At 40.3% G+C, this 121,896-nt stretch overlaps 1 long non-coding RNA gene across 1 annotated transcript; it reads left to right on the top strand.

Moving 5' to 3' along the window:
* Positions 1-44,638: 44,638 nt before the first annotated feature.
* On the top strand, positions 44,639-121,553 carry LOC132096706 (uncharacterized). Its single transcript, XR_009422611.1, has 3 exons — positions 44,639-44,788; positions 120,932-121,140; positions 121,364-121,553. It is a non-coding gene; the product is annotated as an uncharacterized LOC132096706 (long non-coding RNA).
* The last annotated feature ends 343 nt before the right edge of the window (positions 121,554-121,896 follow it).

Below are 121,896 nucleotides of genomic sequence, written 5' to 3' on the forward strand. Positions count from 1 at the left end.
GCTCACTGCCCCGCGTTCTTTTCCAAGAACGAAAGTGCGCTGTCACGGAGATGGCCGTGCTGCCCGCTTTATGCGTTCCCTCCCGTCTCCCTCCTTCCGCAGGTGATAGAACGGGTGAGAGAAACGAGATGTTCAATACTGCTTGTAGCACCTCTTTGGAAGAACCAACCATGGTTCTCAGATTTGATGCAGTTAGCAGATGTCGCCCCGTGGCCGGTACCGTTGAGGAGGGACCTCCTCTCGCAGGCCATTGGCTCGATTTGGCACCCTCAACCGGAGTTGTGGTCCCTCCATGTGTGGGCGCGCAACGGTTACCCGCTGATCTCGCAGTGGGAGTGCTAAATACCATCACTCAGGCTAGAGCTCCGTCGACACGACGTCTGTATGCCTCGAAGTGGTCGGTGTTCTCCAGCTGGTGCACAGCTCGAGGTTATTCACCCCTTAGTTGTGAGGTGACGGAGGTCCTCTCCTTCCTACAGGAGCTGTTGGATAAGGGCAGAGCCCCATCCACGCTCAAAGTTTATGTGGCGGCCATCGCGGCGTTTTCTGAAACGGCGTCCGGTCAGTCAATAGGAAGGAACGATTTAGTCATCCGGTTCCTCAGAGGAGCTAGGAGGCTGAATCCTCCCAGACCTCCGTCAGTCCCTATGTGGGACCTCGCGGCGGTTTTGGAGGCCTTTAAGGGTCCCCCTTTTGAGCCTATCCAATCGGTTAGCCTTCTGCATCTGTCGTTCAAGACAGTATTCTTGTTGTCTCTCGCTTCTGTGAAGCGTGTGGGTGATTTGCACGCGCTCTCGGTGAGCCAGTCGTGCTTGGAGTTTGGGCCCAATGACTCAAGGGTCATACTCAAACCTAGGCACGGTTATGTGCCGAAATCCCTCAACACACCGTTTCGGGCTCAGGTTATTGCCCTGTCTGCCCTGCCGGTGTCAGGGGAGGATGGAGACTCGAGTCTTCTTTGCCCTGTCAGGGTTTTAAGAGCTTATGTGTCTCGCTCTGCGGCCTTTCAGCAGACGGAGCAGCTGTTTGTCTCGTTCGGTGGACGTTCCAAGGGAATGGCTGTTTCGAGACAGACTCTATCCAGATGGATAGTTGACGCCATAGCGTTAGCTTACGCTTCCAGGGGCCTTCAGTGCCCATTGGGCGTCAAAGCACACTCCACAAGAGGCGTCGCCTCGTCGTGGGCGTGGTCTACTGGGATCTCCTTGCAGGATATATGTATGGCGGCAGGTTGGGCCTCGCCGTCTACATTTATCAGGTTCTATAACCTGGAGGTCCCCGCCCTGCAAGCAAGGCTGTTGTCGGTATAGTCGAATCAGGGCCCTGAGGGGAATTCTGAGATCACGAGCGCTATGCGCTGCCGACTGTTATATGGGCAGTATTGCATAAGACTTATTGGTCTGATGTTGCATCAGCCCGCGCTCGATAGGCTGTGCAGTTGCCGCAGAACAAGCCAATGAGCGAACGAGCCGTCTCGCCTATGGCTGTGTACTGCTGCAAATGCGCTTTACAAAAATACAAAATTAAGGATAATTTTTTGCTTCAGTATTTCGTGAAAAGAGACTTTTCCCGTAGCGTCTTAGCTAAGATGCAGTACTTGTTCGCTCTTCTAGAGAGAACCGAGGTTACGTTTAGTAACCGAGTACGTTTTCTTTTACAGTGTAGTCTCTTGTTTCTCATTTTCCTCTTGACAATACCCCATAGATTCTCTATGGGGTTCAGGTCTGGTGAGTTTGCTGGCCAGTCAAGCACACCAACACCATGGTCATTTAACCAACTTTTGCTGCTTTTGGCACTGTGAGCGGGTGCCAAATACTGCTGGAAAATGAAATCAGCATCTACAAATGCTGGTCAGCAGAAGGAAGCATGAAGTGCTCCAAAATTTCTTGGTGAACGGGTGCAGTGACTTTGGTTTCCAAAAAACACAATGGACAAACACCAGCAGATGACACTGCATCCCAAATCATCACAGACTGTGGAAACTTAACACTGTTCTTCAAGCAACTTGGGTTATGAGCTTCTCCACCCTTCCTCCAGACTCTATGACCTTGGTTTCCAAATGAAATACAAAACTTGTTCTCATCTGAAAAGAGGACTTTGGACCACTGGGCAACAGTCCAGGTGTCTCATTTATAAACATTGTGTACACACAAAACGGGCATAGAAACATGTGTACGCAATTTTTCACACACATATCATGATTTATAAAAAATAAACTGGCCATAAATATGTACGCACCATACGGACATTCTAGACCATGCGTACAAACTCGTTTTTCCTGAAGTGAGAAAAGTATTGATGAAGTCAACTATTTTAAACTCTGTTTTCATGTCGATATACACATTTACCTTAAATCAGGGGTCACCAACACGGTGCCCGCGGGCACCAGGTCGCCCCCAAGGACCACATGAGTCGCCCGCAGGCCTGTTCTAAAAATAGCACTTGGGAGCTGCGTCTTAAATTCAATTTTATTCTGTTGCTATTTTTTTTAATCACACTTGAATTTATATATATTTAAAAATGACAATATCTTAAAAATATGTTCATTATACATGAGTTTAGATAAGTTTAGGTGAACTCTGACCTAATCTAGTTCAAAAATATTTTGCGTGAGACAAAACCAGTGCTGAGGGTGCGGGCGCGACGAAGATGGTAGCTGAAAAACATGGCAGAAAAAAGGAAGAAAACTTATCACTTTCACAACGAATGGGAGGAGGAATTCTTTTTTACGACTGTGAAAGAAACCTGCGTGTGTCTCATTTGCGGGGCGACTGTGGCGACGGCAAAGCGGCACAATGTGGAGAGACACTTCACTACGTGTCACAAAAGCTACCATGCGAACTACCCACCGGGAAGTGCACTACGGACAGAAAAAGCCCGTGAGCCAAGGCAGCTTTGGGTAAGTAACAGTCTTTTTTCACGAAGCCGATGAAAAAGTCACAAAAAGCAACCGAAGCCTCGTTTAGAGCTACACATTTTCTGATCAAGAAGAAAAAGGCATTTTCAGACGGAGAAGTTTTCAAAGAAGCAATGATGATAATTGCTAACACTGTACTTAAAGACGAGAAAAATGGAACCGATCTAATCTCCACTCTCTCTGACGTCCAACTGGGTGTCCCTACGATGGCTAGACGAGTGTCAGAAATGTCTGGTAATTTGGCCGATCAGCTGGACCGGGATCTGGCAGCGTGCAGCTGGTTTAGCATCCAGTGCGACGAGTCCGTGGACAGCAGCAGTACAGCAAAGCTGTTAGTTTTTATCCGGATGGTGTTTGAAGATTTCTCCACAAGAGAAGAACTGCTGACACTACTGCCATTAAAGACAACTACGAGGGGAGTTGACATTTATAACACAGTGAAGGAGTTTTTCGTGCAGAAAAAGGTACCATTGGAAAAGCTGGTAGCGGTGACTACAGACGGGGCTCCTGCTATGATCGGCCGACATGCAGGTTTCATCGCTCACTGTAAAAGTGACCCAGACTTCTCAAAATTTCTGCATTATCACTGCATCATTCGCCAGCAGGCCTTATGTGCAAAAGTGATCGGCTTTGGACACGTGATGACTCCCATTGTAAAAATCATAAACGACATCCGCTCCAAAGCAAAACAACACAGGATTTTCAAGGTGCTATTGGAGGAGATGTCAGCTGAATATGGTGACCTGCTTCTACACACAGAAATCCGATGGCTCAGCAGAGGACGAGTTTTACTTCGTTTTTTGTCACTTTTGGGTGAAATAAAAGAGTTCAAGCAGTCCAAAGGCGAAGACGTCTCAATGCTTGAGGACACAGAGTGGACACTTGACCTTACATTACTGGGAAACTAAACGACTTGAATTGCCAGCTGCAAGGCAAATGTAAGACTGTTGTTGATATGACAAGTGCTTTAAATGCATTTTAAGCCAAGATGAACGTTTTTTTCTGTGGATTTACAGAGAAAAAAGGTGCTGCACTTTCCCTCTGTGCAGTCGGTGCTGAAAAACAATGCTTCTGCATCTGAGACATTTGACAAAGTTGCAGAAAAGTACTGTGAAGTCATAAACAGACTTGGGCAAGAGTTTGAGAATAGGTTTTGTGACCTTCATCAGCTTGAGCCATGTGTGTCGTTCATTTCCAATCCTTTCATGAATGTGGACACAACATGGTTTGCTGAGCAACTAAGTGCAACGTTCAACTTGGATGCTGGACAGGTGGAGATTGAAATCATAACACTGCAAAATGACCTCCACCTCAAAGCCTACCAGGCTGCCCCAAACTTTTGGTCCCTTGTTGACACCGAGAAGTACAGTGGAGTATGCACAGCAGCTATGAAGGTTGCTAGCCTGTTTGGTTCAACCTATCTCTGTGAATCAGCCTTTTCTGACATGAACTTCATCAAGAACAAACACAGAAGAAGATCACGTGACCCATCGACAGCGATGCCAGCATAGGTTTCGGCTCTGCTCACATAATCTTATTTTTTTCAATAATCCTTTAAAACATTTGCAATACATCGACATCTATCTCATCATGATTCCTTCCCCAAGCAAAGAAACAAGGAAAAGGGAAAATGAACAATCGCCTATAAAGAAAAAATTTAAGGATTCTGCCATCTCCAAGGAAGAACTCGATGCTGCTATTGCTAATGGCATAAAGCTAGCCCTCCAAGAACAACAACGTGGTCTAGATTTGGCCGTAACCTCCGCTGTCAGGGAAGCTGTGGACTCCATTCTGGTCCCAGCACTACGTGACTTGCGAATGGAAATCCAAAAAACTAATGACACCGTGAAGGAGATCAGGAGTGAACTTGAGACGGTAGCCAAATCTAACAAACGGACTCAAGACCGTGTGGAATCTGTTCAGGCAGCTGCACGAGAGGACAGGCGATCGGTTATCGAACTAAAGACACAGCTAGACCAGCTCAATACAAAGTTGACAGACCTGGAAGACAGGGGACGAAGAAATAATGTAAGGCTGGTTGGCTTACCAGAAACAGTGGAGGGTTCGGATGCAATCGGCTACTTGAAAGATAATCTTCCCAAGTGGATACCCTCATTGGTTGGCAGAAACATTGACATTGAACGGGCACATCGTGTGTATGATGGAGGAGAGGCTAAGTCCAACAAGCCGCGCACCCTCATCTTCAGATTACTGCGTTGGCAAGACAGATCGGCTATCCTTAATGGGGCACGTCAAGTTTATCCAGTAAAGTATGCTGCTAATGGCGTGCGCGCATCATCCACTCACCTGCTCATGCCCCTCGCTCATTCTTCGGCGCCGACAGCCGGTGGTCAGAACACCGGCACTATCCTGTTCTTCCCCGATTATAGTCCAGCGACAACAGCAAAGAGAAAGAGCTTCAGTTCTACCATGAAGAAGGCCAAGGGCATGGGCCTGGAGCCATTCCTCATTTATCCTGCGCGGATAAAGCTGCAGTATAAAGGCGAAAGGAAGATGTTCGACTCCCCTCAGGCCGCCGAAGATTTTATCAACTCTCTTCCGCGGAGGTCTTCCCTTACACACGTACAGCGAGACGGTGGTTCTACTGACGCAGTGTCACACCCGACCAAAGAAATCAACAACGGTGATTCTCCTCATGACAGAGAAGGCAATTTAGTGGACATGGCGGAATAATCTTAGATAACAAACTATGTAGCAATGATCAAACTCCGGGTCTTCGCTCCAAGGTACGATTTAAGAACAAGTAATGTTAAGCAAAATTGGCCTTATTTACCCAGTTCGAGAGTTGACGAATGTATTCATTCTAGATGTTAGGATTGTGTGGGTTTATCTGATTCTATTGCCATGCGTTGGGGTGGATTGGTCACGTATCAGGCAATGTTTTTGTTCTTACAGACCTGCGGATTTCTTCCTGTGCGGTCTGTGTTTGCTTTTGTATATAGTTTTTCCCACCCCCTTCCCTACTCCTTGATAGAACAACAGCTTTGGGGCATCCGTACGGTAATTGGCAGGATACGCTTCTGTTATATCTTATACTAGCACGTTCATATTTTAAGACAAATCTTAGTGGTATATGTCGATGCAGTCACTGAATATATTATCACTCAATGAGAATGGCCTGAACTCCGCTATCAAGCGCACCCGTGTACTTGAGTATATATATCGTAAAAAGGTAGACATCGCCCTGATACAAGAAACACACCTAAAACAATGCGATGTGGCACGATTTCAAAATAAACATTACAGATTAATTGCATCATCATGCGCCCTAAATAAGACCAAAGGAGTATGCATACTTCTTAACCGAAAAATATCATGCAATATAAATATTACTGGAAATGATGAGAATGGAAGACTTGCTTTTGCCCGTGTTTGTATATTTAATCATAAATTAGCTTTCACATCCATATACTGCCCAAATGAGCCTGACAAAGACTTTTTTTCTTACATTGGAAACGTATTGTTAGAACAAAATGACTTTTCCTTAGTGGTGGGAGGTGACTTCAATGCAGTCCTTAATCCGTCTCTTGATAAATCTAATTCAGATGCAATAGGCAATCCTTCATCTATCTTATTGAAATCGCTTCTCAAAGATTTTAATCTTGTGGATATATGGCGTATACAGAATTCTACTGCTAGAGATTACACATTTTTCTCCAATAGGCATAAAACATTTTCCCGGATAGATCATATCTTTCTTAGCCCAACCCTTATTGAAGGACATACATCCATTAATATTCTACCAATTCTATTATCTGATCACTCTGCACTTTTATGCAACATCGATCTGCCCAACATTAAGACAAAGGCCCCCAGGTGGCGCTTAAATACATCTTTACTAACTAATTCTGGATTCCTTAGTTCATTAAAAGTACAACTAAAGGATTTTTTAGATACTAACACAAAGGAATGCTCTAATCCACAAGTTCTATGGGAGGCCACAAAGTGTTTTATTCGTGGTTTCTGTATTTCATTCTCCTCAGTTTTAGCTAAAACAAAAGCGTTCCAGATCACAACTCTTGAAAACAAAATAGAATCATTAGAGAATCTACAAAAACATAGCTTTTCAGATGACCAGTCTAAACTACTGGCCTCTCTCAAAGATGAATACAATACACTGGCCATATCAAAGGCGGAATTTATTTGGCATAGAACCAGACAAAGGTACTATTTTGAAGCAGAGAGGCCTAGTCACCTACTGGCTCTTATGCTTAAGGAATGTGAAACAAAAGCTCACATTCCAGCAATTAATACACCTGAGGGCAAAATTACCACTAACCCCCAGGCCATTAATAATACATTTTTAACATTTTATGAAAATTTATATAAATCCGAAATCTCTGATGATGATGCTACCAGTAAACATTTTCTTGACAGGCTAGAGCTTCCCTGCCTCAAGCAAACTGAGCAAGATGATCTGGAAGCTGCTTTAGAGCTGAATGAATTACATAGAGCTGCAAAATGTCTTAATAAAGGCAAATCACCCGGCTTGGATGGCCTCCCTCCAGAACTTTATTTAGAATTATGGGACATGGTGGGCACACTCATGCTGGATTCATTTAATTTTGCAATTAAAAATGGGACATTCCATAGAGATCAAAAAACAGCACTCATCACTTTACTCTTGAAAAAGGGAAAAGATCCCTTCGAGTGCTCTAGTTTTAGACCAATATCTTTACTTACAAGCGATCTTAAGATATATGCCAAAGTACTCGCTCTACGCCTGGAAAAAGTTATTCAGTCTCTAGTCAATGAGGATCAAACAGGATTTATCAAGGGGCGCTATGCATCTGATAACATGAGAAGGCTGCTACACATTATAGAGGCTGCGGAGACACACCCAAATCCTTGTGCCGTCTTTTCACTCGACGCAGAGAAAGCCTTCGATAGGATAGAGTGGAAGTATATGTGGGCAGTCTTGCAGCATTTTGGTTTCAAGCATAATTTTATAGCAATGATCAAGGCGCTATACCACTCACCCTTAGCATGTATTCTAACAGGTGACATAATCTCCTCTCCTTTTACATTGCAGCGTGGTACAAGACAAGGGTGTCCACTCTCACCACTTTTGTTTTGTCTGTCTCTGGAACCTCTAGCGCAAGCCATTAGGCAATCTACGGCTTCCCCTATGGAAATTGGTCATCATAATCATATTATATCTCTGTATGCAGATGATATAATTTTGTTCTTAGACAACTTTGACACCTCCATTCACCCAATTATTAAGGAATTCGATAATTTTAGCAGCCTGTCAGGCTACAAAATTAATTGGATGAAATCTGCACTTATGCCTTTAAATAATGTACACACTAACGTTCCTGTTCCCATCTATATTCAGCTCAAAAGCTCTTTTACTTATTTGGGCATTACGATATATAAAAACATACATAAAATTACTAGAGACAACTTCAACACTACGTTAAATAAAATAAAATCAGACATTCATAGATGGAGAAATCTAAAAACATCTCTTCAAGGTAGAATTAATACAGTCAAAATGAACATATTGCCCCGTTTCAATTTCCTTTTCTTTATGTTACCACTCTGCCCCCCTTCAAATTACTTCAAAGACATTCGTTCCATGATTTCCAGTTTTATTTGGGATGGTAGACGGCCCAGGGTTCGTCTGAATACACTGCAACGACCCAAATTGCTGGGTGGTCTAGCAGTACCAAATATTGAGCTTTATTATTGGTCATTTCAGATCAGAGCACTCAGCACATGGTTGGACCCACAGTCTAACACTGCATGGCGATTGATTGAATCTGCTAAGATTTTTCCGCACAAGCTGCAAGAAATACTATTCTCCAGTGTAGCAAACAAAACAATAAAAAACAAATTTGGGCCCATCATTGCTAACTCTATTCAAGTGTGGAAGAAAGCAGAACGGTGGATGGGCGGTTCACCTAAAGTCTGTCAGAACACGCCACTATGGCACAACCGGAATTTATTATGTGGCAACAAACCATTTAACCAACCATCTTGGTCATCCCTTGGGGTGAATACATTAGGTGATATATATGATACTCAAGGTCTTTGCTCCATTCAGGATTTAAGAACACGCTTTTCCCTTCCTGCTTCCTGCTATTTTGTTTATTTTCAACTAAGATCAGCCTTAAAAACATATGGAGTTCCATGGGACTCTCCTCTCCCTGTACATCCCATGTTGCAATGGATTGCACCATTACTGGGTAGACCTTCTGTCTCTCTAATATATAGTATTTTGATTCAGCATAGCGCTAAGGTTTTACCAATTGAATCAATATGGAACAGGGAGTTGGAGAGTTTAAATATAAACTTAGATTGGGAGAGAATATGGTGTAGTCTAAGCATGACTTCTAAGAACCTAGCCCACCAGCTAATTCACTTTAAAATCATACATAGAGCCTACATTACACCTTATAAGAGATTTCAGATGAAATTACAACCTACTCACAACTGTCATATATGTAACATTGCTTCACCTGGAACATTTTTGCACATGTTTTGGGAGTGTCCAGTTATCTCCAAGTTCTGGTTGCATGTTAATTCAGTTTTAGCAGATATACTTGACATTTTTTATGTTCCCAATCCTGGATTCTGTCTCCTTAATGATAATTCAGATATAGATCTAAAGCAAATTCAGCTCAAAATGGTATATGCCGGGTTTACCTCTGCAAAGAAAACAATTTTGAAAAACTGGTTCTTTCCGGATATGTGTATGAAATCGTTCTGGATCCATAGTCTTGTCAACATTGTCAACCTTGAACATACAACTGCACGACTTAATAAGGCGCGACCAGCAACTGTACAAGCTTGGAACTCCTTTTCATCTAAGATAATCTCTTGGACCAGAGTCAACAGCTAGGCAATCATAGTTGTGATACACCTGCCGAACATGTCTCTGTGATCTTATGCACTGTTTTACCATTGTGATGGTTTTATTTATTTATTTTTTTTTCCATATAGTTGCATATGATTTTGGATATGTCTGTAACCCCCCCCCCCCCCCCCCCCCCCTTTGGAAAGCAATAAAAATGTTGATCACAAAAAAAAAAGAACAAACACAGAACACGCCTCACTGATGCACATCTGAAAGACTCACTCACAGTTGCAGTGTCAAGTTACACACCAGATTACAATACACTGGTGAACAGCATGCAATGCCAGTCTTCCCACTAAAAAAGAAACAGATACCAGATGTTGTCAGTGGCAACATGGCAGTGTCATGGCGAAGATTAAAATAAGGAAGAATTGTGTTCAATTTAAAAGTGTGTTAAAAAAATGCTGATTTGGTCCTTAGTTCAAAATGTGACTATTTAAAAATATGTAAGTTGATTTTTCTAACATTAATAATTGATAACTATTTGAAACAACATAGTTCATGATTTGTTAAAAGGGTTTGTCAGTGGCTAGTGAAAATGGGACATTTTTCCCTTTTAAAATATTGAAGAATTGTTCAATTTAAAAAGTGTTTTAAAAAATGCCACAGATTTGGTCATTAGTTCAAAATGTGACAAGATTTATTTAAAAATATGTAAGTTGATTTTTCTAACATTACATAATTGATAACTTTTTGAAACAACATAGTTCATGATTTGTTAAAAGGGTTTGTCAGTGGCTTGTGAAAATGGGACATTTTTCCTATGAAATGTAGTGATGTAAGTGATCATCTAAAAATGTAACAATTACTGATATTAAAGTGCTGAATATTGATATCTGTTTCCCTCCTTATTGTTATTGTTGCTAATTATTGTGAGAAATCATTTACGTGATTAGTGTCTTCACATTGATGATTATTATTAATAATGTATAACTAAAGGCAAACTGAGCAAATTTGTTATTTCAGAAGAGCGTATCAAACTGGTAGCCCTTCGTATGACTCAGTAACCATGAAGTAGCTCTCAGTTTCAAAAAGGTTGGTGACCCCTGCCTTAAATACTCCACTCATATTAATGAAGATAATCTCAAAAAATCAACTACATAATTTTACAAAAAAAAAAAAAAAACATTTTATTAACAATAGGCTACATAATTTTCTTGTGGTATGCTGTGTTTTAATGACAGTGAGGAGTGCTATAGGTGCACAATAATTCATCTTTAAACTACAGATCACATGTAATGAGAAATATTTTAGTGAGAACAATGATCATTGTGTAACGACTCGTATGGAGGACAGGAGGAAAATGAGAGTAAACAGAGTTTATTGACAAGAGGTGTGATGGATGAAGGTTGGAGAGTGACGCAGGGACCTCGACGGCAGCACAGACTGGTGAGTAGGTGGTTTGAGTGCGCTGGTAGAGATGATGGTGGTGGTAGATCCGTGAGAGGTGAAGATAATCCGTGAGTGAGTGATACAATCCAGAGACGACCGAACAGGAGACAAAGCAAGGGCAGGAACACGAGAGACTGAACAGACATCAACACGGAGGACCTCAAACAACGATCTGACAAACAAGAGACGAAAGACAGGGCATTAAGTAGGCTGTTGGTATGAGCTGCACCTGAAACGCCCACATGAAACAATCAACATGACGTAACATGAATACAGCAGGAGACGGTGCATTCATGAACCGTGACAGTACCCCTCCTCCTAAGGACGCCTCCTGGCGTCCCCAGAATCTCTTACCTGTCGATTGTAATCATTGATGAGGGAGTGATCCAGGATGTCCCTAGCAGGTACCCAACTTCTCTCCTCTGGACCGTAACCTTCCCAGTCCACCAAGTACTGAAATTCGTGTCCCCTCCGTCTAGAGTCCAGAATGCGATTAACCGAAAAGGTGGTTTCCCCATCTATGAGTCGCGGCGGGGGGGCCGGGGTAGGCGGATTAATGGGAGAATGAAATACGGGGTTTATTTTTGAAATATGAAAGGCAGGATAAATTCTCCTGTACGCAGGAGGGAGTTTAAGGCGGACTGCCACCAGGCTAATGATCTTGGTGACAGTAAACGGGCCAATAAATTTGGGAGCCAACTTATTAGATACGGAGCAGAGAGGAATATTCTTAGTAGAAAGCCACACTTTTTGACCCACGATGTATACGGGAGGCCCAGACCAGTGGCGATCGGCTTTGGCCTTAGTGCGCTTCTTAGTGCACTTGGAGTAGAGTCTCGCGGGCTCTAGTCCAAGTGCGGTGACACCTCTGGATGAAGGCGTGAATGGAGGGGACCGCGACTTCGGATTCCAGACTGGGAAAAATAGGTGGCTGGTAACCTACACTACACTCAAAAGGAGATAGGCCGTAGCTGATACTGGTAAGGTATTGTGGGCGTACTCCACCATAGACAATTGTTGGCTCCAGGAGGAAGGATTCTTGGAGACCAAACATCGCAACACCCTTTCCAAATCTTGGTTGGCTCTCTCGGTTTGACCATTGCTCTGGGGATGAAACCCTGAGGACAGACTTACAGTCGCTCCCAGCAATCTACAGAATTCTCGCCAAAATTTGGACACAAATTGGGGTCCTCTGTCGGAAACCACGTCTATCGGGAGGCCATGTAAACGAAAGACATGATATACGACGGTCAACGCTGTCTCCTTGGCTGAGGGTAATTTGGGCAAGGGAATAAAGTGGGCTGCCTTCGAGAACCGGTCCACCACGGTTAAAACTACCGTGTTGCCCTGGGAGGGCGGGACGGCGGTAATAAAATCTAGAGCGATGTGGGACCAGGGTCTCGAAGGGACCGGCAGCGGTGGAAGTAACCCATCAGGGGGCTGATTGGAAGTCTTACCAGTGGCACAAACCGAGCAAGCCAAAACAAAACTGTGAATGTTGCGAGCCATAAGTGGCCACCAGAATCGTTGCTTGACTAAAAATCTAGTGCGGTTAACCCCTGGATGGCAAGCTACATTAGAGCAATGTCCCCACTGGATAACGTTGGACCTTAATCCCTCCGGCACAAATAAGCGATTCGATGGGCACCCGGGTGTAGGCGTTACGCCTTCTAAGGCCATTCTGACCTTCGATCCGCTCTCCCATGTGAGCGTGGAGACCACTAATGTCTCAGGAAAAATACACTCGGGAGTGGACGGGCATTCGGAATAGTCAAAAATACATGACAAAGAGTCGGGTTTAATATTTTTGGAACCCGGGCGGTACGAGATAGTCAAAATGTCCGAAAAAAAAGTGCCCACCGAGCCTGCCTGGAGTTCAACCTTTTGGCAGTGCTAATGTATTCTAAATTCTTGTGGTCTGTCCATACAAAAAAAGGAACCCCCGATCCTTGTAACCAGTGTCGCCATTCCTCCAATGCCATCTTAACTGCCAACAATTCTGGGTTACCAATATCGTAATTTCGTTTGGCAGGAGATAAACGATATGAAAAATATGCGCAAGGGTGGACCTTGTCGTCTAAGGGAGAACGTTGCGATAACACCGCTCCTACCCCCACCTCCGACGCATCGACCTCCACCACAAACTGACGTGTTGGGTCAGGGGTGATCAATATAGGGGCTTAAACGAAGCAGCTCTTCAGTTTGGCAAACACAGCCTCAGCTGTGTCTGACCACCTGAACGCAGTCTTGGCGGAGGTCAAGGCGGTCAGAGGTGCGGCTAGTTGGCTGAAGTTGCGAATAAAACGCCGGTAGAAGTTGGCGAACCCCAGAAACCTCTGTAGGGCTTTACGTGAATCTGGACTTGGCCACTCTACTACAGCCTTAACCTTCTCGGGATCCATGCGTATTCCCTCAGTCGACACGATATACCCCAGAAATGGAATTGACTGTGCATGAAACTCGCATTTTTCCGCCTTGACAAAAAGCCCATTCTCTAGCAACCTCTGAAGCACTCGTCGGACGTGCTGCACATGTTCCTGGAGAGAAGAAGAAAAAATCAATATGTCGTCCAGGTAGACATATATGAACTGATCAATCATATCTCGCAGCACGTCGTTGACGAGTGCCTGGAAGACCGCTGCGGAGTTGGAAACCCCGAAGGGCATGACCAAATATTCAAAGTGCCCTCTGGGGGTATTAAAGGCGGTCTTCCATTCATCCCCCTCCCTGATACGAACCAAATGATAAGCATTGCGTAAGTCCAGTGTTGTGAAAATTGACGCTCCCTGCAACCTCTCGAAGGCCAAAAGACATCAACGGCAAAGGATAAGTATTCTTTACCGTGATGTTGTTCAGTCCCCGGTAATCAATACAAGGTCGCAGTGATCCGTCCTTCTTCCCCACAAAAAAGAACCCCGCCCCCGCAGGAGAAGAGGAAGGGCGAATGAACTTCGAAGCTAGAGAATCAGAAATATATTTCTCCATAGCCTCCCTTTCCGGAACAGAAAGTGAATATAATTTGCCTTTAGGCGGAGACTTACCTGACAATAAATCTATGGCACAGTCGTAGGGACGATGCGGAGGAAGAGAAGCAGCACGAGACTTACTGAACACTTCCTTCAGATGGAGGTACTCCGCGGGCACGTTAGACAAATCCACCGCCTCCTCCTGTAACACAGACATAGACACAGATGGACAGGCAGACGCTAAACAAGACTCATGACACTTTATACACCAGTAAAGAATGGAATTGGAGGACCAGTCTATTTTGGGGTTATGGAGGAGGAGCCAAGGGTGACCGAGGACTATGGGTGCCAGGGGAGAGTCAAGTATGTGGAAGGAAATAGTTTCAGAGTGATTGCCTGATGTGGTGAGGGTGATGTCTTCAGTGATGTGCGAAATGGCTGGGAGTTTCTGTCCATTGAGGGCGTGAACCGTGATGTGGTGCGGAAGGGCTCTGAGGGGAATGTGGAGTCTGTGTGCCAGTGTGCTGTCCATGAAATTACCCTCTGCCCCTCTGAGTCCAGTAGTGCTTGACAGTGGTGGGTCTGTGCTGACCATCTCAGTCTTACCGGAAAGAGCGTAGATGATGATGATGAGGTCTTCTCGGCGGAGATCCCACCCGATAGTAGCCTCATACGTACTACCGGGCTTGGCCCTTTTACCGGACAGGTGTAGGCTTGATGTCCGGCTCCCCCGCAGAAGAGGCACAGGCCAAGGGACCTCCGCCTCTCCTTCTCCTCCCGGGAAAGCCGAGCTCGCCCTACCTGCATGGGCTCGTGATCGTAGGAGGGGCTGGCCGCGTCCCTGCCGCTGAATCGCACGTCCGCCGGTGTTCTGGATGTGGTGCTGGGTAAGCTCCTCCTCTCCATCCGCGTCAGACGTGCGTCGACCCGCAAAGCCAGTTCAATGAGCCCATTGTGAGACGTGGGGAGATCCAGGGCGTAGATCTCCTTCTGGACGCGGTCAGCCAGCCCGTGCAGGAACATGTCCCACTGCGCCTCCTCGTTCCAATGACACTCCACCGCCAGGGTTCGGAACTCGATGGAATAGTCCGAGACGGTTCTTTCATGCTGACGTAACTCCGCCAGCCTCGAAGACCCGTCTCATCTCGGCGGAGAGTGCCTGAAACGAGGCGCAGCATGGATCCTGGTTCTCTCACACCCTCCGCCCTCCCAGAAAGCAGGGTTAGCGCAAAGGCCACTTTGGCCCTTTCAGTGGCGAAGGTTCTGGGCTGAATGGGAAAAGTGCATGTCACAACGGGTTAAAAATGCTCTACAGAAGTTGGGCTCACCCGAGTAAGTCTCCGAAATCAGGAGATGTGGTTCCGGCTGGGAGGGGGGTCACCGATGGTACTGGTAGAACAGGCGGTGTGGGCGGCGCAGTGGGAGCTCGTAGTAGCTGGAACTGTTGGGTGAGCTCGGACACCTGCGTCACCAAGGCTTGAACCGCGCGACCAGTGTCATTAAGACTCCTCTCCTGGGAGTCCATCCTCCGACCACTGGCGCTGAGAAACTCTTTGAGGGCGGAATGTTGACTACTCGCTGCCTCCATAATGGTCAGATCGTTCTGTAACAACTCGTATGGAGGACAGGAGGCAAATGCGAGTTACAGAGTTAATTGACAAGAGGTGTGATGGATGAAGGTTGGAGAGTGACGCAGGGACCTCGACGGCAGCACAGACTGGTGAGTAGGTGGTTTGAGTGCGCTGGTAGAGATGATGGTGGTGGTAGATCCGTGAGAGGTGAAGATAATCCGTGAGTGAGTGATTACAATCCAGAGACGACCGAACAGGAGACAAAGCAGGGCAGGAACATGAGAGACTGAACAGACATCAACACGGAGGACCTCAAACAACATTCTGACAAACAAGAGACGAAAGACAGGCCATTAAGTAGGCTGTTGGAATGAGCTGCATCTGCCGCTGATCAGACGATCAGCGGCAACGCCCACATGAAACAATCAACACGACGTAACATGAATACAGCAGGAGACGGTGCATTCATGAACCGTGACACATTGATGCGCACGCACTTCGATATTATGGTGGACACTGCTGGATTCAGAGTTCTAATGGTTCTCAATCCGAGCAGCTGAGTCCTTAGCCATCTTCAAAAATTCGGCTTAAAATCCATCTCTTCCATCTTTATTTGACCCTCTAACTTTAACACTCACTATTATAATTCTATTCTTAAAAAAAAAAATCTAACTACCTTTCTAATCTTTTTGTATTCTATTTTCTTTTCATTTATGCAATTGTGTGTGTGTGTGTAAAGACCTCTAACACTAACTTGGTCTTTTGTTTTTTTTATTCTGTGTTCTTTTTATTTATTATATTATTTAATAGCCCATGCTACTTGTACTGTGTTAACCTAACTGAGACTTGTTATAACACTTATATATCATTGCTCTTTTTGTTGTTTTTGATTGCTTCCACTGTCCTCATTTGTAAGTTGTTTGGATAAAAGCGTTTGCTAAATGAATAAATGTAAATGTAATGGTCCATTGTCCATCATAGGTCCAATGATAATAGCTTATTATACAACCGCACCTCAGCTGCACGGAGGTGTTGATGTCATGTGAAGCCATCTCCACAACATAATGAAAAATATCACTGTGAAAGATATAACTAGAAGAAAACGGTAAGATTTGCATGTTTACTTTTTAAAATACTTTGTCAGTGACTAGACGAATCAGACAATTGTATTTACACTGCAATAAATATGGGTCATCTGTTTCCATTAAAAATAGATAAAAGATGTTCATCAGCTAAACTGCATATATTTAATTTTATTTGAATTGTTTAAAACAATTGAAATACTATCCGGCCAGTGTAAAATAATGAGATCAACTCTATTCTAATATATATGAAAACAACTTTAAATTATTTTGTTTTTATGGATATTTTCATAAATAGCTAGCTTTTGCTAGCTTTTGTGCCTACGTACACTTTTGGGATGAAATCTACAGAGAGTTTTATAAATGAGACCCCAGTTGTTGTTCTGCTTAGTCCAGGTAAGACGCCTCAGGAGTGGCTTAACAAGAGGAATACGACAAATGTATCCAAATTCCTTGACACATCTGTGTGTGGTGGCTCTTGATGCCTTGACTCCAGCCTCAGTCCATTCCTTGTAAAGTTCACTCAAATTCTTGAATCGATTTCGCTTGATGATTCTCATAAGGCTGTGGTTCTCTCGGCTGGTTGTGCATCTTTTTTTCTCCACATTTTTTCCTTCCACTCAACTTTCTGTTAACATGCTTGGATACAGCACTCTGTGAACAGCCAGCTTTTTTGGCAAATCATCACAATTAATAGAACCTAACACTTAAACTACTTCATTTTGTGCACATTGAGTTTCACAATTTGAGTCGAATTACTGAAATAAATGAACTTTTTCACGACTAATTTATTGAGAAGCACCTGTATATATCATGTTGAAATATAATTATGAACATGAACATCACTTATCTGGCATTTCCAAAGTGTTTGTGCTCTGAAGTAAATAAACTGTAATAAACTGTTTCCAGTCATGAGTACACTCTACAATAGACGCACAACCAAAATGACTATTGCTGCGGCGACAGGGCTTAAGGCATTGTCTCAGGTCAGTCGCGTGTTAAATTTGTCCATAAAACTACCATCATGTGGCACAAAGGGAAAGTTTGCAAACTGACAGGAATTATGATGTTTTGTAACAGATTGAATAACGAAATAAAACAAGGATAACATTATAATATAACATCCTTGAAAATCATTAGAAAATTTACAGTGAGAGTTCATTTCAAAATGTAGGCTGCAGGCTGCAGCCTAACCCGCATAAAATTAAATAAAAATAATAATACATTTGCACAAATGCTCTTACTGCATGTTATGGTTATTAAACAAATAGTAATTATGAAAACCATTAAAATTACACAATATCCTTATGTTGTAAGCGATTTCTGGTAGCCAATGTTGACATTTGAAATCACCAAAACAAACACGCCCCTACCCCAAAAGGGTCTCACTCCTATTTTGATAGCTCTGCCCCACACATACATACAACCCAGGCAACAATTTGTTCTGTAAAAAAAAAAGCAAAACCAATGTTACACCATGTCCACAACGGACGGAAGTGGCACGGCGTGGCAAAATACTGTGGAAGTCATTATAATCATTGGTGCTGTCTACCAGTGCTTCCCAAATCTGTCCTGGAGCCCCCCCTTCCCTGCACCTTTTTTTTATGTCTCCCTTATCTAACACACCTGTTTCCACTCATCAGCTTGTTAGTAGAGACTGCAAGAACTAAATTGGATGTGTGTCTGATTAGGGAGACATACAAAATGTGCAGGGCAGGGGGTCATCCAGGACAGGTTTGGGAACCACTGATCTACACCACAGATATATACATATTTATGCTCAACACTGGTTGCAGCATGACATGACAAATCCCCAAAATAAAACTGCTGCTGTGTTCTGTTCATGACGTATTGACACAAAGTTCAAATGATTTTCAACGGTCGCTCTGTCACATCCAGTGTTCTATACAGACTTTAGCTGTTGCGGCACAGACATGGTGTTACTCATCTATCAAGAAGAAATAAAGCAAACTCAGCATCCGATCGCAGGTCTTCCTTGAGTTCTCTCCAGCACTGGAAAGGACAAGACATCACACCTCTCCCAGAGGAAATTAAGTATCCCCAACTAAGCAAGTCAGAGGCGACAGGAGCAAGAAACCAAAACTCCACTGGTCACAGGAAGGAGAAAAAACCATGGGGGGGGGGGTTAGAGAAACAGACTAATATTAACGTAGATGTTATTCTTCTAACAATGTAGCAAGTACATTTTGTGTTATGGGAAGTGTTCCCGGTTCTAGTTTTCCTAATTAATGCAGCCTAAAAATCCTTTAACGGATTCGAATATAGAAATGTGTTAGTGTGTTATGTGTAAACCAGGTTAAAGAGATGTAATAAAGGTTAAAGGTTAGTAATTAGCGATTTGTTTAGCCCCCAGTGTTGGGAATGAAGAAACCACAGATAATGTTCCTCACCCAACCGAAGCTGAACCCAGGCAATCTAAAAGTAGCTTAACCAGTGGTGTCAAAAGTATTCACATTCATTACTCAAGTAGAAGTATAGATACTAGGGTTTAAAAAGAATCAACTCAATACTTCAATACCACAGGGGCCTATTGTGCACTACCCCACTACCCCAAAACATTTTTCTAAAGGCCATAGGCCATAATGACTATAATGTTATATTAAAATGTTCATGTTGAAAAATTTGGGATGCACTAGGCTACCTGTTTCAGCCACATATATGCCCATTGAAAATTAACTTTAGTAATATGCAAATACATTAAAGAACTAGAGATATGATGATGATAGAGTGCAAAAAGTCAACTTCAGAGGCATGTCATAAATAACCTTTAATGCAATGTAAAAGTACATCCAAGCTTAGCTGCAGGAATCTGCGAGGGCAATAGACAAGAACATTGGTGTACCCAGTGCAGGCTTAGTAACAGTTACCCTTGTGTGGTTGTCTACATACAATAAACATTATAGTACTGTCAAAATGAATGATTAATCCAAGTGAATAATCAAAAACTAAAAATATAAATATAAAACTAAAAATATAAAAAATATAATCCTGATAACATCTTGATTGATCGCTTTCTCTATTCTCTAAATGCGTCTGCTATGTCCAGTGTGAGGGGGTAACGAGTTACAAAGTTGGTATGGCCTAGTTATCACAACATTGTCAATCACGTCCTCAATCGCGAACAATAAATTATTCAAACTTCTCGCTACCGAACTACCTACAGTAGCTTAATTTGTGGAGGACGAAGAGAAAGCACCATTTGCAGCATTTGGTAAATGAGGCATTAGTGAGAAATAATAACTTTTAAGTAGGGTCAAGTGCAATTTCGATACTTTTGAAATGGTACCGGTGCCTGAACCAATACTTAAAAAAAAAAAAAAAAAGAGAGCCACAAAAAAAACTATGGATAACATTAAAGAACATTACAAATATATTTCAAATAAATCCATAGCTTTCACCTTGGATGCAGTCATTTCCCAAGTTGTGCTTCCCTTAATCTAAGGCTAATAAATGTATTTCACAATCTGGGTCATTATTTAATACAAAACCACACATAATGTTTCTACTGTATCTCACTGTCACTCACTCTGATATTTAGTTAAGATGAGTGCTGTCTGTCACTGTCTTTAATCAGTTATGTGAATTACTGTATCGTCATTCTTTATAAAGTAGCAACAATGTCATTTGTAAAGTACAGTACTGTGCAAAAGTCTTAGGCACATTAGTATTTTCACCCCAAAAAAGGTATTTAAGCCAGTTATTTATATCTTTTGCTGTAGTGTGTCAGTAGGAAATATCAGTTTCCCATTAATTTTAATAATAATTTTTGGAAATGTAAACTGATATTTTTTACTGACACACTAGAGCAAAATTTATAAATAACTGGCTGAACACCATTCTTTTAAGTGAAAATACTAATGTGCCTAAGACTTTTGCACAGTAGCTAGTGTATGTATAAAGTACGTATGATTAAATTGAGTATATTTAAACATGTGTAATTAAAGTATGTGTTCGTTCATATGTGTTAAGGGATAGATTTTCGCTGGAGGAAATGGCTGTGGTCTGATAAGCGGTGACAAGCGAAAACTTTACAGTAGATGAGAAACCGACTGCTCCCTCGTGACCTTTTGTGAACTGTATTTATGACAAAGAACTGCACAGATACAGATATTCTAACAATCTATCGACAAACACATACCTCGTGTCCTCTGTATTTGAGTGCGCTTGCGCTGCTCCGCTGCGTTCTGCGGATTGAAGAGCGCGCTGAAAGACTAAGAGGACCGGTCTGACGCTGGTTTCATATGAAATTTTAAGGGGACTGACTCTCAGGCGTTCGCGAATTTCTGTACAGTTTTTGGAGCTAAATGCTACAGCCCCGCTAAAAAAGCCTAGCGATGCCCATGCTTCTTGTGTACATTTCGGAGAACCAGGACAAATTTCAATCGATCACTCAGGCATTTAAAAGGCACCGAAATCTGCTTCCTCTTATTCGGTTTGATGCATACTGGTTCCATACCCAACCCTACTTTTAAGAAATATATTTTTTGATAAACGAACCCAAAACTGGCTATGTCCTTGCTGGAGTGTGATGTGATTTGTGTCATGTGCAGGTGTGATGGATCGCGTACAAACCATAGGGTGTCGGAATGGTATATGTTTATACTTCTCTTCCAACCACAATCAAATTCACTCCATCCGGATGGTGGATTTATCTGGATAGTTTTATTTTTATTTATTTATTTTTTTTTTGAATGATGACTAGCAGGAATGAAAACAAGCCGAAATGAAATAGCAGTAACGAAGCTATTTTTAAAATGTAAGGAGTAGAAAGTACAGATACTTGCATGAAAATGTAAGGAGTAGAAGTAAAAAATCGGCTGGTAAATAATTACTCAAGTAAAGTATAGATACCCCAAATTTCTACTTAAGTAATGTAACGAAGTATTTGTACTTCGTTACTTGACACCTGTGAGCTTAACTGATACATTGCCTCATTCACAGACAGATGAGATAAATCAGGCTATAGGAGAAAATAATGGAGAGAATGATCAGAATCAGAATCAGAATCAGAATGAGCTTTATTGCCAGGTATGTTCAGACATACGAGGAATTTGTTTTCGTGACAGAGCTCCGCAGTGCAACATAACAGCGACAGAACAAAAAACACAATAAGGAATAAAAAATACAAAAAAATACAAATAGGTGGGTAAGGATTGACAATATACAAATTGACAATGTATGGCAGGTATATTAAAATGAGCATTTATGTATGTACATGTATATTATGTGGAAAAATTTTAACTGTACGCTAAGTATGTGTGTTGGATAAATAAGTGTATGTGTATATAAATATAAATATAAGTAGTATAGTGTGTTCCATGTATGTACATGTATATTATGTGCAAAAGATTTACGTGTACGCTAAGTATGTGTGTTGGATAAAAAGTGTAGTGTATATAAATATAAATAGTGTAGTGTGTCCCACAGTTATTATCAGCTGTTCATAAGATGGATTGCCTGAGGGAAGAAACTGTTCCTGTGTCTGGTCGTTCTGGCGCTCAGTGCTCTGTAGCGTCGACCAGATGGCAACAGTTCAAAGAGGGAGTGTGCTGGATGTGAGGGGTCCAGAGTGATTTTAACAGCCCTTTTGCTCAATCTGGATAAGTACAGTTCTTGAATAGATGGGAGGTTTGTACCGATAATTCGCTCAGCAGTCCGGACTACCCTCTGTAGTCTTCTGAGGTCAGATTTAGAAGCTGAGCTGAACCAGACAGTTACTGAAGTGCAGAGGATGGATTCGATGATGGTGGAGTAGAACTGTTTCAGCAGATCCTGTGGCAGGTTAAACTTCCTCAGCTGGCGAAGGAAGTACAACCTCTGCTGGGCCTTTTTCACAATGGAGTCAATGTGAATGTCCCACTTCAGGTCCTGAGAGATAGTGGTGCCCAGGAACCTGAATGACTCCACTGCAGTCACAGTGCTGTTCATGATGGTGAGTGGGGGGAGTGCAGGGGGGTTTCTCCTGAAGTCCACGATCATCTCCACTGTTTTGAGCGTGTTAAGCTCCAGGTTGTTGAGACTGCACCAGACAGCCAGCTCTTTAACCTCCTGTCTGTAAGCAGACTCGTCACCGTCCTGAATGAGGCCGATGAGTGTGGTGTCATCTGCAAACTTCAGGAGCTTGACAGAGGGGTCCTTAGATGTGCAGTCATTAGTGTACAGGGAGAAGAGCAGTGGGGAGAGAACACAGCCCTGGGGAGCTCCGGTGCTGATTGTACGGGTGCTGGATGTGTATTTTCCCAGTCTCACTAGCTGCTGCCTGTCTGTCAGGAAGCTGTTGATCCACTTACAGACGGAGGTGGGCACGGAGAGCTGAGTTAGTTTGGGCAGGAGGAGGTTTGGCATGATCGTGTTAAAAGCCGAGCTGAAGTCCACAAACAGGATCCTCACATAGGTCCCCGGTCTGTCTAGGTGTTGCAGAACATAATGCAGTCCGATGTTTACTGCATCGTCCACAGACCTGTTTGCTCTGTAGGCAAACTGAAGAGGATCTAGCAAGGGTCCAGTGATGTCCTTCAGGTGGGCCAGCACCAGTTTTTCAAATGACTTCATGACTACAGACGTTAGAGCCACAGGCCTGTAGTCATTTAGTCCTGTAATTTTGGGTTTCTTGGGGATGGGGATGATGGTGGAGCGTTTGAAGCATGAAGGGACTTCGCACAGCTCCAGCGATCTGTTGAAGATCTGTGTGAAGATGGGGGCCAGCTGGTCAGCACAGGATTTCAGACAGGCTGGTGTAACACAATCTGGGCCTGGTGCTTTTTTCCTTTTCTGCTTCCTGAAGACCTGGCGCACCGCATCTTCGCTGATCTGTATTGCAGGTGTGGGGGAGAGGGGGGATGCAGGAGGTGTGAATGGTGAGAGCGCTTGATTGGAGAGGTGTTCAGGGTGGGTTGCAGGAGTTGTGAGTGGTGTGAACAGTTGTTTGGAGAGGCATTCAGGGTTGGTTGCAGGAGTTGTGAATGGTGAGAGCGGTTGATTGGAGAGGTGATCAGGATGGGTTGCAGGAGCTGTGAATGGTGTGAACGTTTGTTTGGAGAGGCATTCAGGGTTGGTTGCAGGAGTTGTGAATGGTGTGAATGGTTGTGTGGGGAGGTGTTCAGGGCAGGTGATGGGTGTTCTTTCAAACCTGCAGTAAAACTCGTTCAGATCGTCTGCCAGTCGTTGATTTTCCACAGTGCTGGGGGGTGGTGTCTTGTAATTGGTGATCTTCTTTAGACTTTTCCACACTGATGCGGAGTCGTTCGAAGTGAACTGAGTCCTTATTTTTTCAGAATAATTCCTCTTTGCCACTTTGATCTCCTTTTCCAGTGTGTATTTAACCTGTTTATACAAGACATTGTCCCCCTTCCTGTAAGCATCTTCTTTGGCCTGACGGAGCTGTCTGAGTTTTGCAGTGAACCACGGTTTGTCATTGTTGTAATTTAGTTGAGTCTTGGTAGGAATACACATATCCTCACAGAAACTGATATATGATGTTACGGTCTCTGTGAGTTCGTCCAGATCGGTGGCAGCAGCTTCAAAAACACTCCAATCAGTGAGGTCAAAACAAGATTGTAAATCCTGCTCTGCTTCATTAGTCCATCTTTTTACAGTCCTTAATACAGGTTTAGCTGATTTTAGTTTCTGCCTGTAGGTCGGTATAAGATGAACCAGAAGGTGATCAGAACGTCCCAAAGCTGCTCGTGGAACAGAGTGAAATGCATCCTTTATTGTTGTGTAACAGTGATCCAATATATTACTGTCTCTTGTGGGACAAGTAACATGCTGTCTGTATTTTGGCAGTTCACGGGAGAGATTGGCTTTATTAAAGTCCCCAAGAATGATTAAAACAGAGTCTGGGTGTTGGGTTTCTGTGTCTGTGATCTGCTCAGCGAGTTTCTGTAAAGCTGAGCTCACGTGCGCTTGAGGAGGGATGTAAACACTAACCAGAATGAACAAGTGAAACTCCCGCGGCGAATAGATAATGAAGAGCGTTTGGAGATTTGAGCAGCACGTCTTCTTTAACACAGTTACATCTGTACACCACCGTTCATTGATGTAAAAGCATGTCCCGCCGCCGCGCGATTTCCCCGTTGATTCTGCGTCGCGATCCGCTCTAAACAGCTGAAAGCCCGGCAGATGGAGCGCGCTGTCCGGTATGGTGTCATTCAGCCAAGTTTCCGTGAAACACAGAGCAGCAGAGTGAGAGAAATCTTTATTTGTCCGAGAGAGCAGAAGCAGTTCGTCCGTTTTGTTGGGTAGAGAGCGGAGATTTGCCAGATGGATGCTAGGCAACGGCGTTCGAAATCTGCGTTTTATGAGTCTCACGAGCGCTCCCGCTCGCTTTCCCCGTCTGCGCGTCCTCTTGAAGCGTGTGATCAGCGCAGCTGCTCCGCCGACAAGAATATCCAGCAAAACATCAGAATAGTCGAAAACCCGTGAAATATCGGGAGATGTGTGTTGCCGAATATCCAGCAATTCGTCCCTGGTGAAACTGATTGCAGGAATATAACTAAAGACAGGACAAACTAACAAAAACACAAAAACAACTGCAGAGCACGTCACGGAGGCAGCCATCCTGTATCGGCGCCACTACTCAGTAGTCATTGTTAGGAATGAGTCCAAGTCTGATGAGTTTTTTTTTTTTACATGTCAGTGTAGTGCTGGACAAAATGTCCCCTTCAGAGAGTGTCAATTTAAGTGAAAATTTAATGATGGATATGGATCAGGCTCTTTTTAAAACACCTTTAAAGAGAAAAAAAGAAAGATAAGTTTTTTTTGCATAGACTTGAACACTTCTTTGGCATTAATGGAAGTGCATTAGCATGGTTTAATTCGTACTTATATGACCGCCATCAATTCGTAGCAGTGAATGAAGAGGTATCATATCACGCTTTATATGGTACCCTTGGGAGATATCATCAGGAAACACGATGTTAGCTTTCACTGTTATAGTGATGATACTCAGCTCTATATTTCTTTGCGGCCCGGGGGAAACACACCAATTAGAAAAACTAATGGAATGCATAGTCGATATAAAAAACTGGATGATGAGTAATTTCTTACTGCTAAATTCTGAAAAAACAGAGGTGTTAATTATAGGACCTAAAAACTCCGCTTGTAATAACCCAGAACACTGTCTAAGACTTGATGGCTGCTCTGTCAATTCTTCGTCATCAGTTAGGAAACCCAGGTGTGCTATTTGATCGCAATCTTTCCATAGAAAGACACATTTCTAGCATTTGTAAAACTGCATTTTTCCATCTAAAAAAATATCTAAATTACGGCCTATGCTCTCAATGTCAAATGCAGAAATGTTAATCCATGCATTTATGACCTCAAGGTTAGATTATTGTAATGCTTTATTGGGTGATTGTTCTGCTCACTTAGTAAACAAACTACAGCTAGTCCAAAATGCAACAGCAAGAGTTCTTACTAGAACCAGGAAGTATGACCATATTAGCCCGGTCCTTTCAACACTGCACTGGCTCCCTATCAAACATCGTATAGATTTTAAAATATTGCTTATTAATTATAAAGCCCTGAATGGTTTAGCACCTCAGTATTTGAGTGAGCTCCTTTTACATTATAATCCTCTACGTCCCCGCTACGTTCTCAAAACTCAGGCAATTTGATAATACCTAGAATATCAAAATCAACTGCGGGTGGCAGATCCTTTTCCTATTTGGCGCCTTAACTCTGGAATAACCTACCTAACATTGTTCGGGAGGCAGACTCACTCTTGCAGTTTAAATCTAGATTAAAGACCCATCTCTTTAACCTGGCTTACACATAACATACTAATATGCTTTTAATATCCAAATACAGATCTCCTGTAAAGACTTTGTCTCAGATGACCACCAGGACAAGGCCACAGGGAACGGATGATTCTTCTGCACAATCTGACTTTGCGGCAGCCTGGAATTGAACTGCTGGTTTCATCTGGTCAGAGGAGAACTGGCCCCTCAACTGAGCCTGGTTTCTCCCAAGCTTTTTTTCTCAATTCTGTCACCAATGGAGTTTCGGTACCTTGCCGCTGTTGCCTCTGGCTTGTTTAGTTGGGGTCACTTCATCTACAGCGATATCGTTGACTTGATTGCAAATAAATGCACAGACACTATTTAAACTGAACAGAGATGACATCACTGAATTCAATGATGAACTGCCTTTAACTGTCATTTTGCATTATTGACACACTGTTTTCCTAATGAATGTTGTTCACTTGCTTTGACGCAATGTATTTTGTTTAAAGCGCTATATAAATAAAGGTTACTTGACTTGACTTGAGATGGAAGAGGCTGTGAAAGGTAGTTGAAGCTCAGGTTGACAATCACACCCTTGTTTTTATTTGTGTATATGTCCCAACTCTACCATAAGAAAGAATGGTGGTTTTACATGTTCTTGCTGATACTTTAGATAAAGACTTAAACTATGTGGAAAGTAACAATGACAGGAATCATGTAGAACCAAATAAACTTTCTTGTAAATGACTTATTCAGATGATTGAAGCTAAAGATTTATGTGATGTATGGAGAAGTTCAAATGGGAATTTAAAATAGTATATGCATGGGCAGATGCCCGTGATTATGTGTTGTCATTAGCCAGATTAGACAGATTCTATTGCTTTAAATAACATCTTAATATTTTTAAGAACTGCTTCATAACCCCAGTTGGGTTTTCTGATCATAATCTAGTTATATGTACAGTAACTTTTAGCTCTGTTAAGCTGAAAAGTGCTAACTGGCATTTTAATACAAATCTATTAATGATGCACATTTTAAAGACGTTTAAATTCTTTTGGGAAAATTTTAGGAATGAAAAATAAAGTTTTCAGTCTTTACAAGCATGGTGGGGGTTTGGTAAAACCCAAATCAAACAACTTTGTCAACAGTACACTCACAATGTCACAAAATATATAATTAAATCTATTAAAGCTTTAGAGGATGAAATTCTATAATTTCAAGAATTGGCACAGTCAAGTGGAAATTAAACACATATTGAAGCCTCTTTTTTAGATAAATCTGTGTTGTCTGACATGTAAAGAGTGAAAGCACAGGGGGCGCTAGTTTGATCATGGTTTAAAGATACAGACCAGATGGATGTGCCGTAAAAATTCCTCTTTAGTCTAGAAAAAAAGAAAGGTAAAAAACATGTTATACTTTTATTTTCTGAGACCGGTTCTCTGATATCAGACCCTATTAAAATTCTGAAAAGAACAAATGTTTTTTATGAAAAGCTATATAGTTGTGAAGACAAGGAAGATCAGGTTGTTGAACAGTGTTTCTTTGAGGAACTGTCAAAGTTCTCTGAAGATTCTAATGCAGCACTCAAGAGGGCTATAAGCCTGGAAGAACTGCATGAAGCTCTCCAAAGGATGGAAAATGGCAAACCTCCTGGGATAGATGGAATCCCAGTTGAGTTCTATAAAGCATTTTGGCCTTTGATAGGGGAGGATCTACTGGAAGTTCTCAGTGACAATCTAGGACTTTCCTCCTCCCTAACTGCGGGTGTTGCTGTTGGACAGTGTTATTCCTGCTTGCCATGCTGCTGGCTTGTGATCGTAGCTCTGTGTAGCTTTGTTTTTCTGTAGAATCTCTATCTTACTATCACTCCCTGTTGTTTAAAGTGATAAAATATAACTTAATTCCCACCATATTTCTGATATTATCTATCAGTCTAATCTGATTAATTTGATTGTTTGCTTTTATCCTAAATTTGCGAGTGCAGCGCACCTGCAGTGCGTTAGCATTTGTTAGCTTGTCATTAGTGTTTCCATTCATGTCTATCACTGTTTTCTCCTCTCCTCTCTCTCGCTAAGTTTCTTTTCTCTCTCTTGCTCTGTATTTTCACAATTTCATTAAGCAACTGTGGTAATAATCTTTTATCAATCGTGGTGAGTAAAGGCTTCTCCTGCTATTGTTATTTGCACCGCTTGCCACATGTATAGTTTATCTCTCTCTGTCGGCGACGAGGGATTCACATATGATAAATACAGGAAAATAACTATGTTGACAGAGAAGATTTCAGAATTAGAGAAACGCATCCAAACTTTAATTGAGGACAGTAAGAATGTGAGGGCTCTAGATACGGCTTTGTATGCGACTAGCTCAGGGAGTCCTGTATATTGTTTGGTTCCGGTAACAGCGCCTATGCAGCAGAGCAACTGGGTGACTGTAAGGCAGAATAGTCGAGGGTCAAAACACTAATCTTCTGTTCCGATCAAAACATTAAACAGGTTCTCCTCACTCAGTGATGCACCTACTGAGAAACCGGATGAAAGTGCTCTAGTTATTGGTGATTCTATTGTACGGAACGTGAAAATAGAGACAAAAGCCACTACAGTCCTATGTATACCGGGAGCCAGAGTGTCTGACATCTTGGCGAGTTTAAAAGTGCTGGCTAATGCTAAATGTAAATACAGTAAGATTGTTATTCATGCCGGCGATAATGATGTTCAACTTCGCCAGTCGGAGATCACAAAAAATAACATTAAAGAGCTGTGTGAACTTGCAAGTACGATGTCAGACACTGTAATATGCTCTGGTCCCCTCCCTGCTTACTGTGGTGATGAGATACATAGCAGATTGTCATCACTCAATGGCTGGATGTCTAAGTGGTGCCCACAGAATAACATAGGTTTCATAGACAATAGAACAAGCTTTTGGGGCAGACCTGACCTGTTGAAAAGGGATGGTCTTCATTCTTCCTGGGGTGGTGCCGCTCTTCTCACTAGAAATATGGCACATAGTCTTAGAGTTTGTACTTGACTAATTGGGCCCAGGTCAGGAAGCAGTCAGACTGGCTAAACCGACCGTCTGCTAGACGCCACATGTCACGGAAGTCAAATAATTCTCAGCACATAGAAACTCTTTCACCTACTGTAGATATCACACTATAGAGACTGTGTCTGTTTTCCAAACTAGAAAATACCAAAAATGTCCAAACCAATTTAAGAGTAACAATTTAAGTCATATTCAACAAATAAAAAACAGATGCAATATGGATAAACAAATGATAAAGCTTGGCTTATTGAAAATCAGGTCCCTTTCTACGAAAACACTTTTTGTAAATGATATGATCACTGATCATAACCTAGATGTGCTCTGTTTGACAGAATCTGGTTAAAACCTGATGATTACATTATTTTAAATGAGTCTACCTCCCAAGATTATTGTTATAAACATGAGACTTGCCCAAAAGTAAAGGGGGAGGTGTTGCTTCAATTTACTACAATGTTATCAGTATTTCTCAAAGGGCAGGCTTCAAGGATAACTCGTTTGAAGTAATGGTGCTTCATCTGACATTATCCAGAGAAACAAGTGTTACTGATAAATCCCCTGTGATGTCTGCACTGGCTACTGTATACAGGCCACCAGGGCACCATACAGACTTTATTAAAGAGTTTTCTGATTTTATATCCAAGTTAGTGCTGGCTTCAGATAAAGTTTTAATTGTTGGTGATTTTAATATCCATGTTGATAATGGAAAAGATGCACTGGGATCAGCATTTATAGACATTCTGAACTCTATTGGGGTTAGTCAACATGTCTCTGGACCTACTCATTGTAGAAATCATACTCTAGATCAGGGGTGGGGAACGTTGATAGTGGAGGGCCTGTGTCCCTGGCGAGTTTAGCTCCAACCCTAATCGAACACACCTGAACAAGCTAATCAAGGTCTTCAGGATACAGGTAGGGTTTTTTTTTTCAGGGTTGGCGCTAAACTCTGCAGGGAACAGGCCCTCCAGGATCAACGTTCCCCTCCCCTGCTCTAAATTTAATACTGTCGCACGGAATTGATCTTGATGGTATTTAAATTATGCAGCAAAGTGATATCTCAGATCATTATTTAGTTTTGTGCAAACTTCATATAGCTAAAACTGTAAATTCTACTTCTTGTTACAAGTGTGGTAAAACCATCACTTCTGAATCTAGAATCTAGAATCTCCCTTTTCTGTCTAAGATACTAGAAAAGGTAGTATCCTCATAATTATATTCCTTCTTAGAGAAAAATGGTATCTGTGTATGGATTTCCAGTCAGCATTTAGACCATATCATAGTACTGAGACTGCTCTCCTTAGAGTTACAAATGACCTGCTCTTATCATCTGATCGTGGTTGTATCTCTCTATTAGTGCTATTGGATCTTAGTGCTGTGTTCGACACTATTGACCACAACATTCTTTTGCATAGACTAGAACACTTTGTTGGAATTAATGGAAGTGCATTAGCATGGTTTAAATCATACTTATATGATGGCCATCAGTTTGTGGAAGTGAATGAAGAGGTATCATATCGATCACAAGTGCAGTATGGAGTACCTCAAGGCACAGTACTAAGGCCATTACTCTTCACTCTGTACTTGTTACCCTTGGGAGATATCATCAGGAAACACGGTGTTAGCTTTCACTGTTATGCTGATGATACTCAGTTCTACATTTCTTTGCGGCCCGGCGAAACATACAAATTGTTTTTTTGTTTTTTTTTTAATAAAAAAACTAGTTGAGTAATTTCTTACTGCTAAATTCTGAAAAAAGAGGTGTTAATTATAGGACCTAAAAACTCTACATGTAATAACCTAGAATGCTGTCTAAGACTTGTCATCAGTTAGGAACCTAGGCGTGCTATTTGATAGCAATCTTTCCTTAGAAAGCCATGTTTCCAGCATTTGTAAAACTGCATTTTTCATCTCGAAAACATATCTAAATTGCGGCCTATGCTCTCAATGTCAAATGCAAAAATGTTAATCCATGCGTTTATCACCTCAAGGTTAGATCATTGTAATGCTTTATTATGTGGTTGTTCTGCATGCTTAGTAAACAAACTCCAGTTAGTCCAAATGCAGCAGAGTTCTTACTAGAACCAGGAAGTATGACCATATTAGCCCTGTCCTGTCAACACTGCACTGGTTCCCTATCAAACATTGTATAGATTTTAAAATCTTGCTTATTACTTATAAAAGTGTAACATTAAAACCACAGAGTGAATATCTAGTTTGGGGTAAACTCCCTAGCAAGGCCATGGTGTCTGTGGGTAGCACTGTAGTCATAGAGCCCACCCAGTCTAAAGCCTTTTCGTCTACCTTATCGTAGGATACCACCAAGTCACTATGAGAAGTTGCGAACAGCCCTGAATGACATGGAGGAGAGTGGCATAATAAGAAAGTCTAACAGTGAGTATGCATCACCTTTAGTAATTGTGTGGAAGAAAAATGGCGACCCCAGGATCTGTAATGACTTCAGATGGCTCAATGTCAGGACAGTAAAAGATGCTCATCCTCTCCCACACCAGTTGGATGCACTCGCTGCTCTAGGCGGAAATGCCTTCTTCTCCACTATGGACCTGACATCTGGTTTCTACAATGTGCCACTACATGAGGAAGACACAAAGTATACAGCCTTTTCATCACCATTCGGACTCCACGAATACAATCGAATGCCTCAAGGTCTCACAAACAGTCCTGCTACGTTTATGCGTATGATGATGTCGATTTTCGGTGACAAGAACTTCACCAGCCTGTTGTGTTACCTTGACGATCTTTTGGTTTTCGCTCCAACAGAACAGCTTGCACTCGACCGACTGGAGATGGTATTTTCTAGGTTGAAGACTCACAATTTAAAGCTTGCACCAAAGAAATGTAATTTTCTGAGAAGATCTCTGAAATTCTTGGGCCACATTGTAAGTGAGGACGGAGTCTGTACTGATCCTGAGAAAGTTCAGGCTATTGCTGATGTGCAGGTGTCTGATTTAATGAACTCAGATGGCGTCACTCCTTGTCCTAAGAAAATTAGATCGTTTTTGGGTATGGTGTTGTATTATCAACATTTTATTGAGAGTTGTTCAGCCAAGGCAAATCCCCTCTTCAAGCTTATCTCCCAGCCAGACACGCAGTGCTTCAAAAAGAGAGGGAGGCATCCTAAAAAGAAAGTTCTACATGTTAAACTCACACAATCAGATTGGACTGAGGAATGCAAATGTGCATTTGAGACTTTAAAACATGATTTGATCACAAGTGTAACATTAGCTCACTCTGATTTTGATGACCATTTCATATTGGCCGTGGATGCGTCTTTCGATGGGTTGGGTACAGTTCTCTCCCAGATCCCCAGAGGCAGTGACATGGCGAGGCCAGTGGCTTTTGCGAGCAAGACACTTTCACGCTCCCAAATGAACTACCCCTCGCACAGGCTTGAGTTTTTAGCCCTAAAATGGGCAGTATGTGATAAATTCCATTACTGGTTGAAAGGTCGTCATTTTAAAGCCTGGACTGACAACAACCCACTCACATACATACTCACCAAACCAAGACTCGATGCGTGTGAGCAGCGTTGGGTAGCAAAGCTGGCATCCTATAGTTTCGATCTGAAATATGTGCCAGGTGCTAAGAACATAGTGGCAGATGCACTCAGCAGGGAGCCTTTTGTCCAGTCTAGCATCAGTCATCGCCTTGTGACGGAGCCATATCATGCTTTGTTAAATCAACTGAATGGTGTGGTGGATGAATCCGTTCAAGATGCTTTCAGATACACAAACAACTGTCAGCTTGTGAGTACGGATGTTGACTCAGGCGCTAATCTTCCCCACCCACTTTCCCAGGGCGAGTTTACATCTCAGGAGATCTCCGCTCTCTTGGATGCACATTGCTCTGGTGGGACAAGCCGTGTAATGGGGACGGGGGTCATCCCTTATCTGGAGAAAGAGGATTGTGCCACTGCTCTACCTAAAAGCACTCTTCTGACTATGCAGGAGCAGGACAGCACCGTGAGTATATTACTATTTACTATATCCAGAGACACAAGAGACCTGACAAACATGAACGTGCAAAGGAGTCTCGTAGTGTAATCAAGCTGCTCAAGCACTGGAACAAACTCACATTGCAAGATGGTATGCTATATAAAGTGAAGAAAGATCACAACATGAACAAAAACCTCTATCAGTTCATTGTACCAGATTTCCAGAAACAACAAGTTCTTCATGGCATACATGATGCTGCAGGTCACCAAGGACGCTCACGTACACTCTCACTGGCCAGACACAGGTTTTTTTGGATGGGTATGGCGCACAATATTGTGCATTATGTCAAAAACTGCAAGCGTTGCATTGTTGGTTAGGCGCCAGAGCCTAATGCTCGTGTTCCCTTGGAGAACATTCACACCACAGAGCCTATGGAATTGATTTGTATTGATTTCTGGTCAGCAGAGCAAGGAGACAACAAGTCAGTTGATGTTCTCGTAGCGACAGATCATTTCACCAAGATGGCCTTTGCTTTTCCCTGTAAGAATCAGTCTGCAACAAAAGTGGCTCGTCGATTATGGGATGATATGTTCTGCATATATGGCTTCCCGAAGCGTGTGCATTCTGACCAGGGTGCTAATTTTGAGAGTAAGCTCATCAAAGAACTGTTGAATATGGCTGGTATAAAGAAATCGCACACTACGCCTTACCACCCGATGGGTAATGGGATCACAGAGCGTTTCAACAGAACCCTTGGGAGCATGATCAGAACCTTACCCCCCAAGTCCAAAGCAAAGTGGCCCCAGTCGCTAAGAATGCTGACTTTCTGTTATAATTGCACTGTCCATGAGACAACCGGCTTTGCACCATTTTACCTCATGTTTGGGAGGATCCCCAGACTTCCCATTGATGTTATGTTCCAACATGCTTTAAAGAATGATCATGTCATTACTCATTCAGACTTCGTATCCCACCTCAAAAGAGACCTGAGTGAGGAAGCAGAGGTTGCTCAGAGGCACAGTTCAGCTGAACAGGCTCGTCATGCTAAGCTCTATGACCGCAAGGTAAAAGGCTCTCCATTGGCTGTTGGTGACAGGGTTTTGTTGGCAAACAGAGGTGAAAGAGGAAAACGGAAAGTTGCAGACAAATGGGAGTCAATTCCTTACGAAGTGTTATCAGTAAGATCAGTGATCAATGTCTACCGTGTGAAGGATACAGTCACTGGCAAAGAAAAAACAGTTCACCGGAACTTGCTCCTTCCAGTCATTTTCCTGTTGAGAGACGATGAAGTTGACCTGTTGTCTGTTTCGCTGTCAGTTGGAGCAGGCAGTGATCCTGGTGATGCTTTGCCTCATGACCAACTTGATGGCGATGAAAAAACATTGCAGTGGATTTTGCAATCTGGAAAGAATGCTGAACTTGATGAGGTTGTTGTCGACTTACCTAGTTCATTCAATGCAGTGGAGAATATTCCTGTGGATGATGTTGGCGATGACAGTCATGGATGTACTGGCCGGGACAGTGATGTGAGCCAGTCATCATTCCTAGATGATCAGTCTGCCCACAGTCACCCCATACAGCTCCCCACACACTCGCCAGTGGATGCACATGCACATGTTCCCAGTAGTGTAGACTTAGAATCAGTTGAGCCTGTAATTTGCACCCAGCCAAGGCAAGACTTGACTAGGACTAGGATTGGTAGGACCAAAGAGATTAACCTCCAAAGAGATTAATTTGTGAGATGAATGACCAGGTTATGGAAGATTCAAGGTCTTCCGTGGGTTCTTTTGTTACTCTTATGAGACATGTTTTTGCAGTGTAGCCTGAGACTTTAAAATGTGCCGTTTGAGTGTAGACGGATACTCCATTTTTCTCTGGAGTTTTTGAGCTGTGTCAATTAGGAGGGGTGTAAACGGCATCTCTTGTGTCTATGTTAAGGTTTAGGTTTTGGTACCAGCCTATCCTTACATATCTCTTTTAGAGGAGTTTTGTAACTGACTATAAGGCAGTAGTGCTCAATGTAATGGTTTTTTTATTTTTTTATTTCAGTTCTTCAGTTTTCTCTTTGTTGGATGCGCTTCCCTGATTTAGCAGTAATTTAGGGGGGTGTATGTAACGGGTTGTATATAGGTTCTGTTAAATTCCTGCATAAATGGGGACAGCGTCGTCTGCTGGCGTCACTTTGTATTGCGCCGCGGCTCTAAAAATAGCGAATTATGGGTAATCCACAGCAGAACTTCTGATAACTGCTGTGGTAAGTCGCATGTTAAATGCTGCAGAGACAATATTAGCCAAAATGCTTTAAAGCTCACAACAAAATGTTTTATTTTACTGTATTTTTGTTTTAAAGTAGTTAAGTGATGAATGCCGTTTGTTTGGCGTCGAGTGAGTCATTAAATTAGGCTCAGAGCTGAATGTTAAATGTAGCTTATGTTGCATGGCTTCAAATGCTATTTCTCCATCTGACTTACTGTGCGTTTTGTAGGGCTGTTTATGTCTCTGTCTGCGATGTCGTCATGCTTATCCTGATTCAGTTTGGTTTCCCCATATGCAGTTGCAGCTCCACATACACAACACAACGAGGCTGACACATGAAGAACCGTTACACTTTACGCTTAAGGAAGGTTAAGGAAACAGTCTGACACCATGGTATAATGAGCACACTCGCACCCTAAAGAGAGCAGCCCAAAAAATGGAGTGCAGCTGGAGGAAAACAAAACTAGAGGTATTTTCTATTGCTTGGTGGGAAAGTAACCTATCTTACAGAAAAGCATTAAGAACTGCTAAATCTGATTACTTTTCTTCTCTTTCAGAAGAAAACAAACATAACCCTAGGTATTTATTAAATATAGTGGGTAAATTAACAAAAAATAAAGCATCAACAAGTGTTAACATTTGTATTTGTCAACACTTGTATTTTGTTTAAACCACTATATGAATAAAGGTGACTTGACTTGACCTGACTGAATAAAGCATCTTTCTCTCACTGAAAAAGAAGCTTTTCAGCATATGTGGGCTTTTTTCACTTCATTTGACCAGAAGAACAATACTCAGCATTAGTGCTCTTAGAAGCTCTAAACTGACATACCTGTGCATTGAAGCTCTAACATAAGTTTATATGCAAAGAACTTCTAACACAGTGGTACCCAACCTTTTTCAACTCGCGGCCCACACAACCAAACACATATGTTTGCATGGCCCACTGCAAAAAACTTTACTGACCTCGCTATCGCTATATGTTGGGTTAATAAATTAGTACTCTGAAGCTAGATTGTTAACTGTCTTTATTGAATGAACTGGCAATGAACAGAAAATAACTCGGGCTGGCACCGCTTAGCACAACTGATGTTGTTCTGTAGCATATGCAGCAAAAATATCTAAGATAAATTGCCAGTTTATTCTTAAAACAATCAGCGAGCTTGAATAGTTGAAGCATAGTTACAGTTTAATACTTATTTTTTTGTTATTTAATTATATTTATATATATATATATATATATATATATATATATATATATATATATATATATATATATATATATATATATATATATATATATATATATGAAATTATGTTATTATGTTATGACTTTTTAACATATATGAACAATATTATTGTTTCTTTTAATAGTAATTGGCGGCCCACCTGCAATACCATCGCGGCCCACAGGTTGAAAACATACTCGGTTACTAAACGTAACCTCGGTTCTCTCTAGAAGAGCGAACGAGTACTGCGTCTGAGCTAAGACACTACGGGAAAAGTCTCTTTTCACGAAATACTGAAGCAAAAAATTATCCTTAATTTTGTATTTTTGTAAAGCGCATTTGCAGCAGTACACAGCCATAGGCGAGACGGCTCGTTCGCTCATTGGCTTGTTCTGCGGCAACTGCACAGCCTATCGAGCGCGGGCTGATGCAACATCAGACCAATAAGGGCGCTTCGCGCCCTTCTTGCCACTTCCCGCCGAAACGGGTGTGGCCCAACCTATAAAAGGAGCTCGAAAAGGTTGACTCACCTGATTTATTTCAACGCCGAAGCGAACCAGAGTGAATCGTGCGCACGGCAGAGAACGCAGTACTCGTTCGCTCTTCTTGAGAGAACCGAGGTTACGTTTAGTAACCGAGTACGTTCTCTTACGAGAGCTCTCTCGTACTGCGTCTTAGCTAAGACGCTACGGGAACCCAATGTAAAACGCCGTGCGCGCAGGGATCACACACCAATAAACCTGAAGCAACGCCCAGGATTTACAGTGCACAGTCACCTGAGGGACTCACAGAGAGTCCAGGACAGAAAAGGGAAAAAGCCCTCCGTCCAATATATAGCAGCATCCGTAGATGCGGCAATATGACATCACACAGCCGAGGCAAGGCCTGACCAATGTGGCAATAAGGGTCTTACGCAATACTGCCCATATAACAGTCGGCAGCGCATAGCGCTCGTGAACTCAGAATTCCCCTCAGGGCCCTGATTCGACTATACCGACAACAGCCTTGCTTGCAAGGCGGGGACCTCCAGGTTATAGAACCTGATAAATGTAGACGGCGATGCCCAACCTGCCGCCATACATATATCCTGCAAGGAGATCCCAGTAGACCACGCCCACGACGAGGCGATGTCTCTTGTGAAGTGTGCTCTGACGCCCAACGGGCACTGAAGGCCCCTGGAAGCGTAAGCTAACGCTATGGCGTCAACTATCCATCTGGATAGAGTCTGTCTCGAAACAGCCATTCCCTTGGAACGACCACCGAACGAGACAAACAGCTGCTCTGTCTGCCGAAAGGCAGCAGAGCGAGACACATAAGCTCTTAAAACCCTAACAGGGCAAAGAAGACTCGAGTCTCCATCCTCCCCTGACACCGGCAGGGCAGACAGGGCAATAACCTGAGCCCGAAACGGTGTGTTGAGGGATTTCGGCACATAACCGTGCCTAGGTTTGAGTATGACCCTTGAGTCATTGGGCACAAACTCCAAGCACGACTGGCTCACCGAGAGCGCGTGCAAATCACCCACACGCCTCACAGAAGCGAGAGCTAACAAGAATACTGTCTTGAACGACAGAAGCTGAAGGCTAACCGATTGGATAGGCTCAAAAGGGGGACCCTTCAAGGCCTCCAAAACCGCTGTGAGGTCCCACATAGGGACTGACGGAGGTCTGGGAGGATTCAGCCTCCTAGCTCCTCTGAGGAACCGGATGACTAAATCGTTCCTTCCTATTGACTGATCGGATGACAGTGAATAATCAAGATGAATAATCTCGAGCTGTGCACCAGCTGGAGAACACCGACCACTTCGAGGCATACAGACGTCGTGTCGACGGAGCTCTAGCCTGAGTGATGGTATTTAGCACTCCCACTGCGGGATCAGCGGGTAACCGTTGAGCGCCCACACATGGAGGGACCACAACTCCGGTTGAGGGTGCCAAATTGAGCCCCTGGCCTGCGAGAGGAGGTCCCTCCTCAACGGTACCGGCCACGGGGCGACATCTGCTAACTGCATCACATCTGGGAACCATGGTTGGTTCTTCCAAAGAGGTGCTACAAGCAGTATTGAACATCTCGTTTCTCTCACCCGTTCTATCACCTGCGGAAGGAGGGAGACGGGAGGGAACGCATAAAGCGGGCAGCACGGCCATCTCCGTGACAGCGCGCTTTCGTTCTTGGAAAAGAACGCGGGGCAGTGAGCGTTTTCGTGGGACGCAAAGAGGTCCACCTCCGCCATGCCAAATCTCTCCCACAACAGCCGGACTGTTTGCGGGTGTAGAGACCATTCGCCCGTAGGAACATTGCCTCTGGACAGCCTGTCTGGACCCAGATTCTGCAGTCCAGGCACATGCACTGCTCTGAGGGGTGGGCACGCTTACTATGCAGTGTGCGCGACTGACTTGAGTCGACATTATGGGAGCAGGCCCTGTGTGCAGGGCTGAGCTTATATGTGCTTGGGTGAGAGCTCGGCCGCAGCGGAACTCGAACACCGGCGCTTTCCCAGCAGTGCTAGGATGCTTTCGGGGCTTCTGGCTTCACCGCAATCCTCTGCCGCGGCTCCCGGTATTCTTTAGGCATTATAATGAATGCATAATGCATTATTAAAAAAATGTTATATCAACTCATGGATAATCATAACGACAATTATAATGCATCATAATACCTACATATTTCTGGTTATAAGTTTAATTAAGAGTATGATTTTTTATAACACAAAAAAAACACCATATTAAATCTACTTCATTTACAGTATAATGGACTGTATCATATCTTGAGCTTATGAGTGGTTAGATGTTATTTGAGTGTTTCCTGTGGTGCTTATTTTAACTAACTGATGTGAGCTTAATACTCCAACTGAAAATGCAATGTTTTATATGGTTACATTTTATTTTGATGGTCCCCTTAATCAATCGACTATAAGCAACTTTGCAACTACATGCCAACTACCTCTTATTTTTATGTATTAGTATGCTCAAAAATGGTAGAATATAGTATGGTAGTATGGACAGACAATCTGGAGTATATGGAATGTAATAATTGAACTAATAATACATCAAACTACGATTTATACAGAGTAAATACGCGTACGACAATATAGACAGTAAACTTTGTACAAGACATAACGGAATCCAAAGGGAGAGGGAGAGAGAGAGAGAGGGAGAGAGAATGAGAGAATAGGCGTGATCACAGAATCACGCGCTCAGTTATGCAAACTCATAGACAGTAACCCTTGAAACCCTTCAATGCTCAGTAACACTTTGTTGGCATCAGTGGAAGTGCATTAGCATGGTTTAAATCGTACTTAAATGACCGCCATCAGTTCATAGCAGTGAATGAAGATGTATCCTATCGATCACAAGTGCAGTACAGAGTACCTCAAGGCTTAGTACTAGGGCCGCTACTCTTCATGCTTTATATGTTACCCTTGGGAGATATCATCAGGAAACATGGTGTTAGCTTTCACTGTTATGCTGATGATACTCAGCTCTATATTTCTTCGCAGCCCGGTGAAACACACCAATTTGAAAAACTAATGGATTGCATAGTCGATATAAAAAACTGGATGACGAGTAATTTCTTACTGCTAAATTCTGAAAAACCAGAGGTGTTAATTATAGGACCTAAAAACTCCGCTTGTAATAACCTAGAACACTGTCTAAGACTTGATGGTTGCTCTGTCAATTCTTCGTCATCAGTTAGGAACCTAGGTGTGCTATTTGATCGCAATCTTTCCTTAGAAAGCCACGTTTCTAGCATTTGTAAAACTGCATTTTTCCATCTCAAAAATATATCTAAATTACGGCCTATGCTCTCAATGTCAAATGCAGAAATGTTAATCCATGCATTTATGACCTCAAGGTTAGATTATTGTAATGCTTTATTGGGTGGTTGTTCTGCACGCTTAGTAAACAAACTACAGCTAGTCCAAAATGCAGCAGCAAGAGTTCTTACTAGAACCAGGAAGTATGACCATATTAGCCCGGTCCTGTCAACACTGCACTGGCTCCCTATCAAACATCGTATAGATTTTAAAATATTGCTTATTACTTATAAAGCCCTGAATGGTTTAGCACCTCAGTATTTGATTGAGCTCCTTTTACATTATAATCCTCTACGTCCCCTACGTTCTCAAAACTCAGGCAATTTGATAATACCTAGAATATCAAAATCAACTGCGGGCGGCAGATCCTTTTCCTATTTGGCGCCTAAACTCTGGAATAACCTACCTAACATTGCTCGGGAGGCAGACACACTCTTGCAGTTTAAATCTAGATTAAAGACCCATCTCTTTAACCTGGCATACACATAATTTACTAATATGCTTTTAATATCCAAATCCGTTAAAGGATTTTTAGGCTGCATTAATTAGGTAAACCGGAAACGGAAACACTTCCCATAACACCCTATGTACTTGCTACATCATTAGAAGAATGGCATCTACGCTAATATTTGTCTGTTTCTCTCTTGTTCCGAGGTCACCGTGGCCACCAGACCCAGTCTGTGTCCAGATCAGAGGGTCACTGCAGTCACCCGGATCCAGTACGTATCCAGACCAGATGGTGGATCAGCACCTAGAAAGGACCTCTACATCCCTGAAAGACAGCGGAGACCAGGACAACTAGAGCCCCAGATACAGATCCCCTGTAAAGACCTTGTCTCAGAGGAGCACCAGGACAAGACCACAGGAAACCGATGATTCTTCTGCACAATCTGACTTTGCTGCAGCCTGGAATTGAACTACTGGTTTCGTCTGGTCAGAGGATAACTGGCCCCCCAACTGAGCCTGGTTTCTCCCAAGGTTTTTTTCTCCATTCTGTCACCGATGGAGTTTCGGTTCCTTGCCGCTGTCGCCTCTGGCTTGCTTAGTTGGGGACACTTCATCTACAGCGATATCGTTGACTTGATTGCAAATAAATGCACAGACACTATTTAACTGAACAGAGATGACATAACTGAATCCAATGATGAACTGCCTTAACTATCATTTTGCATTATTGACACTGTTTTCCTAATGAATGTTGTTCAGATGCTTTGACGCAATGTATTTGGTTTAAAGCGCTATATAAATAAAGGTGACTTTGACTTTGACTTTGAAAAACAACTTTTGTTATTTTTACAGTTGATCACTAGGTGGGACCATTAACCATTTAGATAGGCCTGTGCAAAAAAAGCTTAGTTTCTGACTTGTATATGAAGCTATATGGAGTATAACAGCATATTATATTGAGTGTGTATGTGTGTGTGTGTGTGAGAAAGAGAGAGAGAGTGTGTGTGAGAGAGACCTTTGCGCACTTACCTTAATGTATTTCAGAAAATCACAATGTACACCTCAGCTCTTAGAACTACATGGAGTAAACAAAAGTGTATTTATGCACCTGCCACCTTTTAATGGTGGTGAAAGTATTCGGTTGTTAAGTGATGACGTAAGAAGCGCTGTTTCCAGGTCCAGGCCTCAACTCGCTTCACTTGATAATATGACCTCAGCAGCCGTTTATGAGCACTGATTATTCATATTGATAATTTAAGTTAAACGCTTTCAAACTTACGATATACACTACAGTCTCCGTGCTCACAGCGTCCCAAACACAAATAATTTTAAGATATTTTTTTTATATTTATATTTTCATTGTCTGGCTATCTGGTACTTCAGTATGGAGTTAAAGGTTAATGTTATAACTTTTTCACTAGTATTCTATCACAGTTTATATTAGCACCTTTTGTTGTTTTCTCGTGCTAACTGATAGAGCGTTTGGACACGGAAGCGCTGCTACGTGACGTCAGACTTAATAAGCGAATAGACTAAACAAAAGCAAAGTACGTGGATTTAAACACTTGCATGCCATCGTGCTGGATATTTAATGGTGAGAAAAGCAGCAAGCAACACGAGAAAGGGCTTGACTTGTACCAAAGTTTATAGAAATGATTATGTAGCGTGACCCCTCCAGCGAGCTGCAGCTTATTTGAAGTTGGTATTGCATTTTGGTTCATAATACATTATGTTCATAAATTTGATGCAAAGTATTTTTTTTTTACAGGATTTTAAGGTTTTAAACTGGCTTTACCATCAAGAAAAGAGGAGCATTTCACTTATAGGCCATATGTACTTTTCACCATCAAAAGGAAGCAGGTGCATAAACACACTTCTTTTTTTATTGTTTATTCCATGTAGTTCTGAGAGCATGAGGTGCATATTTAGATTTTTTCAAATACTGTACATCAAGGTAAGTGCACAAAGGTCTCTCTCACACCCTCTCTTTCTCTCTCTCTCTCTATCACACATACACACACACTATAATTTGCTATTATACTCCATATAACCCCATACAAGTCAGAAACTATGCCTTTTTTTGCACAGGCCTATCTAAAGGGTTAATGGTCCCACCTAGTGATCAACTGTAAAAAATAACAAATGTTACCTCTTCCCAACAGGAAAAACCACCAACAATCAAGAATCTCACACACACACAAACACTATAATTTGCTGTTATACTCCATATAACTCCATATACAAGCCAGAAACCAAGCCTTTTTTTGCACAGGCCTATTTAAAGGGTTAATGGTCCCACCTAGTGATCAACTGTAAAAATATTTTTTTTTTACCTCTTCCCAAAAGTGAAAACCACAAACAATCAAGAATGCAAGATTATATGGTGTCATGGCTTTGCAATCAAAAAATGTCGTTATAATGGAAGTCAATGGGGCAAAAACAGCCACCAACAGCTAATTAGGGAGAAAAAATTTAAATCTAATGCTGCACAAAAACTAACAATGCATCAAAGCCAATCTTGTTACTAATCTTTGACATGCCCAAGACTGTGATAAAAGGTAAAAAAAAATCCAGTCCACAATCACTTTTTATATTGAAAATATGTAATTTTGTGTGTTTTTTTCCCCAAATCAGTGACATCATTTATGAATTTGGTAATTAAAAAGTTAAAATCTTGGAATTTTTTTAAAAATTTGGTAGTTTTGATCAGCGCTGAGGCTGATTAATAGATTTATGCAAAAAAAATTGAAAAAAATATTTATCTGATACATTTTTACAGCAGTTTAATTTAGTGGATGTTTTCATCCACGAACATCCCGAAAGGGTAGTGAATTTGCCCACAGTGTACCGTTGAGTTTTTGAAAAATTTCAAAGCATTTTCCCAAAATATGGGTCAAAATAAGATTTGTCACCAAAAATCATTCCATTAGCTCAAACACAGAGAAAGTTGTGGCCAAAATAAGACTCAACTTTACCCCCTAGTGGACGAAAACGCCCCCAACAACCCACAAGGGTTAAGAGAGAGAGAGAGACAGAGAGAAACATCTCAAGAGTTAACATCTCTTTAATCACCAGCAGAGAAAAATCAGTAATTTTGTGTTGTTGTTTTGTTTCATCATTACAGCTTAAGAAATATCTTAGGCCTCATTATTTTCTGTCAGTTTTAGGGACATAACAAAAAAAAAAAACTAGTACAAGTTAATTTGTAAAAATTAATTAAAAATTCCTAAACCAGTTAATTTAATTAATTTACATAACACATTAACTGGAAGAGAATTAAGAATTAAAGTGAAGAACGAGGTGTGAAACTATCAGGGAGCATTTAGTCTCCAGCGCCAACATTTTCCAGAGCTGCAACTTTCCTGGAGTCTCCAGAATTACTCGGTGTCAGGTTCTAAGTGACTTAAGATTCCAAAAAATGATTTAATTAGAATACCATGAAGTATTGTGAAATATTATATATTAAGACTTTATATATAGGCTTTATGAACAGGTTTTGAGTGACTCTTGAAGGACCAGCAACACCTACTCTAGTATGACACTTTGAGGAATATATCTTTCAGAATCTGGCATTAAGATTTAGGAGCTCATTTTTAATCCATCTCCTTTTCTGAAAAGTCTGTCTTGCAGAATTGACTAAAAATAATCTTCACATTAATTCCTAATTCTTTTGCAATTCTTTTTGTGAGTTCTTCTCGACCTGTTTTTTTCTTCTTTTCTGACCTCATGACCCAGTCATCATTTTTTGTACAATGGTCAAGTCTTAACTTATCCATTTCTGTATTGCATTTGTGTTTGATATTTCTCATGGGGATTTCATAATTTTCGACTTTTCAGTTTGAGTTAAAACTCTTTTTTAGCACATTTCATCTGTAAAAGAAAACATGCCTAATAATTCTGCACACATGAATATAAGGAGTTTTTCTCTTCCAGCTTTCCTGGACTATTGTATATCACTCATAAATGATTAAATAAAAAATAATTGTAGTTATTAAGATTGATATGCTTTGGAATTGTAAAATGTGCTTGGAAAAAAGCACAATAAAACAATGTTTTAATGTTTAAGTTTGGAATATTAACTGACATGAATGAATGCTATATAAATATTGTTCATGTTAACATAGTTAATGTTTATAAATGAAATCTTATTGTAAAGTGTTACTAAAGTTTTATATGTACGGTATATATACATATATATATATATATATATATATATATATATATATATATATATATATATATATAGATGATTCGGATTAACCTGTTAACTGCTGTATCCCTTAAAACCTCACTGCCAGAGGGTTATTGTTAATGCATGTGCCCACTGGCCACAGTTTACCTGATGCCACCGGGGTGGCGTTCGCACTGGTGGCTTGAGCCCGCCATCGCTGCTTGCAGCTATATTTAGGGCTCAAGCCCGAAGGGGCGAAGAGCCCTATTGTTCCCCTAAGGATTATTCTTATTATTAGGGCCCGAGCACCGATGGTGCGAGGACCCTCTTGTTCCCCTAAGGATTATTCTTGTTATTATTATTATTTGGGCTCAAGCCCGAAGGGGCGAAGAGCCCTATTGTTCCCCTAAGGATTATTCTTGTTATTAGGGCCCGAGCACCGATGGTGTGAGGACCCTCTTGGAATTGCTCCGTTTATTATTATTATTATTATTATTATTATTATTATTATTATTATTATTATTATTATTATTATTATTATTATTATTATTATTATTCTCTAAGATGAATCGCATTTTTGAGAGCCTAAACATGCTCGAAAAGTCATGAAACTTTGCACACACCTCAGAACTGGCGAAAATTTACGTCTGATATGGGTTTCAGAAGTGGGTGTGGCAAAATGGCTCGACAGCGCCACCTATACACGTTCAACGGTGTGCGCCTCGAGCTACGTTTCACGTACATGTATGAAAATTGGTATACACATGTATCTCTCCAATACCTACAAAAAAGTCTCTTGGAGCAAAATCCGAAACCCAACAGGAAGTCGGTTATTTTTAATTTTATGAGCAAATTTTGTGTCATTTTTGTCATTTCCATGCGTTGTATTTTAACGAACTCCTCCTAGAGATTAATTCAGATCAACACCAAAGTTGGTATGCCTAATCTAAAGGCCTTTGCGATGTTAAATTGCGAAGATTTTGAGTTTTCGTTAAAGGGCGTGTCCGTGGCGGCCTGGCGAATTTCGATGATTCGCCATGAAAAATGAAGTTGCTATAACTCAGACATACAATGTCCAATGTGCCCAAAACTTCACATGTTTAATAAGACTCCTGACCTGAACATATTTACATGCCCATATTCAGTTATAGTCATAGCGCCACCTATAGGCAACAGGAAGTGACATATTTTACACTTCGACAGACTACTCCTAGAAATTGTTTGACATCAATGTCTTTTTTATGGTCAGTATAATCTAAAGGCCTGTGTGATGTTTAGTTGTGAAGATCTTGAGTTTTCGTTAAAAGGCGTGTCCATGGCGCCGTGACGAAGTTCGATGTGTCACCATGGGAATAAAAGATGTTATAACTCAGGCATAAAATGTCCGATCTTGCCCAAACTTCACATGTGTGATAAGTGTCCTGGCCTGAACAGTTCTGAAGGCCAATATTCCATTGGGTGTGGCAAAATGGCTCGATAGCGCCACCTATACACTTTCAACTGAGTTCATATACACTTTCAACGGAGTGCGCCTCAAGCTATGTTTCACGTACATGTACAAAAATCGGTACACACATGTAACACACCAATATCTACGAAAAAGTCTCTTGGTACGAAATCCGAATCCAAACAGGAAGTCAGTTAATTAGAATGTTCTCTGCCAAATTGGTGTTGTTTTTGGCATTTTCAGGGGTTGTACTTTAACGAACTCCTCCTAGAGATTTATTCAGATCAACATCAAACTTGGTCAGTTAAATCTAAAGGCCTTTGCGAAGTTAAATTGGGAAGATCTTGAGATTTCGTTAAAGGGAGTGTCCATGGCGGCCTGACAAATTTTGATGTTTCGCCATGAAAAAGGAAGTTGCTGTAACTCAGACATACAATATCCAATCTGCCCCAAACTTCACATGTTAGATAAGACCTCTGCCCTTAACAGATCTACATGCCCATATTCAGTTATAGTCATAGCGCCACCTGCTGGCAACAGGAAGTGACATATTTTACGCTGAGACAAACTACTCCTAGAAATCTTTTGACATTAATGTATTTTTTGTGGTCAGTCTAATCTAAAGGCCTGTGAAATGTTAAATTGTGGAGATCTTCAGTTTTTGTTAAAGGGCGTGTCCATGGCGCCATGACAAAATTTGATGTCTCGCCACAGCAAGAGAAGTTGTTGTAACTCAGGCATAAAATGTCCGATCTTGCCCAAACTTCACATGTGTGATAAGGGTCCTGGCCTGAACACATCTGAAGGCCAATATTCCATTATAATGATAGCGCCACCTGCTGACAACAGAAAGATTGGCACATATATGGAATAAACTTTGATATATTCCACTTATATTTATGAATTTAAATGCATATTTCTCACCGTTCACCTATTTACTAAAGCCACTCGCTGCCGGTGAGCCCGGGTGCGAGGGCCCGTTCATCGCTGCTTGCAGCTTTAATTATTATTATTATTTTTATTTTTTATTTAAACTTCCGGGGGTTTTGGGGGGCTTTAACATGCTTTAAAAACTCTTGAAAATTGGCACACACATTGGAACTTGCGGCCATCAGGACGTCGCAGAGACTGGGACCCGGGCGTGGCACAGGGGCTCTACAGCGCCCCCTGGAACACAGTCAGAAATCTTGAACCATAGCTCACACACACTTGCATATATTTATATGAAACTCAGTACACTTATAGATCTCATTGAGCTGAACAACTTTCGCGCTCTATGTCATAGGCTCCGCCCAACAGGAAGTCAGCTATTCAGGGCTGTTTAAAAAAAGCATGCTCTGGAATTTGATATACTTGTCATAGGTTTTTTACTTGATTGCCACCAAACTCGGTCAACATGATCTCATGACATTGGGGATGAAAAATTGCCAGGGGATTTTTGATATCTCGAATGGTTTGCCCGTGGCGCTGCGTTGAAATTTGGGCAAAAAATGAGAAACAGGAAATGCCTAATAACATCCACATACATTGCCTGAGTCTGATCAATCTTCATCGATTTGTTCGATGTATGATACCGATTGTATATATGTGACTATTAAGAGTCAACATTATAGCGCCACCAACTGGCAGCAGGAATTGAGTCATTTTCAAAATGCTTTGAATTCAGCATCTTATTTTTACTCGATTTGCTTCAAACTTCATCAGAATAATTACAAAACATGGCCGTTGTAAATCTGTTGTGGGGATATTGATATCTTATATATTGTTGCCATGGCAACGTGTCAAACTTGAAAATTCTGTTATGGTGATTTTGAGGCAGATAACAACCTCAGATTTACATGAAACTCGAAACACACATCAGTATTATTGATAGCTAGACAATGGAAAAAGCTTTTAAAAGGGCGTGGAAGAGGCACTCTATAGTGCCACCTTTTGTCAAAAGTGGGGGGGGGGGTTAGTTTTAGCTACAGACACCAAACTCGGTACATAAATTGTTCTTATCAAGACGGACAACTTTCTAATTCACAGTCATCAGCTACGACCAACAGGAAGTCGGCTATTTTGATTTGAATGTGGATTTTTGGGAAAATTCTGCTGTGAATTAATGCATATTCCTCACAGGGGAAGTACACTATACACACCAAACTTTGTCTACATGAAGAAAAAACATTGAGGAACTGAAATTGCGAAAGGATTTTGGTTAGCTTGAACGGTTTTGCCGTGGTGATTTTTTTAAATGTCAGTAAAAAGGGAATCATTAATTGTCTTGTATTTTTACATTGCAGCTTCCAAACACTTAAAAGCATTTTTTCATACAGAGATCAAATCATTCTGAGGACATATGCATAGTTTCATGACTTTACAACACTGTATGATTAAAAGGAAATTAAAAAACTGTCAGACATCTTAACTCACTCTGTCCCTCTGTTTGAGGAATGTATGTGTGCTGGCTGAGTGTGTGTGTGTGTGTATGTGTGTGAGTGGGGGATGGGCATGAGCACATAAGTGGCAGACACAATGAGAGAGAGAGAGAGAGAGAGAGAGAGAGACTTAAACATCTCTTTAATCACCAGAAAAAAACTGTATTTTAAATTATTTTTTTTGTTGTTGTTGCTAATTGTGCTGTTTTCATTACAGCTTAAGAAATCTCTTAGTCCTTATCCTTTTCTGACAGTTTCAGGAATTAAAGAAAAAAAATCTAAAAATACTTATTTGTGCTGCAAATAATAATTTCAAACTCATTTGATACTGACCTCTGACACCCTGTGACATGACATTTATTTGAATTAACATAATCTCATGGATGTAACAGCAAAACTGTTCAGCTCACAGATGAAGACTAAGCTGTAATGCAAGCAAAATTATTTCACAAATGCTTATAGATCAATAAAATCATAACAAAACACTTTTAAATTATTTAAGGATTTGGTAACATTAAAATAATGTCTCATTTGTTAACATTAGTAAATGCATTGGTAACACTTCATAATAGATGCACTCATTAGCTAAGCATTAGTAAATAGTAAGTTCATGCTTTATATAGCCTTCTCCCAAAATTAATAGTCATTAGTAAGCATTTTATAAATACAGCTATAATTAAATTGTTCATGGTTTATATGCACATTTATTTTGAGGAGATTAAAGGCTGTAATCTTCCTAAAAAAAAATAAAAAAATAAAAATAAACACAGAACTCAGAAATATTTACAACCCGAATTCCGGAAAAGTTGGGACGTTTTTTAAATTTTAATAAAATGAAAACTAAAGGAATTTCAAATCACATGAGCCAATATTTTATTCACAATAGAACATAGATAACGTAGCAAATGTTTAAACTGAGAAATTTTACACTTTTATCCACTTAATTAGCTCATTTAAAATTTAATGCCTGCTACAGGTCTCAAAAAAGTTGGCACGGGGGCAACAAATGGCTAAAAAAGCAAGCAGTTTTGAAAAGATTCAGCTGTGAGAACATCTAGTGATTAATTAAGTTAATTGATATCAGGTCTGTAACATGATTAGCTATAAAAGCTTTGTCTTAGAGAAGCAGAGTCTCTCAGAAGTAAAGATGGGCAGAGGCTCTCCAATCTGTGAAAGACTGCGTAAAAAAATTGTGGAAAACTTTAAAAACAATGTTCCTCAACGTCAAATTGCAAAGGCTTTGCAAATCTCATCATCTACAGTGCATAACATCATCAAAAGATTCAGAGAAACTGGAGAAATCTCTGTGCGTAAGGGACAAGGCCGGAGACCTTTATTGGATGCCCGTGGTCTTCGGGCTCTCAGACGACACTGCATCACTCATCGGCATGATTGTGTCAATGACATTACTAAATGGGCCCAGGAATACTTTCAGAAACCACTGTCGGTAAACACAATCCGCCGTGCCATCAGCAGATGCCAACTAAAGCTCTATCATGCAAAAAGGAAGCCATATGTGAACATGGTCCAGAAGCGCCGTCGTGTCCTGTGGGCCAAGGCTCATTTAAAATGGACTATTTCAAAGTGGAATAGTGTTTTATGGTCAGACGAGTCCAAATTTGACATTCTTGTTGTCATATTGGCTCATGTGATTTGAAAGTCTTTTAGTTTTCATTTTATTAAAATTTAAAAAAACATGTAAATCTGTTGTGGGGATATTGATATCTTATATATTGTTGCCATGGCAACGTGTCAAACTTGAATATTCTGTTATGGTGATTTTGAGGCAGATAACAACCTCAGATTTACATGAAACTCAAAACACATATCAGCATTATTGATAGCTAGACAATGGAAAAAGCTTTTAAAAGGGCGTGGAAGAGGCACTCTATAGCGCCACCTTTTGTCAAAAGTGGGGGGGTTAGTTTTAGCTACAGACACCAAACTCGGTACGTATATTGTACTTATCAAGACGGACAACTTTCTAATTTACAGTCATCAGCTACAACCAACAGGAAGTTGGCTATTTTGACTTGAATATGGATTTTTTGGGAAAATTCAGTTGTGAATTAATGCATACTGCTCAGAGGAGAAGTACACTTGACACACCAAACTTTGTCTACATGTTGAAAAAACATCGAGGAACTTAAATTGTGAATGGATTTTGGATAGCTTGAATGGTTTTGCTGTGGTAATTTTTTGAAATGACTGTAAAAAGGGAATCATTAATTGTATTGTATTTTTAAATTGCAGCTTCCAAACACGTCAAATAATTTTTTCATACAGATGAAAAAGTCATTCTGAGGAAATATGCATAGTTTCACGACTTTACAACACTGTATGGATAACAGAAAATTAAAAAACTGTCAGACATCTCATCTCACTCTGTCCCTATGTTTGAGTATATGTGCTTAGACTTCCATTGTCTGAGAGAAATAGCGCCCCTACAGGTGCAATTCCCGGACTTTTAGTTTCACTTTTAAATCGGTTAAAAATACAAATAAATACTTAGATTTAATTCACACTGACAAGCTAAACCAACATATTTGATTATTACCGGGTCAGGGCTCATTAATAATTGATGTGTGGTCAGTGATACGTGAGAAATACGAGAGATGAATCACCGCTCTGAGCATGAGCTTGTGGAATGACGAGCTCAGAAAAAAAGAGTTTATTCTTGTTTTATAGCTTTTAAAAATAAAATGTTACAGCGATATGACACAATTCACCAATTAGAACACACCAAGAGCTAAATTCAGATGTTTTTGAACTGTTTGTGTGAAAATGAAATATTTGCGGCTGCCTATCTGAAATCACCACTCCGATCAGCGCGTATAGTGTCACGAGTTCAAAACAAACGAATTTATTCTTGTTTAAGAGCTTTTTAAAATAAAATATTACCACAAATGCACACAATACACCCATTGTAACACAACAAGAGCTAAACGCAGGTGTTTGTGACCCGTTTAAGTGTGAAAGACTATTTGAAAGCGCGACTGGCAGAATAACATGTCTCTCGAGCTGCAGGATTCTGCCTTTGTCGTACGAACGAATACACCACGGACAAGATTATTTCAAAATACATAATAGCTTGGCGAATATAAACGAAAACAGCCACGTGAACATAAACTGTTGAGAAATAAATCTGAAGTGGATCTACTGGATTTGAATATTAAGTGACCGCATTTACCAGCTGCTTGTGTCTTCAATTTTAATCTATATATAAAAAAGGAAACTCATTCGTCTTGGCTGCTTTTTTTTGTGTGTACGTATTTATTTATTTATTTATTTACTTTTTTATACATTTTGTATAATTTCATAGTTTATGTATTATAATTATAAAAACAAGAATAAATTTAGTCACTCACATAGAAATATCTTAGGCCTTATCCTTTTCTGACAGTTTTAAAGATTTTAAAAAATCCTAAAAAACCTTATTTGTGCTGCAAATAATAATTTAAAACTCATTTGATACTGACCTATGACATTCTTTGACATGATATTTATCTAAATGTACATTATCTCATGGATGTAACAGTAAATCTGTTCAGCTCACAGATGAAGACTAAGCTGTAATGCAAGCAGAACTTTCACAAATGCTTATAGGTCAATAAAATCATTACAAAACACTTATAAATCATTTAAGGATTTGATAACACTGTAAAATAATGTCTTATTTGCTAACATTAGTAAATGCATTGGTAACACTTTATAATAACTGCACTCATTAGTAAATAGTCAGTTCATGCTTTATAAAGTATTGTCCCAACAATAATAGTCATTAGTAAGCAGCTTATAAATACAGCTATAAAAAACTTTTTCTTGGTTTATAAGGACATATATTAAAAAGGAGAGTAAAGGGTCAGTTATCTTCCTAAGAAAAATAAAAATAAACAAACACAACACAGATTGATAAAGAAATATTTATTTCAATATGCAATAAAAGGAAACCGTACACTTGAATTATATATATATATATATATATATATATATATATATATATATATATATGTATAGTAGGAGCCATTTTGGGGATGGTAAAGGTTTTGTCCACGGGGTGGTGCTGTGGCTATGTTTAATTAGAGAACCTGAGCAGCAAGTGTGTGTTGGTATTTGGGAAGCACAGTTTTTGAGTGCACTGCAGACTTGCTCTCAAGGTGGATTCTGGTTGTATGCAAGTCCATGGCTTTGTCTGTACATGTGAACAAGGAGAGGACACAAGAAGTTTGAGATCATTTTTAATGGAGTTCAAGTAATAAAGAAAGACATTTGTTATGCATCTACATCCATCTGCATGGACTCTGTTTGTACGTGTTTTAAACTTGCTTACCCCTATTATCAATGGCATTGGAAAGCCAGTACACACACACACACACACACACACACACACACACACACATGTATATATATATATATATATATATATATATATATATATATATATATATATATATATATATATATATATATAATTTTTTTTTTATCAAGTGTACAACTGTATAGTTTCATTTTATCCATCTTGAAAAAATATTTCTGTGTTCTGTATCCCTCTGTGTTGTGTCTGACTTTTTAGTTTGGTAGATGAATGTTCCTTTAAATGTCCTTTGTGAATGCTTTAAATGTATAAATAGTCTTCACTTTAGATGAGCTCACAAAGGACTGTTACCATTAGGACTTCCTATGCATAGGGCACGGGATCTTGTGCAGCGCCCCTGCTGACAACTAGAATAACGTTATTATACTTAAAGTATGAAAATACAATGATTGAACTTTATAGCTCAAGAACAAAACATTTATAGCTGTATTTATGAACTGCTTAATAATGCCTATTAAAGGAGTGCTATTATTATTTTTCACTTTTTCAACTTTAGTTATACTGTAATGTTGTTTCAGCATAAAAAAAGTTCTGCAAAGTTACTAAGCTGAAAGTCCAATTCAAAAGGAAATATTTTATTTAACAAAAAACACTTTTTAAAAACTATAATGAACAAATAGTTTGGACTACAACAAAAATTGTCTGGGATTTGTGATATCACAAATATGTACGAATGGGATGAGAATTGGTTGAGCTGCACTATAGAAAGCAACGAGTGTGATATATATGTAGTTGACCATGAAGCCTGGAAGAGAAAAAAAAAACTCCTTATATTCAGGTGTGAAGAATTATTAGGCATTTTTTCCTTTACTGATAAAATAAGCCCAAAAAAAGAGGTTTAACTCAGATTGAAAAATGTGTTACTAAAGTTATATATATTGTTCTGTGAATGTGATTTCAAAGTCTAGATGATTCGAATTAACCCTTTAACTGCCGTATCCCTTAAAACCTGACTGCCAGAGGGCTATTGTGAATGCATGTGCCAGCTGGGCACAGTTTACCTGATGCCACCGGGGTGGCGTTGCACTGATGGCTTGAGCCCGCCATCGCTGCTTGCAGCTATATTTATCATTATTTTTTATTTTTTTTATTAAACCTTCCGGGGGATTTTGGGGGCCTTAACATGCTCAAAAACTCTTGAAAATTGGCACACACATTGGAACCTGCGGCCATCAGGACGTCACAGAGACTGGGACCCGGGCTAGGCACAGGGGCTCTACAGCGCCCCCTGGAACACAGTCAGAAATCTTGAACCATAGCTCACACACATTTGCATATATTTATATGAAACTCAGTACACTTATAGATCTCATTGAGCTGAACAACTTTCGCGCTCTATGTCATAGGCTCCTCCCAACAGGAAGTCAGCTATTCAGGGCTGTTTAAAAAAAGCATGCTCTGGAATTTGATATACTTGTCATAGGTTTTTTACTTGATTGCCACCAAACTCGGTCAACATGATCTCAAGACATTGGGGATGAAAAATTGCCAGGGGATTTTTGATATCTCGAACGGTTTGCACGTGGCGCGGCGTTGAAATTTGGGCAAAAAATTAGAAACAGGAAATGCCTAATAACATCCACATACATTGCCTGAGTTTGATCAAACTTCATCCATTTGTTCGATGTATGATACCGATCGTATATATGTGACTATTAAGAGTCAACATTATAGCGCCACCAACTGGCAGCAGGAATTGAGTCATTTTCAAAATGCTTTGAATTCAGCATCTTATTTTTACTCGATTTGCTTCAAACTTCATCAGAATAATGACAAAACATGGCCGATGTAAATCTGTTGTGGGGATATCTTATATATTGTTGCCATGGCAACGTGTCAAACTTGAAAATTCTGTTATGGTGATTTTGAGGCAGATAACAACCTCAGATTTACATGAAACTCAAAACACATATCAGTATTATTGATAGCTAGACATTGGAAAAAGCTTTTAAAAGGGTGTGGAAAAGGCACTCTATAGCGCCACCTTTTGTCAAAAGTGGGGGGGGGTTAGTTTTAGCTACAGACACCAAACTCGGTACGTATATTGTTCTTATCAAGACGGACAACTTTCTAATTCACAGTTGTCAGCTACGACCAACAGGAAGTTGGCTATTTTGACTTGAATATGGATTTTTGGGAAAATTCTGCTGTGAATTAATGCATAGTGCTCAGAGGAGAAGTACACTTGACACACCAAACTTTGTCTACATGTTGAAAAAACATTGAGGAACTTAAATTGTGAATGGGTTTTGGATATCTTGAATGGTTTTGCCGTGGTGATTTTTTTAAATGACCGTAAAAAGGGAATCATTAATTGTATTGTATTTTTAAATTGCAGCTTCCAAACACGTCAAAGAATTTTTTCATACAGATGAAAAAGTCATTCTGAGGAAATATGTATAGTTTCATGACTTTACAACACTATATGGATAACAGAAAATTATAAAAACTGTTAGACATCTCATCTCACTCTGTCCCTCTGTTTGAGTATATGTGCTTAGACTTCCATTGTCTGAGAGAAATAGCGCCCCTACAGGTGCAATTCCCGGACTTTTAGTTTCACTTTTAATCGGTTAAAATACAAATAAATACTTAGATTTAATTCAAACTGACAAGCTAAACCAACATATCTGATTATTACCGGGTCAGGGCTCATTAATAATTGATGTGTGGTCAGTGATACGTGAGAAATACGAGAGATGAATCACCGCTCTGAGCAAGAGCGTGTGGAATGCTGCGCTCAAAAAAAAACGAGTTTATTCTTCTTTTATAGCTTTTAAAAATAAAATATTAAAGCGATATCACACAATTCACCAATTAGAACACACCAAGAGCTAAATTCATATGTTTTTGAACTGTTTGTGTGATAATGAAATATTTGCGGCTGCCTATCTGAAATCACCACCTCCGATCAGCGCGTACAGTGTCACGATGTCAAAACAAACGAATTTATTCTTGTTTAAGAGCTTTTTAAAATAAAATATAACCACAAATGCACACAGTACACCCATTATAACACAACAAAAGCTAAATGCAGGTGTTTGTGACCCGTTTAAGTGTGAAAGACTATTTCAAACCGCGACGGGCAGAACATGTCTCTCGAGCTTGCAGGATTCTGCCTTTCGTCGTATGAACGAACACATCACGGACAAGATTATTTCAAAATACATAATAGCTTGGCGAATATAAACGAAAACAGCCACGTGAACATAAACTGTTGATAAGTGGATCTACTGGATTTGAATATTAAGTGACCGCATTTACCAGCTGCTTGTGTCTTCAATTTTAATCTATATATATAAAAAAAGGAAACTCATTCGTCTTGGCTGCTTTTTTTATGTGTGTACGTATTTATTTATTTACTTTTTTATACATTTTGTATAATTTCATAGTTTATGTATTATAATTATAAAAACAAAAATAAATCTAGCCACTCACATAGAAATATCTTAGGCCTTATCCTTTTATGACAGTTTTAAGGATTTTTAAAAATCCTAAAAAACCTTATTTGTGCTGCAAATAATAATTACAAACTCATTTGATACTGACCTATGACATCCTGTGACATGATATTTATTTGAATTTACATAATCTCATGGATGTAACAGTAAATCTGTTCAGCTCACAGATGAAGACTAAGCTGTAATGTCAATGTCAATGTCACCTTTATTTATATAGCGCTTTAAACAAAATACATTGCGTCAAAGCAACTGAACAACATTCATTAGGAAAACAGTGTCAATAATGCAAAAATGATAGTTAAAGGCAGTTCATCATTGGATTCAGTTATGTCATCTCTGTTCAGTTAAATAGTGTCTGTGCATTTATTTGCAATCAAGTCAACGATATCGCTGTAGATGAAGTGTCCCCAACTAAGCAAGCCAGAGGCGACAGCGGCATGGAACCGATATCGCTGTAGATGAAGTGTCCCCAACTAAGCAAGCCAGAGGCGACAGCGGCAAGGAACCGAAACTCCATCAGTGACAGAATGGAGAAAAAAACCTTGGGAGAAACCAGGCTCAGTTGGGGGGCCAGTTCTCCTCTGACCAGACGAAACCAGTAGTTCAATTCCAGGCTGCAGCAAAGTCAGATTGTGCAGAAGAATCATCTGTTTCCTGTGGTCTTGTCCTGGTGCTCCTCTGAGACAAGGTCTTTACAGGGGATCTGTATCTGGGGCTCTAGTTATCCTGGTCTCCGCTGTCTTTCAGGGATGTAGAGGTCCTTTCTAGGTGCTGATCCACCATCTGGTCTGGATACGTACTGGATCCGGGTGACTGCAGTGACCCTCTGATCTGGACACAGACTGGATCTGGTGGCCACAGTGACCTCGGAACAAGAGAGAAACAGACAAATATTAGCGTAGATGCCATTCTTCTAATGATGTAGCAAGTACATAGGGTGTTATGGGAAGTGTTTCCGGTTCCGGTTTACCTAATTAATGCAGCCTAAAAATCCTTTAACGGATTTGGATAATAAAAGCATATTAGTATGTTATGTGTATGCCAGGTTAAAGAGATGGGTCTTTAATCTAGATTTAAACTGCAAGAGTGTGTCTGCCTCCCGAACAATGTTAGGTAGGTTATTCCAGAGTTTGGGCGCCAAATAGGAAAAGGATCTGCCGCCTGCAGTTGATTTTGATATTCTAGGTATTATCAAATTGCCTGAGTTTTGAGAACGTAGCGGACGTAGAGGATTATAATGTAAAAGGAGCTCATTCAAATACCGAGGTGCTAAACCATTCAGGGCTTTATAAGTAATAAGCAATATTTTAAAATCTATGCGATGCTTGATAGGGAGCCAGTGCAGTGTTGACAGGACCGGGCTAATATGGTCATACTTCCTGGTTCTAGTAAGAACTCTTGCTGCTGCATTTTGGACTAGCTGTAGTTTGTTTACTAAGCGTGCAGAACAACCACCCAATAAAGCATTACAATAATCTAACCTTGAGGTCATAAATGCATGGATTAACATTTCTGCATTTGACATTGAGAGCATAGGCCGTAATTTAGATATATTTTTGAGATGGAAAAATGCAGTTTTACAAATGCTAGAAACGTGGCTTTCTAAGGAAAGATTGCGATCAAGTAGCACACCTAGGTTCCTAACTGATGACGAAGAATTGACAGAGCAACCATCAAGTCTTAGACAGTGTTCTAGGTTATTACAAGCAGAGTTTTTAGGTCCTATAATTAACACCTCTGTTTTTTCAGAATTTAGCAGTAAGAAATTACTCGTCATCCAGTTTTTTATATCGACTATGCAATCCATTAGTTTTTCAAATTGGTGTGTTTCACCGGGCTGCGAAGAAATATAGAGCTGAGTATCATCAGCATAACAGTGAAAGCTAACACTATGTTTCCTGATGATATCTCCCAAGGGTAACATATAAAGCGTGAAGAGTAGCGGCCCTAGTACTGAGCCTTGAGGTACTCCATACTGCACTTGTGATCGATAGGATACATCTTCATTCACTGCTACGAACTGATGGCGGTCATATAAGTACGATTTAAACCATGCTAATGCACTTCCACTGATGCCAACAAAGTGTTCAAGTCTATGCAAAAGAATGTTGTGGTCAATTGTGTCAAACGCAGCACTAAGATCCAATAAAACTAATAGATGTAAGCAGAACTTTCACAAATGCTTATAGGTTAATAAAATCATTACAAAACACTTATAAATCATTTAAGGATTTGATAACACTGTAAAATAATGTCAAATTTTTTAATATTAGTAAATGCATTGGTAACACTTTATAATAACTGCACTCATTAGTAAATAGCCAGTTTATGCTTTATAAAGCCTTGTCTTAACATTAATAGTCAATACTAAGCAGTTTATAAATACAGCTATAAATAGCTTGTTCTTGGTTTATAAGCACATTTATTACAAAGGAAAATAAAGGGTCAGTTATCTTCCTAAGAAAAATTAAAATAAACAAACAACAACACAGATTGATACAGAACTCGGAAATATTTATTTCAATATGCAATAAAAGTAAAATGTACATTTGAATTATATGTATATATATATATACCAACATAGTGTTGGTAACTGGGAAGCACAGTTATTGAGTGCATGGCAGATTAGCCCATAAGGTGGATTCTAGTTGAATGCGGTCCATAAGGTATGACCTTGTGTGTACATGTGAACAAGGAGAGGCCACAAGAAGTTTGAGATCATGTTTAATGGAGCTCAAGTAATAAAGAAAGACATTTGTTATGCTTCTTTATCTGTCTACATGGACTCTGTTTGTACGTGTTCTACACTTGCTTAATCCTATTATCAACAGCAACGGCATTGGAAAGCTATATATATATATATATATATATATATATATATATATATATATATATATATATATATATATATATATATATATATATATATATATATATGAAATATAAACATGCGCAATTATACAAAAATCACTTTTTTAAAACTACAACAAACTAATTGTTTGGACTACAACAAGCATTTTCCGGGATTTGTGATATCACAAATATTGACAAATGGGATGTGAATTTGTTGAGCTGCACTAGAGAAGGCAACGAGTGTGATATATACGTAGTTGACCATGAAGACTGGAAGAGAAAAAAATAACTCCTTATATTCAGGTGTGCAGAATTATGAGGCAATTTTCCTTTACTGATAAAATGAGCCAAAAAAAAAGACATTTCACTCAGACTGAAAAAAACAAAATTATTAGATCCTCATGAGAAATATTCAAAATTAGATCACTACAGTAAATGCAAAGTAAAGACATGACCACTGGACAGCAAAATGCTTACTGGGTCAGAAGGGTCAGGAAAAAAAAACAGGTGGAGAAGAACAGAAACACGTAAACTGCAAAAGAATTAAGAATTAAAGTGAAGAATTAGGTGTGACACTATCAGGGAGCATTTAGTCGACAGTGCCACCATTTTCCAGAACTGCAACTTTCCTGGAGTCTCACAATTACAATGTGTCAGGTTCTGAGAGACGTAAAAGATCCCAAAAAAATAACTTAATTCGAATAGCATGACGTATTGTGGAATATTATTTATTAAGACCTTATATATAGGCTTTATGAACAGATAGGTTTTGAGTGATTCTTGAAGGACTAGCATCACCTCCTCTTGTACGATGGTTTGAGGAATATATTTTCCAGATAGTACCGCCACTCCCTATATGCAGAGTACGCAGTCTTCGTAGGGCACCAACTCCCAGAGGGGGCACCATCCCAGTTGCTAAAAAAAAAACAAAAAAACATGCTCCATTCTCCCATCCGCGCTCGCATCTCATGTTTGCGGCTCACTGTTCGTAATTGATGGATGGACATCTATGCCCGGGTAAAGGACATCAACAATCAGGCACAGAGAAAAGAAAACTAAAGAAAGTAAACAAAAAAAAAACAGGCATAAAGTTGGCTTGATATTGGACATTCGAGAGTCTCAAATTTAGGGGCCGTCTCTAAAGTTACATGTGAAATTGTTATACACTTTTCTAACGTCAGTAGCATTTGAAGAAAATGACTTACAGTCATAAAAACAACTGTAATTGTTCATCTAGGTGACAGCTATTATGCACAATTAAATTGAATGTTTGATGTTTATTAAAACAAACTGTAAGACATATGTAAATTATGCTACTTTTTCACATGGGCTCAAACGCAAATTTGAAGCTCAATAGCATTTGAGGAGAAAGACTTGCAGTCATAAAACAATTGTAATGTGTTATTTTAGGTGTCAGCTACAATGCACACCTTATACATTTTTATATATATTAAAATAAAGTGTTACTAAAGTTATATATATTGTTCTGTGTATGTGATTTCAAAGTCTAGATGGGTTGGATTAACCCTTTAACTGCCGTATCCCTTAAAACTTGATGGCCAGAGGGTTACTGTAAATGCTTATGCCCGCTGGGCACAGTTTTCCCGATGCCACCGGGGTGGCGTTTGCACTGATGGCTTGAGCCCGCCATCGCTGCTTGCAGCTATATTTATTAGAGCCCGAGCACCGAGGTGCGAGGACCCTCTTGTATCTGCTTTGTTTATTATTATTATTATTAGGGCCCGAGCACCGATGGTGTGAGGACCCTCTTGGAATTGCTCCGTTTATTATTATTATTATTATTATTAGGGCCCGAGCACCGATGGTGTGAGGACCCTCTTGGAATTGCTCCGTTTATTATTATTATTATTATTAGGGCCCGAGCACCGATGGTGTGAGGACCCTCTTGGAATTGCTCCGTTTATTATTATTATTAGGGCCCGAGCACCGATGGTGTGAGGACCCTCTTGGAATTGCTCCGTTTATTATTATTATTATTATTATTAGGGCCCGAGCACCGATGGTGCGAGGACCCTCTTGGAATTGCTCCGTTTATTATTATTATTATTATTATTATTATTATTATTATTATTATTATTATTATTATTATTATTATTATTATTATTAGGGCCCGAGCACCGATGGTGTGAGGACCCTCTTGGAATTGCTCCGTTTATTATTATTATTATTATTAGGGCCCGAGCACCGATGGTGTGAGGACCCTCTTGGAATTGCTCCGTTTATTATTATTATTATTATTATTATTATTATTATTATTATTATTATTATTATTATTATTATTATTATTATTATTATTATTATTCTCCAGGATGAATCGCATTTTTGAGGGCCTAAACATACTCAAAAAGTCATGAAACTTTGCACACACCTCAGAACCAGCGAAAATGTACATCTGGTATGCCTTATCTAAAGGCCTTTGCGATGTTAAATTGCGAAGATTTTGAGTTTTCGTTAAAGGGCGTGTCCGTGGCGGCCTGGCGAATTTCGATGATTCGCCATGAAAAAGGAAGTTGCTCTAACTCAGACATACAATGTCCAATGTGCCCAAAACTTCACATGTTTAATAAGACTCCTGACCTGAACATATTTACATGCCCATATTCAGTTATAGTCATAGCGCCACCTATAGGCAACAGGAAGTGACATATTTTACACTTCGACAGACTACTCCTAGAAATTTTTTGACATCAATGTCTTTTTTATGGTCAGTATAATCTAAAGGCCTGTGCAATGTGAAATTGTGAAGATCTTGAGTTTTCGTTAAGGGGCGTGTCCATGGCGCCGTGACAAAATTCAAAGTCTCGCCATGGCAATAAAAGATGTTATAACTCAGGCATAAAATGTCCGATCTTGCCCAAACTTCACATGTGTGATAAAAGTCCTTGCCTGAACAGATCTGAAGGCCAATATTCCATCGGGTGTGGCAAAATGGCTCAATAGCGCCACCTATACACTTTCAACGGAGTGCACCTCGAGCTATGTTTCACGTACATGTACAAGAATTGGTACACACATGTAACACACCAATACCTACAAAAAAGTAACTTGGTACGAAATCCTAATCCAAACAGGAAGTCGGTTATTTTGAATTTTCCCTGCAAAATTGGTGTCATTTTTGTCATTTCCATGCGTTGTATTTTAACGAACTCCTCCTAGAGATTCATTCAGATCAACACCAAAGTTGGTATGCCTAATCTAAAGGCCTTTGCGATGTTAAATTGCGAAGATTTTGAGTTTTCGTTAAAGGGCGTGTCCATGGCGGCCTGACAAATTTCGATGTTTTGCCATGAAAAAGGAAGTTGCTGTAACTCAGACATACAATGTCCAATCCGCCCCAAACTTCACATGTTAGATAAGACTTCTGCCCTTAACAGATCTACATGCCCATATTCAGTTATAGTCATAGCGCCACCTGCTGGCAACAGGAAGTGACATGTTTTACGCTGCGACAAACTACTCCTTGAAATTTTATGACATCAATGTTATTTTTGTGGTCAGTCTAATCTAAAGACCTGTGTGATGTTTAGTTGTGAAGATCTTGAGTTGTCGTTAAAAGGCGTGTCCATGGCGCCGTGACGAAGTTCGATGTGTCGCCATGGGAATAAAAGATGTTATAACTCAGGCATAAAATGTCCAATCTTGCCCAAACTTCACATGTGTGATAAGGGTCCTGGCCTGAACAGATCTGAAAGCCAATATTCCATTGGGTGTGGCAAAATTGCTCGATAGCGCCACCTATACACTTTCAACTGAGTGCATATACACTTTCAACGGAGTGCGCCTCAAGCTATGTTTCACGTACATGTACAAAAATCGGTACACACATGTAACACACCAATACCTACAAAAAAGTCTCTTGGTACGAAATCCGAATCCCAACAGGAAGTCGGTTATTTAGAATTTTCTCTGCATAATTGGTGCTGTTTTTGCCATTTTCAGGGGTTGTACTTTAACAAACTCCTCCTAGAGATTTATTCAGATCAACACCAAACTTGGTCAGTTAAATCTAAAGGCCTTTGCGATGTTAAATTGCGAAGATCTTGAGGTTTCGTTAAAGGGCGTGTCCATGGCGGCCTGACAAATTTCGATGTTTCGCAATGAAAAAGGAAGTTGCAGTAACTCAGACATACAATGTCCAATCTGCCTGAAACTTCACATGTTAGATAAGACTTCTGCCCTTAACAGATCTACATGCCCATATTCAGTTATAGTCATAGCGCCACCTGCTGGCAACAGGAAGTGACATGTTTTACGCTGCGACAAACTACTCCTAGAAATCTTTTGACATTAATGTATTTTTTGTGGTCAGTCTAATCTAAAGGCCTGTGCAATGTTAAATTGTGGAGATCTTCAGTTTTTGTTAAAGGGCGTGTCCATGGCGCCATGACAAAATATGATGTCTCGCCACAGCAAGAGAAGCTTTTGTAACTCAGGCATAAAATGTTCAATCTTCCCCAGACTCTGCATGTTCGATAAGAGTCCTGGCCTGAACACATCTGAATGCCAATATTCCATTATAATGATAGCGCCACCTGCTGGCAACAGAAAGATTGGCACATATATGGAATAAACTTTGATATATTCCACTTATATTTATGAGTTTAAACGCATATTTCTCACCGTTCACCTATTTACTAAAGCCACTCGCTGCCGGTGAGCCCGGGTGTGAAGGCCCGTTCATCGCTGCTTGCAGCTTTAATTAGGGCCCGAGCACCGATGGTGTGAGGACCCTCTTGGAATTGCTCCGTTTATTATTATTATTATTATTATTAGGGCCCGAGCACTGATGGTGTGAGGACCCTCTTGGAATTGCTCCGTTTATTATTATTATTATTATTATTAGGGCCCGAGCACCGATGGTGTGAGGACCCTCTTGGAATTGCTCCGTTTATTATTATTATTATTATTATTATTATTATTATTATTATTATTATTATTATTATTATTATTATTATTATTATTATTATTATTATTATTATTATTCTCCAGGATGAATCGCATTTTTGAGGGCCTAAACATACTCAAAAAGTCATGAAACTTTGCACACACCTCAGAACCGGCGAAAATGTACATCTGATATGGGTTTCAGAAGTGGGTGTGGCAAAATGGCTCGACAGCGCCACCTATACACGTTCAACGGTGTGCGCCTCGAGCTATGTTTCACGTACATGTATGAAAATCGGTACACACATGTAACTCTCCAATACCTACAAAAAAGTCTCTTGGAGCAAAGTCCAAAACCCAACAGGAAGTCGGTTATTTTTAATTTTATGAGCAAATTTTGTGTAATTTTTGTCATTTCCATGCGTTGTATTTTAACGAACTCCTCCTAGAGATTAATTCAGATCAACACCAAAGTTGGTATGCCTAATCTAAAGGCCTTTGCGATGTTAAATTGCGAAGATTTTGAGTTTTCGTTAAAGGGCGTGTCCGTGGCTTCCTGGCGAATTTCGATGATTCGCCATGAAAAATGAAGTTGCTATAACTCAGACATACAATGTCCAATGTGTCCAAAACTTCACATGTTTAATAAGACTCCTGACCTGAACAGATTGACATGCCCATATTCAGTTATAGTCATAGCGCCACCTATAGGCAACAGGAAGTGACATATTTTACACTGCGACTAACTACTCCTAGAAATTTTATGACATCAATATCTTTTTTGTGGTCAGTCTAATCTAAAGGCCTGTGCGATGTTAAATTGTGAAGATCTTGAGTTTTTGTTAAAAGGCGTGTCCATGGCGGCCTGACAAATTTCGATGTTTCGCCATGAAAAAGGAAGTTGCTGTAACTCAGACATACAATGTCCAATCTGCCCCAAACTTCACATGTTGGATAAGACTCTTGACCTGAACAGATCTACATGCCAATATTCAGTTATAGTCATAGCGCCACCTATTGGCAACAGGAAGTGAAATATTTTACACTGCGACAAACTACTCCTAGAAATTTTATGACATCAATGTTATTTTTGTGGTCAGTCTAATCCAAAGACCTGTGTGATGTTTAGTTGTGAAGATCTTGAGTTTTCGTTAAAAGGCGTGTCCATGGCGCCGTGACGAAGTTTGATGTGTCGCCATGGGAATAAAAGATGTTATAACTCAGGCATAAAATGTCCGATCTTGCCCAAACTTCACATGTGTGATAAGGGTCCTGGCCTGAACAGATCTGAAGGCCAATATTCCATTGGGTGTGGCAAAATGGCTCGATAGCGCCACCTATACATTTTCAACAGAGTGCATATACACTTTTAACGGAGTGCGCCTCAAGCTATGTTTCACGTACATGTACAAAAATCGGTACACACATGTAACACACCAATATCTACGAAAAAGTCTCTTGGTACAAAATCCGAATCCAAACAGGAAGTCAGTTATTTAGAATTTTCTCTGCAAAATTGGTGTTGTTTTTGGCATTTTCAGGGGTTGTACTTTAACGAACTCCTCCTAGAGAGATTTATTCAGATCAACACCAAACTTGGTCAGTTAAATCTAAAGGCCTTTGCGATGTTAAATTGCGAAGATCTTGAGGTTTCGTTAAAGAGCGTGTCAATGGCGGCCTGACAAATTTCGATGTTTCGCCATGAAAAAGGAAGTTGCTGTAACTCAGACATACAATGTCCAATCTGCCCCAAACTTCACATGTTAGATAAGACTTCTGCTCTTAACAGATCTACATGCCCATATTCAGTTATAGTCATACCGCCACCTGCTGGCAACAGGAAGTGACATGTTTTACGCTGCGACAAACTACTCCTAGAAATCTTTTGACATTAATGTATTTTTGTTGTCAGTTCTAATCTAAAGGCCTGTGCAATGTTAAATTGTGGAGATCTTCAGTTTTTGTTAAAGGGCGTGTCCATGGCGCCATGACAAAATTTGATGTCTCGCCACAGCAAGAGTTGTTGTTGTAACTCAGGCATAAAATGTTCAATCTTCCCCAAACTCCACATGTTCGTTCAGAGTGCAGCCCTGAACACATCTGAAGGCCAATATTCCATTATAATGATAGCGCCACCTACTGGCAACAGGAAGACTGGCACATATAAATGATTTTGACATATTCCACTTAAATTTACGACTTTAAATGCATATGTCTCACCGTTCGCCAATTTACTAAAGCCTCTCGCTGGCGGTGAGCCCGGGTGCGAGGGCCCGTTCATCGCTGCTTGCAGCTTTAATTAGGGCCCGAGCACCGATGGTGTGAGGACCATCTTGGAATTGCTCCATTTATTATTATTATTATTATTAGGGCCCGAGCACCGATGGTGTGAGGACCCTCTTGGAATTGCTCCGTTTATTATTATTATTATTATTATTATTATTATTATTATTATTATTATTATTATTATTATTATTCTCTAAGATGAATCGCATTTTTGAGAGCCTAAACATGCTCGAAAAGTCATGAAACTTTGCACACACCTCAGAACTGGCGAAAATTTACGTCTGATATGGGTTTCAGAAGTGGGTGTGGCAAAATGGCTCGACAGCGCCACCTATACACGTTCAACGGTGTGCGCCTCGAGCTATGTTTCACGTACATGTATGAAAATTGGTATACACATGTATCTCTTCAATACCTACAAAAAAGTCTCTTGGAGAAAAATCCGAAACCCAACAGGAAGTCGGTCATTTTTAATTTTATGAGCAAATTTTGTGTCATTTTTGTCATTTCCATGCGTTGTATTTTAACGAACTCCTCCTAGAGATTAATTCAGATCAACACCAAAGTTGGTATGCCTAATCTAAAGGCCTTTGCGATGTTAAATTGCGAAGATTTTGAGTTTTCGTTAAAGGGCGTGTCCGTGGCGGCCTGGCGAATTTCGATGATTCGCCATGAAAAATGAAGTTGCTATAACTCAGACATACAATGTCCAATCTGCCCCAAACTTCACATGCTTGATGAGACTCCGAACCTGAACAGATTGACATGCCCATATTCAGTTATAGTCATAGCGCCACCTATTGGCAACAGGAAGTGACATATTTTACACTGCGACTAACTACTCCTAGAAATTTTATGACATCAATGTCTTTTTTGTGGTCAGTCTAATCTAAAGGCCTGTGCGATGTTAAGTTGTGAAGATCTTGAGTTTTCGTTAAGGGGCGTGTCCATGGCACCGTGACGAAGTTCGATGTCTCGCCATGGGAATAAAAGATGTTATAACTCAGGCATAAAATGTCCGATCTTCCCCAAACTTCACATGTGTGATAAGAGTCTTGGCCTGAACACATCTGTAGGCCAATATTCCATCGGGTGTGGCAAAATGGCTCGATAGCGCCACCTATACACTTTCAACTGAGTGCATATACACTTTCAACGGAGTGCGCCTCAGGCTATGTTTCACGTACATGTACAAAAATCGGTACACACATGTAACACACCAATATCTACGAAAAAGTCTCTTGGTACGAAATCCGAATCCAAACAGGAAGTCAGTTATTTAGAATTTTCCCTGCAAAATTGGTGTTGTTTTTGGGATTTTCAGAGGTTGTACTTTAACGAACTCCTCCTAGAGATTTATTCAAATCAACACCAAACTTGGTCAGTTAAATCTAAAGGCCTTTGCGAAGGTAAATTGGGAAGATCTTGAGATTTCGTCAAAGGGAGTGTCCATGGCGGCCTGACAAATTTCGATGTTTCACCATGAAAAAGGAAGTTGCTGTAACTCAGACATACAATGTCCAATCTGCCCCAAACTTCACATGTTAGATAAGACTTCTGCCCTTAACAGATCTACATGCCCATATTCAATTATAGTCATAGTGCCACCTGCTGGCAACAGGAAGTGGCATATTTTACGCTGAGACAAACTACTCCTAGAAATTTTTTGACATTAATGTATATTTGTGGTCAGTCTAATCTAAAGGCCTGTGTAATGTTAAATTGTGGCAATCTTGAGTTTTTGTTAAAGAGCGTGTCCATGGCAAAAATGACAAAATTTGATGTCTCGCCACAGCAAGAGAAGTTGTTGTAACTCAGGCATAAAATGTTTGATCTTCCCCAAATTTCACGTTCGATAAGAGTGCAGCCCTGAACACATCTTAAGGCCAATATTCCATTGTAATGATAGTGCCACCTGCTGGCAACAGGAAGAATGGCACATATATGGAATAAACGTTGATATATTCTACTTATATTTATGAGTTTAAACGCATATTTCTCACCGTTCACCTCTTTACTAAAGCCACTCGCTGCCGGTGAGCCCGGGTGCGAGGGCCCGTTCATCGCTGCTTGCAGCTTTAATTATTATTATTATTATTATTATTATTATTCTCTAAGATGAATCGCATTTTTGAGAGCCTAAACATGCTCAAAAAGTCATGAAACTTTGCACACACCTCAGAACTGGCGAAAATTTACGTCTGATATGGGTTTCAGAAGTGGGTGTGGCAAAATGGCTCGACAGCGCCACCTATACACGTTCAACGGTGTGCGCCTCGAGCTACGTTTCATGTACATGTATGAAAATCAGTATACACATGTATCTCTCCAATACCTACAAAAAAGTCTCTTGGAGCAAAATTCTAAACCCAACAGGAAGTCAGTTATTTTTAATATTATGAGCAAATTTTGTGTCATTTTTGCCATTTCCATGAGTTGTATTTTAACGAACTCCTCCTAGAAACTTATTCAGATCAACACCAAATTTGGTATGCCTAATCTAAAGGCCTTTGCGATGTTAAATTGCCAAGATTTTGAGTTTTCGTTAAAGGGCGTGTCCGTGGCGGCCTGGCGAATTTCAATGATTCGCCATGAAAAATGAAGTTGCTCTAACTCAGACATACAATGTCCAATGTGCCCAAAACTTCACATGTTTAATAAGACTCCTGACCTGAACATATTTACATGCCCATATTCAGTTATAGTCATAGCGCCACCTATAGGCAACAGGAAGTGACATATTTTACACTTCGACAGACTACTCCTAGAAATTTTTTGACATCAATGTCTTTTTTATGGTCAGTATAATCTAAAGGCCTGTGCAATGTTAAATTGTGAAGATCTTGAGTTTTCGTTAAGGGGCGTGTCCATGGCGCCGTGACAAAATTCAAAGTCTCGCCATGGGAATAAAAGATGTTATAACTCAGGCATAAAATGTCCGATCTTCCCCAAACTTCACATGTGTGATAAAAGTCCTGGCCTGAACAGATCTGTAGGCCAATATTCCATCGGGTGTGGCAAAATGGCTCGATAGCGCCACCTATACACTTTCAACGGTGTGCGCCTCGAGCTACGTTTCATGTACATGTATGAAAATCAGTATACACATGTATCTCTCCAATACCTACAAAAAAGTCTCTTGGAGCAAAATCCGAAACCCAAAAGGAAGTCGGTTATTTTTTATTTTATGAGCAAATTTTGTGTCATTTTTGTCATTTCCATGCGTTGTATTTTAACGAACTCCTCCTAGAGATTCATTCAGATCAACACCAAAGTTGGTATGCCTAATCTAAAGGCCTTTGCGATGTTAAATTGCGAAGATTTTGAGTTTTCGTTAAAGGGCGTGTCCATGGCGGGCTGACAAATTTCGATGTTTAGCCATGAAAAAGGAAGTTGATGTAACTCAGACATACAATGTCCAATCTGCCCCAAACTTCACATGTTAGATAAGACTTCTGCCCTTAACAGATCTACATGCCCATATTCAGTTATAGTCATAGCGCCACCTGCTGGCAACAGGAAGTGACATGTTTTACGCTGCGACAAACTACTCCTTGAAATTTTATGACATCAATGTTATTTTTGTGGTCAGTCTAATCTAAAGACCTGTGTGATGTTTAGTTGTGAAGATCTTGAGTTTTCGTTAAAAGGCGTGTCCATGGCGCCGTGACGAAGTTCGATGTGTCGCAATGGGAATAAAAGATGTTGTAACTCAGGCATAAAATGTCCGATCTTGCCCAAACTTCACATGTGTGATAAGGGTCCTGGCCTGAACAGATCTGAAAGCCAATATTCCATTGGGTGTGGCAAAATGGCTCGATAGCGCCACCTATACACTTTAAACTGAGTGCATATACACTTTCAACGGAGTGCGCCTCAAGCTATGTTTCACGTACATGTACAAAAATCGGTACACACATGTAACACACCAATACCTACAAAAAAGTCTCGTGGTACGAAATCCGAATCCCAACAGGAAGTCGGTTATTTAGAATTTTCTCTGCAAAATTGGCGTTGTTTTTGCCATTTTCAGGGGTTGTACTTTAACGAACTCCTCCTAGAGATTTATTCAGATCAACACCAAACTTGGTCAGTTAAATCTATAGGCCTTTGCGATGTTAAATTGCGAAGTTCTAGAGGTTTCGTTAAAGGGCGTGTCCATGGCGGCCTGACAAATTTTGATGTTTCGCCATGAAAAAGGAAATTGCTGTAACTCAGACATACAATGTCCAATCTGCCCCAAACTTCACATGTTAGATAAGACTTCTGCCCTTAACAGATCCACATGCCCATATTCTGTTATAGTCATAGCGCCACCTGCTGGCAACAGGAAGTGACATGTTTTACGCTGCGACAAACTACTCCTAGAAATCTTTTGACATTAATGTATTTTTTGTGGTCAGTCTAATCTAAAGGCCTGTGCAATGTTAAATTGTGGAGATCTTCAGTTTTTGTTAAAGGGCGTGTCCATTGCGCCATGACAAAATGTGATGTCTCGCCACAGCAAGAGAAGTTGTTGTAACTCAGGCATAAAATGTTTAATCTTCCCCAGACTCTGCATGTTCGATAAGAGTCCTGGCCTGAACACATCTGAAGGCCAATATTCCATTATAATGATAGCGCCACCTGCTGGCAACAGAAATATTGGCATATATATGGAATAAACTTTGATATATTCCACTTATATTTATGAGTTTAAATGCATATTTCTCACCGTTCACCTATTTACTAAAGCCACTCGCTGCCGGTGAGCCCGGGTGCGAGGGCCCGTTCATCGCTGCTTGCAGCTTTAATTAGGGCCCGAGCACTGATGGTGTGAGGACCCTCTTGGAATTGCTCCGTTTATTATTATTATTAGGGCCCGAGCACCGATGGTGTGAGGACCCTCTTGGAATTGCTCCGTTTATTATTATTATTATTATTAGGGCCCGAGCACCGATGGTGTGAGGACCCTCTTGGAATTTCTCCGTTTATTATTATTATTATTATTATTATTATTATTATTATTCTCCAGGATGAATCGCATTTTTGAGGGCCTAAACATACTCAAAAAGTCATGAAACTTTGCACACACCTCAGAACCAGCGAAAATGTACATCTGATATGGGTTTCAGAAGTGGGTGTGGCAAAATGGCTCGACAGCGCCACCTATACATGTTCAACGGTGTGCGCCTCGAGCTATGTTTCACGTACATGTATGAAAATCGGTACACACATGTAACTCTCCAATACCTACAAAAAAGTCTCTTAGAGAAAAATTCTAAACCCAACAGGAAGTCAGTTATTTTTAATATTATGAGCAAATTTTGTGTCATTTTTGCCATTTCCATGAGTTGTATTTTAACGAACTCCTCCTAGAAACTTATTCAGATCAACACCAAATTTGGTATGCCTAATCTAAAGGCCTTTGCGATGTTAAATTGCGAAGATTTTGAGTTTTCGTTAAAGGGCGTGTCCGTGGCGGCCTGGCGAATTTCGATGATTCGCCATGAAAAATGAAGTTGCTCTAACTCAGACATACAATGTCCAATGTGCCCAAAACTTCACATGTTTAATTAGACTCCTGACCTGAACATATTTACATGCCCATATTCAGTTATAGTCATAGCGCCACCTATAGGCAACAGGAAGTGACATATTTTACACTTCGACAGACTACTCCTAGAAATTTTTTGACATCAATGTCTTTTTTATGGTCAGTATAATCTAAAGGCCTGTGCAATGTTAAATTGTGAAGATCTTGAGTTTTCGTTAAGGGGCGTGTCCATGGCGCCGTGACAAAATTCAAAGTCTCGCCATGGGAATAAAAGATGTTATAACTCAGGCATAAAATGTCCGATCTTCCCCAAACTTCTCATGTGTGATAAAAGTCCTGGCCTGAACAGATCTGAAGGCCAATATTCCATCGGGTGTGGCAAAATGGCTCGATAGCGCCACCTATACACTTTCAACGGAGTGCACCTCGGCTATGTTTCACGTACATGTACAAAAATTGGTACACACATGTAACACACCAATACCTACAAAAAAGTCTCTTGGTACGAAATCCTAATTCCAACAGAAAGTCGGTTATTTTTAATTTTATGAGCAAATTTTGTGTCTTTTTTGTCATTTCCATGCGTTGTATTTTAACGAACTCCTCCTAGAGATTCATTCAGATCAACACCAAAGTTGGTATGCCTAATCTAAAGGCCTTTGCGATGTTAAATTGCGAAGGACTTGAGGTTTCGTTAAAGGGCGTGTCCAAGGCGGCCTGACAAATTTCAATGTTTCGCCATGAAAAAGGAAGTTGCTGTAACTCAGACATACAATGTCCAATCTGCCCCAAACTTCACATGTTGGATAAGACTCTTGACTTGAACAGATCTACATGCTAATATTCAGTTATAGTCATAGCGCCACCTATTGGCAACAGGAAGGGAAATATTTTACACTGCGACAAACTACTCCTAGAAATTTTATGTCATCAATGTTATTTTTGTGGTCAGTCTAATCTAAAGACCTGTGTGATGTTTAGTTGAGAAGATCTTGAGTTTTCGTTAAAAGGCGTGTCCATGGTGCCGTGACGAAGTTCGATGTGTCGCCATGGGAATAAAAGATGTTATAACTCAGGCATAAAATGTCCGATCTTGCCCAAACTTCACATGTGTGATAAGGGTCCTGGCCTGAACAGATCTGAAGGCCAATATTCCATTGGGTGTGGCAAAATGGCTCGATAGCGCCACCTATACACTTTCAACTGAGTGCATATACACTTTCAACGGAGTGCACCTCGAGCCATGTTTCACGTACATGTACAAAAATCGGTACACACATGTACCACACCAATATCTACAAAAAAGTCTCTTGGTACGAAATCCGAATCCTAACAGGAAGTCGGTTATTTAGAATTTTCTCTGCAAAATTGGCGTTGTTTTTGCCATTTTCAGGGGTTGTTCTTTAACAAACTCCTCCTAGAGATTTATTCAGATCAACATCAAACTTGGCCAGTTAAATCTAAAGGCCTTTGCGATGTTAAATTGCGAAGATCTTGAGGTTTCGTTAAAGTGCATTTCCATGGCGGCCTGACAAATTTTGATGTTTCGCCATGAAAAAAGAAGTTGTTGTAACTTAGACATACAATGTCCAATCTGCCCCAAACTTCACATGTTGGATAAGACTTTTGACCTGAACAGATCTAAATGCCAATATTCAGTTATAGCCATAGCGCCACTTGCTGGCAACAGGAAGTGACATGTTTTACGTTGTAACAAACTACTCCTAGAAATTTAATGACATCAACATTTTATTTTGGTCAGTCTAATCTAAAGGTCTTTGCAATGTTAAATTGTGGAGATCTTGAATTTTTGTTTAAGGGCGTGTCCATGGCGCCATGACAAAATTTGATGTCTCGCCACAGCAAGAGAAGTTGTTGTAACTCAGGCATAAAATGTTCAATCTTCCCCAAACTTCACATGATTGATAAGAGTCCTGGCCTGAACACATCTGAAGGCCAATATTCCATTATAATGACAGCGCCACCTGCTGGCAATATGAAGATTGGCACATATTAATGACTTTGACAAATTGCAATTATGTTTATGACATGAAATGCATATTTCTCACCGTTCATCTTTTTACTAAATCAACACGCTGGTGGTGAGCCCGGGTGCGAGGGCCCGTTCATCGCTGCTTGCAGCTTTAATTAGGGCCCGAGCACCGATGGTGTGAGGACCCTCTTGGAATTGCTCCGTTTATTATTATTATTATTAGGGCCCGAGCACCGATGGTGTGAGGACCCTCTTGGAATTGCTCCGTTTATTATTATTATTATTATTATTAGGGCCCGAGCACCGATGGTGTGAGGACCCTCTTGGAATTGCTACGTTTATTATTATTATTATTATTATTATTATTATTATTATTATTATTATTATTATTATTCTCTAAGATGAATCGCATTTTTGAGAGCCTAAACATGCTCGAAAAGTCATGAAACTTTGCACACACCTCAGAACTGGCGAAAATTTACGTCTGATATGGGTTTCAGAAGTGGGTGTGGCAAAATGGCTCGACAGCGCCACCTTTACACGTTCAACGGTGTGCGCCTCGAGCTACGTTTCACGTACATGTATGAAAATTGGTATACACATGTATCTCTCCAATACCTACAAAAAAGTCTCTTGGAGCAAAATCCGAAACCCAACAGGAAGTCGGTTATTTTTAATTTTATGAGCAAATTTTGTGTCATTTTTGTCATTTCCATGCGTTGTATTTTAACGAACTCCTCCTAGAGATTAATTCAGATCAACACCAAAGTTGGTATGCCTAATCTAAAGGCCTTTGCGATGTTAAATTGCGAAGATTTTGAGTTTTCGTTAAAGGGCGTGTCCGTGGCGGCCTGGCGAATTTCGATGATTCGCCATGAAAAATGAAGTTGCTATAACTCAGACATACAATGTCCAATCTGCCCCAAACTTCACATGTTTGATGAGACTCCAACCCTGAACAGATTGACATGCCCATATTCAGTTATAGTCATAGCGCCACCTATTGGCAACAGGAAGTGACATATTTTACACTGCGACTAACTACTCCTAGAAATGTTATGACATCAATGTCTTTTTTGTGGTCAGTCTAATCTAAAGGCCTGTGCGATGTTAAGTTGTGAAGATCTTGAGTTTTCGTTAAGGGACGTGTCCATGGCGCCGTGACAAAATTCAAAGTCTCGCCATGGGAATAAAAGATGTTATAACTCAGGCATAAAATGTCCGATCTTACCCAAACTTCACATGTTTGATAAAAGTCCTGGACTGAACAGATCTGAAGGCCAATATTCCATCGGGTGTGGCAAAATGGCTCGATAGCGCCACCTATACACTTTCAACGGAGTGCGCCTCGATCTATGTTTCACGTACATGTACAAAAATTGGTACACACATGTAACACACCAATATCTACGAAAAAGTCTCTTGGTACGAAATCCGAATCCAAACAGGAAGTCAGTTATTTAGAATGTTCTCTGCAAAATTGGTGTTGTTTTTGGCATTTTCAGGGGTTGTACTTTAACGAACTCCTCCTAGAGATTTATTCAGATCAACATCAAACTTGGTCAGTTAAATCTAAAGGCCTTTGCGAAGTTAAATTGGGAAGATCTTGAGATTTCGTTAAAGGGAGTGTCCATGGCGGCCTGCCAAATTTCGATGTTTCGCTATTAAAAAGGAAGTTGCTGTAACTCAGACATACAATGTCCAATCTGCCCCAAACTTTGCAAGTTAGATAAGACTTCTGCCCTTAACAGATCTACATGCCCATATTCAATTATAGTCATAGCGCCACCTGCTGGCAACAGGAAGTGACATATTTTACGCTGAGATAAACTACTCCTAGAGATTTTTTGACATTAATGTATTTTTGTGGTCAGTCTAATCTAAAGGCCTGTGTAATGTTAAATTGTGGCAATCTTGAGTTTTTGTTAAAGAGCGTGTCCATGGCAAAAATGACAAAATTTGATGTCTCGCCACAGCAAGAGAAGTTGTTGTAACTCAGGTATAAAATGTTTGATCTTCCCCAAACTTCACATGTTCGATAAGAGTGCAGCCCTGAACACATCTTAAGGCCAATATTCCATTATAATGATAGCGCCACCTGCTGGCAAAAGGAAGATTGGAACATATATGGAATAAACATTGATATATTCTACTTATATTTATGAGTTTAAATGCATATTTCTCACCGTTCACCTATTTACTAAAGCCACTCGCTGCCGGTGAGCCCGGGTGCGAGGGCCCGTTCATCGCTGCTTGCAGCTTTAATTATTATTAGGGCCCGAGCACCGATGGTGTGAGGACCCTCTTGGAATTGCTCCGTTTATTATTATTATTATTATTATTATTATTATTATTATTATTATTATTATTATTATTATTATTATTATTCTCTAAGATGAATCGCATTTTTGAGAGCTTAAACATGCTCGAAAAGTCATGAAACTTTGCACACACCTCTGAACTGGCGAAAATGTACATCTGATATGGGTTTCAGAAGTGGGTGTGGCAAAATGGCTCGACAGCGCCACCTATACACGTTCAACGGTGTGCGCCTCGAGCTACGTTTCACGTACATGTATGAAAATTGGTATACACATGTATCTCTCCAATACCTTCAAAAAAGTCTCTTGGAGCAAAATCCGAAACCCAACAGGAAGTCGGTTATTTTTAATTTTATGAGCAAATTTTGTGTCATTTTTGTCATTTCCATGCGTTGTATTTTAACGAACTCCTCCTAGAGATTAATTCAGATCAACACCAAAGTTGGTATGCCTAATCTAAAGGCCTTTGCGATGTTAAATTGCGAAGATTTTGAGTTTTCGTTAAAGGGCGTGTCCGTGGCGGCCTGGCGAATTTCGATGATTCGCCATGAAAAATGAAGTTGCTATAACTCAGACATACAATGTCCAATGTGTCCAAAACTTCACATGTTTAATAAGACTCCTGACCTGAACAGATTGACTTTCCCATATTCAGTTATAGTCATAGCGCCACCTATAGGCAACAGGAAGTGACATATTTTACACTGCGACTAACTACTCCTAGAAATTTTATGACATCAATGTCTTTTTTGTGGTCAGTCTAATCTAAAGGCCAGTGCGATGTTAAATTGTGAAGATCTTGAGTTTTCGTTAAAAGACGTGTCCATGGCGCCGTGTCGAAATTTGATGTGTCGCCATGGGAATAAAAGATGTTATAACTCAGGCATATAATGTCCGATCTTGCCCAAACTTCACATGTGTGATAAGGGTCCTTGCCTGAACAGATCTGAAGGCCAATATTCCATTGGGTGTGGCAAAATGGCTCGATAGCGCCACCTATACACTTTCAACTGAGTGCATATACACTTTCAATGGAGTGCGCCTCAAGCTATGTTTCACGTACATGTACAAAAATCGGTACACACATGTAACACACCAATATCTACGAAAAAGTCTCTTGGTACGAAATCCGAATCCAAACAGGAAGTCAGTTATTTAGAATGTTCTCTGTAAAATTGGTGTTGTTTTTGGCATTTTCAGGGGTTGTACTTTAACGAACTCCTCCTAGAGATTTATTCAGATCAACACCAAACTTGGTCAGTTAAATCTAAAGGCCTTTGCGATGTTAAATTGCGAAGATCTTGAGGTTTCATTAAAGGGCTTGTCCATGGCGGCCTGACAAATTTTGATGTTTCGCCATGAAAAAGGAAGTTGCTGTAACTCAGACATACAATGTCCAATCGGCCCCAAACTTCACATGTTAGATAAGACTTCTGCCCTTAACAGATCTACATGCCAATATTCAGTTATAGTCATAGCGCCACCTGCTGGCAACAGGAAGTGACATGTTTTACACTGCGACAAACTACTCCTAGAAATCTTTTGACATAATGTATTTTTTTGTGGTCAGTCTAATCTAAAGGCCTGTGCAATGTTAAATTGTGGAGATCTTCAGTTTTTGTTAAAGGGCGTGTCTATGGCGCCATTACAAAATTTGATGTCTCGGCACAGCAAGAGAAGTTGTTGTAACTCAGGCATAAAATGTTCAATCTTCCCCAGACTCTGCATGTTCGATAAGAGTCCTGGCCTGAACACATCTGAAGGCCAATATTCCATTATAATGATAGCGCCACCTGCTGGCAACAGAAAGATTGGCACATATATGGAATAAACTTTGATATATTCCACTTATATTTATGAGTTTAAATGCATATTTCTCACCGTTCACCTATTTACTAAAGCCACTCGCTGCCGGTGAGCCCGGGTGCGAGGGCCCGTTCATCGCTGCTTGCAGCTTTAATTATTATTATTATTATTATTATTATTATTATTATTATTATTATTATTATTATTATTATTATTATTATTATTATTATTATTATTCTCTAAGATGAATCGCATTTTTGAGAGCCTAAACATGCTCGAAAAGTCATGAAACTTTGCACACACCTCAGAACTGGCGAAAATTCACGTCTGATATGGGTTTCAGAAGTGGGTGTGGCAAAATGGCTCGACAGCGCCACCTATACACGTTCAACGGTGTGCGCCTCGAGCTACGTTTCACGTACATGTATGAAAATTGGTATACACATGTATCTCTCCAATACCTACAAAAAAGTCTCTTGGAGCAAAATCCGAAACCCAACAGGAAGTCGGTTATTTTTAATTTTATGAGCAAATTTTGTGTCATTTTTGTCATTTCCATGCGTTGTATTTTAACGGACTCCTCCTAGAGATTAATTCAGATCAACACCAAAGTTGGTATGCCTAATCTTAAGGCCTTTGCGATGTTAAATTGCGAAGATTTTGAGTTTTCGTTAAAGGGCGTGTCCGTGGCGGCCTGGCGAATTTCGATGATTCGCCATGAAAAATGAAGTTGCTATAACTCAGACATACAATGTCCAATCTGCCCCAAACTTCACATGTTTGATGAGACTCCGAACCTGAACAGATTGACATGCCCATATTCAGTTATAGTCATAGCGCCACCTATTGGCAACAGGAAGTGATATATTTTACATTGCGACTAACTACTCCTAGAAATTTTATGACATCAATATCTTTTTTGTGGTCAGTCTAATCTAAAGGCCTGTGCGATGTTAAGTTGTGAAGATCTTGAGTTTTCGTTATGGGGCGTGTCCATGGCGCCGTGACAAAATTCAAAGTCCCACCATGGGAATAAAAGATGTTATAACTCAGGCATAAAATGTCCGATCTTCCCCAAACTTCACATGTTTGATAAAAGTCCTGGCCTGAACAGATCTGAAGGCCAATATTCCATCGGGTATGGCAAAATGGCTCGATAGCGCCACCTATACACTTTCAACGGAGTGCGCCTTGATCTATGTTTCACGTACATGTACAAAAATTGGTACACACATGTAACACACCAATACCTACAAAAAAGTCTCGTGGTACGAAATCCGAATCCCAACAGGAAGTCGGTTATTTAGAATTTTCTCTGCAAAATTGGCGTTGTTTTTGCCATTTTCAGGGGTTGTACTTTAACGAACTCCTCCTAGAGATTTATTCAGATCAACACCAAACTTGGTCAGTTAAATCTATAGGCCTTTGCGATGTTAAATTGCGAAGTTCTAGAGGTTTCGTTAAAGGGCGTGTCCATGGCGGCCTGACAAATTTTGATGTTTCGCCATGAAAAAGGAAATTGCTGTAACTCAGACATACAATGTCCAATCTGCCCCAAACTTCACATGTTAGATAAGACTTCTGCCCTTAACAGATCCACATGCCCATACTCTGTTATAGTCATAGCGCCACCTGCTGGCAACAGGAAGTGACATGTTTTACGCTGCGACAAACTACTCCTAGAAATCTTTTGACATTAATGTATTTTTTGTGGTCAGTCTAATCTAAAGGCCTGTGCAATGTTAAATTGTGGAGATCTTCAGTTTTTGTTAAAGGGCGTGTCCATTGCGCCATGACAAAATGTGATGTCTCGCCACAGCAAGAGAAGTTGTTGTAACTCAGGCATAAAATGTTTAATCTTCCCCAGACTCTGCATGTTCGATAAGAGTCCTGGCCTGAACACATCTGAAGGCCAATATTCCATTATAATGATAGCGCCACCTGCTGGCAACAGAAATATTGGCATATATATGGAATAAACTTTGATATATTCCACTTATATTTATGAGTTTAAATGCATATTTCTCACCGTTCACCTATTTACTAAAGCCACTCGCTGCCGGTGAGCCCGGGTGCGAGGGCCCGTTCATCGCTGCTTGCAGCTTTAATTAGGGCCCGAGCACCGATGGTGTGAGGACCCTCTTGGAATTGCTCCGTTTATTATTATTATTAGGGCCCGAGCACCGATGGTGTGAGGACCCTCTTGGAATTGCTCCGTTTATTATTATTATTATTATTAGGGCCCGAGCACCGATGGTGTGAGGACCCTCTTGGAATTGCTCCGTTTATTATTATTATTATTATTATTATTATTATTATTATTATTATTATTATTATTATTATTATTATTATTATTCTCCAGGATGAATCGCATTTTTGAGGGCCTAAACATACTCAAAAAGTCATGAAACTTTGCACACACCTCAGAACCAGCGAAAATGTACATCTGATATGGGTTTCAGAAGTGGGTGTGGCAAAATGGCTCGACAGCGCCACCTATACATGTTCAACGGTGTGCGCCTCGAGCTATGTTTCACGTACATGTATGAAAATCGGTACACACATGTAACTCTCCAATACCTACAAAAAAGTCTCTTAGAGAAAAATTCTAAACCCAACAGGAAGTCAGTTATTTTTAATATTATGAGCAAATTTTGTGTCATTTTTGCCATTTCCATGAGTTGTATTTTAACGAACTCCTCCTAGAAACTTATTCAGATCAACACCAAATTTGGTATGCCTAATCTAAAGGCCTTTGCGATGTTAAATTGCGAAGATTTTGAGTTTTCGTTAAAGGGCGTGTCCGTGGCGGCCTGGCGAATTTCGATGATTCGCCATGAAAAATGAAGTTGCTCTAACTCAGACATACAATGTCCAATGTGCCCAAAACTTCACATGTTTAATAAGACTCCTGACCTGAACATATTTACATGCCCATATTCAGTTATAGTCATAGCGCCACCTATAGGCAACAGGAAGTGACATATTTTACACTTCGACAGACTACTCCTAGAAATTTTTTGACATCAATGTCTTTTTTATGGTCAGTATAATCTAAAGGCCTGTGCAATGTTAAATTGTGAAGATCTTGAGATTTCGTTAAGGGGCGTGTCCATGGCGCCGTGACAAAATTCAAAGTCTCGCCATGGGAATAAAAGATGTTATAACTCAGGCATAAAATGTCCGATCTTCCCCAAACTTCTCATGTGTGATAAAAGTCCTGGCCTGAACAGATCTGAAGGCCAATATTCCATCGGGTGTGGCAAAATGGCTCGATAGCGCCACCTATACACTTTCAACGGAGTGCACCTCGGCTATGTTTCACGTACATGTACAAAAATTGGTACACACATGTAACACACCAATACCTACAAAAAAGTCTCTTGGTACGAAATCCTAATTCCAACAGAAAGTCGGTTATTTTTAATTTTATGAGCAAATTTTGTGTCTTTTTTGTCATTTCCATGCGTTGTATTTTAACGAACTCCTCCTAGAGATTCATTCAGATCAACACCAAAGTTGGTATGCCTAATCTAAAGGCCTTTGCGATGTTAAATTGCGAAGGACTTGAGGTTTCGTTAAAGGGCGTGTCCAAGGCGGCCTGACAAATTTCAATGTTTCGCCATGAAAAAGGAAGTTGCTGTAACTCAGACATACAATGTCCAATCTGCCCCAAACTTCACATGTTGGATAAGACTCTTGACTTGAACAGATCTACATGCTAATATTCAGTTATAGTCATAGCGCCACCTATTGGCAACAGGAAGGGAAATATTTTACACTGCGACAAACTACTCCTAGAAATTTTATGTCATCAATGTTATTTTTGTGGTCAGTCTAATCTAAAGACCTGTGTGATGTTTAGTTGAGAAGATCTTGAGTTTTCGTTAAAAGGCGTGTCCATGGTGCCGTGACGAAGTTCGATGTGTCGCCATGGGAATAAAAGATGTTATAACTCAGGCATAAAATGTCCGATCTTGCCCAAACTTCACATGTGTGATAAGGGTCCTGGCCTGAACAGATCTGAAGGCCAATATTCCATTGGGTGTGGCAAAATGGCTCGATAGCGCCACCTATACACTTTCAACTGAGTGCATATACACTTTCAACGGAGTGCACCTCGAGCCATGTTTCACGTACATGTACAAAAATCGGTACACACATGTACCACACCAATATCTACAAAAAAGTCTCTTGGTACGAAATCCGAATCCCAACAGGAAGTCGGTTATTTAGAATTTTCTCTGCAAAATTGGCGTTGTTTTTGCCATTTTCAGGGGTTGTACTTTAACGAACTCCTCCTAGAGATTTATTCAGATCAACATCAAACTTGGTCAGTTAAATCTAAAGGCCTTTGCGAAGTTAAATTGGGAAGATCTTGAGATTTCGTTAAAGGGAGTGTCCATGGCGGCCTGCCAAATTTCGATGTTTCGCTATTAAAAAGGAAGTTGCTGTAACTCAGACATACAATGTCCAATCTGCCCCAAACTTTGCAAGTTAGATAAGACTTCTGCCCTTAACAGATCTACATGCCCATATTCAATTATAGTCATAGCGCCACCTGCTGGCAACAGGAAGTGACATATTTTACGCTGAGATAAACTACTCCTAGAGATTTTTTGACATTAATGTATTTTTGTGGTCAGTCTAATCTAAAGGCCTGTGTAATGTTAAATTGTGGCAATCTTGAGTTTTTGTTAAAGAGCGTGTCCATGGCAAAAATGACAAAATTTGATGTCTCGCCACAGCAAGAGAAGTTGTTGTAACTCAGGTATAAAATGTTTGATCTTCCCCAAACTTCACATGTTCGATAAGAGTGCAGCCCTGAACACATCTGAAGGACAATATTACATTATAATGATAGCGCCACCTGCTGGCAAAAGGAAGATTGGAACATATATGGAATAAACATTGATATATTCTACTTATATTTATGAGTTTAAATGCATATTTCTCACCGTTCACCTATTTACTAAAGCCACTCGCTGCCGGTGAGCCCGGGTGCGAGGGCCCGTTCATCGCTGCTTGCAGCTTTAATTATTATTAGGGCCCGAGCACCGATGGTGTGAGGACCCTCTTGGAATTGCTCCGTTTATTATTATTATTATTATTATTATTATTATTATTATTATTATTATTATTATTATTATTATTATTATTCTTCTCTAAGATGAATCGCATTTTTGAGAGCTTAAACATGCTCGAAAAGTCATGAAACTTTGCACACACCTCTGAACTGGCGAAAATGTACATCTGATATGGGTTTCAGAAGTGGGTGTGGCAAAATGGCTCGACAGCGCCACCTATACACGTTCAACGGTGTGCGCCTCGAGCTACGTTTCACGTACATGTATGAAAATTGGTATACACATGTATCTCTCCAATACCTTCAAAAAAGTCTCTTGGAGCAAAATCCGAAACCCAACAGGAAGTCGGTTATTTTTAATTTTATGAGCAAATTTTGTGTCATTTTTGTCATTTCCATGCGTTGTATTTTAACGAACTCCTCCTAGAGATTAATTCAGATCAACACCAAAGTTGGTATGCCTAATCTAAAGGCCTTTGCGATGTTAAATTGCGAAGATTTTGAGTTTTCGTTAAAGGGCGTGTCCGTGGCGGCCTGGCGAATTTCGATGATTCGCCATGAAAAATGAAGTTGCTATAACTCAGACATACAATGTCCAATGTGTCCAAAACTTCACATGTTTAATAAGACTCCTGACCTGAACAGATTGACTTTCCCATATTCAGTTATAGTCATAGCGCCACCTATAGGCAACAGGAAGTGACATATTTTACACTGCGACTAACTACTCCTAGAAATTTTATGACATCAATGTCTTTTTTGTGGTCAGTCTAATCTAAAGGCCAGTGCGATGTTAAATTGTGAAGATCTTGAGTTTTCGTTAAAAGACGTGTCCATGGCGCCATGACGAAGTTCGATGTCTCGCCAAGGGAATAAAATATGTTATAACTCAGGCATAAAATGTCCGATCTTCCCCAAACTTCACATGTGTGATAAGAGTCCTGGCCTGAACACATCTGTAGGCCAGTATTCCATCGGGTGTGGCAAAATGGCTCGATAGCGCCACCTATACAATTTTAACATAGCGCGCCTCGAGCTCCGTTTAAAGTACATGTACAAAAATCGGTACACACATGTAACACACCAGTACCTACAAAAATGTCTTTTGGTACGAAATCCTAATCCCAACAGGAAGTTTCCCTGCAAAATTGGCGTTGTTTTTGCCATTTTCAGGGGTTGTACTTTAACGAACTCCTCCTAGAGATTTATTCGGATGAACACCAAACTTGGTCAGTGTAATCTAAAGCCATTTGCGATGTTAAATTGCGAAGGACTTGAGGTTTCGTTAAAGGGCGTGTCCATGGCGGCCTGACAAATTTCGATGTTTCGCCATGAAAAAGGAAGTTGCTGTAACTCAGGCATAAAATGTCCGATCTTCCCTAAACTTCACATGTGTGATAAGAGTCCTGGCCTGAACACATCTGAATGCCAATATTCCATCGGGTGTGGCAAAATGGCTCGATAGCGCCACCTATACACTTTCAACGGAGTGCACCTCGAGCTATGTGTCACGTACATGTACAAAAATTGGTACACACATGTAACACACGAATACCTACAAAAAAGTCTCTTGGTACGAAATCCTAATCCCAACAGGAAGTCGGTTATTTTGAATTTTCCCTGCAAAATTGGTGTTGTTTTTGCCATTTTCAGGGGTTGTACTTTAACAAACTTCTCCTAGAGATTTATTCAGATGAACACCAAACTTGGTCAGTGTAATCTAAAGCCATTTGCGATGTTAAATTGCGAAGGACTTGAGGTTTCATTAAAGGGCGTGTCCATGGCGGCCTGACAAATTTCGATGTTTCGCCATGAAAAAAGAAGTTGCTGTAACTCAGACATACAATGTCCAATCTGCCCCAAACTTCACATGTTGGATAAGACTCTTGACCTGAACAGATCTACATGCCAATATTCAGTTATACTCATAGCGCCACTTATTGGCAACAGGAAGTGAAATATTTTACACTGCGACAGACTACTCCTAAAAATTTTATGACATCAATGTTATTTTGGTGGTCAGTCTAATCTAAAGACGTGTGTGATGTTTAGTTGTGAAGATCTTGAGTTTTCGTTAAAAGACGTGTCCATGGCGCCGTGTCGAAATTTGATGTGTCGCCATGGGAATAAAAGATGTTATAACTCAGGCATATAATGTCCGATCTTGCCCAAACTTCACATGTGTGATAAGGGTCCTTGCCTGAACAGATCTGAAGGCCAATATTCCATTGGGTGTGGCAAAATGGCTCGATAGCGCCACCTATACACTTTCAACTGAGTGCATATACACTTTCAATGGAGTGCGCCTCAAGCTATGTTTCACGTACATGTACAAAAATCGGTACACACATGTAACACACCAATATCTATGAAAAAGTCTCTTGGTACGAAATCCGAATCCAAACAGGAAGTCAGTTATTTAGAATGTTCTCTGTAAAATTGGTGTTGTTTTTGGCATTTTCAGGGGTTGTACTTTAACGAACTCCTCCTAGAGATTTATTCAGATCAACACCAAACTTGGTCAGTTAAATCTAAAGGCCTTTGCGATGTTAAATTGCGAAGATTTTGAGGTTTCATTAAAGGGCTTGTCCATGGCGGCCTGACAAATTTTGATGTTTCGCCATGAAAAAGGAAGTTGCTGTAACTCAGACATACAATGTCCAATCGGCCCCAAACTTCACATGTTAGATAAGACTTCTGCCCTTAACAGATCTACATGCCAATATTCAGTTATAGTCATAGCGCCACCTGCTGGCAACAGGAAGTGACATGTTTTACACTGCGACAAACTACTCCTAGAAATCTTTTGACATAATGTATTTTTTTGTGGTCAGTCTAATCTAAAGGCCTGTGCAATGTTAAATTGTGGAGATCTTCAGTTTTTGTTAAAGGGCGTGTCTATGGCGCCATTACAAAATTTGATGTCTCGGCACAGCAAGAGAAGTTGTTGTAACTCAGGCATAAAATGTTCAATCTTCCCCAGACTCTGCATGTTCGATAAGAGTCCTGGCCTGAACACATCTGAAGGCCAATATTCCATTATAATGATAGCGCCACCTGCTGGCAACAGAAAGATTGGCACATATATGGAATAAACTTTGATATATTCCACTTATATTTATGAGTTTAAATGCATATTTCTCACCGTTCACCTATTTACTAAAGCCACTCGCTGCCGGTGAGCCCGGGTGCGAGGGCCCGTTCATCGCTGCTTGCAGCTTTAATTATTATTATTATTATTATTATTATTATTATTATTATTATTATTATTATTATTATTATTATTATTATTCTCTAAGATGAATCGCATTTTTGAGAGCCTAAACATGCTCGAAAAGTCATGAAACTTTGCACACACCTCAGAACTGGCGAAAATTCACGTCTGATATGGGTTTCAGAAGTGGGTGTGGCAAAATGGCTCGACAGCGCCACCTATACACGTTCAACGGTGTGCGCCTCGAGCTACGTTTCACGTACATGTATGAAAATTGGTATACACATGTATCTCTCCAATACCTACAAAAAAGTCTCTTGGAGCAAAATCCGAAACCCAACAGGAAGTCGGTTATTTTTAATTTTATGAGCAAATTTTGTGTCATTTTTGTCATTTCCATGCGTTGTATTTTAACGGACTCCTCCTAGAGATTAATTCAGATCAACACCAAAGTTGGTATGCCTAATCTTAAGGCCTTTGCGATGTTAAATTGCGAAGATTTTGAGTTTTCGTTAAAGGGCGTGTCCGTGGCGGCCTGGCGAATTTCGATGATTCGCCATGAAAAATGAAGTTGCTATAACTCAGACATACAATGTCCAATCTGCCCCAAACTTCACATGTTTGATGAGACTCCGAACCTGAACAGATTGACATGCCCATATTCAGTTATAGTCATAGCGCCACCTATTGGCAACAGGAAGTGATATATTTTACATTGCGACTAACTACTCCTAGAAATTTTATGACATCAATATCTTTTTTGTGGTCAGTCTAATCTAAAGGCCTGTGCGATGTTAAGTTGTGAAGATCTTGAGTTTTCGTTATGGGGCGTGTCCATGGCGCCGTGACAAAATTCAAAGTCCCACCATGGGAATAAAAGATGTTATAACTCAGGCATAAAATGTCCGATCTTCCCCAAACTTCACATGTTTGATAAAAGTCCTGGCCTGAACAGATCTGAAGGCCAATATTCCATCGGGTGTGGCAAAATGGCTCGATAGCGCCACCTATACACTTTCAACGGAGTGCGCCTTGATCTATGTTTCACGTACATGTACAAAAATTGGTACACACATGTAACACACCAATACCTACAAAAAAGTCTCTTGGTACGAAATCCTAATCCCAACAGGAAGTCGATTATTTTGAATTTTCCCTGCAAAATTGGTGTTGTTTTTGCCATTTTCAGGGGTTGTACTTTAACAAACTCCTCCTAGAGATTTATTCAGATGAACACCAAACTTGGTCAGTGTAATCTAAAGCCCTTTGCGATGTTAAATTGCGAAGGACTTGAGGTTTGGTTAAAGGGCGTGTCCATGGCGGCCTGACAAATTTCGATGTTTCGCCATGAAAAAGGAAGTTGCTGTAACTCAGACATACAATGTCCAATCTGCCCCAAACTTCACATGTTGGATAAGACTCTTGACCTGAACAGATCTACATGCCAATATTCAGTTATAGTCATAGCGCCACCTATTGGCAACAGGAAGTGAAATATTTTACACTGCGACAAACTACTCCTAGAAATTTTATGACATCAATGTTATTTTTGTGGTCAGTCTAATCTAAAGACCTGTGTGATGTTTAGTTGTGAAGATCTTGAGTTTTCGTTAAAAGGCGTGTCCATGGCGCCGTGACGAAGTTTGATGTGTCGCCATGGGAATAAAAGATGTTATAAGGCATAAAATGTCCGATCTTGCCCAAACTTCACATGTGTGATAAGGGTCCTGGCCTGAACAGATCTGAAGGCCAATATTCCATTGGGTGTGGCAAAATGGCTCGATAGCGCCACCTATACACTTTCAACTGAGTGCATATACACTTTCAACGGAGTGCGCCTCAAGCTATGTTTCACATACATGTACAAAAATCGGTACACACATGTAACACACCAATATCTACGAAAAAGTCTCTTGGTACGAAATCCGAATCCAAACAGGAAGTCAGTTATTTAGAATGTTCTCTGCAAAATTGGTGTTGTTTTTGGCATTTTCAGGGGTTGTACTTTAACGAACTCCTCCTAGAGATTTATTCAGATCAACATCAAACTTGGTCAGTTAAATCTAAAGGCCTTTGCGAAGTTAAATTGGGAAGATCTTGAGATTTCGTTAAAGGGAGTGTCCATGGCGGCCTGACAAATTTTGATGTTTCGCCATGAAAAAGGAAGTTGCTGTAACTCAGACATACAATGTCCAATCTGCCCCAAACTTCGCATGTTAGATAAGACTTCTGCCCTTAACAGATCTACATGCCCATATTCAATTAAAGTCATAGTGCCACCTGCTGGCAAAAGGAAGTGACATATTTTATGCTGAGACAAACTACTCCTAGAGATATTTTGACATTAATGTATTTTTGTGGTCAGTCTAATCTAAAGGCCTGTGTAATGTTAAATTGTGGCAATCTTGAGTTTTTGTTAAAGAGCGTGTCCATGGCAAAAATGACAAAATTTGATGTCTCGCCACAGCAAGAGAAGTTGTTGTAACTCAGGCATAAAATGTTTGATCTTCCCCAAACTTCACATGTTCGAAAAGAGTGCAGCCCTGAACACATCTGAAGGCCAATATTCCATTATAATGATAGTGCCACCTGCTGGCAGCAGGAAGATTGGAACATATGTGGAATAAACATTGATATATTCTACTTATATTTATTAGTTTAAATGCATATTTCTCACCGTTCACCTATTTACTAAAGCCACTCGCTGCCGGTGAGCCCGGGTGCGAGGGCCCGTTCATCGCTGCTTGCAGCTTTAATTATTATTATTATTATTATTATTATTATTCTCCCGAATGAATCGCATTTTTGAGGGCTTAAACATGCTCAAAAAGTCATGAAACTTTGCAGACGCATCAAACCTGGTGAAAATTTTTGTCTGATATAGGATTCAGAAGAGGGTGTGGCAAAATGGCTTGACAGCGCCACCTATACTAAGAAAATCAACAGCCTTCCAGCTATGTTTCACGTACATGCACGAAAATTGGCACACATATGTAACACACCAATACCTACAAAAAAGACTCTTGGAGCAAAATTCTAAACCCAACAGGAAGTCGGTTATTTTTAATATTATGAGCAAATTTTGTGTAATTTTGGTCATTTCCATGTGTTGTATTTTAACGAACTCCTCCTAGAGATTTCTTCAAATCAACACCAAATTTGGTATGCTTAATCTAAAGGCCTTTGCGATGTTAAATTGCGAAGATCTTGAGTTTTCGTTGAAGGGCGTGTCCGTGGCGGCCTGGCGAATTTCGATGATTCGCCATGAAAAATGAAGTTGCTATAACTCAGACATACAATGTCCAATCTGCCCCAAACTTCACATGTTTGATGAGACTCCGAACCTGGACAGATTGACATGCCCATATTCAGTTATAGTCATAGTGCCACCTATTGGCAACAGGAAGTGACATATTTTACACTGCGACTAGCTACTCCTAGAAATTTTATGACATCAATGTCTTTTTTGTGGTCAGTCTAATCTAAAGGCCTGTGCGATGTTAAGTTGTGAAGATCTTGAGTTTTCGTTAAAAGGCGTGTCCATGGCGCCGTGACGAAGTTCGATGTCTCGCCATGGGAATAAAAGATGTTATAACTCAGGCAAAAAATGTCCGATCTTCCCCAAACTTCACATGTGTGATAAGAGTCCTGGCCTGAACACATCTGTAGGCCAATATTCCATTGGGTGTGGCAAAATGGCTCGATAGCGCCACCTATACATTTTCAACTGAGTGCATATACACTTTCAATGGAGTGCGCCTCAAGCTACGTTTCACGTACATGTACGAAAATCGGTACACATATGTAAGACACCAATAGCTAAAAAAATGGCTCTTGGTGCGAAATCCGAATCCCAACAGGAAGTCAGTTATTTTGAATTTTCCCTGCAAAATTGGTGTTGTTTTTGCCATTTTCAGGGGTTGTACTTTAACAAACTCCTCCTACAGATTTATTCAGATCAACACCAAACCTGGTCAGTGTAATCTTAATCCCTTTGCAATGTTAAATTGCGAAGATCTTGAGGTTTCGTTAAAGGGCGTGTCCATGGCGGCCTGACAAATTTCGATGTTTCGCCATTAAAAAGGAAGTTGCTGTAACTCAGACATACAATGTCCAATCTGCCCAAAACTTCACATGTTAGATAAAAATTCTGCCCTTAACAGATCTACATGCCCATATTCAGTCATAGTCATAGCGCCACCTGCTGGCAACAGGAAGTGTCATGTTTTACACTGCAAAGAACTACTCCAAGAAATTTTATTACATCAACATTTTATTTTGGTCAGTCTAATCTAAAGGTCTTTGCAATGTTAAATTGTGGAGATCTTTAGATTTTGTTAAAGGGCGTGTCCATGGCGCTGTGACAAAATTTGATGTCTCGCCATAGGAAGAGAAGTTGTTGTAACTCAGGCATAAAATGTTCAATATTTCCCAAACTTCACATGTTCGAAATGACTCCTGGCCTGAACACATCTGAAGGGCAATATTCCATTATAATGATAGCGCCACCTATTGGCAACAGCAAAATTGGTACATATAAATGACTTTGACATATTTCACATTTTATTTACGATTTGAAATGCATATTTCTCACCGTTCACCTTTTTACTAAAGCCACACGATGGCGGTGAGCCCGGGTGCGAGGGCCCGTTCATCGCTGCTTGCAGCTTTAATTATTATTATTTTTCTTCAAGGTTTCGGGGGCTTTTGGGGCCCTTAACATGCTCGAAAACTCTTGAAAATTGGCACACAACTTGGAACCTGCGGCCATTAGGACCGGGCAGAGACTGATACACGGGCATGGCACAGGGGCTCTACAGCGCCCCCTGGAATATGGAGGGCCATATATCATACATACTTGCACGTAGACGTACGAAACTCGGTACACATATAGATCTCATCAATACAAACAACTTTCGTATTGCGTATCATAGGCTCCGCCCAACAGGAAGTTGGCTACTTAGGGTTTATTATTCGTATTTTCCGTCAAAGTTTTGGGGGCTTTTGGGACCCTCAACATACTCAAAAACTCTTGAAAATTTGCACACACCTTGGAATATGTGGCCTTTAGGAGCCCGCAGAGGCTGGGACCCGGGCGTGTCACAGGGGCTCTACGGCGCCCCCTGGATCTCAGTCGGAAATGTTGATTTATAGCTCACACATACTTGCACATATTCATATGAAACTCAGTACACATATAGATCTCATCGTGCCGAGCAACTTTCGTATTGCATGTCATAGGCTCCGCCCAACAGGAAGTCAGCTATTTAGAGTTATGTAAAAAGCGCATGCTCTGGAATTTGAAATACTTGTCATAGGTTTTTTTGCCGATTGCCACCAAACTTGGTCAACATGATCTCAAGACATTGGGGATGAAAAATTGCCAGGTGATTTTTGATATCTCGAACGGTTTGCTCGTGGCGAGGTGTTGAAATTATGGCGAGAAATGAGAAACAGGACGTGTCTAATAGCATCCACATACACTACCTGATTTTAATCAAACTTCATCAGATTATTCGTTGTATGATGTCGATCGCATATATGTGACTATTAGGAGTCAAAGTTATAGCGCCACCAACTGGCAGCAGGAAGTGTGTCATTTTCAAAATGCTTTGAATTCAGCATCTTGTTTTTACTCGATTTGCTTCAAACTTCATCAGAATAATGTTAAAACACAGCCGATATGAATCTGCTGGCAGGATATTGATATCTAAAAATATTGTTGCCGTGGCAACATGTCAAAGTGGAATACTTCTCAGGTGATTTTGAGGCATATAACATGCTTAGAATTTCATCAAACTCAGAACACATATCAGTATTAATGATAACTAGACACTGGTAAAAGTTCATAAGAGGGCGTGGAAGAGGCACTCTATAGCGCCACCTTTTGTCAAAAGTGGGGGGGTTAGTTTTAGCTACAGACACCAAACTCGGTACATAAATTGTTCTTATCAAGACGGACAACTTTCTAATTCACAGTCATCAGCCACGACCAACAGGAAGTCGGCTATTTTGATTTGAATGTGGATTTTTTTTTACATTTAGCTGTGAATTAATGCATACTGCTCAGAGGAGAGTAACACTATACACACCAAACTTTGTCTACATGATGCCAAAACATTGAGGAACTTAAACTGCCAATGGATTTTGGATAGCTTGAACGGTTTTGATGTGGTGATTTTTTTAAATGACAGTAAAAAGGGAATTATTAATTGTCCTGAATTTTTAAATTCCAAACACTTCAAAACCTTTTTTCATACAGAAAAAAAGTCATTCTGAGTAAATATGGATAGTTTCACGACTTTACAACACTGTATGGATAACAGAAAATTAAAAAACTGTCAGACATATCATCTCACTCTGTTTGAGTATATGTGCTGAGAGTTACATTGTCTGAGAGAAAATGCGCCCCTACAGGTGCAATTCCTGAAAGGGAAATTCGACTAAAAGGGCGGAGACTCTCTTTTAGTTTCACTTTTAAATTGGTTAAAAATACAAATATATACTTAGATTTAATTCACACTGGCAAGCTAAACCAACATATATGATTATTACTGGGTCAGGGCTCATTAATAATTGATGTGTGGTCAGTGATACGTGAGAAATACGAGAGATGAATCACCGCTCTGAGCAGGAGCGTGTGGAATGAGGAGCTCAGAAAAAACGGGTTTATTCTTGTTTTATAGCTATTAAAAATAACATATTACAGCGATATCACACAATTCACCAATTAGAACACACCAAGAGCTAAATTCAGATGTTTTTGAACTGTTTGTGTGAAAATGAAATATTTGCGGCTGCCTATCTGAAATCACCGCTCCGATCAGCGCGTACAGTGTCACGATGTCAAAACAAACGAATTTATTCTTGTTTAAGAGCTTTTTAAAATAAAATATTACCACAACTGCACACAATACACCCATTATAACACAACAAGAGCTAAATGCAGGTGTTTGTGACCCGTTTAAGTGTGAAAGACTATTTGAAAGCGCGACTGGCAGAATAACATATATCTCTCGAGCTGCAGGATTCTGCCTTTCGTCGTACGAACGAACACATCACGGACAAGATTATTTCAAAATACATAATAGCTTGGCGAATATAAACGAAAACAGCCACGTGAACATAAACTGTTGAGAAATAAATCTGAAGTGGATCTACTGGATTTGAATATTAAGTGACCGCATTTTCCAGCTGCTTCTGTCTTCAATTTTAATCTATATATAAAAAAGGAAACTCATTCGTCTTGGCTGTTTTTTTTTTTTGTGTGTGTACGTATTTATTAATTTAATTTTTTATACATTTTGTATAATTTCATAGTTTATGTATTATAATTATAAAAACAAAAATAAATTTAGTCACTTACATAGAAATATCTTAGGCCTTAACCTTTTCTGAAAGTTCCTGTCCAGTTTTCTGACAGAAATCCTAAAAAAAAAATTTTGTGCTGCAAATAATAATATCAAACTAATTTGATACTGACTTATGAAATCCTGTGACATGATATTTATTTGAATTTACATAATCTCATGGATGTAACAGTAAATCTGTTCAGCTCACAGATGAAGACTAAGCTGTAATGCAAGCAGAACTTTCACAAATGCTTATAGGTCAATAAAATCATTACAAAGTGTTATAAAGTGTTACCGCGGGTGTCGCTGTTGGACAGTGTTTTCTCTACTTCCTGTTGGCCTTCTGTAGCAAATTGTAGCTCCGTGTAGCTGTTTTTATTTTATTTTTTTCTCTAGAATCTTTATCTTACTATCACTCTCTGTTTTTTAAAGTGGTAAAATATAACTTAATTCACACCATATTTCTGATATTATCGATCAATCTTATCAGATTAACTTTGATCGTTCACTTTTATTTTATTTCCGTGAGTGCAGTACACCTGCAAAGCGTTAGCACTCGTTAGCTTGTCATTAGCGTCTTCATTCGAACCTATCGCTGTTTTCTTTTCTCCTCTCCCTCGCTCCAGTTTTTCACAAGTTCATCAAACAACCGCAGTAAGAATTTTCATCAAGCACGGTGAGTAATGGCTTCTCCTATCATTGTTTCTTGCACCTCTTGCCACATGTACAGTTTATCTATCTCTGTCGCTGATGAGGGATTCGCATGTGATAAATGCAGGGAAATAGGCTGACAGAGAAGATTTCAGAATTAGAGACACGCATCCAAACTTTAATTGAGGACAGTAAAAATGTTAGGGCTCTAGATACGGCTTTGGATGCGTCTAGCTCAGGGATTCCTGTACATTGTTCGGTTCCGGAAACAGAGCCCCAGCAGCAGGGCAACTGGGTGACGGTGAGGCAGCGTAGTCGTGGGTCAAAACACCGCTCTTCTGTTCCGATCAAAACATTAAACAGGTTCTCCCCACTCAGTGATGCACCCACTGAGAAACCTGATGAAAGTGCTCTAGTTATTGGTGATTCTATTGTACGGAACGTGCATATAGAGACACCAGCCACCAAAGTCAAATGTTTACCGGGAGCCAGAGCGCCTGACATCTTGGCAAATTTAAAAGTGCTGGCTAATGCTAAACGTAAATACAGTAAGATTGTTATTCATGCCGGCGCTAATGATGTTCGACTTCGCCAGTCGGAGATCACTAAAAATAACATTAAAGAGGTGTATGAACTTGCAAGCACGATGTCAGACACTGTAATATGCTCTGGTCCCCTCCCTGCTTACCGTGGTGATGAGATGCATAGCAGATTGTCATCACTCAATGGCTGGATGTCTAAGTGGTGCCCACAGAATAACATAGGTTTCATAGACAATTGGACGAGCTTTTGGGGCAGACCTGACCTGTTTAAAAGAGATGGTCTTCATCCCTCCTGGGGTGGCGCCACTCTTCTCTCTAGAAATATGGCAAATAGTCTTAGTGTTTATACTTGACTAACTGGGGCCCAGGTCAGGAAGCAGACAGACTGGCTAAACCGACCGTCTGCTAGCTGCCTCCCGTCACAGAGGTCAGTTAATTCTCAGCACATAGAGACTTTTTCACCTAGATATCACACTATAGAGACTGTGTCTGTTCCCCGAACTAGAAAAAACAAAAAACGTCCAAACCAAGTTAAGATTAACAATTTAATTGAGGTTCAACAAATAAAAAACAGAAGCAATATGGATAAACAAATGATAAAGCTTGGCTTATTGAATATCAGATCCCTTTCTACGAAAACACTTTTTGTAAATAATATGATCACTGATCATAATATAGATGTACTCTGTTTGACAGAAACCTGGCTAAAACCTGATGATTACATTATTTTAAATGAGTCCACCCCCCAAGATTACTATTATAAACATGAGCCACGTCTAAAAGGCAAAGGTGGAGGTGTTGCTTCAATTTATAACAACGTTTTCAGGATTTCTCAGAGGGCAGGCTACAAGTATAACTCGTTTGAAGTAATGGTACTTCATATAACATTATCCAAAGAAACAAATGTTAATGATAAATCCCCTGTTATGTTTGTACTGGCTACTGTATACAGGCCACCAGGGCACCATACAGACTTTATTAAAGAGTTTGGTGATTTTACATCTGAGTTAGTTCTGGCTGCAGATAAAGTTTTAATAGTTGGTGATTTTAATATCCATGTTGATAATGAAAACGATGCATTGGGATCAGCATTTATAGACATTCTGAACTCTATTGGTGTTAGACAACACGTTTCAGGACCTACTCATTGTCGAAATCATACTCTAGATTTAATACTGTCACATGGAATTGATGTTGATGGTGTTGAAATTATTCAGCCAAGTGATGATATCTCAGATCATTATTTAGTTCTTTGCAAAATTCATATAGCCAAAATTGTTAATTCTACTTCTTGTTACAAGTATGGAAGAACCATCACTTCTAACACAAAAGACTGCTTTTTAAGTTATCTTCCTGATGTATCCAAATTCCTTAGCATATCCAAAACCTCAGAACAACTTGATGATGTAACAGAAACAATGGACTCTCTCTTTTCTAGCACTTTAAATAAAGTTGCTCCTTTACGCTTAAGGAAGGTTAAGGAAAACAGTTTGACACCATGGTATAATGAGCATACTCGCACCCTAAAGAGAGCAGCCCGAAAAATGGAGCGCAGCTGGAGGAAAACAAAACTAGAGGTATTTCGTATTGCTTGGCGGGAAAGTAACATATCCTACAGAAAAGCATTAAAAACTGCTAGATCCGATTACTTTTCTTCTCTTTTAAAAGAAAACAAACATAACCCCAGGTATTTATTCAATACAGTGGCTAAATTAACGAAAAATAAAGCCTCAACAAGTGTTGACATTTCCCAACACCACAGCAGTAATGAGTTTATGAACTACTTTACTTCTAAAATCGATACTATTAGAGATAAAATTGCAACCATTCAGCCGTCAGCTACAGTATCACATCAGACAGTGCACTATAGACCCCCTGAGGAACAGTTCCACTCATTCTCTACCATAGGAGAGGAAGAATTGTATAAACTTGTTAAATCATCTAAACCAACAACATGTGTGTTAGACCCTATACCATCTAAGCTCCTGAAAGAGGTTTTTCCAGAAGTCATAGATCCTCTTCTGACTATTATTAATTCCTCATTGTCATTAGGACATGTCCCCAAAACCTTCAAACTGGCTGTTATTAAGCCTCTCATCAAAAAACCACAACTTGACCCCAAAGAACTAGTTAATTATAGACCAATCTCGAATCTCCCTTTTCTGTCCAAGATACTAGAAAAGGTGGTATCCACACAATTATATTCCTTCTTAGAGAAAAATGGTATATGTGAGGATTTCCAGTCAGGATTTAGACCGTATCATAGTACTGAGACTGCTCTTCTTAGAGTTACAAATGATCTGCTCTTATCATCTGATCGTGGGTGTATTTCTCTATTAGTTTTATTGGATCTTAGTGCTGCGTTTGACACAATTGACCACAACATTCTTTTGCATAGACTTGAATACTTTGTTGGCATCAGTGGAAGTGCATTAGCATGGTTTAAATCGTACTTATATGACCGCCATCAGTTCGTAGCAGTGAATGAAGATGTATCCTATCGATCACAAGTGCAGTATGGAGTACCTCAAGGCTCAGTACTAGGGCCGCTACTCTTCACGCTTTATATGTTACCCTTGGGAGATATCATCAGGAAACATGGTGTTAGCTTTCACTGTTATGCTGATGATACTCAGCTCTATATTTCTTCGCAGCCCGGTGAAACACACCAATTTGAAAAACTAATGGATTGCATAGTCGATATAAAAAACTGGATGACGAGTAATTTCTTACTGCTAAATTCTGAAAAAAACAGAGGTGTTAATTATAGGACCTAAAAACTCTGCTTGTAATAACCTAGAACACTGTCTAAGACTTGATGGTTGCTCTGTCAATTCTTCGTCATCAGTTAGGAACCTAGGTGTGCTACTTGATCGCAATCTTTCCTTAGAAAGCCACGTTTCTAGCATTTGTAAAACTGCATTTTTCCATCTCAAAAATATATCTAAATTACGGCCTATGCTCTCAATGTCAAATGCAGAAATGTTAATCCATGCATTTATGACCTCAAGGTTAGATTATTGTAATGCTTTATTGGGTGGTTGTTCTGCACGCTTAGTAAACAAACTACAGCTAGTCCAAAATGCAGCAGCAAGAGTTCTTACTAGAACCAGGAAGTATGACCATATTAGCCCGGTCCTGTCAACACTGCACTGGCTCCCTATCAAGCATCGCATAGATTTTAAAATATTGCTTATTACTTATAAAGCCCTGAATGGTTTAGCACCTCAGTATTTGAATGAGCTCCTTTTACATTATAATCCTCTACGTCCGCTACGTTCTCAAAACTCAGGCAATTTGATAATACCTAGAATATCAAAATCAACTGCAGGCGGCAGATCCTTTTCCTATTTGGCGCCCAAACTCTGGAATAACCTACCTAACATTGTTCGGGAGGCAGACACACTCTTGCAGTTTAAATCTAGATTAAAGACCCATCTCTTTAACCTGGCATACACATAACATACTAATATGCTTTTATTATCCAAATCCGTTAAAGGATTTTTAGGCTGCATTAATTAGGTAAAACGGAACCGGAAACACTTCCCATAACAACCTATGTACTTGCTACATCATTAGAAGAATGGCATCTACGCTAATATTTGTCTGTTTCTCTCTTGTTCCGAGGTCACCGTGGCCACCAGATCCAGTCTGTGTCCAGATCAGAGGGTCACTGCAGTCACCCGGATCCAGTACGTATCCAGACCAGATGCTGGATCAGCACCTAGAAAGGACCTCTACATCCCTGAAAGACAGCGGAGACCAGGACAACTAGAGCCCCAGATACAGATCCCCTGTAAAGACCTTGTCTCAGAGGAGCACCAGGACAAGACCACAGGAAACAGATGATTCTTCTGCACAATCTGACTTTGCTGCAGCCTGGAATTGAACTACTGGTTTCGTCTGGTCAGAGGAGAACTGGCCCCCCAACTGAGCCTGGTTTCTCCCAAGGTTTTTTTCTCCATTCTGTCACCGATGGAGTTTCGGTTCCTTGCCGCTGTCGCCTCTGGCTTGCTTAGTTGGGGACACTTCATCTACAGCGATATCGTTGACTTGATTGCAAATAAATGCACAGACACTATTTAACTGAACAGAGATGACATAACTGAATCCAATGATGAACTGCCTTTAACTATCATTTTTGCATTATTGACACTGTTTTCCTAATGAATGTTGTTCAGTTGCTTTGACGCAATGTATTTTGTTTAAAGCGCTATATAAATAAAGGTGACATTACAAAACACTTATAAGTTGTTTAAGCCACTGACCATATTAGCCCGGTCCTGTCAACACTGCACTGGCTCCCTATCAAGCATCGCATAGATTTTAAAATATTGCTTATTACTTATAAAGCCCTGAATGGTTTAGCACCTCAGTATTTGAATGAGCTCCTTTTACATTATAATCCTCTACGTCCGCTACGTTCTCAAAACTCAGGCAATTTGATAATACCTAGAATATCAAAATCAACTGCAGGCGGCAGATCCTTTTCCTATTTGGCGCCCAAACTCTGGAATAACCTACCTAACATTGTTCGGGAGGCAGACACACTCTTGCAGTTTAAATCTAGATTAAAGACCCATCTCTTTAACCTGGCATACACATAACATACTAATATGCTTTTATTATCCAAATCCGTTAAAGGATTTTTAGGCTGCATTAATTAGGTAAAACGGAACCGGAAACACTTCCCATAACAACCTATGTACTTGCTACATCATTAGAAGAATGGCATCTACGCTAATATTTGTCTGTTTCTCTCTTGTTCCGAGGTCACCGTGGCCACCAGATCCAGTCTGTGTCCAGATCAGAGGGTCACTGCAGTCACCCGGATCCAGTACGTATCCAGACCAGATGCTGGATCAGCACCTAGAAAGGACCTCTACATCCCTGAAAGACAGCGGAGACCAGGACAACTAGAGCCCCAGATACAGATCCCCTGTAAAGACCTTGTCTCAGAGGAGCACCAGGACAAGACCACAGGAAACAGATGATTCTTCTGCACAATCTGACTTTGCTGCAGCCTGGAATTGAACTACTGGTTTCGTCTGGTCAGAGGAGAACTGGCCCCCCAACTGAGCCTGGTTTCTCCCAAGGTTTTTTTCTCCATTCTGTCACCGATGGAGTTTCGGTTCCTTGCCGCTGTCGCCTCTGGCTTGCTTAGTTGGGGACACTTCATCTACAGCGATATCGTTGACTTGATTGCAAATAAATGCACAGACACTATTTAACTGAACAGAGATGACATAACTGAATCCAATGATGAACTGCCTTTAACTATCATTTTTGCATTATTGACACTGTTTTCCTAATGAATGTTGTTCAGTTGCTTTGACGCAATGTATTTTGTTTAAAGCGCTATATAAATAAAGGTGACATTACAAAACACTTATAAGTTGTTTAAGGATTTGATAACACTGTAAAATAATGTCTAATTTGTTAACATTAGTAAATGCATTGGTAACACTTTATAATTACTGCACTCATTAGTAAATAGTCAGTTTATGCTTTATAAAGCCTTGTCTTAACATTAATAGTCAATACTAAGCAGTTTATAAATACAGCTATAAATAGCTTGTTCTTGGTTTATAAGCACATTTATTACAAATGAAAGTAAAGGGTCAGTTATCTTCCTAAGAAAAATTAAAATAAACAAACAACAACACAGATTGATACAGAACTCAGAAATATTTATTTCAATATGCAATAAAAGTACACTGCACACTTGAATTATATATATATATATATATATATATATATATATATATATATATATATATATATATATATATATATATATACAATTGATAAAAAAATGAAATATAAACGTATGCAATTATATATATATATATAGTAGGAGACATTTTGGAGACATTTAAAATTAAAATAAACAAACAACAACACAGATTGATACAGAACTCAGAAATATTTATTTCAATATGCAATAAAAGTACACTGTACACTTGAATTATATATATATATATATATATATATATATATATACAATTGATAAAAAAAATGAAATATAAACGTATGCAATTATATATATATATATATAGTAGGAGACATTTTGGGGATGGTAAAGGTTTTGTCCACTGGGTGGTGCTGTGGTTATGTTTAATTAGAGCACCTAAGCAAGAACTGTGTGTGTTGCAGTGTTGGTAACTGGGAAGCACAGTTTTTGAGCGCATGGCAGATCAGCCCGTAAGGTGGATTCTAGTTGTATGTGGTCCATAAGGTATGGCTTTGTGTGTACATGTGAATAAGGAGAGGCCACAAGAAGTTTGAGATCATGTTTAATGGAGCTCAAGTAATAAAGAAAGACATTTGTTATGCATCTACATCCGTCTGCATGGACTCTGTACGTGTTTTAAACTTGCTTACTCCTATTATCAACAGCATTGGAAAACCAGTACACACACACACACACACACATATATATATATATATATTTTTATATTTTTATATTTATACAAATTTTATCAAGTTTACACCTGTTTCATTTTTTTCCATCTTGAAAAAAATATTTCTGTGCTCTGTATCCCTCTGTGTTGTGTTTAACTTGTTTGGTAGATGAATGTTCCTTTAAATCTCCTTTGTGAATGCTTTAAATGTATAAATAGTCCTCACTTTAGATGAGTTCATAAAAAAAGATAGATGGAAACTATTAAATGTTTTATATAAACCAGACTTTATCACAAATTACAGCAGAAATATATGTTAATAAAGCAGTTATTAACACAATGAACAACTATTATCATGTCTAAATAATAAGATTTATATATTTACACTAAAATAGTTTATTAATCATTTAATTTCACTTTCTTAATGATCTCATGAACCACTGACAACTCCTTAATAACTGGTTTGAAAATAATTATATTTTATTTAAATATAATTAAATATAATTTAAACGTAATTATACTTAAACTGTGAAAATACAATGATTGAACTTTATAGCTCAAGAACAAAACATTTATAGCTGTATTTATGAACTGCTTAATAATGCCTATTAAAGGAGTGCTATTATTATTTTTCACTTTTTCAACTTTAGTTATACTGTAATGTTGCTGTTTTAGCATAAAAAAATTCTGCAAAGTTACTAAGCTGAAAGTCCATTTCAAAAGGAGATATTTTATTTAACAAAAAACACTTTTTAAAAACTATAATGAACAAATTGTTTGGACTACAACAAATATTGTCCGGGATTTGTGATATCACAAATATGGATGAATGGGATGAAACTTGGTTGAGCTGCACTAGAGAAGGCAACGATTCTGATATATATGTAGTTGACCATGAAGCCTGGAAGACAAAAATAAAACTCCTTATATTCAGGTGTGCAGAATTATTAGGCATTTTTTCCTTTACTGATAAAATGAGCCAAAAAAAAGAGATTTAACTCAGACTTACCCTTTTTAACCCTTTAACTGCCGTATCCCTTAAAACCTGACTGCCAGAGGGCTATTGTGAATGCATGTGCCCGCTGGGCACAGTTTACCTGATGCCACCGGGGTGGCGATGGCATTGGTGGCTTGAGCCTGCCATCGCTCCTTGCAGCTATATTTAGGGCTCAAGCCCAAAGGGCGAGAGGCCTATTGTTTTCCTTAGGATTATTTTTTATTATTATTAGGGCTCAAGCCTGGAGGGCGAGAGCCCTATTGATTTCCTTAAGATTATTTTTTATTATTATTTTATTTTATTTTATTTTTTTTTTCTAACGTTACGGGGGCTTTTGGGGTCCTTAACATGCTCGAAAACTCTTGTAAATTGGCACACACCTTGGAACCTGCGGCCATTAGGACCGGGCAGAGACTGATACACGGGCGTGGCACAGGGGCTCTACAGCGCCCCCTGGAATATGGAGGGCCATATATCATACATACTTGTTCGTAGACGTATGAAACTCGGTACAGATATAGATCTCATCAATCGAAACAACTTTCGTATTGCATATCATAGGCTCCGGCCAACAGGAAGTTGGCTATTTAGGGTTTAGTATTCATATTTTCCGTCAAAGTTTTGGGGGCTTTTGGGATCCTCAACATACTCAAAAACTCTTGAAAATTTGCACACACCTTGGAATATGTGGCATTTAGGAGCCTGCAGAGGCTGGGACCCAGGCGTGGCACAGGGGCTCTACGGCGCCCCCTGGATCTTAGTCGGAAATGTTGATGTATAGCTCACACATACTTGCACATATTCATATGAAACTCAGTACACATATAGATCTCATCGTGCCGAGCAACTTTCGTATTGCGTGTCATAGGCTCCGCCCAACAGGAAGTCAGCTATTTAGAGTTATGTAAAAAGCGCGTGCTCTAGAATTTGAAATACTTGTCATAGGTTTTTTTGCCGATTGCCACCAAACTCGGTCAACATGATCTCAAGACATTGGGGATGAAAAATTGCCAGGTGATTTTTGATATCTCGAACGGTTTGCTCGTGGCGAGGTGTTGAAATTATGGCGAGAAATGTGAAACAGGACGTGTCTAATAGCATCCACATACACTACCTGATTTTAATCAAACTTCATCAGATTATTCGTTGTATGATGTCGATCGCATATATGTGACTATTAGGAGTCAAAGTTATAGCGCCATCAACTGGCAGCAGGAAGTGTGTCATTTTCAAAATGCTTTGAATTCAGCATGTTATTTTTACTCAATTTGCTTCAAACTTCATCAGAATAATGTTAAAACATGGCCGATATAAATCTCCTGGGGGGATATTGATATCTAAAAATATTGTTGCCGTGGCAACATGTCAAACTGGAATACTTCTCAGGTGATTTTGAGGCATATAACATGCTTAGAATTTCATCAAACTCAAAACACATATCAGTAATAATGATAACTAGACACTGGCAAAAGTTCATAAGAGGGCGTGGAAGAGGCACTCTATAGCGCCACCTTTTGTCAAAAGTGGGGGGGTTAGTTTTAGCTACAGACACCAAACTCGGTACATAAATTGTTCTTATCAAGACGGACAACTTTCTAATTCACAGTCATCAGCTACGACCAACAGGAAGTCGGCTATTTTGATTTGAATGTGGATTTTTTTTACATTTAGCTGTGAATTAATGCATACTGCTCAGAGGAGAGTAACACTATACACACCAAACTTTGTCTACATGATGCAAAAACATTGAGGAATTTAAATTGTGAATGGATTTTGGATAGCTTGAATGGTTTTGCCGTGGTGATTTTTTTAAATGACCGTAAAAAGGGAATCATTAATTGTATTGTATTTTTAAATTCCAAAAACGTCAAATAATTTTTTCATACAGATGAAAAAGTCATTCTGAGGAAATATGCATAGTTTCATGACTTTACAACACTGTATGGATAATAGAAAATTATAAAAACTGTCAGACATCTCATCTCACTCTGTCCCTCTGTTTGAGTATATGTGCTTAGACTTCCTTTGTCTGAGAGAAAATGCGCCCCTACAGGTGCAATTCCTGAAAGGGAAATTCGACTGAAAGGGAGGAGACTCTCTTTTAGTTTCACTTTTAAATCGGTTAAAAATCGAAAAAAAAATACTTAGATTTAATTCACACTGACAAGCTAAACCAACATATCTGATTATTACCGGGTCAGGGCTCATTAATAATTGATGTGTGGTCAGTGATACGTGAGAAATACGAGAGATGAATCACCGCTGTGATCACGAGCGTCTGGAGTCAAGAGCTCAGAAAAAAAAACGAATTTATTCTTGTTTTAAATCTTTTACAAATAAAATATTACAGCGATATCACGCAATCCACCAATTAGAACACGCAAGAGCTAAATTCAGATGTTTTTGAACTGTTTGTGTGAAAATGAAATATTTGCGGCTGCCTATCTGAAATCACCGCCTCCGATCAGCCCTGCAATGTCTCAGAGCTCAAAACAAACGAATTTATTAATTGTTTAAGAGCTTTTTAAAATAAAATATTACCACTAATGCACACAATACACCCATTATAACACAACAAGAGCTAAATGCAGGTGTTTGTGACCCGTTTAAGTGTGCAAGACTATTTGAAACCGCGACTGGCAGAATAACATATATCTCTTGAGCTGCAGGATTCTGCCTTTCGTCGTACGAACGAACACATCACGGACAAGATTATTTCAAAATACATAATTGTCACACACCTGGACTCATTTTGTGTGTTTTTTGCCCCTGTGACCCAGTTTCTGTCTTCCGTGTTCGGTTTGATTAGTTCCCAGGTGTGTCTATTCTATTTCCCCATGTGTTCCATGTCCCTGTTAATTTAGTCATGCCATCCACCTGTGTTTCCCCATTATCGTTTGTACAAAAGCCTTGTCCTTTCAGTTCTGTTTGGTCGGGTCTACTCGTCTACTCGTCTACTTGTCAACTTGTCAACTTGTCTACTTGTCCACTTGTTACCTGTTACTTGCCACTTGCCACTTGCCTCCTGTTATTTACTTCTTACCTTGCCTATGTTTTATTTAATAAATCCTTGTTTCGTTTATCCCTCGGCTCCGTGTTCCTTCCAGCAGCGTAAGCCGTGACAGAAGACCCGACCTAAAAAATAAAAAAAAACTGCGTGTTTTCCCTCCGTTTTGTTTTCCATTTTTTCACAGTCTTTTTCTTTCCGTAGTGTGTCATGGATCCCCTCTATCGCCCCGAATACCTCCTCCTCCTGCTGGAGCAGGAGGGACTTTCTCTCGAGGACCATACTAGACGGTTTCTCGTGCTAGCTAATGCCACCAGCTACCCGGACCACGCGCTCTGCACCTTTTATCACGCCAGCCTGAACTCCAGGTGCAGAGCGTTGTCGCCCGAAGATGGTCCTCGGGAGGATTTCGCCGCCTTCATAGAGTGGAATCTGGTGAGAAATGGGTCACCTCTCACGGTCGGCCCAATGGAGGATCTCGCCAGGTCCACTCTGGACCCAGAGCCCAGCCTACAATCTCCCCACGGTACGAGGCATAAGCCCGAGCCCACCGATGACGGAGAGCCAGAGAGCAACCCGTCAGACCAGGTGCGAGAGCCGGCGACACTGCCCACCACGAGGGAGCAAAATGTGGAGCGCCAAATGGGTCAAAATGAGGGGGTTTCCAATTCACCTATGCCAGATCCTCTGTTAAGCCCAGGAAGGGCTCCTGATCTTCCGTTAAGCCCAGGACGGGCTCCTGATCCTCCTGTAAGCCCAGGACGGGCTCCTGATCCTCTGTTAAGCCCAGGAAGGGCTCCTGATTCCCCGTTAAGCCCAGGACGGGCTCCTGTTCCCCCGTTAAGCCCAGGACGGGCTCCTGATCCTCCTGTAAGCCCAGGACGGGCTCCTGATCCTCTGTTAAGCCCAGGAAGGGCTCCTGATTCCCCGTTAAGCCCAGGACGGGCTCCTGTTCCCCCGTTAAGCCCAGGACGGGCTCCTGATCCTCCTTTAAGCCCTGGACGGGCTCCTGATCCTCCGTTAAGCCCAGGACGGGCTCCTGATCCTCCTTTAAGCCCAGGACGGGCTCCTGAACCCCCGTTAAGCCCAGGACGGGCTCCTGAACCCCCGTTAAGCCCAGGACGGGCTCCTGAACCCCCGTTAAGCCCAGGACGGGCTCCTGATCCTCCGTTAAGCCCATGAAGGGCTCCAGCCCCAGAGCTTACTCCAATGCCTGCTCCTCCAAAATTCCCACCCTCCCACCCACTCCTGCCTCCTCCTCCGCTGTTGTCTGGCTGCCCCTCTGCTCGCCCTCAGCCTACCATCATTGTGGTGCGAGCTCAGCGGGACCGCCATCCTCCAGCGACGCCTTGGTCGGCGTCTCCCTCACCTCCGCCTCCAGCCTCTGAGGCCTGGACTCCGCCTCGGCCCGTTGACCCGTCGGCTCCACCATGGCTCCTAGCTCCTTCCTCTCCGCCGTGGCCCGGCAGTCTGCAGGCTCTGCCTGGCTCCCTCGTCCCTCCGGCTCCGCCTTGGTCTGGCGTCGTCCTTCCTATGCCTCGGGACTCCACTCCTCCGGCTTCGCCTCATCCCTCCGTCCCTCCGGCTCCGTCAGGCTCCTTCATCCCCTCGGCTACACCTCAGTCCTCGGTCACTCTGGCCTCACCGCGGCCTTCCGGATCCACATCGCCGCGTCAGTCACCAGAGCCATCAGTTCCGCCTAGGACCTCCGGCTCCTCCCCGTCACCCTGGCTCTTCGGCTCTCCGTCTCCGCCTCGGGCTCCTCCTCCACTTGCTCCGTTGCCGTGGGTCGAGTCCCTGGAGTCGGTGACCATTCCTCCTCCATGGCTCCTTCCTCCGTCGGCCCCACCTTGGGCCGTTATGGCTGTGGCCTGGGTCCTGCTGGGTACCTCCTGCTTCAGATCCTTCCTGTCTCCTCCCTGGCTCCTCCCTCCGTCATCTCCTCCCTGGCTCCTCCCTCCGTCATCTCCTCCCTGGCTCCTTCCTCTGTGGTCCCTGTCTGCTGGCCTCCCTTTGTTGTTTCTACGCACCTACCGGGAGGGGGGAGTACTGTCACACACCTGGACTCATTTTGTGTGTTTTTTGCCCCTGTGACCCAGTTTCTGTCTTCCGTGTTCGGTTTGATTAGTTCCCAGGTGTGTCTATTCTATTTCCCCATGTGTTCCATGTCCCTGTTAATTTAGTCATGCCATCCACCTGTGTTTCCCCATTATCGTTTGTACAAAAGCCTTGTCCTTTCAGTTCTGTTTGGTCGGGTCTACTCGTCTACTCGTCTACTTGTCAACTTGTCAACTTGTCTACTTGTCCACTTGTTACCTGTTACTTGCCACTTGCCACTTGCCACCTGTTATTTACTTCTTACCTTGCCTATGTTTTATTTAATAAATCCTTGTTTCGTTTATCCCTCGGCTCCGTGTTCCTTCCAGCAGCGTAAGCCGTGACAATAATGGCTTGGCGAATATAAACGAAAAGAAGCCATGTGAACATAAACCGTTGAGAAATAAATCTGATGGATCTACTGGATTTGAATATTAAAGTGACCGCATTTACCAGCTGCTTCTGTCTTCAATTTTAATCTATATAAAAAAAGGAAACTCATTCGTCTTGGCTGCTTTTTTATGTGTGTACATATTTATTTATTTATTTTGCTCTAACAAGAATTAATCTATATGTAGGGGATTTACATTCTCTATTAGGTGGAGACTTTTATTTTGATGTTTGTCACGGGCGCCGCCATTTTAGGTTTTGACGAGTTGCGCGGAGAGAGCGGAGAAGAGCAGCGGTGAGCTGAAATTGAATGTTGATCTCGGGTAGTCAATCGCGGAAAAAAGTCCCGTTTAGACCCGCGACATACATAAGAGCTGCATGACGTTGCCTCTGAGTCTTCGTGTATGTGAACAAGTTTAACGAAGTAAGCGTTAAAACGAGTTTTCTGCCGTGTTCATGCATGAAGCTGGGCAAAAGGCCTGTTAGTTTCATTAAGTCTCAGTCACGTAGGAGTTAAATAGTCTCGTGTTTTCTTTGTTTCAAACAGTTTTTGTTTCATTTGTTCAAACGAACTTGAAACAGTGTGTGCTGTTACTGATCATGTGAATTAAAAGGTTCGTGGAGTCGTCAGATAGGGTCGTGCGTTGTTTGTCTTCTCATTGTGCCTCCCATCAGCTGGGATTGCGGCCTCGTTGAATCAAGCTGCCGTCGTCAGGATCGCGAGGACAATCGCTGAGGGTTAGTGAGTGAAGAAACAGTACCCTGCCATCCATTGGACATCCTTCAGCGCCTCATTCACGAACCAAGAGTGGTGATGTAAATTATTTTCCTCTTTTCCTTCTGAACACTGGTAAGCAAACTACCATTTTCTGTCAGTGAGTCATCTGAACTGTTAAATTGTACAGTTATTTTTGATGGAACTGTGATCAGTGAATTTTCCTGAAAAGGGATTCCTAGCCTTTCTTTCGTGTACATAACTGAACTTTTTGGGACTGTGAAATCCATATATGGACAGAGTATAACTTTTTACCTTTCTTTTCCTGGATTTTTGAATTGGATCTTGGATTTTTGAGCCGGATTGAAGTGAACTTCCAAGTGAACTTTGTTTGAAATGTTGAGTTTACTGTAAACTGTGAAACGTTACTTACAATAAGTGATACTGATCCTTATTTTGTTCAGATTGAACTGAAACGACACAAATTTGTTTATTTTCTCTCTTTATTATTTTCAACATTTTTATTTCACTTTGATTTGTCTGTACTTGAAATTGTTTTTGTATACTTCCTGTGAAAACAAGCAAAACAGAATAATTTAAAATCTATAATTCTTGCAGAAGTAAATGTAAAATTTGTTTAAGTGAAAACTGTTTATGCTAATTTTGAGTCACTTATACTAAGGAGTGGGGGCGTCTTACCTATCTTGTTAGATTCAGGGGAGGGCGGGTTTTGCAGTTAACTAGGTTTACCTCCTGAGTTTTCTACATACACACACTTCAGGTGGCTGCCGTGTATTGAGTAAATCCTGAAGCCCACCTCGCTGATTTTTGAGCATTACATATTGCAACACGATAGACACAACATACAACTAGTCTAACAGTTGTACAAAGACTAAAAGCATTGGGTGGGGGGACTAGGATCCTGTTGCTCACTCAGTCATCCTTAGTATAGTGCTGAATATTTCCCCCACAAGGCGGTGGCATATTCCCCTCCGCCACATATTGGCGTCACGAACAGTATCAATTCCTGGTTTCTGATTCAGTGTAAGTTCCTGGTCCTAGAGCCGACGCTATGGCTGAACTGGAAGAATTAAAGAAACAGTTTGAAGAGATGCAAAGGCGGTTCGGTGAGCAGTCATGCATGTTAGAGCAAGCCAGAGCCGAACAGAGAGAGGCGCTTTCCCTCGCTAAAACTGTTATTAAACAGCAGGCTGCCGCTCAGAGAGCACCATCTACTGTTTACATCCCTAGGGATCGTAAGCTTCCAGAGTTCACCGGATGTCGTTCCAAGCCTGGTGAGTTGAGTATAGAATAATGGATAAGTTCGATGAAGTCCGCCTTCAAGGTGATGAAAATTCCTGAAGAAGACAGAATTGAGTTTGTTAAGCAGTATTTAAAAGATGAGGCTAAGATGACAGTCAAAATCACTCTCAACGGAAAGGAGAAATCAGTGGATGAGATTGTCGATGCTTTGGATCAGACTTATGGGGACAAACTTCCCATTGGTGGCAGGCTGAAAGAGTTTTATGACCGCAAACAAATGCCTGGAGAAACAATCCGTTCTTATGCTTATGACTTGCAGGAATAGCTGAGTATCATCCAGAGTCGAGAGCCATCTAGAGTTCCTGGTGCTGATGGAGTTTTGAAGGAACAGCTTGTGTTAGGCCTCAAAGACGATTCGCTACGGCGTGAAATGAAGAGGAGAGTTAAAGCTGAGAAGGACCTGACATTCATCCAGCTTATGCAGGAAGCTATTACTTGGTCTGAAGAAGAGGAGGTGCAAGTTCCAAGCAATCCGAGAACCAGTACTCGTCCACGTGGTGTCGTTCATGCTACCACTGCAACGGAGAGCTCTTCAGCCCCTCTCACCCTGGAGTCACTCCATGAAGCTATTCTACAGATAGCTGCCCGACAAGAAGAACTATTTCAGATGGTAAACAGCAAAGAAAAATTGAAACCTGTAGTGAAGGAAAACAAGGCAAAAAGTGCACCTTTAAAAGATAGTGAAGGAAGGTACATCTGCTATACGTGTGGTAAGCCAGGGCACACAAGCCGACGTTGTCTTCAGAGCAGAGAAAACTCTAGTAGAGTGCAACCTCACACAGCAGAGATAGAAAAGACAGCTGATCGAGATACTTCAGTTTTAGAGAGCCCAGGTCCATCCGTTATAAGAAGTCATACTGCAGACTGTGATACAGAGAATGTTTCCAAGTCACTTTGTGAAAGTGCTTTTGGTGATTGCATAACCATAGAAGTGAAAATTGCAGGAATCAGAACTATCTGCCTCTTGGACACAGGGTCAGAAGTGACTACTATCACAGAGTCACATTTTAAGAATCACTTTGGAGAAGTTGTTCTGTCGTCTGCCAACTGGGTCCGACTTACAGCAGCAAATGGCCTAGACATTCCCATCATTGGATGTCTGGAAGCAGACATAGTGTTTTGGGAAGACGTTGCATGAAAAGTGCGTGTTTGTGATCAAAGAGAGCGATTCTAATGGGACAGAGTTGAAAGGATTGTCTGGCATTATTGGGATGAATGTGTTGAGTGAAGTTAAGGATCTATTCATGACTACTAAAGACATGAAGAAGATGGACAGGTATAGCCATGGTTTCAAGGAGGCAAAGGTCCAGCGAGTTTTGGCTAACATTAAGATGCAGACTGAGGCACTGAGCTGTGGTGACAAGATTGGCTTTGTGAAGGTTGCTGGGAAGCAATCAATAACTATACCACCATTCAGTGAACGTGTTTTGGAAGGCCGCTGCAGGATACCACCAAAAGTGAGCTGCCAAGTGTTGGTGGAGGCCTCGTCAAATGTCAGCTTGCCTAAGAGTGTTCTGATTGCTAATGTGCTCGCTAAGACAGCCGATGGTAAAGTTCCAGTCAGAGTGTTAAATTCTAGTGAAAAGCCTGTAAAGCTCCCACCACGATGTAGGATCGCAGCGCTGTCCAAGCCACAGGAAGTTGTGCCTAAAGTGCTTGTCGAGTTTGAGGAGAAAGAGGGTGCTTTGCATGTTAAGGCTGTGCAGCAACATTAGGTGAAGGCAGAGATAAGCACCACAGAACCTCTGCCAGTTCCAGTGAAAATTAATTTAGAGAACCTCACAGAAAAACAAAGTTGTGAACTCCAAAACTTACTGGCTAAGCACAGTGATGTGTTTTCAAAGAATGATTGTGAATTCGGTTTTACAACTGCTGTCACACATAGTGTACCAACAGGAGATGCTCCTCCCATTAAGCAAAGACATTTTTTCTTTTCACTTCACTTTTCAGGAAGTGAAAAATCATGTTCAAGATTTAGTATCTCAAGGTATTCTCAGAGAAAGCTGTAGTCCATGGGCATCTCCAGCTGTGATCGTGATCAAGAAGGATGGCAGCGTACGCTTTTGCTGTGATTACAGAAGCTTGAATAAAGTGACCTGCAAAGATGCTTATCCTCTCCCTCGTGTGGAGGAATCACTGGATGCCTTGGGAAATGCACAGCTGTTCTCCACCCTTGATCTTACCTCCGGGTATTTCCAAGTAGCGATGAGTGAGGAGGATAGAACAAAGACGGCGGTCACCACTCCCTTTGGACTGTTTGAATGGACCAGGATGCCATTTGGACTTTGCAATGCACCTGCAACATTCCAGCGTCTGATGGGGGTGGTGCTCGGTGATCTAACGTTTTACATACTGCTCATCTACCTGGATGACATTATTGTTTTTTCAAAAGACTTCGAAACCCATTGTCAAAGACTGGAAATAGTACTCAACCGGTTTAGACAGCATGGTTTGAAACTGAAACCCAGCAAGTGTTTCCTTTTGAAACCCGAAGTGAAATTCTTGGGTCACCTAATTTCCTCCCAGGGAATAAAGGTGGATGGAGAGAAAACTCAGGTGTTGGAATCCTGGCCTGCACCCACGAATGTCAAGGAATTAAGACAGGTCCTTGGATTCATGAGTTACTACAGGAGGTTTGTTCCTGGTTTTGCTCAGTTAGCCCGGCCCCTTCATGCCCTGGTTGGTAAAGGAGGGAAAGAGAAAATCGTTGAACCTCTTAACTGGACAACAGAATGTCAAACTGCATTTGACAAACTCAAGCAGTGTTTAATGTCTCCGCCAGGTCTCGCGTACCCGGATTTCAGTCAGTCTTTCACACTCACCACTGATGGAAGCCTGCATGGTCTTGGGGCGGTGTTAAGTCAACGACAAGGAGGGGTTGAGCGTGTGATCGCGTATGCAAGCCGGGGTCTTCGTGGAGAAAAGAACGATAGAAACTACAGTGCTTTCAAGCTAGAGCTACTTGCCTTGAAATGGGCTGTAACTGAAAAGTTCAAAGAATACCTGATCTACTCCAAGTTCTCTGTGATAACTGATCACAACCTTTTGCGCTACTTGGCAACTGCTAATTTAGGAGCTGTTGAACAACGGTGGATAGCTCAGTTGTCTGAGTTTGATTTTGAAGTCTACTACAAACCAGGACGGCAAAACACAAATGCCGATGTGTTATCAAGGATTCCATCCGGTGAGGAGCCTGAGCAAGAGGACTCTGCTAAAGACTTCATTAGGATGAATTCAGATGAAGTGCGTGCATGTTTATGGCCAGTTGCCAACAAGCATCAGATAGTACAAGCATCATTTCAGGTGTCAGTGACGAGGAAAGTCCCTGGATATAGCTGGAGTGATATCGAAGAGCAACAAAAGATCGACCCTCATATAGCTCCTATATACCGTGCTGTACTAACCAACAAGAACCTGAGTCCAGCAGATCAACGCAATATGGATGTTGATTTAAAAAAGCTTTCTAGACAATTCGCACGACTCAAGCTTAAAAAAGGAGTGATGTTCCGTTCTATCTTTGATCCCCGGGACGGAGAAGAAATTTGTCAATTAGTGGTTCCAGAACCCTTGCGGTACAAAGTGTACGAGAGTCAGCATGATCATTGTGGCCATTGTGGAGAAAGAAGCACACTGGAACGCATGAGGCGGACTTATTACTGGCCGACAATGAGTAAGGACATTCAAAACTGGATTCAGGAATGCAAGAGATGTGCCCTTGCTAAAGACGTTTTTCCTAAAATACGAGCCCCAATGACATGTACTAATGTATCTGCCCCGTTGGAAGTCCTTGCTATGGATTATACAGTCTTGGAGGAATCTGTGGGAGGATATGAAAATGTCCTCGTCTTAACTGACATGTTCACTCGTTTCACGGTAGCAGTGCCAACCAGAAATCAGACCGCTCATAACACTGCAAAAGCCCTTGTGCAGTATTGGTTTGTCCACTACGGATGTCCTGCACGACTACATTCCGATCAAGGTCGATGTTTTGAAGCGAATGTCATCAAAGAACTGTGTAAAGTCTATGGAATCGGAAAGAGTCGCACAACTCCGTATCACCCGCAGGGTAACTCCCAATGCGAAAGATTTAACAGAACCATGCATGATATGTTAAGGACATTACCCCCGGAAAAGAAAAGGAATTGGAAACAGTATCTGCCCGAGTTGGCGATGGCATATAATAGCCGAATCCACACTTCAACTGGCTATTCGCCATTCTATTTAATGTTTGGAAGGGATGCCAGAATGCCGATGGATATCCTTAATGGGAGAGACTTGGAGGACAGTAGAGCTGACAATCTTGATGATTGTGTGAAAAACCATCATGACAGATTGAAGACTGCTGTTGAAGTAGCCAACTCGGCAGCACGGGAGGCTTCAAGGCGAAGAAAAAGAGCCTATGATCGGAAATCGCGTGCCGCACTTATGAGACCTGGTGACCGTGTTCTGTTACGGAACCATTCGCATAGGGGAAGGAATAAGATACAAGACCATTGGGAACCCTTGTTTTACACTGTAGTGAAACAGAATCACGCAGACACTCCAGTTTACACCATTCGCCCAGAGAAAGGGGGCCCATGTAAAGTTGTACATAGGGATCAACTCAAGCATTGCACTTTTCAGTCATCACTACCACCTTGCACATCTAGACGTGAATCTAGAGGACACATAGGTCAGGCACACACTGATTCAGAAGATTCTGATGTTCTTGCAGTCCCTGTTGTTACATTTGCACCCGCTACACTCACAGGCACACAATGTAGAAGGGCAGGTGGGGATGAATCAGAGACCGGTATCAGGGACCATGTCGATGAAATGTCAGCTGATGATTCAGTAGATCAGTCTGTACTCGAGTCTATAAATTCAGGTGATTCCGAAGCTGAAAGTGAAAATGAAAGTATTAATGAACCTAGACGTTCACAGCGTTTGAACCGAGGTACTTTACCCGTTAGGTATAGGACTGACTATGTCTTGAAATAAGCTTATGTCAACCTAAAGATTTGTATGTTTCTTTTAATGTGAAGGTTTTTCAATCTTGGTAATTGAAAGTGTTTCATTGCTGTACTTGATGTTTTCTTTTGTGGAAAGAATATTTACCTGCTATTCTCTGTCATTTATTTTTCAGGACTGAGTTGCTGAATGGAGGTCCAGTGGCATAGCAGGGTTTAGCAGGGGGGAATGTAGGGGATTTACATTTTCTATTATGTGGAGACTTTTATTTTGATGTTTGTCACGGGCGCCGCCATTTTAGGTTTTGACGAGTTGCGCGGAGAGAGCGGAGAAGAGCAGCGGTGATGTGCCTTAGGATAGTAATTAAAAAACGCGTTAAAACGAGTTTTCTGCCGTGTTCATGCATGAAGCTGGGCAAAAGGCCTGGGGTGCGTTCTCCGAAACTACCTTAACGCTACGTCGTTCTTAAGTTGTACCTTAAGAAGTACCTTATCGTTAATACGTGGTTTCCGAAACCTTCTTAGTTAAGTATACCTTCTGTAAGTCATGCGTTCGTAAGGTTGGTCTGGAGCGCTCTTAGCTATACCTTATCGCTGCTTACGGTTCATACCGCTAGTGGCCACCACTACGCAAAAAGATTTTTTACATCGCAGTTTAATTACACATAGAAAATTTTATATGAACTTTTAATATAAAATCTGATTTAGAATTAAAATTACATTTTTACTTTACTTTAAAATTATACACATAAAATACTTAAGTTGTTATAGCCTACACCCAGTGTATGGAAGTGTTTTCATTAATAAAGTTTCCATACACTAATGGTTGTTAGCTTTTTTAATTACTATCCTAAGGCACATCAGCTGGCGAACCATTTGACAGAAAAGGCTTAGGAGTCTATATAAAGAAAGATGAGTTTACACAAACTTTATAGCTATGGCAGCGAGACAGCGAGTACTTGTTTTAAATCAAAGACGGCGGCGTCCGCGGAGCCAGTTAGTGTATGTCAACTACTTTATAAGAGAACATTTTAGTCCACTGACTACCATGTCAGAAGAGACCATTGTAAAAAAAATTTGCCTGCCACGGGAGCAAATTCTGCAGCTCTTGCATCTTGTTGGCCCAGATTTGTCAAGACAAACTCGACGGAGCTACCCCCTCAGCCCCGAAATTCAGCTGCTGGCGGCTCTTCGTTTTTATGCTGTGGGGAGTTTTCTGGAGGTTGTTGGGGATGGATATGGGCTGAGTAAGACCTCAGTGTGGCTGGGCGATCTCTTTTTGCGGACTTTTTTCCCCGACATAGTGAATGTCGGTATGTCTCTCATGTTTGCGCTTTTATTGAGGAAATCATCCAATTACACAAATGAGCGATTTACGCCAATAATGTGATACGGCTGGTGGATAATCAGCATACGTTGTGGAGAACATTAACACACTTATGGCCGTGAGGGTTTGGGATTGTACACTTGCTAAATTATAAACACATACTCATATTTATTTCTGCATGTACGTATTTCAATAAGCCCCGATAAATGCAGTTTGTACTATTTCTAAAACGCTTCTTTATAAAGAACATTGTTTGTTCAATACTTTACCTATACCGCTGTGAAGGAAAGAGCGCACAATCGATCATCGAGGCGTCGATATCAACCTATTCAGCGCCTCCACCATGGACAGCAACTGCTAAGGTCGAACTTAAGAAGGTTTACCTTAAGCTACATCCTAAGGTATAGTTCGGAGAACACACGTAGCAAAGGTATACCTGTAGTTAAGGTGTACCTTTTGAGTATTCGTAGCGCGCTAAGAGACAACGTTATCGGAGAACGCACCCCTGTTAGTTTCATTAAGTCTCAGTCACGTAGGAGTTAAATAGTCTCGTGTTTTCTTTGTTTCAAACAGTTTTTGTTTCATTTGTTCAAACGAACTTGAAACGGTGAGTGCTGTTACTGATCATGTGAATTAAAAGGTTCGTGGAGTCGTCGGATAGGGTCATGCATTGTTTGTCTTCTCATTGTGCCTCCCATCAGCTGGGATTGCGGCCTCGTTGAATCAAGCTGCCGTCGTCAGGATCGCGAGGACAATCGCTGAGGGTTAGTGAGTGAAGAAACAGTACCCTGCCATCCATTGGACATCCTTCAGCGCCTCATTCACGAACCAAGAGTGGTGATGTAAATTATTTTCCTCTTTTCCTTCTGAACACTGGTAAGCAAACTACCATTTTCTGTCAGTGAGTCATCTGAACTGTTAAATTGTACAGTTATTTTTGATGGAACTGTGATCAGTGAATTTTCCTGAAAAGGGATTCCTAGCCTTTCTTTCGTGTACATAACTGAACTTTTTGGGACTGTGAAATCCATATATGGACAGAGTATAACTTTTTACCTTTCTTTTCCTGGATTTTTGAATTGGATCTTGGATTTTTGAGCCGGATTGAAGTGAGCTTCCAAGTGAACTTTGTTTGAAATGTTGAGTTTACTGTAAACTGTGAAACGTTACTTACAATAAGTGATACTGATCCTTATTTTGTTCAGATTGAACTGAAACGACACAAATTTGTTTATTTTCTCTCTTTATTATTTTCAACATTTTTATTTCACTTTGATTTGTCTGTACTTGAAATTGTTTTTGTATACTTCCTGTGAAAACAAGCAAAACAGAATAATTTAAAATCTATAATTCTTGCAGAAGAAATAAATGTAAAATTTGTTTAAGTGAAAACTGTTTATGCTAATTTTGAGTCACTTATACTAAGGAGTGGGGGCGTCTTACCTATCTTGTTAGATTCAGGGGAGGGCGGGTTTTGCAGTTAACTAGGTTTACCTCCTGAGTTTTCTACATACACACACTTCAGGTGGCTGCCGTGTATTGAGTAAATCCTGAAGCCCACCTCGCTGATTCTTGAGCATTACACATTGCAACACGATAGACACAACATACAACTAGTCTTACAGTTGTACAAAGACTAAAAGCATTGGGTGGGGGGACTAGGATCCTGTTGCTCACTCAGTCATCCTTTGTATAGTGCTGAATATTTCCCCCACAAGGCGGTGGCATATTCCCCTCCGCCACATATATTTAATTAAATCAAGTACATTTTATTTTACATTTGATTTGTCCATTTCTGCATCTAAATGCCTAAAAACCTAAACCATGCTCTATTATACTATTGTTAGCAATTTCTTTATCGTCCAATTTATCTGGTGTACACACTTTTATTTTCATAATAAACTTGTTTGTTAGATTATAGACAGTTACAGAGGTCTATAATAAATATTAACGGGTTTTATTCAAGCTGTTTAGAATGATCGAGGTAGGCTAATGTTTTTAAATGTAAATCCAAAAAAATAAATTAAATAAATAATTAAAAAACATTGGAAAACAATAACTGTTGTACTTTTTTATACATTTTGTATAATTCCATAGTTTATGCATTATAATTTATGCAAATAATAGTTTCAAACTCATTTGATACTGACCTCTGAAACCCTGTGACATGACATGTATCTGAATTTTCATAATCTCATGGATGTAACAGTAAATCTGTTCAGCTCACAGATCAAGACTAAGCTGTAATGCAAGCAGAACTTTCACAAATGCTTATAAGTCATTAAAGGATTTTATAACACTGTAAAATGATGTCTAATTTGTTAACATTAGCAAATGCATTGATAACACTTCATAATAACTGCACTCATTAGTAAATAGTCAGTTCATGCTTTATAAAGCCTTGTCCCAATATTAATAGTGAGTAGTAAGCAGTTTATAAATACAGCTATAAATAGCTTGTTCTTGGTTTATAAGCACATATATTAAAAAGGAGAGTAAAGGGTCCGTTATCTTCCTATGAAAAATAAAAAAATAAAAATAAACAAACAACAACACAGATTGATACAGAACTCAGAAATTTTATTGTGGATTTATGATAAAATCAGCCTGTAAATGAATTCATACTCCTCCAAGAAGACACAAGTAGTTCACACCAAACTTTTTCAACATGATGCCAATATACTGAAGATGTTAAATTGCGAATGGGTTTAGGATACCTTAAATGGTGTGGCCATAGCGATTTATTAAAGTAACATAAAAAAATACAATAGTTATTTTACTATATCTTTAAAATTTTTCATTCTAACTCTTCATATTTTTTATATATACGTAGAAGTCATCATTTGAAGGAAGCACAGTAAGTTTCATAGCTTTATCATGTACAGGAGCAATCATAAAATTAAAACTATCATAACTTATAAATCAAGCTTGCAATTCTTAGTACCAATAATGGCCACAAGATGAAGCTATAGGATTACTTTAAAATAATTATTGTAGAAACTAGTATGATTTAAATCATTTATAGAAATCTTTCAAAGAAAAATATGTATTTTACTGATGAAATGACCCTCACTTAATTAGAATAACATGCTGAAGTATTGTGAAATACTGTATATTAAGAATAGTTCTTTATAGGCTTTATGGACAGATAAGTTTTGAGTGACTCTTGAAGGATCAGCACCACATCCTTTTTTACCGCTGTTTAAAGAATTTATCTTACAGAACAGGTGCGAATGAATTTTGGATAGCTTGAATGGTTTTGTCGTGGTGATTTTTTGAAATAACAGTAAAAAAGGAACCAGTAAATGTCTTTAATTTTTTTTAAAGTGCAGCTTCTAAACACTTCAAAAAAATGTACACATAGAAAAGACAAGTCATTCTGAGGAAATATGCATAGTTTCATGACTATACAACACTATATGGATGATAGAAAATTAAAAAACTATCATACATCTGATGTCACTCTGTCCCTCTGTCACTGTGGGTAATGTGTGTGTGTGTGTGTGTGTGTGTGTGTGTGTGTGTGTGTGTGAGAGAGAGAGAGAGAGAGAGAGAGAGACAGAGAGAAACATCTCAGAGTTAACATCTCTTTAATCACCAGCAGGAAAAAAATCTGTAATTTTGTGTTGTTGTTGTTATTGTTGTTGTTTTCATCATTACAGCTTAAAAAATATCTTAGGCCTCATCATTTTCTGTCAGTTTTAGGGACAAAAAAACTAGTACAAGTTAATTTGTAATCCTAAACCAGTTAATTTAATTAATTTACATAACACATTAACTGGAAAAGAATTAAGAATTAAAGTGAAGAATTAGGTGTGAAACTATCAGGGAGCATTTAGTCTCCAGCGCCAACATTATACAGAACTGCCACTTTCCTGGAGTCTCCAGAATTACTCGGTGTCAGGTTCTGAGAGATTTAAGATTCCAAAAAATTATTTAATTAGAATACCATGAAGTACTGTGAAATACTATATATTAAAACTTTATATATATCGGCTTTATGAACAGATTAGAGTGACTCGTGAAGGACCAGCACCACCTCCTCTTGTCCGATGGTTTGAGGAATATATCTTCCAGAATCTTGGATTAAGATTTAGGAGCTCATTTTTATTCCATCTCCTTTCCTGAAAAGTTTGTCTTGCAGAATTGACTAAAAATTAATCTTCACATTAATTCCTAATTCTTTTGCAATTCTTTTTGTCAGTTCTTCTCGACCTGTTTTTTTTTTTCTTTTTCTTTTCTGACCTCATGACCCAGTCAGCATTTTTTGTACAATGGTCAAGTCTTAATTTATCCATTTCTGTATTGCATTTGTGTTTGATATTTCTCATGGGGATTTCATAATTTTCGACTTTACAGTTTGAGTTAAAACTCTTTTTAGCACATTTCATCTGTAAAAGAAAATATGCCTAGAAATTCTGCACACATGAATAAAAGGAGTTTTTCTCTTCCAGCTTTCCTGGACTATTGTATATCACTCATAAATGATTAAATAAAAAATAATGGTAGTTATTAAGATTGATATGGTTTGGAATTGGTAAAATGTGCTTGGAAAAAAAATCATAAAACAATGTTTTAATGTTTAAGTTTGGAATATTAACTGACATAAATGAATTCTATATAAATATTGTTCATGTTAACATAGTTAACAATGTTTATAAATGAAATCTTATTGTAAAGTGTTACTAAAGTTATATATATTGTTCTGTGAATGTGATTTTAAAGTCTAGATGATTTGGATTAACCCTTTAACTGCCGTATCCTTTAAAACCTCACTGCCAGAGGGACATTGTTAATGCATGTGCCCGCTGGGCACAGTTTACCTGATGCCACCGGGGTGGCGGTCGCATTGATGGCTTGAGCCCGCCATCGTTGCTTGCAGCTATATTTCTTCTTCTTCTCCGTCATGAAGCGCATTTTTGAGGGCCTAAACATGCTCCAAAACTCACGAAACTTTGCACACGCATGAGGAC

Source organism: Carassius carassius, chromosome 20 (assembly GCF_963082965.1).
Source record: "Carassius carassius chromosome 20, fCarCar2.1, whole genome shotgun sequence".
Taxonomy (NCBI): domain Eukaryota; kingdom Metazoa; phylum Chordata; class Actinopteri; order Cypriniformes; family Cyprinidae; genus Carassius; species Carassius carassius.